This window comes from Engystomops pustulosus, chromosome 5 (assembly GCF_040894005.1).
Source record: "Engystomops pustulosus chromosome 5, aEngPut4.maternal, whole genome shotgun sequence".
Lineage (NCBI taxonomy): Eukaryota > Metazoa > Chordata > Amphibia > Anura > Leptodactylidae > Engystomops > Engystomops pustulosus.
The window spans coordinates 42,512,561-42,640,415 of NC_092415.1; the positions used below are offsets into that span (position 1 = coordinate 42,512,561).

The 127,855-nt window shown below is 40.3% G+C and overlaps 1 protein-coding gene and 1 long non-coding RNA gene across 9 annotated transcripts; one reads left to right on the forward strand and one right to left on the reverse strand.

The window, feature by feature from the left end:
• Positions 1 to 28,179: 28,179 nt before the first annotated feature.
• Positions 28,180 to 120,667, forward strand: SULF1 (sulfatase 1). 8 transcript variants are annotated; one of them, XM_072151756.1, is made up of 22 exons: positions 38,299 to 38,658; positions 49,716 to 49,820; positions 76,950 to 77,177; positions 78,136 to 78,375; positions 83,817 to 83,968; positions 89,468 to 89,637; positions 91,524 to 91,674; positions 92,385 to 92,560; positions 93,376 to 93,504; positions 94,354 to 94,410; positions 94,829 to 94,958; positions 102,917 to 103,133; positions 105,975 to 106,227; positions 107,901 to 107,997; positions 108,489 to 108,583; positions 110,137 to 110,202; positions 110,828 to 111,000; positions 111,365 to 111,507; positions 112,928 to 113,051; positions 113,676 to 113,709; positions 118,625 to 118,645; positions 118,888 to 119,053. In XM_072151756.1, the coding sequence occupies exons 3-22, from the start codon at positions 77,018 to 77,020 to the stop codon at positions 118,916 to 118,918; spliced, it is 2,619 nt and encodes an 872-aa protein (XP_072007857.1). In that variant the 5' UTR covers positions 38,299 to 38,658; positions 49,716 to 49,820; positions 76,950 to 77,017; the 3' UTR covers positions 118,919 to 119,053. The 8 variants fall into 8 exon arrangements, with proteins under 8 accessions (XP_072007853.1, XP_072007857.1, XP_072007859.1 ...); XM_072151755.1 differs by having other exon boundaries at positions 38,301 to 38,658; positions 105,972 to 106,227; XM_072151758.1 differs by lacking the exon at positions 118,625 to 118,645.
• On the reverse strand, positions 39,056 to 40,563 carry LOC140133993 (uncharacterized). Its single transcript, XR_011856017.1, has 3 exons — positions 40,473 to 40,563; positions 40,268 to 40,390; positions 39,056 to 39,407 (listed from the first exon to the last, which is right to left on the reverse strand). It is a non-coding gene; the product is annotated as an uncharacterized lncRNA (long non-coding RNA).
• Positions 120,668 to 127,855: the final 7,188 nt, after the last annotated feature.

Sequence of the window (127,855 nt, forward strand, 5' to 3'; positions counted from 1 at the left end):
AGCTTAATGGTACAGCCATTCTTTATACGGGAACAGAGTAACATAATTTAATAAATTAAAATTCTGCTGTTTGGACCAGCCATCAGCCACCATCTTATATACATATCCAGGGTGAAAGTGACTGCAGAGAAGCCTGGAGTTTGCTGTCTGTCTGGTGTTTGCCGGACAACAGATGGGAGGAAGACATAGGTAAGCGAGTGTGATATAATAGAATGTTTGAAACTTTTGGCGTTAGGTATTAGTCTTATAGACTGGGGAAGGGCATTCCAGAGAATTGTTGCAGCTAGGGAGGAGTCCTGAAGACGTGCGTGAGAGGTTTGAATTAAGGTAGAGATTTGTCTAATATCACTGGAAGATTAAAGAGCATGGGTTGGGCAACGACTGAGATGAGAGAGGAGAGAAAGGAAATAGTACAGAATACTTTATTTTTTCAAACAGGAAATTATGATATCAGAATATCAGTGGCAAATGCTTATTGGGACTTTCACCTATCCAAGGATTGAATCCTTTTATACCAATCTAATTAAAGCAGTTACATTTTTGCAGATATGAGTGGATGAGTGGCCTGGTCGCAATGCAAGCCCCCTCTCCTTAGCGCTGTGACCCCTTCTTTTAGTGCTCGATGTGGCCAGAACAGTCATCTTGAATACTATGTATATGATGTAAAAAAAAATCATCACTGTATATAACAAAATTGTTTGCAGTAGTCAACATAAGAGTTACCAAAGGTGTCTGTTAGTGAAGCTTTATTGTTAATCCTTGTTACCATGACAGCCCAAAATTATGAAAATTCTATTGTCACAGGGCAAAAATAAATAATTTGTCTGGAGTTACACTTACATAAAATAAACCTGTTCCAACTTACATAAAAATGCAACTTAAGAACAAACCCACAGAACCTATGGTGCACGTGACCAGGGGACTGCCTGTATATATAATGAAAAATGGGGGGATCATAAAAATGCCGACAAAATACACATAAATGTGGAGGATAATGTGGAAACGTTAGGCCATGCCCACTTGCGCCAAAAAAAGACGGAGGTGTCGGGATAGTTGGAAACATCTGTTCTTTCTGGTGCAAACTCATTATAAATGATCCGCCACAGTTCTGCACCAAAAAAACATTAAAATCCTGGCATTTTTTTGGCACAGATGCGATAATACATGTGCCCCATAGTCTATATTTGAGATGGGGGGGGGGGGGGCTCACAGTGTGGTGCTTTGTATTGTGAGGGGTATATATGATATACATGAGGGGCACAGTGTGGTCAATTGTGCTGTGAGGAGTATATGATAAGTAAGGGGGGCATAGTGTGGTAAATTCTGGTGTGGGCACAGTGATGTCAATTGTGATGGATATATATGATATATGTAGGGGGCATTGTGTAGTGAGTTGTGTTGTAAGGAGAATATATTACTTAGCAGCACAGTGTGGGACAAAGGTGCAGTGGACACTATAGTCTAAGTGACTGTGCTATTTCTTGCTGATGTAGTGTGTGGATGTACTACAAGGAGCTGAAGACATCTAGGAGCCAATAGTATTTTGCATCAATAAATAAAGATCAGGAGAGGTCTTCCCACAGTTACATACCCAAGGGAGCAGATCATCTCCTGTTATTTGCTAGATGCCTCTTTTACTTGTGTCTGATCAGTAATGTAGCCACTGACTCCCCTTCTAGTGTGTGACCCATTGATAGGAAACCTTGATCGCATACTGATACCTTATTACCATATTATGCTTTCCCTCAACTCTAAGACCACAGTCATGTTTCCAAATGTGTTGCTAACAATTGCAGCCAAGACCCTAAGTGCCCCTCCATAATCCCTTCTTTGACTAATTAGGGGTTTGATGAAGGTTTTCATGTCCACTTGAGACTGATTCCATGCTGTCATCTGTTGTAACAGTCAAAGTAAAGTAAAACAAATACATTATATGTGCTGAGGGTCAATGGCTGGGCATATAAGTCAGTGATGTATATGAGAACCGTGTACATTACCAGGGCATTGCCGCTGTCTTTCTCTCCCACTATGTGGTTCTTAAAAGGCCAAGGAGGGAGGCATGCTTGGGAAGAGTTGACTAAACCCTCTTAACCTCCCCACCCCATGACCTGTTCCTGACAGACATGAGTCATCTGTGCCCTACTCCAGCTAACGGCAAGTTGCTCTGCTGAAATGTCCATTGTTACATTATTTATCTGTATAGAATGTCAAAAAAATGTCCTTCTTTTATTATTGCAAACCGAATAATAATATGTAATGGCTGCCATTTACCAATTCCACTAGAATACATGTGATCAGGTGATATATCATACAATAATACCACAAAAGAACACTAAAAACACTCCAAAAGGTACCAATGCTTAGTAGAATATGGAGGATATTACAAGCATCTGAACTACCTGCTTATAGCTTGGCCAATGCTTAAAGGGAACCTGTCCCCTGGAAAATGTTAGTAAATCTGCCGTCCAGTTCTGGGCACCGGTCCATAAAAAGGAGGCCCTGGAACTTGAGAGGGTTCAACGTAGAGCCACAAAAATGATAAGGGGTATGGAGGGTCTCAGTTATGAGGAAGGATTAAAACAACTAGATTTATTTAGTCTGGAAAAGAGACGACTACGAGGGGAAATTATTAATTTATATAAATATATGAATGGTCCATACAAAAAATATGGTGGTAAGTTGTTTCAGATTAAATCAAATCAAAAGACGAGGGGACACTGTCTCTGTCTGGAGAAAACAAGGTTTAATCGCCGGAGGCGACAGGGCTTTTTTACTATGAGAACGGTCAATCTGTGGAATAACCTGCCTCAGGCGCTGGTCACAGCAGGGACAGCAGAGCTTCAAGAAGGGTCTAGATGCCTTTTTACACCTAAATAACATTGATGGTTATGTTATATAGAATTGTTTCCCCTAAATCTCTTCCTCATTCAATCCCTTCCCTTCCTTGGTTGAACTTGATGGACAAGTGTCTTTTTTCAATCGTATAAACCAGGGGCGTTGCTAGGGTGGTAAAAGATCCGGGGCACGGGCCCCAATGCATGTGTATTGCACTTTCAGTAATGCCCCCTCCTGTACATAACCCCCTCACATGTGGTTGTGCCAATAACAAGGTTACTTCTGGTATATACAGCTCCAGAGAACAAAGGAGAAATCCCCATCACCACATCTTATGTTCCTCATTGTTCCTACATCTTTGTTCCCTGGCGGTGTTATCCTGCTGCCCCTAACAATCTCCCCAAATACTGTAAGGCAGCGCTCACACCTTTGTCTTGCATTTAAACAAAACCAGGTGCATGTTACCCATCACATGTGTATTACTGGAAAGTATATGTGATCAAACCAAGGCCTATCCTAGTACCATGTGTGAACACGCTCCAAGAAATGTCCCCCACACAGCCCCCCCATAAGTAATGTGCCTCACACAGCCCCCCAGTAAGTAATGTCCTCACACAGCCCCCCAGTAAGTAATGTGCTTCACACAGCCCCCCAGTAATGTCCCCACACAGCCCCCCAGTAAGTAATGTGCCTCACAGCCCCCCAGTAAGTAATGTGCCTCATAGCCCCCCAGTAAGTAATGTGCCTCACACAGCCCCCCAGTAAGAAATGTGCCTCACAGCCCCCCAGTAAGTAATGTGCCTCACACAGCCCCCCAGTAAATAATGTGCCTCACACAGTCCCCCCAGTAAGTAATGTGCCTCACACAGCCCCCCAGTAAGTAATGTGCCTCACACAGCCCCCCAGTAAGTAATGTGCCTCACAGCCCCCCAGTAAGTAATGTGCCTCATAGCCCCCCAGTAAGTAATGTGCCTCACACAGCCCCCCAGTAAGTAATGTGCCTCACAGCCCCCCAGTAAGTAATGTGCCTCACACAGCCCCCCAGTAAATAATGTGCCTCACACAGTCCCCCCAGTAAGTAATGTGCCTCACACAGCCCCCCAGTAAGTAATGTGCCTCACACAGCCCCCCAGTAAATAATGTGCCTCACACAGCCCCCCAGTAAATAATGTGCCTCACACAGTCCCCCCAGTAAATAATGTGCCTCACACAGCCCCCCAGTAATGTGCCCACACAGTCCCCCCAGTAAATAATGTGCCTCACACAGCCCCCCAGTAAGTAATGTGCCTCACACAGTCCCCCCAGTAAGTAATGAGCCCACACACAGCCCCCCAGTAAGTAATGTGCCTCACACACAGCCCCCCAGTAAGTAATGTGCCTAACACAGTCCTCCAGTAAATAATGTGCCTCACACAGTCCCCCCAGTAAGTAATGTGCCGCACACAGCCCCCCAGTAAATAATGTGCCTCACAAAGCCCCCCAGGAAATAATGTGCCTCACACAGCCCCCCAGTAAGTAATGTGCCTCACACAGTCCCCCCAATAAGTAATGTGCCTCACACACAGCCCCCCAGTAAATAATGTGCCCCCACACAGCCCCCCAGTAAATAATGTGCCTCACACACAGCCCCCCAGTAAGTAATGTGCCTAACACAGTCCTCCAGTAAATAATGTGCCTCACACAGTCCCCCCAGTAAGTAATGTGCCGCACACAGCCCCCCAGTAAATAATGTGCCTCACAAAGCCCCCCAGGAAATAATGTGCCTCACACAGCCCCCCAGTAAGTAATGTGCCTCACACAGTCCCCCCAATAAGTAATGTGCCTCACACACAGCCCCCCAGTAAATAATGTGCCTCACACAGTCCCCCCAGTAAATAATGTGCCTCACACAGTCCCCCCAGTAAGTAATGTGCCTCACACAGCCCCCCAGTAAGTAATGTGCCTCACACAGCCCCCCAGTAAGTAATGAGCCCACACACAGCCCCCCAGTAGCTAATGTGCCCCCACACAGCCCCCCAGTAAATAATGTGCCTCACACACAGCCCCCCAGTAAGTAATGTGCCTCACACAGCCCCCCAGTAAATAATGTGCCTCACACACAGCCCCCCAATAAATAATGTGCCTCACACAGCCCCCCAGTAAGTAATGTGCCTCACACAGCCCCCCAGTAAATAATGTGCCTCACACAGCCCCCCAGTAAATAATGTGCCTCACACAGTCCCCCCAGTAAATAATGTGCCTCACACAGTCCCCCCAGTAAATAATGTGCCTCACACAGCCCACCAGTAAGTAATGTGCCTCACACAGTCCCCCCAGTAAATAATGTGCCTCACACAGTCCCCCAGTAAATAATGTGCCTCACACAGTCCCCCCAGTAAATAATGTGCCTCACACAGTCCTCCAGTAAATAATGTGCCTCACACAGCCCCCCAGGAAATAATGTGCCTCACACAGTCCCCCCAGTAAGTAATGTGCCTCACAGCCCCCCAGTAAGTAATGTGCCTCACAGCCCCCCAGTAAGTAATGTGCCTCACAGCCCCCCAGTAAGTAATGTGCCTCACACAGTCCCCCCAGTAAGTAATGTGCCTCACACAGTCCCCCCACTAAGTAATGTGCCTCACACAGTCCCCCCACTAAGTAATGTGCCTCACACAGCCCCCCAGTAAATAATGTGCCTCACACAGTCCCCCCAGTAAGTAATGTGCCTCACACAGCCCCCCAGTAAGTAATGTGCCTCACACAGCCCCCCACTAAGAAATGTGCCTCACACAGTCCCCCCAGTAAGTAATGTGCCTCACACAGTCCCCCCAGTAAGTAATGTGCCTCACACAGTCCCCCCAGTAAGTAATGTGCCTCAAACAGTCCCCCCAGTAAATAATGTGCCTCACACAGCCCCCCAGTAAATAATGTGCCTCACACACAGCCCCCCAATAAATAATGTGCCTCACACAGCCCCCCAGTAAGTAATGTGCCTAACACAGTCCTCCAGTAAATAATGTGCCTCACACAGTCCCCCCAGTAAATAATGTGCCGCACACAGCCCCCCAGGAAATAATGTGCCTCACACAGCCCCCCAGGAAATAATGTGCCTCACACAGCCCCCCAGTAAGTAATGTGCCTCACACAGTCCCCCCAATAAGTAATGTGCCTCACACACAGCCCCCCAGTAAATAATGTGCCTCACACAGCCCCCCAGTAAGTAATGTGCCTCACACAGTCCCCCCAATAAGTAATGTGCCTCACACACAGCCCCCCAGTAAATAATGTGCCTCACACAGTCCCCCCAGTAAATAATGTGCCTCACACAGTCCCCCCAGTAAATAATGTGCCTCAAACAGTCCCCCCAGTAAATAATGTGCCTCACACAGTCCCCCCAGTAAGTAATGTGCCTCACACAGTCCCCCCAGTAAGTAATGTGCCCACACACAGCCCCCCAGTAGCTAATGTGCCCCCACACAGCCCCCCAGTAAATAATGTGCCTCACACACAGCCCCCCAGTAAGTAATGTGCCTCACACACAGCTCCCCAATAAATGTGCCTCACACAGCCCCCCAGTAAATAATGTGCCTCACACACAGCCCCCCAGTAAGTAATGTGCCTCACACACAGCCCCCCAATAAATGTGCCTCACACAGCCCCCCAGTAAGTAATGTGCCTCACACAGCCCCCCAGTAAATAATGTGCCTCACACACAGCCCCCCAGGAAATAATGTGCCTCACACAGCCCCCCAGTAAATAATGTGCCTCAGACACAGCCTCCCAGTAAATAATGTGCCTCACACAGCCCCCCAGTAAATAATGTGCCTCACACACAGCCCCCCAGTAAATAATGTGCCTCACACAGCCCCCCAGTAAATAATGTGCCTCAGACACAGCCTCCCAGTAAATAATGTGCCTCACACAGCCCCCCAGTAAATAATGTGCCTCACACAGTCCTCCAGGAAATAATGTGCCCCACACAGCCCCCCAGGAAATAATGTGCCTCACACAGCCCCCCAGGAAATAATGTGCCTCACGCAGCCCCCCAGTAAGTAATGTGCCTCACACAGCCCCCCAGTAAGTAATGTGCCTCACACAGTCCCCCAGTAAATACTGTGCCTCACACAGTCCCCCAGTAAATAATGTGCCTCCCAGAGCCCCCCCAGTAAATAATGTGCCGCACACAGCCCCCCAGGAAATAATGTGCCTCACACAGCCCCCCAGTAAGTAATGTGCCTCACACAGTCCCCCCAATAAGTAATGTGCCTCACACACAGCCCCCCAGTAAATAATGTGCCTCACACAGTCCCCCCAGTAAATAATGTGCCTCACACAGTCCCCCCAGTAAGTAATGAGCCCACACACAGCCCCCCAGTAGCTAATGTGCCCCCACACAGCCCCCGAGTAAATAATGTGCCTCACACAGCCCCCCAGTAAATAATGTGCCTCACACAGCCCCCCAGTAAATAATGTGCCTCACACACAGCCCCCCAATAAATAATGTGCCTCACACAGCCCCCCAGTAAGTAATGTGCCTAACACAGTCCTCCAGTAAATAATGTGCCTCACACAGTCCCCCCCAGTAAATAATGTGCCGCACACAGCCCCCCAGGAAATAATGTGCCTCACACAGCCCCCCAGGAAATAATGTGCCTCACACAGTCCCCCCAGTAAGTAATGTGCCTCACACAGTCCCCCCAATAAGTAATGTGCCTCACACACAGCCCCCCAGTAAATAATGTGCCTCACACAGTCCCCCCAGTAAATAATGTGCCTCACACAGTCCCCCCAGTAAATAATGTGCCTCACACAGTCCCCCCAGTAAGTAATGAGCCCACACACAGCCCCCCAGTAGCTAATGTGCCCCCACACAGCCCCCCAGTAAATAATGTGCCTCACACACAGCCCCCCAGTAAGTAATGTGCCTCACACAGCCCCCCAGTAAATAATGTGCCTCACACACAGCCCCCCAGGAAATAATGTGCCTCACACAGCCCCCCAGTAAGTAATGTGCCTCACACAGCCCCCCAGTAAATAATGTGCCTCACACACAGCCCCCCAGTAATGTGCCCACACAGTCCCCCCAGTAAGTAATGAGCCCACACACAGCCCCCCAGTAGCTAATGTGCCCCCACACAGCCCCCCAGTAAATAATGTGCCTCACACACAGCCCCCCAGTAAGTAATGTGCCTCACACAGCCCCCCAGTAAATAATGTGCCTCACACAGCCCCCCAGTAAGTAATGTGCCTCACACAGCCCCCCAGTAAGTAATGTGCCTCACACAGCCCCCCAGTAAGTAATGTGCCTCACACAGCCCCCCAGTAAATAATGTGCCTCACACAGTCCCCCCAGTAAGTAATGTGCTCACACAGCCCCCCAGTAAATAATGTGCCTCACACACAGCCCCCCAGGAAATAATGTGCCTCACACAGCCCCCCAGTAAGTAATGTGCCTCACACAGCCCCCCAGTAAATAATGTGCCTCAGACACAGCCCCCCAGTAAATAATGTGCCTCACACAGTCCCCCCAGTAAGTAATGAGCCCACACACAGCCCCCCAGTAGCTAATGTGCCCCCACACAGCCCCCCAGTAAATAATGTGCCTCACACACAGCCCCCCAGTAAATAATGTGCCTCACACACAGCCCCCCAGGAAATAATGTGCCTCACACAGCCCCCCAGTAAGTAATGTGCCTCACACAGCCCCCCAGTAAATAATGTGCCTCAGACACAGCCCCCCAGTAAATAATGTGCCTCACACAGTCCCCCCAGTAAGTAATGTGCCTCACACAGCCCCCCAGTAAATAATGTGCCTCAGACACAGCCTCCCAGTAAATAATGTGCCTCACACAGCCCCCCAGTAAATAATGTGCCTCAGACACAGCCTCCCAGTAAATAATGTGCCTCACACAGCCCCCCAGTAAATAATGTGCCTCACACAGCCCCCCAGTAAATAATGTGCCTCACACAGCCCCCCAGTAAGTAATGTGCCTCACACAGCCCCCCAGTAAGTAATGTGCCTCACACAGCCCCCCAGTAAATAATGTGCCTCACACAGCCCCCCAGGAAATAATGTGCCTCACACAGCCCCCCAGTAAGTAATGTGCCTCACACAGCCCCCCAGTAAATAATGTGCCTCAGACACAGCCTCCCAGTAAATAATGTGCCTCACACAGCCCCCCAGTAAATAATGTGCCTCACACAGCCCCCCAGTAAATAATGTGCCTCACACACAGCCCCCCAGTAAATAATGTGCCTCACACAGTCCCCCAGTAAATAATGTGCCTCACACAGTCCCCCAGTAAATAATGTGCCTCACACACAGCCCCCCAGGAAATAATGTGCCCCACACAGTCCCCCCAGTAAATAATGTGCCTCACAATGTTCTCCCCCTTCCCTAGTCCCTATCATGTTTCTCACCTCACAGATGCAGCTCTCTCTCTCTCTTTCTGTGCGCTGCTTTCCCCTGCAGGTCACGTGATAATGACATCATCACAGGTCCTTGAGCCTCTGGAACTCCCGGAGGTAAGGTCCTTGCAGGGGAAAGCAGCGCCTGCACTCGTTCTCATCACGATCTGAGGACACAGATCGTGATGAGAACGAGAGGGAAGGAATCTCCCGGTCAGCGGGGCAGATGATCTGCTGACCCGAGGAGATTCGGGGCACTGGCCAAAAGATCCGGGGCACGAGCCCCGGATCTTTTGACCTAGCGACGCCCCTGGTATAAACAATGATACTATGAAACTATGATAAGATGGTGTACATGTTCTGGATATAGCCTGATAGATAGGCCCTCTCACCCATTACTTGCTGAGGCATTTTTTCTAACATTTCTGAAATAAAAGGTTTTCCTGGGACTTTTGACTCACCCAGTAGTTACTAGAAGTTGGGTTCTCCCCATCGTCACCCCCGGTGGGCCCATGACACCCATATCCAGCACTGACGGTTTGGTGATAAAAGAACATAATGGTCGCAGTAAAACATCTCCATTAATAACTGTTATTAATGGAAGGGATTGGGTGTTAAATCATTAGACCATACTTCATGTAACTGCAGGACGCTAAGTCTTCCTTCTGTCAGTGTGTAATGCTTCATACATCATTTTAAGTGCTCTGGTAATGTAACGTCGTATAATTGAAACTGAAATTATGAGATGAACCTTTGGCTTTTAACTTTCCTATAAGATTGTATATTTGTGGTTACGCTTTCTACTTTTATCATCTGAAACACTGATTTATTTTATGAAATGTGTTCTGTAGCTATTTCTTACTATATTCACCATTCACTATAACTAAGAGTGCTTTAAGGTTGCTTTAAGCAGAGGGAGGGGGAAGTGCATAGTCTCATTAGCATAATTGTAAAAGTTGATTTCCTTTAACCAGTTTGTGTTAATCAGTTTATAGTCCTGTATCCAATGACATTTGAGAGATAAAGGATGGCAATAAGATGTCTAATGACTCAACTTTTTACAGACAGGCTCTAGATATCTATATCTATCTTAACAACTCAGAAAGAGGAAACATCAAGAGAAATATTCTCTATATACAGAAAGAGTTAACCATTTGCCTGCTTATCTTTCTGAGTGGAAGGACCTCTGATGGCTTTAAGTTACACTGCTCACTGCAGGGAAAAGAAGCTGAAAAAAACGCACAGATAGTGGCTTTTTTTTAATGAAGAATATTATAAAGTTTACCAATATCACCTGCTCTATTAAGAAACATGCTTCAAAGGTTTAGTTATACTTCCAAGTCAAATGACTAATGCGTTAACTCCAGAAAGAAGTAGTCACATACAATGGACACTGCAACTAAATGTGGTCACTGGGAAAAGAATGTGATCCCAGACAATCCCCTTATTCTCTATTAAGCATCAATGTCCAGAGAAACTTAGACCAGCCTCAGATGACCGAGCTCCTTCCGAGAAATATTCCCCATTTCCCGAAGTGCTTCTATAATGATCTCACATAAAGCTTTGGTGCCTGTATCATAAATCAATATGATATATTTGCAGTGTGTTCTGATACATCACTATATAATCATGAAAAAGTCTATCAGAACTGAGCCAGAAAAGGACAAAAGCTCCTATAAGACAGATAGTAATGTTTTAAAAATGAGAAAAAATTTCCTCCAAAAGGGACAGTCAAAAAAATCAACCAATGCCCTCTGGAAGTCCAACTCCCATAATCGGTGGCAATGAATCCCATCATAAATCATCTATGTTAATAATCAAATTAATCTTGGGGTTGGGTATTTCATTATTAAGCTTCTACCTTCCATCTTTGTTCTGACCGATGGTTGGTCTGGGAAATATGGACAACTTACAGACTGCAGATTTTTTCCCATTTGGCTGCTACTATAAATTCCTATGAGCAAAACTGGTATGAGGGTTCTGTAGAGGTGCTGTCTTCAGAGGGTCTATCAAAGCCACCGGATGGATGTTCAAGGAAGACAAGAGACAAAAGAGAGAGACATGTGCGCTGACCTCGTGAGGTAGTCTAAACAAGCGTGCTAAAATGATGAAGCAGGTAAACCGCTCACCTGGAGGCATAGATATATATACATCTAAGAAGCGGAGTATCCCCACCGTTTCAGTCAATGGAGTTGCAGAAGTTCAAATGGAAGCACCCAACAGGTATGGTAAGGGATGTTCCGGTGCCACATGGAAAATGGCCTTCTGACTGCAGATTCTCACAAGACAGCTCCTAACTTGTCGAGGGCAGGGATGCCGTGGACAAGTTAGGAGCTGTCTTGTGACAATCTACAAGCAAAACTGGATGGAACCATATGGTTAAAGGCAACCTGTCTCCAGAAATTGGCCGAATAAACCACTACCAGTATATTGTTATGCACCTGAGCATTTTCTAGATCATGTTTCTTTCATGGCCTGGTGTGATGGCATCAACCAGAAAATCAACTTTGAAGTCAGATGTAAATTGGTTTTATGAAGTCAAGGAGAGTTTAACACTAAAGTCAAGCTCTCCATGCGTCAAAATTCCCCCGTCAGTGTAATTGATGGTCCTGCATTCAGGGACATCATAGTATCATAGTATATAAGGCTGGAAGGAGACGCAAGTCCATCAAGTCCAACCTTTAAGAATTAAATAAATGTTTTATCCCCATAACCCGTGATATTTTTTCTCTCCAGAAAGTCATCCAGGCCTCTCTGATCATTGATCAGATGTCGCATGATGGCAATCACAGGAAAGGAGGTGTTCAGGGACAGTGAGAGCTTGACTTCAGTGTTAAACTCTCCACCCCCTTGACTTTATACAACCAATTAACATCTAACTTTAAAGTTGACCTTCTGGATGATGCCACCAAGCTGGTCCTTAAAAGAACATCTGGAAGTTGCTCAGCTGTTTATCAAAAAACTGGTAATAGTTTATTAGGCCATTTCTAATGACAGGTTCGCTTTAAGTGTTAGAGTGTCATTTCCTTGACAAACATAAGGGACAATACCCTAACACATCACTACAAAATAGAAGTTTTTTCTGCCTTCTAATCAGAAACCTTTCATAAAAAAAATACTCTGTACCCCTCTCATGAACAAATGTAGAGAATTGAATTCACATTGTAATAATAACCGATTATTTTTGCTTCCAAAAGTTAGAAATTGTCACAGACCCAATAAGATATATAGGAAAAGAAACTCAAAACACTCTTTGAACAATTATTTAGAGAGATTTTCGTGCAGTTTTTTTTTCTTCTGTTATAATTCACTCCAGATTGTACTTCGGTGAGATTTTCTCTGTAGTCATTTTTGGCAGATCTGTAATAAACTAAAGCTGTCAGATTACTCCCCAAACACTAAAGCGGAAGTTATCACTGATAGCCCAGACTTTTCATATGTCCTTATCTGGCTGTGATAAGCGTGACGAAAAGGAAATTTTGTTCTATACCGTATCTCTCTATTTCACATTAAGCATCTGAATTTGTTATTTGAGGATTTCCAGGCACAGCACATATATATGTGTGGGAACAGAATATCACGATACAATGGAATATCTCATATAGTTCAGCAGTGCGGAATTCCGAGGTAAAAAAAAAACTAAAAAAAAAAAAAAAAACTGAATAAAAATATCTAAAATAAATAATATGTAATGAAAATGCAAGTCAACCTACAAGAAAAACAAGTATAAAAATGGTCCTCTAGAGGGTCCTTTTACAAGGATATTGGTCAAATGAGAACTCTTAAGATGGGAATTATGGGGCACATTTACCTACCCGTCACGATCCCCGCTGTGCGTTGTCTGACGAGGATTCGGGTCTCCCGCGATTCACTAAGCTCTTGTGTCCAATTTCCTGCATGTGTCGATTCCCCGCTGAGGTCCGTCAGAGTTCACCTTATTCTTCCCAGGGGCACTTACTCTTCTTGCCTTCTTCCTTCTAAAATCAACTTTTAAAATTATGTTAATGATGTTGTTTCCAGAACCCCTCCATGCTTTAGCTTCATAGGCTGCTACACTGGCTCCCTCTTTACCTCTGCTTCCTCAGCACATCCACCTCTCTCTGACTAATGTAATCGCCGTGCAGCAGAGAAAGTGTCAGCACACAGTGGGAAAGGAACATGCACAGTGTTATAGTCTGTGAAGCTACAACACACAGGCTAGAACCCTTGTGGCTCATTAGCATAATTTTAAAGTTCATTTTAGAAGGAAGGAGGCCATGGGTAACAGATATAAGAAGATTACAGTGCCTGGATCTATGAGTAAGTGCCACTGGGTTATCATTATGGATTTAGCTAGATTTCCTTTAAGATCAAGACTTTTGCTTCCAGAAAAATTGCAAATACTGAAACTGTAGTCCCACTGACCCTATTGTGGTCAATGGGGTCTTTCAACATTATTGATGAATACCAATTATCCAGGAAATTACATAGGAAACAAGGACTGCTACCAAGGAACTATGTATACCTATGTACAGGCCTCGAATACAATATTCAAAAAACTGTAAACAGCAATTTATGCAAAATTCTATAAATTTTATTCATAATACAGACAAATAACACACATTTGATCACTACAATTAAAATCAACCCATAAAACAATCCCGGGTGGACAAAAAAGTGCATAGCCAATCCTGTACACATAATATCGCATACAATAGTAGGTGGACACAGCAAAGTACAAGTAAACAATGCTACTTTATATATAACCTGGCCGTATAGAATGGATCATGGTAGGAGGTCATATAGGAGTCAAAGACCATAATGTAAAGTGCATTGTGCAAAATAATTCATAACAATTCATATATACTGACCAAGTTGCATTGTGAACAGGAAATATGGCGATGGAGCACTAAACCCCGACACGCATTTCGCCATCACTTTACCCCTGAGTAAGCGACGGCGAAACGCGCGTCGGGGTTTAGTGGTCCATCACCATATTTCCTGTTCACAATGCAACCTGGTCAGTATATATGAATATACACAGCACCAGGATCAACATCAAGAGGAGGAGGGGTGAGTATTTGTACATTTTACTAATAATAATAATAATCCTTTATTTATATAGCGCACACAGATTACGCAGCGCTGCACAAAGCATGACATATCAGTCCCTGTCCCCAAGAGGCTCACAATCTAATCAACCTACCAGGACCCGGAGGAAACCCACGCAAACACAGAGAGAACATACAAACTCTTTGCAGATGTTGACCTGGGTGGAACTTAAACCCAGGACTCCAGCGCTGCAAAGCAGAAGTGCTACCCACTCAGCCACCGTTTTTACTTTTTTAAATAGTGGATTTCCTTTAATTCCCTTAGAGTGTTTATTAAGTCATGGAGGCAATTTTTCATTGTAGATCTGGCTGGTGAGCCCAAAGAAATTTGCAGTTTTCATTATTATGCAAGTAACTTCAGCAAAAACAGATATTACACAGAGCGACTCCATCTGTCATACACACTTCCCTCCAGTTCAAGTAGAGATTCATTTATGAAGTGCAATATTTTAAAACAATATCAAACTTGTCAGCTCCAAGATAAAAGCAAATGTGTCGTACAAACAACACTGATTCCGCACGACGTATAGTTACTATCTCTCTCTCTCTGTTGGATTGCGGAACAACATGGCATATGGATCATTTTACCATTGTGACCTGTAATAATAGAAAGCATTTATTAAATAAGCAGACAGGGATTAAGCTTCCCTGCCTCTCTCCTGAGATGTGTCACTGCCGAGCCAATGATTATTTATACAATGTAATGGAGATGGTATCTACCTCCAGACAAATTGTTTTACTAAGGAGCTACAAAAACCTAAGCAGAGAAATGTCGTCCACCCTTATCCAGACCCGGGCTCCTGTGATAGATTATCTGTTACACCATAAACTATGAGTATTGTTCATCTTCTATGATAAGGCCACCTCCAGCAGAAGGGTGGTTGTCTCAAAGCATTCATTACATTATATATATACATAAGTGTACCCGTTTTGAATCATATGGTTTTACCTATAAGGACATGTTATTTGGTCCCTAGAAGATCCTAAAATTAGAGCAATGCCACAAAATGGCGTCCACCGACAAAATTATATTTTCACCAAAAACTAGAAGAATGGAAAAAGCTGTGTGTTTGACAAGTTAAGTCCCCCCCATAAATCTATAAAAAAAACACCTTTAAAGGGATTTTCTAGGTTTAAAGATTGTTGTATAGGTGTCTGGGCGGGGCATTAAAAATAATAGAGAACATGTACTTACCTCCACTGGTGCTCCCGTTCAGACGTGGCTCCATCTGTCACTGCAGGGTCTCTGCTAATATACAGGGGCAAGTGGTGCCGTCCCAACTACCAGTGTACACTTTCTACAGCTCAGTTGCAGGCTGTAGCCGGCTCAAATAGCCGTGACATCACCGCCGGATGCTGTATACAAACAGAGACTCAGCAGAGAAGGGCTATACAATGGCACCGGTGGAGGTATGTGTATGTTCTTTATTATCTTTAATAAAAAAGATGTTTATTATTATTATTTTTATTATTAAACATAGACAATTTCTTTAACCCCTTAATGACCTAGCCCTTTTTTGTTTTTTAAAGGGGTTATCCAGGTTTTAAAAATTACTGAGGGCAGGGCTGGGGAGGGCTATTTAAAAATAATAAACATGTACTTACCTCCTCCGGCACTGCCGATGTCCCGCACCACGGCCCGTCTTCTCTGTGCACCGGTTTCATTACAAGGGGGCACAGGGAGCTTCTGGCCGACGCTTACAACGCTGAGAGATAGGGACGGATGGGAGAAGCCGGCCACATCGCGGACCAGAAACTCCCTGTGCGCGGATCGAAGGGACTGCGGCGCAGGACATCGGTGGCGCCGGAGGAGGTAGGTACATGTTTATTATGTTTATCTAGCCCACCCCAGCCCGGCCCTCAGTAATTTTTAAAACCCGGATAACCCCTTTAATTTCCATTTTTCACTCATGACCTTCAAAAATCTATAACTTTTTTATTTTTACACATAAAGAACTGTGTGACGGCTTGTTTTCTTTGTAAAAAAAATGCACTTCATAGTGACATTATTTAATACTCCATGTCGTGTACTGGATGCTGGAAAAAAATTCCAAATGCAGTGAAAATGGTGAAAAGACGCATTTTTGCAGTTTTCTTGAGGGCTTGGATTTCACGGCTTTCACTGTGCGCCCCAAATGATGTCTACTTTATTCTTTGTGTTGGTGAGATCACAGGTATAACAAATTTGTACAGGTTTTATAATGTTTTCATACATTTACAAAACTTCAAACCTCCGGTACAATTTTTTTTTTTTGGTGTAATTTTTGGCGACTTTTGATACCATTTTCAATGCTACCACTTTTAGGAGTGTACATGCTTTTGATCACTTTTTATTTATGTTTTTATATTTTTCAAAATGACAAAAAAAACTGCCATTTTCGACTTTGGATGCTTTTCTCTGTTACGGGGTTAAACACAGTGAACATTTTGATAGATTAGGAATTTTCAGATGTGGCGATACCTTATGTGTTCTAGGGAAAGGAGGCTGATTTTAATTTTTAGGTTAAATTATTATTTAAACTTTTTTTTATTTTACTATTTTTCAGACCCTTTAGGATACGCAGTAAAGACTTACCAGTGATGGAGAGGGCTTAGCCCATGTACCAAGATGTCCGGCGCTCAGGGCTGCTACTTATGCTACCTTCCATTCTGGTAGGGGGAGGTGACGTCACCTCCCTCTCCAATACTCCTAGTTATTGGTACCTGTTAAGGGTTTACTAAAAGTTTGATGACAACTGCTACTTGTGTCTCTTTATCAGGCAACCTGAATTCTTGCAATTCTCATCAACCATAGCCAATAAAAGGTATGTAACCAATGAAAAACATGGAACACAGAATCTTTTTCTTATGATTTTATTTTCCCCACACTGTTCTGTATTTTGGCCTAGTTTTTTTTTATAAATAAACAATGACACAATGAGATTTGACCATGACCAAGACATGACTGTCGAAACGTGTTGGTTGAGTTTGTTCACTTTGACAAATAAAGAATGGATTTTATGACAACCGTCAGCTGCTGTACTGACTGTGACAGAATAAAGAATATATTTCTTATGGCTTTCGTTTCCCCTCACTGTTATGTATTTTGATCCAGTTTTGTTATGTTATGAGTTGTTCATCTTAATGGGAACCTGTCACCACGTTTTTCACAAATACAGGTAGTGGCAGGTTCCTATAGAGCCCTAGTAACTATATGACACCCTGCTTTTACCTAAAAATAGTTTCCCTCAGATCCCCATAAAACCAGAGTTATAATATTGCCTGGTATCTATGCATCTTTAGAGTGAGTTCAGGGGTCTGGCCTAATGTCATGTGACCAGGGAGACATCATCATAGTTCCTTAAGCTACTTAACATTAGCAGACTGTACCCCATGTACATATCTGACTACATAAAACAATCATAGCAGCTACCATGGACTCCTACTCTTCTCCGTGCAGGCTGCTGTGATTTCATGTGATAAAATACGCTGTGATTTCAGGTTTCTAATGCTAAAAAGCTAAAGGACCTGCAATGATGTCAACCTGGTCACATGACATTACAGCTGCATACAGAGATAGGATGGAGAGGAGCTGCTGAATTCAGTCAGAGGAGGCTACACCCACTACGACTCCCTGTAGCCATGCTTAGATACCAGGTTAAACTATAAAGTTGAAAATATGGGAATCTCAGGTAAATCTTTTAGCTAAAAAAAAGGCGTCAGTTAGTTATAGGGCTCTATGGGAACCTGTCACTACCTGTATTTGTGAAAAATGTGGTGACGGGTTCCCTTTAAGTTGCTTTGTTTCTTATACTGATACTTTAAGCTATAGAATTAAATAAAATGTGTTTCTTATGTTTAATGGTGCATTTAAGTATAAATATTGGATACACACACTGTATGTATGCTTATTTCCTTGCTGGTAACACTACTGTACCTGTAGCTTTGTATTTTATCATTTTTCATTACCCCACTGTTACAATGAGTAAGTTTACCAGCGCCTGACCATATCATGGTGACCTGGGCTCGTATTACTTCTACGTCTGGGAGGATAAAGAAGAACTGTCTTACAGTGGTTGCACAAAGCCAGGCAATACCTAAGGGACGGGAGCTTCAGCCCACCTTCACCATTGACTACACTGCTAGATACAATGCGACTTTCATTGTTTATCTAGATGAGGGAGCAGAGCTGAGTAAACACTAAACATCTGTAAAAGAGGTTTCAACAAGCTGAAACAGATACGTCTTAATCACTTTCCTAAGAGATACAGAAAATGTCAGCGGTCGGGGGCCATGGGTACAAGCTATAGTCGTCTCTTTAGGATTAAGTTGAGAACGCGGCTTTTTTCCTACATTTTATTCCTACATTTTTTATTTAACCAAATACTCTTTTTTTACAGAATATATGATTTTTTTTACATTACTGGCCATTCATATAGTTGAAAGAATAAACAATTATTTGGATATAAGGAGAAAATAAATGCAAAACTTTTATTTCATTTTCCACTAACACTGTATAGTGCAGCTTATACTCCTGGTAATGCCTTTTCAACACTACGGCACTTTATGACAGTGTTTTTGTAATTTTTTCATTACATAATCCATTGGGGATCCTATAATTATTGACTAAAATGTATTAACCCTTTCTCGCTAGATGTTAACTGCAAATCATAAGTAACATGTTACCCCTTGTTCAGCACTTTAGTGCTGCTCCACTGATATCAGGGGCATGGGGTTTATTTTTTTGAGAAAAGAAAGGGAAAGAATACAGCCCAACGAATCCCAAATGTCCGGTTTTTCAGGTGGATTCCTCTGAGAATGTGAACGATGCCCAGAATAACAAAGAAACGGTGCTGACTCTGGTATATATTCCAATGAGTGCCGGATCATCCACTCGATTTTGGCTCTTTGGCCTTATTTTTTTTTTATTTGATGTTCTGAAATATTTGAACTTTCAATTTCACCTCTTTTTTGGTCCTAGAAGGTGACTACAGGGTGCAATCAACTGACTGCACATATAATATATGCAATACTTATGGTTTGCAGTGTATTATGGGTGTCAGTATGAAGCTAACGTAAGATCAAGGTCGTAAGTCTTTTTCCCTGAAATGCGTCAGATAAAAAATTAATCTGGCAGTGGATGTATATACTCTTAATCATATCTAAAAACAGTTTCAAGAAAGTTTTAACCTCCGTGCTGGGATTTTCATTGTGTCTTTTAATGTACCTGTACTTCATGGTGTCGTGAGATAGGACACATACAGGATAACATACATCTACAATAATGCCTTGTACAGGCCTCTATAAATTTATGTCCCATCTATGGATTGTCTGGTTTTGATCCTTCTTTGCGTCACCATATTCTGGAACATATACCTGGTTTATACTTTTATACTTCCACCAATGGAGATGTGTAATAGCACAGAATTTGTAGGATGAGCTGTTGTCTTCTGATACTTTTTGGGGGTTTTTTGGGTTAATTTTTTTACCATTCTTTAGTGATTAAAAATGTGGGCATTTTATAATTTTTAGAGCATTGCACCAAATGGAACAAATATTTTTATATTTTAATCATTTTAGAACATTGCGTTTTGGAGGTGTAAAACTCAATTAACTCAATTTTTAGCACCTCAATCATTGGATCACTGATACCGTAGAGTGTAGGACTTAAAAGATCATTTGCTACTATTTTGGTGCTATAAACCACAGGGCACCTTTGGAGTCCCAATGGCTCAACAGGATAACACAATGGGGCTCATTTTTTGCGCCGCATTTAACAGGTAATTTTAGCGCACGCTAAAAATTGGCGTCCCTGGGTGGGCTGGCACAGGACGGTGGAGCAACCGACACACAGGACCACTGTCTGGGCATGACTGAACACCGTGGTGATCTTATAGCAACCCGGACACTTGACATCCATGAAGTAGGAGTTGGGGCTCTGGACCAGACGCTTCTTCTTGTGTCTCCTCTTCTCCTCCTCGGGGGTGGGGTGCAGGAGATCTTTAGCGAGAGGCATGGCGACGTCACGTTGTTCGCGGGATGCCGCCGCTCGGACAACTCGCAAGATTTAACATTTAGAATGATGTCGCAAGACACGCACTTACAAGCACCGGGAAGAAAAAAGTTAACTCCGGCAGACCTCGGCAGGAAGCGACGGATGCAGGAACTCGGGTGCACGATCTTCATGAATCGCGACAGAATTCATCCTCGTCGGACCGTTCAAATCGGGGATCGCGACAATACCAGGTAAGTAAATTTGCCCCATTTTGTTTTAGTAGAAGGATGAAAAAACTATACAATATAAGGTTTTAATGTTATAACTAAGTAATGTATATGCAGTCATATCAAGTGGTAAATAAACAACAAAACAATCAAAACAACAAGTAAATACAAGAAAGGGTACATTCACACGCGGTATGCATCTGCCCCTCCCCATACACACACAATGGAGCACATATGCTAAGAACCTTGCGCTAGTTTTCTCTCGGACTTTGCATGTTCTTTTATATGCAAACTGCTTGCACATGTATTTAAGAAATGTCCGCACCTTATATGTGGTGCACGCGACCCTGTTGTGTTGCGGCTGCACTATTCTTCACGCGACACAAATTTTGGTATTGAAATGGGCATTCTGGTGTACAGTCAGACCATGCGCCACATTTATCATGAAAAGTCTGACAGAAGTGTGTCGCACACCCAATGTTAAAGGCGCACCAAATAAAAGTCGGCAATGTAGGGAGTTCCAGATTCACAAAGAACGGGTGCCACGAGTAGCGAATCTGCTGGAGGGAGCAGGATGGAGGAGGATGGAAAGAGGATGGAAAGAAGATGGCTGCGTCTCTCCATCCTGTGTTTCCCATAGGATACAACGTATACAGGGGAGACAGAGGCTAAATGGATGTCTCTATTTGCCAGTATATGTCTATGGATACCCTCAGTGTACACGCCAGGGGCTTTTCTGGTGTATAAACGGATTGTGTCATAAAAACGTGATGTGAATGTAACCTTACTCTGACTGTAACGATCCCCCCACCCTTCCTTCTGCTTTCTATTCTAAAATCTCTGCTAAATTCTGAGGAAGAAATTAAGCAATCATTTCAGAGAAGATCATTTCAATAGTGCAGAGAGGAAAGCTGTTAAAAAATTAAAAATCACATAATTCCCTATATACACACTGGACTATTGATCTCTGCATAGAGATTGTAGAAAGACGAGGCTGATTTATAGAAAGATTTTCCTACTTCTCGTCTTATTCAGAGTGGAGTGGTTCATCAGAGATTTGATTTGTAGAAGCTTCTGCAAACTTTTCAAAAGATTTTTTTTCGGGTCCAAATCTATCCAGTCTGAACCGATTTTGCCCCAATTGTCCTGAATTTGGTACATACCTCCCCCCCTCCAGCCCCTGTTTTACTGCAGTCTTGCTGCTCCCATTGCTCTGGAATAACGAATCTACTGTGTTTTAAGATGCCGTGATACTTGGGTTTCATGGTTCATTACATAATGTACTGATTTATTAGTGCACAGATGTGAAGTCAGTGGTGAATGATACGCTATATAATAACTACCATATAAATATATCATCACTACATCATTATATCATCCATGTGATATTTTCTCAACATAGATTTCCCATGAATCAAAGCCTAGAACATTGAAGAATAAAGTAAAAGAGACCATTATGGGTGAGGTATACATGTGACTAACATGCAGGGAATAGCTCAGGTTACTACATTGAGAGCCGTACCTTATGTTTTTAAAATTCTTTTCATAGTGTCATTAACAAAGGTTTACACAAAGATGTGCTTTCCCACATAGAAGGTTCACAAGTGTTTTATAAGAATTATATTGATAACCTATTCTTAGGATAAGACATAATTAGCAGATTATTGGTGGTCCGACACCTGTCACCCTCACAATCAGATTTCTAAAGCAACAGTATCCCCCTAGCAGGACACTGTGACACAACATCTATCACATCAACTGTTTACATCTTAGAACAACCACTGTAAAATATATGGTTCTGTGATTTGTGATATGGAATAAATGTTGTTCACATTCCATGGAGGCCAAGCAGGGCCATTTCTAGCACCGGAACTACCCTGGGCACCGGCCATTAGGAGCAGTGGGGGGAAGGGGGCTCACCAGTATGTCAGTGTGCCTGGTTTACAATTCTTCATCCTGGTGGTAGATTTCTTTTAACTCATCATAAAGGGCAATGTTAGTATGCACTGATAAATTGTAAGGTACACAATATCAACTTATTCATCATGGGGGCATTGTATGCACTAATTCATTATAGGGGCACTAAGGGGCAGATTAATCAAGCTGTCTAAGGCCCGTTCCACACTTGCGAGTGTGATGCGATGAACTCGCATCACACTCGCAACGCATGCTGCCGGGAACGCACGGCCCGAACGCTGCACACCGGGAGTGAACTCAGCATGTCAGTTCACTCTCGGTGTGCAGCGTTCGGGCCGTGCGTTCCGGGCAGCTTGCGTTGCGAGTTCATCGCATCACACTCGCAAGTGTGGAACGGGCCTAAGAGTTAGAATGTACTTGGCTGCCAATGGCAACCAATTACAGCTCCCCTTTAAAATATTCATGAGCACTGTAAAATGGAAGCTGAGCTGTAATTGGTTACCATGGGCAACAAAGTACATTCTTACTCTTAGGCCCCTTCCACACTTGCGTTGCAGATCACGTCACGTGTTTGATCAGGGTGCAATCAGGGTTTGGTCAGTGAAAAATGCACATTTTGCATCAGAGTGCAATCAGTTTTCAGTCAGAGTTTGTTCAGTGTCTCAGTTTTTCACGCGCGTTTTTGATGCAATTGCAATGCAATTTCAATGCATTTTTCACACGCAGAAAATGCGTGTGAAATGGACTCAGGACTGAGCTCTATCTTTTCTATGGAAATTGATGCGTGAAAAACGCATTGCACTTGCATTGCACTTGCATGTGTCTCAGAGTGCAATGCGTTTTTTGATGCATCTCCATAGACTTGTATGGTGCGTTTTTCACGCGCGTGACTTGCAAAAGTAGAGCATGTCGAGATTTAAACGCGTGTTAAAAAAACGTGCGTGTGTGCGTGCGTGCGTGAAAAAAAATGCAAGTCTGAAAAGACCCATTGGTTACAATGGGTCAGAGTGCAATGCAAGTTCTGTGCGTCAAAATGTGCGTGAAAAACGCAAGTGTGAAAGGGGCCTTAGGCAGCTTGATAAATCTGCCCCTAAATGTACTACTTCATTATTGGGGCAGTGTGGAAATAATTAAATTATGTAACTACAGTAAAATATGGTGCTACATCTCTTGGAGGGGGGCACTGATGCTGTACTTAAGTGGTCCTGAGTCTGGTGTGTGTTTATGGAGGACAGAGCTTGTTCCTATTTCTTTTTTTTTTAACTGTATTTATTAAGTTTTCATTTTTATGAAACAGAACAGAGAAAGATAAAAAAAAGCCCCACCCTGGTGCTGTTTTTGGGACAGGGCTTGGTCCTGGTGTTACATTTCTGGATGGAGCCCAGTCCTGGTACTATATCCCTGATCGACCAATTCTTGGTGCTGTATTTCAGGACAGAACCCAGTCCTGGTGCTGTATTTCTGCATAGAGCACAGTCCAATTGCTATATTTCTGGGTGGAGTTTGGTCCTGGTGCAGTATTTCTGGGTGGAGTTTGGTCCTGGTGCAGTATTTCTGGGTGGAGTTTGGTTCTGGTACTGTAATTCTCTACAAAGCTTTTTTGATTTCCAGTGAAAACTATTCTAATTCATAGGGGAGGCACTTTCTTTATTTTAGTTACTTGGCTGATGCCAACTGTCTGACCCTACTGATATGCCTATTGCTATCTATGAGCATGAATCCATTTAAATATACTCTCATATGTACAATGATTCAGTTAAATGATGGTAGACACTTTGTCACATGGAACTATTTTGATTTGTTACATATGTTAAAGCAAAGAGAAAAGTAATTAAAAAATCAACCACAAGCGGTGACACAACATCCATAGTGCAGTTCTAATAACCAGACATTTCCTGCCTAATTATTGTCACATGTAAGTGTAATCTGTGTGAATGTGCAAAGTAGCAGCAGCCATGTATGTGATGAGTGTTCATGGACAACATCCCCAGCCTTTGGATAGTTTAAAGATGTCTTAAAATGTCCATATGTCTGACAGTCCCCTCATCTCTGCTGCCTGGAATGGACTGGTTTGAATTACCTGCCCCCCATATCCGGTGTAATTCTCATGGTTTCTTAAAATGTGTGCGATTTCCAGAAAATCAACATCAATTGCTCAGAAAATGGTATCTCCCACCAGAATTGCTATGTAATTATTACCCCCTGCTACAGATGTTTACGGACAGATTAAACAGGAAAGGAGAACGATGTGACACTTGTGGGGGTCAGGTCTGTATAAGATGGAAAGAGAAGGGAATGATATACCTGCAGGTTACATGTAATAGAGCAGGAGAACCTGAGCAGATTGTACATAGTGTCCTATCTGCAGGCAGCATTTTATAGCGTAGGGGGGGCTGAGCAGATTGTGCATGGTGTCCTATCTGCAGGCAGCATGTTATAGCGTAGGAGGGGCTGAGCAGATTGTACATAGTGTCATATCTGCAGGCAGCGTGTTAGGGTCCATTCACATGCGGGATGCCCGCCGTGCGGGCATACCGCCGTGTGCTGGAGAGGAGGAGGAGGTGACCCCTCCTCCCTCCATAGAGAATAGCGGCACATGCCCGCACACACGCCAAAAGATAGAGCATGTTCTATCTTTTTGCGGTGTGCGGGCCGGGCGGGCCACATGCGTGGCACCGTATCTGCGCCGCGCCGCTATTGCCAGCTATGGGGACGTACATGCGGCCGCAAATTTGCGGCCGCATGTATGTCCCCGCAGGCGGCCATGTGAATAAGCCCTTATAGAGCAGGAGGAGCTGAGCAGATTATACATAGTGTCCTATCTGCAGGCAGCATGTTATAGGAAGCTGAGCAGATTGTGCATAGTGTATCCTATCTGAAGGCAACATGTTATAGAGCAGGAGAAGCTGAGCGGATTGTGCATAGTGTCCTATCTGAAGGCAGGAGAAGCAAAAACTAATGACATATAGGGCAGAGTAAACAATCTTCCAACCAAAATTGGAGGTTAGGACAACATTTAACTTATGTCTTGCGGTTCTGACTTTACATCTCTACAATTTCCCTTACATAAATGGGAAATGACATGAGCGGCCACAATAGTTGTACCAATAAGAAGAAACTTTAATCATGGGTCCGTTCTGCTGTGCTGAAGGCTCAGATTCTTTTATTTCACAGCTTCAGTAGGATGCTCCAGAAAACCTCCAAACAAACATACCCCCATGCAGGTATTGCTTCAACAACATTTATCTTACCAACATCAAAGGCCAACGTAATGGAAAGAATGACAGCAGAATATGCTGTAAGATCCTATAAAGAGAATAATCACAAAATCCAACATTCTTCTTTCATTGGAAAGTTCTGTTCTGGTCACTGGGAAGGTCCGTAATACTGTGGGGGTAAAACCAAATCAAATGGCCTGAACGTGCACATTTATTCTGGGTCAGGAGGAAGAGCTCTTTGCTGAACGGAACAAACAGTACATAATATGTAAAAAGCTTTTCTGTGAATATCATAACGTTGGAATCACAATATGGATAATAGTATCTCAAAATTGTCTAGGAATTAGCACCAAACTTGTGCCCAATTTGCCACGTTTGCCAACCCACCCCACTTTTCACTGTCACTTTAAGAATAATAGTTTCAAAAAGTTGCAGACCATGTAACCTAAAGAGTTAAAGAGTAGCCATGTCCAGGGGCGGAGTAAGACTACCAAGGGCGCTGGGCTGTAAGAATATTATAGCACCTACAAGTTTGGAATCACTTTCTACATATGGGACTAGAATCAGCTTCTTGGGGAATGAAGGATATGACTATATTATAATCAACTGACAGTTTTGATGGTTCACTCATAGACTACAGTTTATAAAGATCAGTGAAAATCGGTTGTGAAAAGTCACTAATCTAAAGAGCTCCTATGGTCGGAGACACAAGGGACATTTAAGTGGTGTTTTTGAACATTCTTTTATGTTTGGTTTAATTTCCGTTTTCAAAACGCAATGCTTGACGTGCTTTCATTGAATACATCTGTGTCACTTGGAATTTGTTAAAACAAATTGTGTTTGGATTTCCCTGCTGTTTTTGCATGAATTTCAAAACGCACATCACAACCGCTGCCATTTTCAAAACACAGAAGCACTTTGGAAAACGCAATGAAAAACGCACCTCACAAACGAGAAAACGCAATGGACGCAACTCAACAATCTCATTTGAAATCAGAGGATTTTAAGCAAAGATTTGAATCAAAAACACAATGGAAAAGTGACACCCGACGTGGCAGCCTTACATGGTACCGTATATACGCGTGTATAAGCTTTCAGCTGGCTATATACTACTGGGAGCTGGCTGGCTATATACTACTGTGACCAATGCATTTCCCACCCTCGGCTTATACTTGAGTCAATAGTTTTTCCCAGTTTTGGCGGTAAAATTAGGGGTCTCGGGTTATACTCGGGTCGGCTTATACTCGAGTATATATGGTATATAAAACGCAATACAACAGCTAAGGAGACGAGATTTGCCTATTTTCATTTCTGCTAATATTTACATTTACATAACACAATGGGGGGGGGGAATTAATCCATTTGTCTCAGGGCGCCTTCCCATGTGGCGTTTTTCTCACGTTTTTAAATGGGTCCAAAATGAAAGTGGGAGGGGGTTGTTTGTAATCAAATGCATGTGTTTCATTGTGTTTCATTGAAAAGGCATGGGTCCCAGGCAGATTCCCCTCACACTTTTGTTTTGGATGCGTTTAAAAACGCAAGAAAAACGCCACGTGGGAAGGCTCCCTCAGGCTCCGGTAGTGCAGAGCAGGTCACCTGTGCTGCACCAGATTCATCGTTGTGATAATGAATTTGTCGCAGTATGAGACTGTCAATTTCTACTTTTAACTAAACTGTGTGCCAATTTTTGGCTCATAGACCAAATTCCTTTTGCGTGGCCACAGCCATTTGTTGGGCAAGTCGGAGGATGGCCTAAAAATGGTCTAAAAGCCTTTATAAATGTGTCGGAAGGCATTTTAGACAATGCCTTTTAGACATTTTTGGGGGGGCAGAAATCTGTCATAATAATAATGAATTCCCCCCAATTTCAATGCAATGGTGGGAATTTGTGCTAGCTTTCGGCATAGAAGTGTTGATATAATCGCAAATTTGCAATTGTAATAGCGACTATGCCACCACCACACCATGTGGGCATGCAGGAGGCTAGAGGGGCACCGTGCCTGCATACTTTTTAAAGACCTACGCCAAGTCGGATCTGGCGAAATTTCACCTGGTTGCGCTGCCTGAGAGATGCATGAAGAGTCCTGAGCCTCTTGATGTATGCGGCAGTACATGGGGGTAGAGTGGTCGCTATCATTCACCGGCACACGAGTGGTGGCTTGTGATAAATTTCCCCTAATCTGTTAATGAAAAGTTATCATCACGTTAACATTATTTTTATACAATGTTAACATATACGTTAACAATGTATTAACATTAAAAGCAAATGTTAACAGCAATATAATTAGGCAAATCTCCTCTCCTGTTTTACTGTGTTTCAAAATGCAATGTAACTGACAAATGTGAATGTAGCCAAAGGAAGAACTCCTGCTGAATCCACTCCCAACTTTGGCACATAATATCTGCCCCTGTGAGTCTCCAGCCTAGGATCAAGATCAAGGCAATTCTTGGTCCGGATAGCATAGTATTGCAGACTGCCTAGTCAGTATGTGGTGGATTCACCTGGGGCAGATGAGGTTACAGACTCTGCTCAACTTAGACTTTTCACAGGCAAGGTGAGTTTAGATGAGATTTGACTATATTGTGGGTGTGGTCAAAAGTGGCGCCAGCGCTGCTTTTACAAACGCACGGGGGCGGGGCTCGGACCGATCACATATGTGTTTCCAGTGAAACGTATGCGAATGGTTACCAGCCCACTCCCGTGCGCTGGTGTTGGGTTTGTAGACGCAGCGCTAGCACCACGTGTGACCGTATGATCACTATGATAACGCGTATAATTTTGCAACACCATCCGATTATAAATAAGCTTTATGACAGGTCTTGAGCTAAAGCAATGAATTGATGTTTGGAAACTAAACTAAATTGATGCAGCATTGCTCTATAGATGTGTCGCCGCCCTAGTTCTTTGTAAAAAGCATGAAGTGATTGTACTTGGGCACAATTATGTTAAGACCTCAGAACGCACATTTTTCATATGAGTTTATTGCCTTTTATTAAATTTTATCTTGGGATTGTTATGGACTGTTCTACACAATGGTAAACTGTTATACAAACTGTATACAGTTCCAATTACTAGTGTACAGTATGTAGGTGGCGATAACTTTCCTTTAGGCTGGTGCCACACATGGCGTTTTGAACCTGTTTTTGGGACGTTTTTTAAGCAGTCAGTTAAAAAACACACGTGTGCTAGCGTCGTGTTATGAACAGTCATCTAGCGGACCACGGCCTAATTGCATGCATTTCAGAACGCTGACCAGTTTTCAATAATACAGCCGCTTTGAAAAGTGCAATGAAGACGCACCTCAAAAACGCAGACAAAAAAGCAGGGGGGAAAACGAAACTTTAACCTTAAAACCCAATATGCAAATATGATGCATATTTCAAGGATGCAAAAATGCAATGAAGAAAAGGCAACAAAAAGCCATAAATTTATGTTAAAAAGGGATCTGTTAGGGGTGCACTAGGGATAGGGGCAGAATAGGACTGCTATGAGCCCTAGACTATAAGGCCGGTGCCACACGCACCGCTTTGTCTGCGTTTGAAAGCACAGACAAAGCCGCGCCTACCGGGGCGCGCCCGGGCCAATCGCATCAGTGTTTCTATGGTAACGCCTGCGATCGGGAACGAGCCGCCGGTGTTTTGCGTTAATTTAATGCGTTTGTGTGTGGCACCGGCCTAAGGGTTTGGTTACACAATCCACTTGCCCAGCGCTAGCGATGCGTTTCCAAGTGAAGGGTGCCGTGCCTTGGGCCGATCGTATTAGCGTTTTCAGCTAAACACATACGATTGTTTACCGATTGCATGCGTTTCACGCCTCCATCGCACTGCATGTGACTGCACCATAAGAAAACTAACAATCGTTTTGTTGAATAGTTTGACGCTTTTATGGCGCAACACTAGTCAACAAGGCGACATCACATATGCCTTTCCAGTAAAATACATGCGATTGTACGCCCGATGTCTTGCATTTAAACAATACAAGACACCTTAGGCCGCAGTCACACCTTCTGCTAGCATTGCTTTCATAACCCAATCGCATATGTTGGAAACGCATATGAGATTGAGTCAAAACCTGCCCCCTGTGCCTTAACGTTGCGTTATAAAAGCTTCGCTAGCGGAATGTGTGACCGTGGCCTTCGTAATTGCATGCATTTCCCTCGAAATGCATATGCGATTGGGTCGAGGCCCGCCTCCGTATGCTAGGGTTGCGTTATGAGTGTAATGTTAGTGATATGTGTAACTGCGACCTTACTGGCTTAAGGTCCGCAATGCACATGTATGTGGGTGCTGCTTGGCCCGATCTCATATGTTTCCATTGAAAATGTTGGGATTTTTGTCGGCTTTTGGGCTTGTCTAATTTATCTTAGTGGTTAGTAATTGAGGCATGTGAGTCTGTTGCGTTTTTGAGACTTTTGTCCGAAATGGATCACAACCTGTGAATGCAGCCTGAACGTGCTACTGCTATTCAAAAAGGGACACAGAAGCCCCCTTTTCATGATGTATTCCCACTTACACCTGGATAGGTGTTAATGACATATAAAATATACAGTTTAAGGGCAGAAGGTTAATGGGGAAATATGTAAACTGAATTTAACCTTCCCATTAAATGGAGTTGCCAGTTTTTTTACATATCGTGCTTAAAGCTCTCATGCTTAGTAATCGAAATGCTGGCAGTGATACTGAAGAAAGCATATTTTATGTAAAATGTGCATTTATTTATATCACATAATGGTTTTATGATATTCAACAGTAAGGCATGCAAGTCAAAATAGAGAAGTCTGTCTGCTGTTGCTTCTCATATAATCCATTATAATTGGGAACATACAATGGATGGCTTTGTAGACATCTCATACGGGATTGTTTATTAAAAAATAGTATTGCTGACTCTTGGATGGACTGGCGTGACCCAAAAATAGCTTAACAAAAGGACTGGCTAAGGGTCAATCCACTTCATATTTCAAGAAATACTCCATTATGATCAAGTATTGTGCCTAATATGCAAGTCTTACTGGGACAATATTAAAGTGAGCCTGGTGGAAGCAAAGTGAATTGAGTTATTTCATTACGACAACCTTCTCTATGAAAACAGTGGCCCCTACGGTCATCAGATTGTGGCAATCCAGTTCATAGATGACCAAGGGGTCTCATATCTACCGTATATCCTTCACAATGACCAACATGTAGAGTATTATGCATCACGTAAATGACCAATTATATTTGGTTACATTCACGCTGTAATTTATTGACTCATTTACTAAAGTGTTTGTGATAGTTTTCTGTCTGACTTTGCACTGAAAGGAACGTGCAGACTGCTTGTACATGTATTTATGAAGTGTCTGCTCCAGTATTGTTTCTTGGCGGCACAAAATTCTGCACCTAAAGGGACTTTTTCGTGCTAGGAAGTGGACCACATTTATAACTACAACTCAAAAGAATTGTGTTGCACGCTCTGTTAAAGATGCACCAAAAAAAAGTTAGTGAGCACTTCCCGAGCAGTTCAGGGGGCACTAGACTGATGAAGACCATGCGCCACTGTTGATCTGGCGCACTCTGCCCTTTCCACAGCTAAACTGCACCTAGCACTGTTTGCACTACTTTTGATAAATGTGGCCCAAGTCTTTTAAGAGATGAACACAAAATTGTAAAAAAAAAAAAAATATTCACGTAGAGAATGCTGGTAGGAGTTGAGTATTTCCCTCTCTTGCTTTGTCCCATACAACAAGTGAACTAGTCAACAAATGTTTAAAGCGCTAGTACACACGTGTCCCCTGTCAGACTCTAATGTCCCCTTGTTTAGAGTGTCACAGTTTCTAGTTGACTAGTACTTGATTGATTTTCTACAACAGTGGTGGCAAACCTATGGCACAAGTGCCAGAGGTGGCACTCAGAGCCCTCTCTTTGGGCACCCAGACACAAAGGTCACCATTCAGGACTCCAACTCCTGCGGTCGAGGGCAGCCCAGAAAGTGCCATGTTCAGCACTATTTAATAGTGACTTGAAGTACAAGAGAAGCAAGCAGGTGTGGACAGAGCTGGATTATCATTGAAGCACCTTCTCAGGGCCTGCGATTCATCCTGTTAAGAGGGAAGCCACAATAATAATCAGAATTTCTCTATCTTTCTTCTGTATTGGCGTCTTCAGGACGCCAGTACGTTCAAATCTGTGACACAGCAGGGAGCAATAAGTTACTTTAAGTTGGCATTTGGCACTTTGTGGAAAATATGTGGCTTTTGGTTCCATTTTTGGGCAGTCGGTCTCTAAAAGGTTCGCCATCACTGGTCTACAAAGTTCCAACGTTGAACTTCCTATTTTCTGTAAGTGAATGAGCACCACCCTTCCTGAGCTACACCATGATCCTTATCTCTGCTCCATCCACCTGCCCTGACCTCGGCTTATTGCTGACCATTCTCTGTGTAACCACCTGGTGCTTCTCATCAGCATCCCTTCTAGGTCAAAGACTACCACCTGTACCAGAACACGTATAAGAATAATTGGTGATGCTGTCACAGCAAAGTCCATATACTTGTAGGAATTGTAGGAACCAATTGGTTAACTTAGCAAAAACGCTGTGGGAGTAGTTCACAGCCATACAGCTTAGGTGACATAGGGTTCACAGCTTGTTACACAGAGAGAACTGGAATTATGTACAGTACAGGTCAGTTGTTCTCCATGGTTATAGATGACAATAATTCACTGAATCTAGTATCCTGAAAACGTGTCTTATACATAGACTGGATGGGTATAACAGGCTTAACAATGACATTTCCCAGTGTCCATTACCCTACCTAATGTCTATATATTGCTCCTCCCTTGGGATTGAATAACATATTAATAGTTTCCTAGTAAGGAATATGAATATTTTAAAGGTATTTTCTCATGCTCCAAAAACATACTTTAGTCAACTAGCAACTTATGAAATTGTGCTTTAAAATATGTGTTCAAGCAAGAAATAAGGAATGAAGGTCATTTCTCAACATAATTTCACAAGATCATCAACCAGTGACTCATTTTAGGAGATTGTCTGAAAAGAATTTTGGGGGAATATTATATAAGTAATTATATTTCTCCCAGTTACGTCTGATGCCACATTTCATGCCAGAAGTGACCAAGTGGGGCACAACCAGAACATATCATGGCATTATTTCCAAGGCAGGTATGCAATGCCGCAACCTCATGTTGATTATATTGGTAGAGGCAAGACAAGCCCATTAAGTTTTGTATCACCTTATCTGTACTATGCATTCCAGTGATGGAAGCCCAGAGGTGTCAGACCTGACTGACATAGGTCACTACAATTATATCTGCTATATATGATTTGAGCATGTTTATGATGGTTACACGTGTTGGTATTTTGTACTTTCTTAATGTTTAAAATATGAAACTCTAGAATTTTTTAATCAATTAAATGCCCCTATCATTAGTGATCCATTTATCTATCTATTCTGTATACCCTTCATTCCACCCACTTCTAATGGATGTATAAAAGTATACGTTTAGAGGGGTTGTCTGGAGGTTGAAAAACATGGCTGCTTTCCTTCAAAAACAGTGCCACACCTGACCATGGCTTGTGCTGGTAGTGCAGCTCAATTGTATAGAGAACAATGGTTTACATGCAATATCGCACATAGACAGGAGAGGAGCTGTTGGTAAAAGAAAGCGGCCATGTTTATCAGCCATATGTGACCTTCTTCAGACTCGGTTTGCAGACAGAGACAAGAGCTTGATTAGTCGCTGCATATGGTGCTATGGTACATCTCTTCTAATTATGGTCCAATATGTACATTGTACCGGGATTGTCATGGTTTAGAGGTCTCTGGTATCTATTCCTAATCTATCCAGATGTTATAATGATCTTTGCTGTAGAATTCTATTAGTAGCAGACACTACGGCTATAATCATTGTGTTAGGGTGGCAATCAAAAGTCCCCAGAGCTGTCCCTATCCTAGCACTGTTATTTCTTACCATATGTACAAAGTGTCACATTACCATGACAACTAAGTGTTTGTCACCAAAAGAGTGTTCCCCACAAACCAAAACAAAGGGACAATACACTGTCCTAAGAAGGAAACAAAAATGCAGACAAGAATGACAAATTGTTACCACCTCCAAGGGTTAATCTACATGGTTATGTATGTTCCAAGGTGACAGAAACCTCCTCCAAATAATTTACACACAAGGAAAAGCCAAGTGTTTATATTTACACCTACGTGGGCAGGAATGGGGAGCGCGGGCAGACGGCTCTGGCACAGGATTATGGGTTTCTATTGGCTTCCAGTAAAAAGGAAATGTTCTAAGGAAAAAAGACAATTACGCTCTTTTATGCCTCATTTTACTTGAATAAGAAATGGTGAACTTTGTGCGATTGCAGTAAAAAAACAAAAAGTAATGGCAAAAACACAACAAATCAGTGAAAGTGATTATTTTTAAATTTCCCAATTTTGAGGGATTAGTGATCTAGAAAGAAAATTATTACTATTATTACGGGGGCAATTTGTGTCAGACGGCAGAGAATCTCTTACAATGGGTATGTGCAATATTACTATCATGTAATTTTGATGATAAATGTTTCGATCTATGTGTCCAAGATATGTCCAGTTGATGTGTAAGCACTATGCTGTGGTAGTTATATATTTTATAGACACCGCTGTCCCTGGACTCATAGGTCATCCCCCTAAAATCAATTCTTAGGAGGGCAGCACCTATCCTTACCCATCACCCTGCAATATTTGTCTGATTATATGTAGTGTCCTTGTCCTCCCCCTTTCTTGTGATCAGCTTGTTTTTCTGTTTTTAATCAGTGTACCATGTGAATTTCTAATAAAGATTCAATTATATATTTTGTACTTTTTGGTTGGAATGGCTTTTTTTCTGGTAGGTTTTTGCATTCATTCAAGCCAACCACATTTTAATTGAGCTAACACTAGAAGTGGGGACTTCAAATATATACATATTGAAGTTATATGTCATTGCACTAGCCCCCTCTCCCATTTCATATTTATGTATGTAGCTGCGCTATCAGTACTAAAGAAAATTATTACTATATATTGGTACAAACCATTCAGTTCCCTTTAGCAATACATCAAGATTAATCAGATAGAGAATTCGCCATTGACAAGGATTCTGTAAGAGCAGTAAGACTGCGGAACTCTCTCTTATGGCGGATACATTGTACATGGTTAGGAGAGGCCTGGATGGAAAAATATGAAAGGTTAGGGAAACAAAACATTTCGTTAAAAGGTGATATTGATCTAGAGCATTGATGGCAAACCTTTTGGAGACCGAGTGCCCAAACTACAACCAAAATCCACTTATTTACCATGAAGTGCCAACATGGCATTTTAAGCAGTAACTTACTGCTACCTGTTCTTCCACATCTTTCAATCGTATTGGCCACCTGAAGCCACCAATACAGTTTAAAAGGAGGTGGGAATTTTCATTCTCTCGTTGTAGCTTCTCTCCAGGGTCTCTCCGTAGAGAAAGAATGGTGGGTCTAGCAGGTTGAGCTTCAAAGATAATGCATTTCTGTCAACACCTTCTCACTTTTCCCACAGTTCCAAAAAGCCAATGAAGTGTGGCTTAAGTTGCCTGGGAATGCAGGAAGATTTGGTCCGATTTGGTGAACTTTGTCCTGGGACAATTGTCTGAGTGCCCACAGAAATGGCTCTGAGTGCCACCTCTGGCACCTGTGCCATAGGTTTGCCACCACTGATCCAGGGAGTCATCTTGACTGCCATTCTGGAGTCCATAAAGTTTTTCTCTCTACTTTGGGCCAACTGGAATCAGTCTTGTAGGGTTTTTATCTTCCTCTGGATCAACATTGTAGGATTCATAGAATGGACTTGATGGACCGGGTTCTTTTTACAACGTTATCTACTATAATACTTTGAACTAAAAATTACAGGAGCTGTGATCTGCTCACAAATTGTATGGCCAATACAGCCATGTGCATGAGGCCTCCATGTATCAGATGGCCAACTGGACCTGCAGAAAGTGGCCGGTTTGGATGACTTTCATGAAGCCCTTTACATGTTTCTGACCCTGTCGCCATTCTTTTATGCCTCATCACTTGGACACACACAAATTCAATTAAAAAAATACATATAGTAATGATCGATAGGCAAGTTTAGAAGTTATGTTACACATATGAGGAGATGGAAGGGAAGGGTTAAAAAAACCTCACAAATCTTTCCTTTTTACCTCTCTGTCAAGTGGGCCTTTTGTGCATCATGATACATTGGGGATGTATTGGGGTTATTACTATAGCACACACTCGGCACTGCTACATCTCTTTTTCATTCCTTGTAAATCGCAAACCGTTGAAATACAGAATTGTTATCAGCGGGCGATTTTGTTTTTGTATTTGATTTCTAATTTTGTTTTTGCTTTATTGATGTAAATGCCATTTAACTAAAGCCGCCAGCAGCAAGACGTCATGATTATTCTATTACCCCCCTCCTTTTTTTCTTTTCAATTAGCTGAACTGTGAACTTCCATGCACCGGCCATGTGTTGTTACATGAAATCCTGCTGGCTGCTATTGTCCGCCTTCTCTTTGCAGCATGTTCAAGCAGTAATAAAGAAGTGAATGCTTGCGGTGATGTGTGAGGGGCAGACAGGCAACTCCTGGGATCTCAAATGAGTCCAATTGAATCACTGCTTTTCATTTTCTTTTCTGCCTCCTTCAAAGCAAATGCTGCTTCTCAGTATATTAACTGTTTATAGGAGCAGTACATGTTCTTATACAATGGGGATTTGATGGATGCATTATCTAAATGTACATAGTACAGATGTAGCGCTGAATTTTATATTAAACTATTTGCTTCATCGCTTTATATCATTATCAAGAGATGATGGTAGACGAGCTATTTCTAATTTCTTAGCGTAAATTGCAACAGAGGAATCACAGTGACTCATACAGGATGAGATCATAAGACTGTAAGCTCTTGCGCGCGTTCATATTGTTTCATATGACCATGTTATTATTCTGTGATTTCTTATTATGTTTGAATATGAACCCCATGATTTGTAAAGTGATGGTATAGTATAAAGATATATTGTGACGTTCTTTTTTTATGTGGTCCAGTGATTTTTCAAAGGATGCCTCACAAAGCCATTGATTTCCATGGGTGTTTTCACTTTGGCTTGTATTTTCAATGATCTGTTGTCCATGGAAAAAATTATGAAACGTGTACTGCTTTTTTCACTGGTGAGGATCACAGAAGACAATGAGTCCGCAAAAAAAACGGATACCTTTTTTTCACTGATGAGGCTAAAAAAAATGTGAAACCTTAATTTTTTTCGGACAAATATAAAAAAAGGAAGAAAAACTGAGACAAAACGCAACAGATGCACAACTGAGGCTGCGTACACACTATACGTTCTAAAGGCTTCAGCATTGATGACACGCTAAGGTTACATTTCAAAAGCGCAACAAAAAACGCAGCGCATCGTGTGAACCCAGCCTGAAGCTGAGCACCAACGCCAATGTGAAAGAGCCCTTAGGCTGAGGACAATGGTAGAATAATAACATAGCAGCGGCAGATTCAGTGTTATTTACAGTAAAGTAGCGGATGGAATTTGCAAAATTCCAATTCGCATATTGTGAAAAAAAAACGTCTACAGCATAAAATGATTGATGCTGCGGGTTTGGAATCTGTAACATGTGAATTATTGAAATCAGTATTGAATGCAATGCAAAGGTTGTACTCTGCCTCTGCTGTGAGGAAATTGGGTCTGAGATCCGCAGCAAAAATAAAAATATCTATTTTCGGCAGTTGGAATTGATTCGGCCCGGTGTAACCCCAGCCTTAGACACTTATGTCATATTTCATTTTTACTGCAGATAAATGTCATTGATCTTTTCTTTGCCTTCCATTGAAGTCTGTGGTCCACAAATGTGAATAATAATAATCCCTTTATTTATATAGTGCACACAGATTACGCAGCGCTGCATTTGCCAAATCAGTCCCAGTCCCCAATGGCGCTCACAATCTAAACAACCTACCAGTATGTTTTGGAGTGTGGGAAGAAACCGGAGTACTGAAAAAATCGGATATGCTGATACCTTGAAAAATAAAACGGAAATGAGAATAAAACTTAGACTAAAAAGGGTCCGCATGCTATACTTGGAAATACCAGATGGTATCCTGGAAAAAAAAATGTCATGTGAATGAGCCTTTAGTTATATTGGTTTCTGGGATAGATAGGTGAAAAATAATGTACCCACCATACATAAATAATAATAATTCTTTATTTATATAGCGCACTCAGATTATGCAGCGCTGCACAAAGACTCAGCTTTCCCAGAAATATTAGTCTGGATTTTACACAATGTCACACACGATTTAAGATGATCTAGTTCTGTGTACAGAGCACAGATAAGAATGACTGAAGCTGAGCTCTGCAATATCCCAGCCTGCATTAGCTGCAATCCAACCTTCCCTGGAATGCAGGCAGCAGTGAGGCTTCCAGGGGAGGTGCTGGGCTGCAGTGCTGAGCTCAGTGCACCCTACTTGGACAGTATTACCCCCCAGCCCTGTGCATCAGAATAGCCTGTCCATGCCAGGAAATGACCCCCCCCCCCCCAGTCACTATAAAGCGATGATTTCAGATGGTGAGGGTCCTAGTGGTCCCTGGGGATTGCAGGGGGGTTGCTGTGAGAATGAACACAAGTGGCCATCAGATGTGATCACACCCTCTGTACCTTCCCCAGCCAGCACCTCCCTCCCACTCACTCACTCACACTCTTCTTATAGAGCTCCCCTCTCCATATCTCAGGTTACTTGTGTGCAGACCTGCAGCTCCACAAGACACATCCAGCCCCAGCACTTGGATTGGGCAGCCTGTCTTGACATAGCAGAGTGTGCTGAGTGCTGCAGGACGTGTTTCAACAGATGGTTGGGGTTAGAGTGTGTCATCACATTGGAGTGGGGATTAGAGCAGGGAGGCTGCATTGCTGGAGCTGTGTGGTCTTCTGCAAGTGAAGGGGAGACACCAGGAGAGCTTCTTCAGGTACAGTCCAAGATCTTCTAGTCACTTACTGATGCTCTGTCTGTCTGTCTGTGAGTGCAGCCTCATCTCTGTTCCCAGGGTCTCTGTTTGCTTAAGAGCCCCAGGGAAGGACATACATAGAGGCTCAGCTTACCTGCTACTTCTTATTCTCCTGCTATGCAGGCTGACTCAGTCACTCAAGAGTTAAGAGAACTTCTTAAATTATTCAGAAGTTTTCTGAGTTATTACAGAAGGAATCTGTTGTTTCCTCTTGCAGGAGTTTGTGTAACTTTTTATAGACTGGATACTGTAATTGCAACAAATAGGATGTCAGCTTGTAAATATTGTGATGATAATGTAACACATATCTGGGACAAGGGATTGCGAGAACTTGGAGCTTTTATAGCTTCTTTCCACTGCATCAGGTCAATGAAGTTTGTATACCAGCAGTCCTATGCAAACCATTCATTATGATATTACACTAAGCCAGGCCAAAGGGTTATTACTGCACTGCTACATCAAGACAGATGTAGAAGAATTGGTTTGTGTATAAGTTTATCTGTAGTCCTATTCTACAAATGTACATAGACAATAGATCAAAGTTGCAATGTTTGCCCTCTGTGATCAGTGGATTAAGATAATATGGCAGGTTTATTTGCAGTCCCATGTAAATAAACAATTGCTAATATCTGGACAGTTGTTTGCCACTTGTAGATGAATAGATAGCTGGATGTACAGAGTGGAGAATACTTGTTTCAGCATTGTGATAACTAGATGGAGAAAATATAGTAGATTTATTTGCAGTCCCATGTAAAAAAGCAAATTGAGATATCTTGACAATTATTTTGCCACTTGTAGATGAATAGATAGAGCGATGGACGTACAGAATGGAGAATCCTTATTTCAGCATTGTGATAACTAGATTAAGATAATACATCATGTGTATTTGCAGTCCCATTTAAAACCACAAATTTTAATATCTGGAAAATTGTTAATTCACATCTAGATACATGGATGGAGTACATGTAGCAAGTCTAACTTGTTTGTGCATGATAGTACACAGATTTACATGTAGCCCTATGTAAGATACTGATGCTTCATTGTGACATCAAAGAGAGTTGTGCATAATTGTGAAGATCTAAAGAACTGATAAGGAGAGAGAGAATCTCTATATCACAATTTCTCTATTCAGGGATGGTTTTAGGCATTGGAAGCTTCTGTAGCCTCTATGAGAATACCATACAGGACTGTGATGGAAGGGTTAAACCGACAGAGGAAATAGTTGATGTTTAGGTGTTACACATCATTAGGACAGTATTATGTCCCACACCACAAACTATCAGACACAAGAGGCAGTCATTATGTGTTTATTTGCCTTCCTGTAAAGTGTAAATTCTGGGTAACAATGTCTCATATCTACTTCCTAATTTCATCTCATCTCCTGGCCTGCTGTGTAGGCAGCTATGCTTTGATGGCAGTGAATTGTATGCAGTGTAACATTGCTTGTATTGTGTATGCTGGATGTCTCCTAAACAAGATCTGCTTCTCTCTGGGGACAGTGGCACCAAATCCCCAAGGTTTCATTATTCAGAAATAACATTGTGTGAATAAATGGACTGTGACATCTTACCTAAGCCGCACAGGTAATTCAGCTTTATTATTTATGCCTGTCACTGGATATACCTGCATGTGCTCCTCCTGGTGTGTCAGGGCTTGTTTCTCTATGGCTTAGGGGCTACTTCTGATTGCAATGCTAGGGAAGATGACAAATGTTATCAGAGGTGAAAAATGAATAAAATGTTCTTGTTGCGTTAGGCTGGGATAATGATAGCCACCTGCAACACTGAATACTCTAGATTTCTTCTGCTTATAGTAATATCCTTTATGTGCAGATATAAGAGTGGTGAGATTCTATAATGCCTGGCTTTACTCTATATAGTAGGTCATGGATAGAACATGTCAGCATTGTATTAAATATGGCGCAACCGTATGGTCACAAATCATTCTAATTCTAAACATTCTAATTCTAAATTGATGATTGGCACACAGTGCCAAGCTATCACTTTAAGGGATCAATGGATTTATACAGAAAATTGGTCTAAATGTGGCTCGGGGAGGACAACCTCTTCTTCATGAGACATTGGAGACAAAACTGCAGAACTTTTGCAGAAATCTAGTATAAGAAACATATAAAATTGGCCCCAAGTTTGTTACGTTTTCCCAGATTGCCAATATCAGTCAGTAAGATATTAGATACTTGTGTATAAGTAGTTACTGGCTTGTGTCATAGGATGGAAATGTGTACATGTATAGAGAGAATGTATACTATGCTTCTATAAACCTTCTACATCAGGATTATTGTAGATGGTATATTTTAACATTTAGATATCAGAAAATATACATACTTCTTAAATATCCCAAATGGCGTCCTGAAATAAAGGTAAAGTAGTTAACATTTGTGAAAACATTATGGATATGTATCTTGTATTGGATAGCCAATGTGGTTCAAACAATCATTCATTAAATATACTATCTACTCATTACTCAACAGCAAGGGCATACATTGAATAGAAGTGGACCCCAATAGTATGTCCTGGTCCTGAACACTTGTTCACCCCTTCTGACTCATTGGGGCAGATTTATCAAGCTGTCTAAAAGTAAAAATTTTCTTAGTTGCCCATGGCAACCAATAACTGCTCATCTTTAATTCTACCAGTTCTCATGAATATTTTAAAGCAGAGCTGTAATCGGTTGCCATGGGCAACTAAGAACATCCTTGCTTTTAGACAGCTTGATAAATCTATGTAGAAAAGGGAATTGTTGAAAGCCCTCTTGATTTTCACTCATGGTTCCAAGCCAGTGAAGAGATAGACCCCCAGCCTATACAGGTTCCTTCCACCCATTGGAAATTGAGCACCCCATAATTGGTGCCTCCATTTTTTTTTTCCTAAAACCCCATTATGGTACTTTTAATACTTTAATCCTGGTCTTATGCCATTAAGAAGTAACTTCTTCTAACATATGAAATGGGTGTATATGGTCAACATTGGCATCGCTATACACTGGTGTATATAATAATAAAAAATAATTATATAGCGCCATCATATTCTGCAGCGCTACAGAGCATATATGACTGCATATAAGCAATGTTTGTAGTGCAAAAAGCCTATATAGACAATAGACTCCATATTGTACCAATACACTGTTCATGCCTCAAAGCATTCGCTCTCCCACTTCTATACTCCAAGCCAATATTCCGTCGCTTCCAGCTCTTACATTGTGTGCACACAAAAGCCAGGGTCGGACACTTGCCAACACGAATGAATTTGAGTGATATTTAAGAGAATGTGGTTTTGTCACTAAATTAAAACACACCAGATACATTTGCAGACAAATATTTTAAGCTTTCATTATAACAATGGTGAACACGATGTGACGGCATTGCTACTAAATCCTAAACCGCAAGGAAATGTCACATCCTCATCCAGAGATGAAGTGAGTGTGTGTTAAGGTAATTATACGCATAGTTTATAGGTCATTAGGATCTTTACTTTCTACTGTATATCCATCATGCTCCGGTGTTTATATGGCTACTTAGTTGAGTTTTTTATAGAGTTATATTTGTCTTCGTGGCTACAGAACACATCCAGCCATACCTGAGAGCTAGAGTTACAGTGTCAGCTATGCGCAGAGCATGGTCTCAAGGATTCTGGTATTTCAATTCGTGATATCGCATTATTAGCGGTTAAGTCTCTGTCAATCTTACTTAGAAAGAACATATTCGGTTTCAGATGGCATTCTGCTGTTTCACTGAGATTGACGTAGAGGCAAAGTAACACATGACAGCAAAATTTTAGAGGCATAAGAAGAATGATCAGCGAGATGATGGACTCTGCATTTTAAGACTCGCACTGAATTTCTCTGATGGAACATGTGTATATGATTTTTATAGTTAAATTGGTGCCCTTAACAATGGACGGTTCTCTTTATACAACCCTCTTTGTTACAATGCTTCAAAGTTATAGAATGCTATAGAATGTGCGATCACTTTAACCATTAAAGGGACACTCCAGTCACAGCTAGTTCATAGAATTCTACCTTGTGCAGGTCCTGAAGGGAGGAGCATGACTCCAGGGTTTAGGAATACAATGAACCATGTATTATTCATTAAATTAGCTGGGAGTGTTCCTTTAAAGGAGTTTTCAAGTTTAATAATATTGATCAATACTAGTGATACCCAGCAATCAACTAATCCAAGCCCTATTCAACCAAGCTTGAACAGTGTGTTGGGTTGGGTGTTAAACATGGTCTCTGTTATGTGGCATATTTGGACCCAAGTGGCAGACCCACTCTGATCTGGTATTGAAGACCTCTACTATGTGTGTAAGTAGCAGAAAACCAATGTAGGTTGTAATGCTACATTACTCATGTAGTGGCCAACTGTGATGTTCTCTGCTACTAAGTGTTCCTGCTGCCAGACCTCCAGCAATCGGTGCTTCTTTGGCCAAAAACTGTATCTACCACCTCTGCCATACACATCCACACTTGGTTCAGACTGCTGAATGTTTCTATACAGTATAGTCATCGGAGAAACATACCAATACATTATAAGGGGACAGCGACCTGCTAACATTTACCTTGTCCTGATTGACACCAACTTGGCGATGAGACAGATCTTGGTATGGGATGTTGTCATTCTTCTGTAATGCAATGTAAGGCATATGGTGGATTTTTATTAGATTACAAAGTGCCTGTAACCTTGGTTGTACAGGATAAATGCAGTTGAGCGCTCTGGAATACATAATCTCCCCAGGGCTTATCTGTTTTGTGGTATGTTACTGAAATTCAAAGTGAGAATTTGAAACACATGGATTATACAAGAATGAACTAATGTGTCTTCTGGCTTATGTGTAAAGTTCTGACACTGACGTTCTGCTACCTTCATTGTAAAATGCTCACAAGTGGTGCAGACCGAACTCTCGGCAGTGTAAATCGCAATCGGTATATGGAACCATGAGCGTTGTTATCTGAAATATAACTGGGATTATTAGGGTGCTCTAACATGGCCACCAGCAGCTCCTCATTATGCTTCCAATTTACTAGTCATTGCCAAGGTGCCGGCCGGACAAGCCAGCATTTAAGGTCTCATGCCCAGATGCAGCCAGGTAATAAATAGTGACTTAATGGTGAGTGTTAATGGTGGGTGCCAACGCTCATGTAAGAGCACCCTAAAGTACCAAATATTGGTCCAGTTCCTTGAATGGTGGAAAGATGTGTTTTTTGTTTTTTTTTTTTTGTCTTGACAAACGTAAGATGTACAGGACCCTGTCAATTATCAGCCATGAAAACACAGATGTTATCCATTTTTTACGCCTTATTTGCATCAATTTGGCATCCATTTTTCATGGCCTCATAAATCGTAGTCTCAGTAATGCTTGAAAATGGCTCTAACTGGGATATGCTCTAGCTCTTAATGGAAAGGACCTTTTAAATAACAGACACGTGCATTGACCCATTAAAAAGTATTGTATTTGGTGCATCCATGTGTCATCCAGTCCTAAAACAGCCTGCACACGGCTGTTTACCACTTTCCTGTGTGTCTAGCCTTTGTTCTAGATGACCTTACATTCAAGGAATAGAAAGCAAGCCAAGGATTGACCGTCATGGCTCCTGATGGATGGTGTTGACTATACTGGAGTAGAATGGAATTCTATGGTAGTGTCTGAATCTTTCCTCCAATGCACATGTGAACATTGTTTAGCATCTATTGGTTAACGGGTCTATGAAAATGGCTCCTACTAGGACATGTTCTACTTTTTAACAGATTGGACATAGAGTTGTGTGGATCTAACCTTAAAGGGAACCTGTCACCAGGAATGTCATTTTATCTGGTGACCGGTTCCATTAGCCTTTGCCATGCTGACTTTAAAGATGTATTTGTTTTCAACCTAACCTTTCTATTCTCCTCTACCCAATACCCAACCCTACCCTCTTCGTTTTGTAACCTATTGTTCTACCCTACCCCTATGTCTTAGTTACTGGACTGTCTATTCGAAGCAACATGGCCTTATTCAGAATCTGTCTGTTAATTGCCTTTATGTGCTTGATCTCTGATTTACGTGACGTGTCATTCTATTTACCATACCATTTTGGGTCATAGACCACTTGTATTGTTCACTATTCACTATGTTTATTGTATTTTGTATGTCTCAATAACTGTTTATTGACTCTTAAGATGTCTTTGTCAACATTCTGAAAACTGCCACTGATTTATAAAACTTTATTTCAATTACCTGGCACCCTGCCTGCCGCATATGTGGGGGTGAAGGGCAGCTGCAGAACCTGTCTGTCTGTCTCCTATTCTTCACACTCATCCAGCTCCCATCACCCCTTCCCTATTCCCGTCATGTGCATTGAGCAGGCAGGGGAGGGAGGAGGAAGAATATATCCTGGATACACGGGCACACATAGGCTGCAGCTGCCCCTTACAGAGACTTCTGACCTTAAGAGCCAGGTAATGTGAAATAAAGTTTTATAAAGTAGTGGCAGTTTTCAGAATGCTGGCAGAAGCATTTTAAAAATTAGCACAACATAGACTATTGGAACCTGTCACCAGCTAAATATATCTCTGGTGACAGGTTCAACTTTTATTTAGAGCCAGTAATGAGGACTTTTTGTTCCTTTTATAGTTAAGTTTGACATTCTAATAAATGTCTGCAAAATGCATTCATATTTTCAATCTCAAACAAATGGAGATTTAGAAAAGACTGTATGGTCCAGGCTTGGCAGATGTTGGAGCTTTGGCTCATACAATCCCTCCAGTCATACTGAAAAGGCAGTGGTCCCACATTCTAAGATGCTGATTGTTTTCCTTTTCTTCTTCAGTCGCTGTTCTCTTTCGATGTGACCCCCCTCTTGTAGCTGAGTTTAGGAACTAGGGTCAGGGCGGCCATTTTTAGCAACAGTAGAGATTTCCTCTGGTTTGAGTTCCCCATGCTTCATAAAAATACAGGGGTCCTGCTCTGTCCGCCCTCCTCTCCCTCTCGAGGCTTTACATCCTCCAAATACATTTTAATACCACTTACAAGAGTCTTTCTTTAATAAATTTGAAAGACAAGTCAGTGCAGACACCTTTTTAAAGAAATGCCTTGATAAAAAAAATTTCCATTAATATTTTACGGAAGAATTTTTTTTTAATCTTATAGTAATGTAAAATTTTAGGAATTTTCTTCAATTTTCCATTTAGTCTTCTGTATATATGTCAATGAAGTAAAGTACAATGTAATTCAGTTTTTTTGTGTATGTGATAAAAATTGGAAGGGGCTGGTCTATATTGCACATAACTTTATTGTATGATGTCAATGTGACGTCACCGCTGAACCTTTGTATACCAACGTGGTGACCGGGGGTACAATGTTAGACCACAGCAGGGGGGAAAGGAAACTATTACCATAGTTATTTTTTTGACACCTCCATAGACCAAGTTTTAAAAAAATTTACCTAAAATCATCCAGGACAACCTTTTAACATGGATTATATTTTAGCCTATATCAGAATTGGGTTTCAAAAAGTATTGCAGAACTAGAAAATGATCTTTATTTTAAAGTGAGATTTAATGTAAAACATATTTTTTAAGATTTTGTTTTCTCCATGTCGGAATCAGTAGTATTTCCTGCTAATTTTTTCCCAAGGCTAAAAATAGACTGACACGTGATAATTCTGTAGGAGTTTCATCTCATTTACATCAGAGATAAGAGAGCGGATTACAATAGAAGATAACGCCTCTATAGAAAATGCTGCATCCACTTCTGACAATGGATAATAACAGCTTACATAACCCCCACTTGTAACCGCCTCCCCTGAACGGAGCATGTCCAAAAATCTGTTCCATAGAGCTTAATAAGTGGGGTCCAATGAAGGTCCGATTCAGGTCCAGCCTTTTTTTTTCCCTATAGCCATGAGGTTACAGTAAAGCATATTACTAAATGCTGTTAACAAATAGGAAAAGTAGACAAAGTGGCCTTGCATTTATACTTGTGGAAAGGAATCTATAGAGAAAAGCAATGTTTTTGCTATCTGGATTTAATAAGGAAATAAAAATCGGTAAATTAGTAAGGGTGGAACCTAAAGGCCACCACCTAATAACAGGTCTACTGGATAAGCAATAATAGTCTTTGCCAGTGACTGGTTCTTCCCAGTGTTTTTCAGCTTTCTCGATTTGGCTGTGCATAGAGATGGCTGTTCATCAATGAGTGAGTCTACCCGTGTGACTAGTAAGCTCAAAAAAAAAAAAAAATCACGAATAAAGTAAAAAGAATGCTGATTTCCAAAAAACTATATTACAAAGTGCTCTGCTCCTTCTGCTCCCTAGCATTTTGCCCACAGATCAGATAGCAGATACAATGTGGCAGGTTCTCTTTTTGGCAATATAAAAGAAACGTTTAGTTAATTAGAAAATCAATAACCAAGTGAATGGTCGCCGCCTTTCGAGAATTATAATCTACTCCATGACTATTCGCGGACCTGTTTGTTATTTGATGATGAAGTCATTCTTCGTCCAGGAATAGCGCTCTCCACATGTTCCCTCTAATGCAGCCACCAAACACATAATCCAGTCTCGGGGTCTGAGAAGAAAACAAAAAGACACTTATTTGAGATTTATTAAAGGAATTACAGTAAAGCTGTTGTGTGAACTTAAAAGAAATGAAGTAATTGTCCCTCCGTGCAATAAATAATGCAGTAAATGGTGCTGCCTCTGGGGAAGTCCAGCTTATTGTCAGAGGATAATTTACTGTTCCAGGTGGTGAACACTCAGGCGAAATATTTATGGTGGATTCGGCATTCCTTACATGTGCTTCTCTGTTACCAGCAAGTGTGTAAAACAACCGTGACAAGACGTAATAAAATGCATTGAGAATAGAGACTTGTTAGAAACGTGACTTTATTTTATCTAGCTTTTTTTTAAATTTTATTAATTCTAATTTAATGCCAACACAAAAGCTCCATATGCTGCCAGTTGTGAGATTGATTGACATGCCCAGGGGCAGGGTGGTCGGAAAGGATAGAGTATAGGATTACTGTAAGTCCCCTCTTTTCTGTCTAGTTTCTGCTTAGTGGGTGGTTCTTTTTCATGAGCCTTTGGGGTAGGAAGTTATACCAAGTGTCATTGACAACTTTGAAGAATCTGAGGACATTTGGATTCTACTACTATGCATGTACTAATGGAAATATATTTTTAAAGAAAAACTCCAGTCAAAGGTAAATCATTGAATAATTCACGGCGCAGGGCCTGAAGGGAGGAGCATGAGCCATTTTCTTTTAACATTAACATTTGATTATTTTAGAGGGGTGATAAAATTTATTTCTCTTTTTCCGATGGACACATCCACATCGTTCCATAGGCTTACTTTTAAGATATTTTACTTTTTTTCTATATAGTGCTGCATATATTTTTGTTTTACAAAGTTTGGGAAACCATATTTAAAAAAATAAATAAATAAATTGGTGACAGTCTCTTTGGAAGCAATTACCAAAAAAAAATTTTTATTTGATTTGAAGAGAATTGAACCTATATTCTAAAAAAAGGTACACATATTTGATAGTTAAAGTGTTTTATTAAAGCAGTGTTAATTGTAAATATCACACATATTTATGTAACATTTACTGTCCGCTCCATGTGGGTGGTATATGTTTTCAAGGTAAATTGCTAAGTGTGACCTATAAACATCCCTTAAATGTTTAGTTTGGCGGCGCTTACTCCAGAGGGAGCGGGTCACATCATAAACAGATTTATATAATTAAAACCCAGACACCTTTATACAGCACAGAGCGCTTGTTAAAAAAAAGCGTTTATCACACGGACAGACACTGTAAATGGTACTGATAGGTCTACAAGGAAATATCCAACATCTTATGCCTGAATTTTAACAATTTTTAATTTTCTTCCTTGAAAAAAAAAATATATCTTGTCTGTTAATACTATTCTTTTATACTTTTACTGTATAAAATACCACTAAATATATAGCATTTTCAAAAGTCTGTATATTTTATATTAAATAGAATGCTACTTGGAAAACATTTAGCTGCAGTCTATTTACATAAAATCAATGTGGCTCATTTTAGCTACACGCCCTTTCAGCTAAACCACACCCCCTTTGCCTCTTAGCCTGACCTCTTTGTCCAACCAGACCAAAAAAATTTCAAAAAAAATATTATAAATGGGGTAAAATTTATGTGTTTGACATAGAATTCAATATTAGAAAGTCTGCCCCACTGTGCGTGACTTTTATTTTTGGTAGCTTTTGAGATCATGTGGTATAAAAGGGTGTCACAACTCCTGGCCACCCCCCCTACCCCATAGCATACAATGACCTAGATCTTCAGAGCCTGTGTGTCTTCTGACCTACAGCATTTTTGCTCATTTTTCACTTAGTTTTGTGCTGCTAAAAGAAATGCAGGTTTCTAGTCTTGTACAGTAAAACTTTATCTCGGTTTTTTTTTTTGGCCCATGATTTCTAATTGTTCACTAGCAAGACTAGAATTATAGGTGCCCTCAGTATTATGGGGCAAATGCACTTAATAAAATATGTTTGTGTGTGTGTGCTCTGTATTTTTGTGTTTTTGCAGTTTTAAAGTGGACCTGTCACCCACAAATTCGGCACTAGGAGCTGCTTACTAAAGTAAGCAGCTCCTAGTTCTTAAATAAACGCTGCAGTGTTAGAATGATAGCGTTACCGGAAACCTACGATATCATTCTATCTAACAGCGCTGCGGAGTACAATAGAAACATTGGACCACTCACCTCTTCCCCGGACCGCCCCGCTTGCTCCATAGGTCGACAGTGACTGCCGCGCATCATGCGGCAGTTACCGCCCCTGATAACAACCCCTCATGAATACGTCAGACCATCAAACTCCCAGTAATAAACAAATCTATTATAAACTACAAGGAACAGATAGAAAGCCTGTATGTAAAAATGTTTAATATTTTCTGCAAGGAAATAAAATGCCCTTTAAATTGTGATTATAGTCTCACAATTATATGTCTTTTATAAACTATATTTTTTTTTATCACTTTAGAAAATCCATAAACTTGGACCTATCTTTGCTGGAAGTCTACATGTTCTGACAGAATCATGGTCTTTATAAAGAAGTCAGTCCCCGCTTCTAGATCTCTTTAACCAAGTAAGTAATTATCACTAGTGTCTTTTTTCATGAGTTACCGATGAAAACACAACCTATTATTATTATTATTATTATTATTATTATTATTATTATTATTCTTTTAAAAAAATTTGGGTAATAGTTCTTCAATAGAATAGAATTCTGATCATAGAGGCTTAAAGTTTAAAATAAGTGTCAGTAGAGCAGGAACAAGTCTGACCTACAGAGAAAAAGAGGAACCTTCACCTCTTCTGAATCAGAGTCGTCAGGACACTGATATAGATAAACTGAGATCTACAGAACAGAGTACACGGAGTGAGATGTTTCTCCTCCCCCTCTCTCTCATCATAGAGCGCAGGAGTGCAAAAAGGCTCTGCATGAAGACTGAACACCTTAGTCTGGTGCCACTGTCACACTCTTAACTCTTTCCTGTCTTGCATGTAGTGGCTGCCTTGTAAAGGTATGTTATTTTTCTGCGGGCAGGTTGTACAGGTACAGATGCACAAGTTTTTATTGCCGAATTAAAATGTGTAGTTGTTAACGCACATACGAATGAGAGTTACTCCACTTAGGGTTAGGTTAGGGTTAGTGGGCACATTTAAGTTCCCTGTGTTTGCATTCACACATTGGGACACATTTACTAACCTGGTCCTGTCGTGATTCCCGATCCAGACTGTCTGACGAGGGCAAAGTCCGGTGCGATTCACCAAGATTGTGTGCCCGGTATTCTGCATGTGTCGCTTCCCAACTGAGGTCCGCCGGAGTTCACCATCTTCTTCCCAGTGTAAGTGAGTGCATGTCTTGCGACAGCCACGCCCCACAATTTGTGTCGCATGAAAGTCGGCGCGATTGCGCGAAATTACGATCGCGTGAGGCAAAAACTCCTGTTAAATGCAACGGAAATAGTCGGGAATCCCGATAGCAATGCGGTCCGGGGACCCTTAGTAAATGTGCCCCATTGTGCTTGAATTGCATTTAGGAACGCAATTCCAGCACAGTGGAGAGGAGTTTCTCCTGATCATATTTACATTTACACTGAAACGCTTGCGATTGGGATCAAGGATGATATATTTTGCATTTAAACAACATCAAACACATGGTGCTTGTTCCCAATCGCCAACTTTATGGTCTAAATGTAGATGCGATCGGGAAAAACTCCTCTCCACTGTGCATGAAGTGCAAATGCATTGGGTAAAACACATCTACAAGTTGATTGGTGGGGTCTAGTTATCATATACCAATCAGCTGTTCTGGCAGCCTCTAGACAGAGGAAACTATACAGGGGATGGAGCTGGAAAAGCCGTGTCTATTGTATAGCGGCTTTGCCATACACTGTGTCTCTGTTGCTATCCAAGTAAATAAGAGCAGAGTTAGAGTAACAATCAATTTGTGAATAACTCCTCATTCACAAATGACCCAGACATATCCACGTGACCCCGTCATATTTCCAAACCCCAACTTGTGTCCGTTAATCTCCTATTCATGAAATTACCAAATACATCCTTCAGAAATTAGAACATTTTTTGTTGACCATGAAGCATATTAGTTGGATGTTTATGCTCAGTTTGTTATCCTTGACGTCTTAATTTTTGTAAAACCGCACATTACCATTTTTACCTTATAAAACATTCTACATCAGTGGATGGCTTAATACAGTCTTGTATCATCATCGGCACTTGATGACCACACATGCTGTATTATGTGTGGCTAGCTTTTATTGGTATGACAGAATCCATCATTTAACTGTCTGAGTGTGTACACACCCTGCGCCATGACTGAAAGGACTGTACAAGGCAAAAAGATCTTTTGGGAGACAAAATGGCTTTCATAATGAACGGTGTTATGGCCGTCTGTGATGTTATGAATAACTTGTCTTGTTAAGGCTTTCCACGTATATTAGCAGAGTCAGACTGCGTTGTTCTTCAAACAGATTTGGGAATGTTCAGGTCTAAATACTACTGTTAAATGAGGATAAATTACGACCTTTTAAAAATATACTGTAAGAAACAAATATGTCCTGTTAAGTTAACATGAGTCATGGGAACTTTTCTCCTTGGCCATATACCAATAAATTCCCAATACACCTAGGTCTGCCAAGATCAAGAAATGGATGAAAAGTTGGTTGTGGGAAATATGGTTTGTGATGCCCTTATTAATACACTTGTGTTTTTTTGGATCAGTTTGGTTTTACGACTCGTTCTAGTCCATTACAATGGAGGACATTAATGGAAGAAGTAAATTTTGTCAATGTCTTTCTATGCTATTGATTCCAATCATAAAGTGTGATGTTGGCAGTGCTCATAGATATTGGAACTTGGCCGTTCTCACAATTATTTCATAGCCAGTTTTAGCCAGTCATATAATGGTTGCATTATAGTGTACAGATTCCTTTTCTGTTGAACCAAACCATAGTTTCACATTGCCTTAACCGAGTTCTATAAGTCATATTTTGTATTTTTTATAATCCAAAATCTCTGTGGAAAGTAGGGATAACAAAGTGAACGATTCTTGGTCTGACTACTAGTGACTCGTACCAATCCTGAGAAATGGACCCCTGTGATCTGGACAACCGTGCCTTACGAGCCATTCACTGAAGGACCTCTACTATCTCCGACGCTCCTAAATGGATCTGTAGTGGACATTCTCTGCCTGCCTCTCCACCCATTATTAAGAATGGGATTCTGGTTCTATGGATGATGGGGGCCCCATTTACACAACTTGGAACAACCCCTTGAATTCAGTGCCAGTTACTTTGGCTCTCATACATAGGAGGGGACATTCTCAAGATCATGGAAATGCAGAAGTTGTCGCCGTCTATCTTGAACTAATGTGATCATGATGTGCTTCACTTCTTTGGCCCCTTTTCACACTAACCATCTTCACCCTACTAGAGGGAGGACCAAAGACCAGTATAACACACACTTCAATGCAAGAGTATGGTATAGCAATATGAGTAATCAGATGAATGTACACTCATGTAGTCTCTACCAAATTCATACAGATTTTAATTTTCTATTTAAAATAATACAAAAACTCCATACAGGCAGAATCAAGGTATCTTCACACACTGTGAAATGACCTTGACATTTATTCTATATAACAGCATAAGAATTTATTGTAGAATTGCATTTTTTTTCCTTTATTGCCCCCTTTCCCCAAAGAAAATGTACTACAGTATTGTGTTGAAAATATAAGCTCACAAAAACCTAGACTGTAAGCAGGGCCCTCATTTTCTTTAGTTTTTTTTCTTATTAAGTTATTACTCTGTAATGTCTTTGTATATGTACCCCATGATCTGTACAGCCCTGTGGATTATGATGGCGCTATATGAATAAAGCTTTATTATTCTTATTCTTCATAATATTAGAAAGAATAATAATATTATTTATTTATTATTATTATTATTATTATTATTATTATTATTATTATTATTAGTCCTCATATGGCTGCATTGACTGAAAAATGAAAATGCCTCTGGGAAAGCAGCGATTAAAAACAAATAAATATTACTGTGTCCTCAAGGCCCAAAATAACTGTGACCTTTTTTAGAAGTTAAAAATGTGTCTGCCAGTTCCAAAAATATTAAAAGAAAAATAAAATACTAATCCTTGAATAACAACATGCCTTTTCTATGCAATAGTCACGTCCCACATCTACGGGATAGAATTATGTTGTTCCTTTTCACCAAGAGAACAAAAAAACCCAGAAAGCATAAAAAGCAGTTAAAATAAACTGCACTGTTTATACGGTGTCATCCTAAGCAATACATAAGGAATACATGACAATAAAGCTTTTAATATGATTGAGCTCCGACATAGTTACCTGAACAAAAGGATTTTCCGTAAAGGAAAGTTTAAAGTTTCAACATGTTTTCTCTTTGTCCTAAAACACAAGGAAGATGCGTGTTAATTGTGGCCTTCATGTTACTTCTCTGCTACTGTCTGGAGTTATTTTTTGTTTGCACATGTTTGGGATTTTGCTTGTGACTTGGGTTAATCTGCACATGGGCTTTGATGGCAGTTGTTAAATCTAAGCATTTTCTTTTCATCTGCATGACAAGTTGGTTTTGTGTTGGTGACTCAGCTGAATAGTCTCTGTGCTCTCGGTTAGAATATCTCCCATTCATTGGCTCGTTACATAGCGTACTGCCGTCCTCTAATTAGGAAGCAATTAGCGATTGTGCAACAACCTGAAGCCATTTAAGGGCATAAGTTTAGTGGCATTGAACTTTATTTGCATGAAGTGCAGTATATAGAATAAATTCTGGACCTAAATGTTAGACAGCTGTGATGGATTGCTAGTCCTTATGTTGCAACATAAAAACACATTCACATGTTCTGTCTTTAGTTTTTGACATCATAAGGGTCAGACTATTTGTCAGAACATCTTAATGCAGAGCAATCAAGTTTTTATGCAGGGTTGTGGGCTGTTTCGTAAGGATAGAAGATGTGGAGGGGGAAAATTTACAAAGTTTTTTTTTTTTTTCTAACTAAGTAGTCTTAGAGGACTACTTAGAGGGAAAACTGCATCAGGTATGTTAGTGTCAATGCACACCTAATGAAGTGTCTGCTTCAGATCTGGAGCATGTGCTAAAGTTCAAAGGACATCTACCACCAGGATGAAGGATTATAAACCAAGCACACTGACATACTTGGTTGCTCTTCTCTTGGCTTCTTATGCCCTGATTTTTACCAAAAGCTTTTAAAATTATGCAAATGAGCCTCAGGTGTTCCAGGTTCCATAGGAGTTAATGGAGCCTGGAGGCCCTTAGGCTCATTTGCATAGTTTTTAAAGCCTTTTTTCCCCTTAAAAACAAAGGTATAGGAAGCTTAAAGAAGAGTGGATCCTGTCAGGTGGGGCACACACCAGTATGTCAGTGTGCTTGGTTTAAAATCCTTCATCCTGGTAGTAGATGTTCTTTCAAACACAAAAAAAAAATGCTTGCCTTCAACATAGTTAGATTTTCTCAGTTAGTGCGAGCATGATCCACACTTTTTACTACCATTAATCTTGTGGATTGTCTACCTAGACGTTTTGTTATCTAGACTCTTTGGGAAGCTCTCTGCCATGAGCAGCTCCGAATCTTGGCTATTCCACAGATTCGCTGTAGTAAAGAAGCCTTGTTGCCTCGAGTTTTATAGTTGGGGGCAGTCCTGTGTATAAATTTTAACATGGAACAACTTTTCATCATTTTTATAATCCGGTAATTTTTTTATTAAATATATCACCTCTTTGTTGGTTCTTCTCAAACCTAAAAGTCATTTTTTTAATCTTCCACATAACTGAGATCCTCCATGCCACTTATAATTTTTGTCCTTCTCCTAAGCAGGTCTTGCACCCGCTAAAGGCTGCTGCCTTTTAGTAGATCTGGTCTAATTGGGGGGTTTTAACCTCCAGTCTTAAAATCCCCCCGTCTTAATAAATTCCCGCCATCCTGTGTGGGATACTTTAAGTGTAACCTGGGACTTGTAACATACTATTCACTAAAAGAGAAGGTCACCTAGCTTGAGATCCTGGCAATGTAAGCAATAATGGGTTCCCGAACTGTAGAGACTTTACTGTATTCATTCTGGTGGTGAACTGTAGTGTCTGCTCAGCACAGCCAAGTCCCTCGGAGTATTCCTCACAGAAGTTTGTGTTAACAGCAGACTGAAATCTATAGCTTCATTTAGTTCAGACCCCAGAGGAATGCTCCCTGCCCTTGGCTAACTAGTGCAAAAATATTTAGCTGACCACATGTACCATGACTATGGTATGGCTCCCACAAGCCTCTTAGAACTATGCTGAGTATCATGACCACCTACAGAACTCGCATAATGTCCATATTTGTGAATATGGTTGGCTGATTGCTTATTTGGAAGGAAAGTAGTGATTATGTCCTCTTGGATACCGGTTCTATGACCAGAAGCTTAATTTGTGTATGTGCAAATCTTGCAAGCTCTTGAGGCCGTACATATTGAACTAGTTGCTTTGGAGCTCTCCAAGGAAGTGGCCTCAAATTAGGCGGGCCTTTTATTCTTCATTATGGATTATATGAACTACCTAAGTCTCCTCTACAAAAACCTCCATATTAGATACTCTCCCCTTATTTGCTAAAGGTCTACAAGTCACTTTTGGTTTACATAAAATACGTGTAAGATTCTAGAAGAACCAGACGGAGGATGCTATGTTTAGATAACCCACATGGTAAGGGCTCCATTTGAAGAACAAACTAAGTTCTGCTACGGTGGTACGGTTTTCCCACCAAGCAAGTTAGGCCCTAACTTGCAGATCAGTGAGGGTCTTGGTGATGAGACCCCCACAGATCACTTGAACGAGGGGTCCGATAAGGTCCCAGATACCTCTATCAGGCTACTTGTCGTTCTGGTCCATTCATCTCGCTCGGCAATCTCCATCAGTTCCATACAGATGAATGTAGCAGAACAGTCATGAGTGGCCATCTGCTCATCTGAGGTACCTGGGACCCCATCGGACCCCTTGTACTCATGATCTGTGGGGGTCTCATCACTGTGGATAGGGCCTAACTTGCTTGGAGGAAAAATCCCTTCAAGCATTTAGGCAATTTAAGCCTATAGCAGGAATAATAATATTACTTATTGTTCCCCCTCTTAATTGCTGGCCAATTAGCCGATCTATTGAAGGTCTCCACAATTTCCATTTCCCATTCACTTTACAGGACATGGGTTTTGGTTTTCTATTGTCCTTTCTATGTCTGAAACTTTGTTGCGTTATTTATGATTTTTTTTTTTTTTTTGCAATAAATTTCACATTTCACATGTCATTTCCTAATCTCTTATGTTGCAAAGTTTCTCCATCATTTAGTTTTGCTCCCCTGTTAATATTTCTCCACTATTTATTACAAGTGACTGCAATAACAGAATTTCATTGTGATTGTAAACCTCCGCCCCCACCACAATGCTTTGAAAACAAAAGTGTCAACCCAAATTCTTTCCTGTTCTTTGTTATTGTTAAATTAAATACCAGAACCTGTGGGCTGCTAATTAATGTGCACTTTACACTTCCTAAAACTGTAGTGTAGACAGTAAACATGTTCCAAGTGAAAAGTTGTGTTTGGAGAACCCTGGGGTCTACATCGGGCGGCATAATGAACTAGTGACATGCTCAGATGGCAAGTGGTTACCGGTGTAGATAATACTGGATGTCGCTGTGTACATTCCTTGACTTTTGAATTCTTGGCTTTGATCCTTCTAGGTAGTATGGAAAGAAGGAAAACAAAACATATGTGGGCACATTCCGCTCTAAGGAACATGTTGTAGCCATTCTAGTTATGGCAAACTCAGGTGGTGTTTACAGATTCTCTTCCCCTTTTTGCTTGAAAGGAACGCAAGTTACGTGTAGACATGACCCATGCATGGTACACTATAAAAAGATTAGTTATGATTAGTTATGGTAAAGAAATTGGGCAGGTTTACACCTATAATATAGGTCTGGTGGTTGTCTACTCTCCCCTTTTTTAGGCTTTTCAACAGTTTTTATAATTGTAAATGCCCAATTTGTCCTTGAAATTGACACATACTCCAAGTAATTGGTTTCCAGAGAAATAAAACTGATGATTGATCCTTGCGGAGAGGTGAAATGCACCAGATTTATTCAAAATAAATGTAGCAACATTTTATTCTGCAGTGCATTACAGATCATGGGGTACATATACCATCAAAATGAAAGACATTACAGAGTGAAAATAGTATAAGGGGACCCTAATCGCAAGAGCTTACAATCTATGAGGAGGGATGACCAAGTAGTTAAAACTGTAAACACTAGGCCCACCTTCAGCTGACGTAAGTAGATAATGTATCTATATTTTAGCAAGATGAGTAAAATGTATTACAGATCATTTACTCATGCTATACAATCTGGTAGCTGAGTATATTGGAGTAGTATCAATTTGATGCTGCTGGAAAATAAAGATGAGTGGACCTGACTCCAGTCCAAGGTTGGAGCGTGTCCTGCACGACCCGGACATATTTCCAAATGGGCAGCCGAACAGTTAATTCATCAAATTAATGTCCCTAGCCAAATACTTATGGATGTTGTAGGCCTGGGGGACATGGTTGCTAATCCAACAATTTACAGTTTACAGGAAAAAAATAATCTGCTTGCTGATTTAGTTATCTTATTTTGTTTACTAATATATTTAGTAGTTTGTATTCTCTCCCATTTGATGACCACTTTATATACATATCCCATTGCAACTTTGATTACCCTTCTTTCCTGTGCTATTATATTAATAAAGCACAGCAGCACAGAGCCTGATTGCATCAAGTCTATTATTGGTTCTGTTTGTAAGCAAAAAGTAGTTTTCAATAACTTCAAGACGTATGTGCTATATAATATTAACCCTTCATGGTTCATTCTCCAGCTTCTGACCTCATTATGTGTTTCTTTGAGTTATAATCATTCTCTGGTGGTAAAGGTTCTTGACATTTGGCTGTCGCAGAGACAGTTAACTTTTTTTAACATATTCAAAATGATTAAAAATGTAAAAAAAAAAAAAATCTGACGGCAATGCAAATCATTTCCTCTAAAAGTTCAGCATCGTGCCAACAATATTAAATATGAAATTACAGCAAAACCTGGACTACTTCTAATCTGCAATATCACATAAGGGTTTAATAAGCCTCCGTTTGCTGGCCACATGTGCCTGAGACGGCCAGGAAACCGAATCGGTGCAGAGAAGGGGATTACAGATTCCTCTGAAATATGCATTGTCTGAAACGGCCTCTGGTGACCAACATTCATGAATGGCTGATTTTACTGCGGCGACAAATCATCTGTTTTAATTATATCGGCCTACTTTGTGTGACGAGTATATTTTTAGCATGAGATGAGATGGGGGAGTTGTTGGGGGCAGTGTTAAAAAAAAAAGAAATGGATGGAATGAAAAGATGTTACAACATTAAGCTTGCTTTTGCAATTATATTAACATTAACATATTCTGGAGCATAATTCAACCATAATAATGCATATTCTTACAAATTATAACATCCACCACCTCTTTTACTTGAACCCAATTTGTTACTTTAGAATTTCTGCCAAGAGGAGTGCACATTACTAACCCAACTAATGGGGGGTTAACTCCTACCACTGTACATGTTACTCAATGTCATTGTTGGAAACATAATACAAAACCTGTTAACATACTATAGTAAAATTGTTTAAAGTAAATTGCACCTTGGACTGAGAATTAAAGGAAATCCACCATCAAATTCCAGCGTGAAAAACCAGGGACACTTACTCTTAGACCCAGGTAACTGTAATAATTTTCTTATATCTCTTATCCATGGCCTCCTTCCTTCTAACATAAACTTCTAACATTGTGTAAGGTGCTTGAAGGGCTTTGGGGGGCATTACCAGAGCCCCTCAGTGCAGCAGATTTAGAGGCTGTAACAATGAACAGAACAGGTCTCGCCCAAACCCCATTCCTCCCTCTGCCTGTATAATCTAGCAGCTGCCAGAAGCCCAGGGGGTTGGGTGAGACATGTTCTGCACATTATTAACCCCTTAACGCTGAAGCCACTTTTCACCTTCCTGACACGGCCCATTTTTTAAAATCTGACATGTGTCTATTTAAGTGGTTATAACTTTGGAACGCTTTAACATATCCAGTTGATTTTGAGATTGTTTTTTCGTGACACATTGTACTTCATGCTGGTTGAGAAATTTAATCAATATATTTAGTATTTATTTATGAAATAAATGGAAATTTGGCAAAAATTTTGAGAAAAACAATGTTTTCCAAATTCAAAATGTTCTGCTTTTTGGAAAGTTGGTCATATCACTAAAATAACTTGATAACTAACATTTTCCATATGTCTGCTTTAACTTGGCATCATTTTTCAAACATCTTTTCCTTTATTTAGGATGTTTGGAGGCTTATAACTTTAGGTGCAATTTTTCAGATTTTCACGAAAATCATCAAAACCTACTTTTGGAGGGTCAATTTAGTTAGAAGTGACTTTATAAGGCCTACTTGACAGAAAACCCCCACAAATTACACCATTTTAGAAACTACACCCCTCAAAATATTCAAAACAACCTTTGGGAATTTTGTTAACCCTTTGATCGTTTCATGAGGGTGAAAGATAAATGAAAGTGAAATTAGAGAAATGTAATTTTATCTCACTATAGATTCATTGAACACTAAAATTTGCACCTTCACAATGGGTTAAAAAGGAAAATGCATTTTACAATGTTGAGGGCAATTCCTCTTGAGCATGCCAATACCCATTTTGTCACTGTACCCTGCTGTACGGGCACAGGGGGGCACTTGGAATGGAAAGAGCGTTGTTTCGTTTTTGCAGGGCAAATATGGCTGAAAAAGTTTTCATGTGTCAGGATGCATTTGGAGAGCCATAATGGTACCAAAACAGAGGAAAGCCCCAACATGAGACACCATTTTGGAAAGTACACCCCTTGGAGAGTTTAGCAACGTGTAATTTGTGTATTTTCCCCAACAGGTGTTTGATTCAATTAGGCCCCAAAAGTGAAAAAAGGTGAAAATTTTCTCAAAAAAGTTACTTTTACCCCAAATTTTTGTAAGCCACAAGGGATAAAAGATGAAACAACCCCCATAAATGTGTAGAACTATTTCTCCTAAGCACAGAACTGCACCACTTTTGCATATAAAGTGTTGTATGGGTACACAGTGGGGCTCAGAAGGGAAAGAGGGGCTTTGGCCTTTTAGAAGCCAGATTTGATAATCATCCTTTACATGTGTCAGGATGCATTTGGAGAGCCCTAGTGGTACCAAAACAGAGGGGAACCCCAACAAGTGTCACCATTTTGGAAAGTGCACCCTTTGGAGAATTCAGCAAGGTGTGATATGTGTATTTTCCCCTACAGGTGTTTGCTTCAATTAGGTCCCTAAAAGGAAAAAGGTGAACATTTTCCCAAAAAAGTCACTTTTACGGCTAATTTTTGTATCCCATAAGGCATTAAAGATGAAACAACCCCAAAAAATGTGTACTAGCATTTCTCCCGAGTATAAAATTGCCCCACACATGCAAATGAAATGTTGTATGGGTACGCAGTGAAGCTCAGAAGGGAAAGAGGGGCGTTGGCCTTTAAGAAGCCAAATTTGACAGACATCCTTTACATATGTCAGGATGCATTTAGAGAGCCGTAGTGGTACCAAAACAGAGCGGAACCCCAACAAGTATCACCATTTTGGAAAGCACACCCCTTAGAGAATTTAGCAAGGTATAATATGTGTATTTGTCCGTAAAGGTGTTTGATTTAATTAGGACTTAAATAGATAAAAGGTGAACATTTTCCTATAAAGGTCATTTTACTCCTAATTTTTTATAGCCACAAGGGATAAAAATATGTAATAACCCCTCAAAATGTGTAAACCTATTTCTCTCGAGTGTAGAAGTACCTCACATGTGTATATAAAATGTTGTATGGGCGCACAGTAAAAGGAAAGGGGAATGTTTGCCTTTTAGAAGCCAAATTTGACAGAGATGTTTGACATGCATTTGGAGAACCCTAGTGGTATAAAACAGAGAAGAATCCGAAAAGTGACCCTAATCTTTGAATGCACACCCCTTAGAGAATTTTGCAATGTGTAATATATGTATTTGCCCCTACAGGTGAATGATCCAATTAGGCCCTAATCATTAAAAAGGTGAAAATTTTCCTATAAATGTCACTTTACCCCTAATTTATGTAAGCCACAAGGGATAATATATTAAATAACCCCAAAAAAGGTGTAAAACTATTTCTCCCGAGTGTAGAAGTACCCAACATGTGCATATAAAATGCTTTATGGGGGTACAGTAGAGGAAAAGAGGGATGTTTGTCTTTTAGAGGCCAAATTTGCAAGAAATCCTTCACATGTGTCAGGATACATTTGGAGAGCCGTAGTGGTACCAAAACAGAGGAAAACCCGAAAAGTGACCCTAATTGTTGAATGTTCACCCCTTGGGGAATTTAGCAAGGTGTAATATGTGGTGTAGTGTAATACACGTGGTGAAATTAGCATTTTGAACATATAGGTGGTTTCCAAATATGATGTGCAATGGAGTCCAAGATGGAAATTGCAATTATTTCTGGAAAGTTCAGTGCCCGCTATGTGGCGCCCCTTATGAAATAATGGAGGGGTATAGGGAGCAACGGGACATAACAGTTGTTACAATTATTCATTTTACTGAAATTAATTCACAATAGGTTGGGCGTGAATTATGAATGTGTTGCGTATAAGGAGGTAGAATATATCAAGGGACCAACTAAACTTTTGTCACTCTGGAGTTGTCGCAGGTCTCTTAGTAGTATATAGTGTCCATCCTAACTCCTCTTTTGGAACAGACTCTTTAATGAGTCCTACCTTTAGAAGCAGCAGAATTCACCGGGAAAATGCTGTCCTGGCAAAATACAGGAACATCTAAACCAGAGGTCCTGGGGCCCCGTCCTTCTTGTCCCAATATTAGTTTCCTAATATGTTCCTCTTGAAAACGGAGAAATGATACGGCAGGACCTGCACATTGGAACAGCTTGTAAGAGTTGTACAGCATCATCTGTACAATGTGCACAGCCAGCGCTTTTCTTCGTTTTAGTAGGGAAATTATCGCCAAGTGTTGCTCTTATTCACCTTAGCGATGCCCATTGTGACGAATATTGCTGCTTTTGGCTGGACCAAATCGACCAGCCAATAGCGGCAAACATGGACAGAGGGGGGCAACAAAACCCCTCTGGACCGCAAGGCAAAATTGGTGGCTGTCAGGAACAGCCGCCACCCTGCCCCGATCACCGTGTCTACAGACATAGTGACCGGTATTACTGACGTCATAAGTAAATTCGCTGCTATTGGCTCGTCTGAATTGATGAGCCAATAGCAGCGATAATAAACTGGGGGTGTGTGGGGGGAACGTAACCCTTCTGGTCCATGGGGCAGGATGGATGGCTGTGAGGAACAGCCGCCGTCTTACCCCGATCAGTGAACAGCCGCCGTCTTACCCTGACCGGTGTTGGAAAGTCACTACTCGCCGCACCGTTCTATAACAACGCTCGTTGGGAATAGGCTATACAATCTTTATTTATTTTTTAAGCAATTTAGACAAATAAGGGCTTATTTTTTGCGAGACGAGATGCACTGTAAAAAAAACTTAATTTTAGTGGGTTTTTAGCTTATTGAAGCAATTTTATTAACTTTTTACGTGTGGAGGAAAATAAAATCTTCAATTCTTGTTTTGGATTTTTAGCATTTTTTTGGGGGGGGTGTTCACTGTAGCATAACAATAATATATTATCTTTATTCTACGGATCACTACGATTACGGTGATACCTCATTTATATAGTTTTATTTTTATTTGTCCAATTTTATTGAAGGAAAACTAGAATAGAAAAAATTGCATTTGTTTTAGTATTGCCATTTTTATAGCGGCATAATTATAGTATTTTTTGGTTTACGGAGCTGGTTGTAAGCTTATTTTTTGCGTGACAAGTTGCTCTTTTTATTGGTATCATTTTGGTGCTTGTAACTTTTTCGGATCACTTTTTAGAACATTTTTTGTAAAGCAATTTGATAAAAAGTTTTAATTTTTGGCAAGTTTTTGGGGTTTTTTTTTTTACCACGTTCACCGAGCGGGTCCAATTATGATTAGGATTTATTGTACAGATTGTTACGGACGCGGCGATACCAAATAAGTGGGGGTTTTTCGTGATTTAGTGTTTTTTATACTTTATTACTTGTGTAAAGGGAAATGTGGTGTTTGGGGGGACTTTCACTTTCTTTTATTATTTATTTTTATTGTAAAAAAGCTTTATTTATTTATTTTTACTTTTTTTACAGTAATTGACATCTAAGCTTGAACAAGTGATCTTCTAATCACTTGTTCAAGCTTTTTTTACAGGTTACACAGTGCAATACAGATGTATTGCACTGTGTAATGTAAGACACTGAGCATGCTGCGCATGCCCAGTGTCTTACAGCCGGGTCCCGCCAGAAGGCAGGACCCGGCTTCCGGATCAAGATCTCGCAGCCCCGGGCACCGGCAGTCCCGGGGCTGCGATCGGAGGAGCGGACCCCCCCGGTAAGCGCCGCGGGGGGGGTCCGATTCAGTTTTTAGTACCTTTAAATGCCTCTAACACGCCGCGGTCAGCGCGACCGCGGAGTGTTAGGGGTTAACACCCGCGATCGGAGAAATCTCCGATCGCGGGTGTTAGAGGCGGGTGTCAGCTATAATATATAGCCGACACCCGCAGCTTCTGGCGCCGGCTCCGTTCAGGAGCCGGCGCCAGAAGCTTGACGTAATAGTACTGCATTTTGCGGGAACGCACCTCCCGCGATGCAGTACTATTACGTCAAATGTCGGGAAGGGGTTAACAGCGTGTGAAACTACAGCACTGAGGGGCTCTGGAAACTCCCACCAGAACCCTTCAGGCTCTTTAGCATAATTTTAAAAGTTCATTTTAGAAGGAAGGAAACCATGGATAACAAATATAAAAAGATTACCACAGTCACCACGCCTGGATCTATGAGTGTCACTGGTTTAACCATGCTTGATTTTGATGGTAGAATTCCTTTAAGTTTTATCCACAAGGATTATTCCCAAAAATAGGATCTGTTTTTAATTTTTTTTTTTTTTACTTTTTTTGGGCTTATGAGAATATAGTTTCTAGATCAGGCCAGGTAATTGACATATGTAGCACCATATCATGGACAGTCCTTGTGAACATCATGATGAGCCTATGACAGTATGTCCGAGAAGAGTTTGGACGTAAACTATGGGGACCACTCCTACTAGTCTTCAAATCCAAATTTAAGGCTTCGGCAGATAACTTGTGCAGTTTCTCGGCCACAAACCTTAGTCCTGAAGACTGCTGTATGTGACCAGACTGTCCTAGCTGGGTTAGCACTGCTTCCGTTCCAAAGAGTAGGACCTAAGCAGCAAGTGCAGTCGGGTTAGGAGTAGAATAGAACGTTTGTCTGCATAAGGCCCTAACCGTTTACTTTCCCTACAAGTTCGGTACCACAAAAGTCATTTAGCTCATATTTGATATCATAGAATTGTCTAGTCATTCCTTCATCCTTAAATAAAATGTTAACTCAAGACTCCTCCAAGGAGAATAATTGTACACTTTATGTATAGCTGTATTCAGGACTTGATCTTAATAGTTATTGCCGGGGTCATTCCAGTCTTCACCCATCAAAACTGATAGCCTATTATAATAGTAATTCTAATTGTAATATTCTTCGCTGTTGTTTTATCCTTTACTCTGCTTTACTGTGTCCTTTAGCTCCATATCATACATAGGATTTCTGTTTATTACAGGGACAAGTAGATGAGTACTTTGTGCTGGAATCTTGGGATTGTGAATTAAACCAAAGGTTGAGGGTTTAGTATACAGTTACTGTGCGCTCTATACTTCTGCCTGTAGACTGGAAATCCTACCGGAAATTGAACTGGGATTTGTTTCCATTATTTTAGATGCTCTTAAGGCCGAGCTTAATCTCCTGTGGTCTAGTCCACAGATAATAAACCAATGTCAGCAATTTTCTGATGGACATAAAATCCTTGCACCTGGTATCTACTGATTGCATTTTTAAAATTGTACTTTTAGGCTGGTATACTGGAGAGCGTCCAGGACGTCCCTGGGTTATGTACAAGATAGGTTCTTAAGTTGAATTTGTATGCAAGTGTCAGAACAGGTATATCTGATCATTTTAGCTCCCAAACAAATTTTTTATGTTTTTTTTGGTCCCTGTGACAATTGGATTTGTCAATAAAACTTTACTACAAACAACTTGGGGCTGGGGACTAAAGTAAAGCATCTGGAGAGCTTCACCACCTTCCTGAAAGGTCACAGTGGGCAGAGAGTTATGTCTGTAACTAGGGGACGGCCTGTATCTTATTCTATTTCACTGATCCTCGGTTATATCTAGCACTGCATGATTTGTGAAAAACTTTTGAGCACCTTCTCACTGTGTCTTTGTGCTAGAGTACATACTGACTGTACCTTGGTTCATACAGGACAAAGAGGACAAGTTTTTATTATTCTTAATAACATATCCATTTAGCGAATAGGATGTAGATTCAGAGCTTTAGAAATGAAAGTCAACGTTCTCTTAATTACGGTGAATCGGAAGAATTGAACTGGGTATTGATCCAGAAGAAAAGATGAGCAACTACATTTGTTGATTCATTGATTTGATACAAATGAGTTTTAGGCCATCAAATCTGGATATTTTTGGATTCACTTTCGGACAAATCTTGTATTTACAATAATAATTAATATGTTAAAATGTCCATTGATTTCCATTATTGTCCACATGCCCCACATCTGGCTTATGCTCTCATCGCTTTGGTGAAAACTGAAAATTAAGAAGCTTTTATAAAAAAAGGCCCTGCACTTTAGAGGTCTATAAAGGGCTTATACCAATTTCCAGGACAATTAAATGAACCCTGTTTGAGAACAAATAGATTTGGACTTAAATTACAAAGAAGCTTCAGCAATATCTTGAATGATTTGCTCAGCTCAATCCATTACTGAGGATGTTGAAGTCTAACAATTTAGCACCTTCTTCTTGGATTACTGTAACTAATATTATTAGGTGCATTTAGTTTTACCACCAAAAAAAGAAACCCTGCCTTCAAAAGATAGTATTGAGTAAGGGTATAACGAAAAAAATGTAGAAATCGGAAATGTAGTCTGATTTATGTGATCCCTTTAAGTACAGTCCTGAGGAGGATTAAAGTCTACACATGGAAATGTTAACTTTCTTGCATCATAATAACCACAGGGCAGAGGTTTTTTTTTCAGCTACATTAATCTTCAACAAAGTATTCTCACTTCTTCTTAACCACAAAGGATTTGGGGGATGCCAAATAGAAAATCTATGCGCATGATTGTAGAATTTCTGTAGCTTTGTACATCATTGCAATTTGTCAATTTTTCATGGTTATGCAACTCATTAGTCACAGAGGTCACACATAGCTAGGACATCCATAGATCAAAGCTGATTCAATAGACACTTCCATGTGTTTTGGGGGGGTCATTTGTTGTATAGTTAAATTCAATAGGAAAATGAGAATTAATTTAAAAAAAATTTGTCCATTTAGGAGGAAAGATTATAAACTTAAACAAAAGTAAAGATATAAGTAAAAGCTACTTAATGAAGTCTGATGCAACATGGTGTCCTGTACCCACAATCAACTGTTTCTTCACCGGGCCATGTTCCTCTTCAACGCTCTACTTATCTACTCCTCCTGTGGTTCGTGTATCCAACCAACTCTAGAAGTGCACATTCCTACAAAATTTTCCTGCCAAATCCCATGACGAAGTTGTCTGTGCATTAAAGTCTCTAGCTTTCTATCACTTAAAATCTGCAAACCTATCCAGATTACTGACTGCTTACGACCTTACAGCTTTTGCCTTTTTCTCAGTTTACATTCTTTACACTGTTTCTGACCTCCTGTTCTCCTCTGTTGACCTTTGCTGGTCCAAATCTGTGGTTCCTGCACTGAACTCTAGCCTTGAACACAACTCCATGAGAACTTACTCCTTGTTGCTTACAACATCTCTAGACCTTCCTATGCCAACCTACCTATACCGGCTCTACCCCGAGAAGTAGCAGCCCAGTGAACCTGTAGTCGTTAAGCCGAGTTCCTTGTTCAAGGTTTAAAAGGTGAAAAATGGTCTGGGTTCACAATTCTCTGCCTGTTACAATTATTATTGAACTTACTGTTTTCTATAATTAATAAAGCACATAACTGCATAAACAAGTAATTTTCATCTTCTATATTTGTCTTCATTTTTGCAGAAGGCATTGCAGAAAGCAAAACTTTTGTGCTACTCGTAATATATGAAGAGTTTATACTAGGAAAGCTGAGAGCTACTATTTATACAAAAACTTTGCTTACTAGACAAAAACCGAGTGAAAAGGGAAGAGATAACAGCTACATCCCGGAAAGATTGAATTGACAAAAGTTTACACAACTTTTTCAAAGAAATGAATAATATTTATATAAAATGGTACAGATGGAATTCATTACATGTCTCTGCTCTTGGCTCATGCTGAACCTTGGGTCCTTTTGTTTCCTTTTTATCTACAATATATAGATTTTTTTTTCTATCTCTAATGTATGTTCCTAAGCCAGACTTTCATACAATAAATAGCACAAATCCAATTTATCATATAGAAGTTCTGATTTCTGCCAATATTCTACTTCATTGTTTTGCTTATCATGAAGCACATTATGTGGCTTTCCTTTTCTTGGAACCAAATGCGGAAGTCAGGGTGCAAGTGAGTAAAAAGGTTGCCGGGAAATAAAGCATTAACTGTATGAGATCGTTATAGTTCCTGGAATTGTAGAATGAACAAGTTGTAAATATGTCACAACATTTTAGACTATTCTAATAGAAGAAGAAATCTATTGCTTCCAAGTGTTATTCGCCTTGTTGTTGAGACATGATGCCTGGATGTTGACTTCATATTTAAAGTAGGAGCTTTGAATTAAAAACATTTATAACCAAAAGTTATATTGGTACATAGTCTGGTCATGTGAAATAATGGGTAATAATTTTATTCATTTGGCCCACCACGTTTATTTCATTGAGCTCTATTGGGCTTGTGATGCCGATGCAAACTGTATGGAAGGTCCCAATCCTGCCCATATCTACGGCATCGGCAGTCATTTTCCATTGACATCAGTGGGTTGAATGGCACTTACCCACAAATGTCAAGCTGGGGATCACAGTTCTGCCTAAAGTGGTTTTTACAAGACCATGGTTGCTTTCTACTAACACACGCCATACCTACTGTATGTATGGTTATGGGTAGTAGTATTGTTCAACACCTTTACTTTTCTTCTAATTCTACACAATGGGAGATGGATTTTGAGCAAATGAGGCCTCCATTTTTGAAGGGCATAATCTGTTTAATACCACAGTGTGAGATTAAAATGACTCTTATGATTAACCTGCTTCTCTAATTCTCTGTCCAGGTCAGTTTCGATCTAGGTATTCTCCTTACCAAACTGATAGTTAGGGAGTTATAGCATGACACCCACAGGATTGCCATGAAGCATATCCATAGCAACCAATTTGACATTCGGTAAAAGGCCCAAGAATTGGTCAAGAATGTTCCAGTATATTTTGTAAAACATCTAGACTAAGGGTGTTTTTAGGTTATTATATTTGTCAGTGGAACATGTACATTGTATATGCTTTTATATTGAAACACAGATGTAGTTGTTTTGCTGAGCTTGTCTCACTTTTGTATAGTGTGTGTGTGTGAGTTGGATATCTTTACTGCCAGTCGTTTCCTGTTGAGGGCGTTCTCTAAATGTTGAAGGCCAATCCAGCTGTATAGAAAATGTATGTGAGAATTAAGCACATTGCTCTCTTTAATTTTTCCATATTTGGGCATCAGTATCCCCTATATACTACTTACAATTAAGTCAAGCAGGAGAAAGCTTGGCTTCATGTTAACCATTTTTCATAGCTTATATATACTATGGATTTGTTGTTGATCTATGAAGTGGGCTGTAGTCAGCCTCCATATGGAAACATGTTTTACATCCCTGGTAGTTTAAATCTTTGCTTTGACTTCCATTGAAGTGAGTATTAAAACCTCCCACACACTCATTCCCAGGTCCTTGTTGCAGCAAAGCAACTATTGTCAGAATGTTATGCCTTGACCACGGAAAATGTGGAAGATGAATATTAGAAATGTAAAGTCACTTTAGCTGCAAGTGTGGGCCCCATTTAAACCAAAAACATTAAATTACAAAAACCATGAAAACCAAAAGTAAATCACTCTCAGGAACCTAGTAGAAGCTTTGGGGATAGGTCTTTTTGAAAACCAAATACTGATCCTTCTTTTCTTAAACCTCTGCCACCAGAAGAGAGTGTGAAAGTTTCTATTCACTTGAGAAGTTTGGTTGATCTTTCTTCAATCATCAGACTGGACCAACAGATTGATAAGAAACCACAAAACTACATATTTTTTACCACAAACCAATAAAGTAATGTACAGTTGGCCATCTTTTTATCAAAATATATGTGATCCCAGTAGCGGTGATGCCAATTTACCACATTAGCCATGGACACATCCATCGTTCATGGATGGGCATATAATGAACGCGGATACCACTTACCGTTGCATTGACTATAGCCTGCACCATTATAGTACAATTCTAAGCCTCATCCTAATCGAGACCATAATCTGGAGGCTCCAGGGAACATGAAGAAGTGAAAATGATGCACCAGCTCTTGATAAATTCCCCCCAATCTTTTGCAAAGTGAGATGATTTCGGAAAAGACCTGGAGCACTTGTCTAGCCAAGGCCAAGCGGATTTGCCCCCATCGTATTTGGTGGCTGATTTGCATATCCATAAATAATTATGTCTACATTTCTTTATCAGTATGTGCCAACAAATGTATGTTTCTGGTGCTATTACACTGCAACCCACCCCAAAATATGTATTCCTTATCTTACACATATAGTACTAAAATGTTAACTTTAAATTAGATAAGTCATTTGTCGCAAACTTTGGGAGGTTATTGATTTATTAAAAATTTCTATATGCAGGGAACTTGCAGACGTAAATGGAGTGTAGGTCATTGTGCATCGCTAGGATTACAAAGATATGGTGCAAGGGTGTGAATTTTATTACCATCAGGGTATAGTTGTCAGCTCTTTCATACCATAGGGGGTTATTTAAACACTTCCCTGCCAATGTTTGCTCAGTGTAGTCAGGATGACTGCACTTTCTGGGTCAACATTGTCTGAAACGTTTTTTTTCTGAACTGTGTAACAAAAAATGGTGTGGGACATTTCACATGAGCTTCTACTGAGGTGAGTTCAACTCGTAACTTTTCCTGTGGGAATAATATACACTGTTTACTTTAAAAATGTCGGCAGTGTTGTGGGAGATGTCTACGGGACTTAACGGCTTCTTTGTTAATGTCTTTACATTCAGCCAGTTTATAAATCTTTATAGAGCATCTTGGAAGCTTTGCTTTGCCTGTTATGTGACTGACACGTCCCTGTATGCTTTACAATGATGGGAGCTAAAGAAGGGCCTCACAGCAGAGCCCGCCACTCGTCATGTAATATAAGGATTTCTGGTTTACGTCATTGATTTTTATCCATTTTTTTTTTTTTATTTGAGTTTTTCATTATTTTATTTCATATTATTTTCTGTTTCATTTTCTGTTGAATGTGATGGTGACTATAGACCAGTGATGGCAAACCTTTTAGAGACCGAGTGCCAAAACTTCAACAAAGACCCACTTATTTATCGCAAAGTGCCAACACAGAAATTTAATTTGTGATTTATACTCCCTTCTCCGTCACAGTTTTCATTCATATCAGCACCTGAGGCACCAATACAGCAGAAAATAGCCCCAGGTAGAGCTGTCACTTTAAAATACCTCTTTGCACAGCAAGTCCTGGGCTGTCTGGGACTGCAGGAAGATACCTGGAGTCATCTCTGGTGATGGCCAGAGTGCCCACAGAAAGGGCTCTGAGTGCCACCTCTGGCACCAGTGCCATAGGTTAGCCATCACTGCTATAGACTATGACTAGATATGTAGAAATACATGAAAAACACAAACCAAAAATAGGCATAAATGTAAAAATCTTATAAATTCTACAATATTTTGGTTTACTGTGAAAACTGATCTAATGTAGCATTTGTCATCCAGGGAATTGTCTTGTTAACTTAATTAACAATGTTATTATTTTATATTTTTATTGTGGCTCACTAAAACAACTGAATTAACACCAAAAAAATGGTAGACTATCAGTTAATTATGACTACCTGAAATTTTTGTTGAAGTTGAGTCTGACGAAGCCATCTTGTGTTCATAAGGGAAAAATATTGTATTTTTTGGAGGGTTTTGCCTAAGACCCTATTAAGATAAAGATATATACTACTGTCTCAGGTATCTGGTATTTTTATATAAGAGGTCCACATTATTTACAGACGGTCCATCCAGAATTAAAGTAATTAGCCCTAACTATTAGTAGCAAATTTAATGAATACATTCTTTACAACAATTGCTAGTACAGTTGTATTGTACTCCAATAGACCAGCCCTTTGAGAAGACCACCTACCTAGAAGTCCACCCCGCTACATTGGTCATCTCTAAGAGGTTTCACTGTGTAATTTTAGTATGGTGATTGTAGGTTCTCTGCAGCTTTACAGATACATGCTATACATACCGATTACAATCAACATTTATATCCGGTGAACGTTATGGGGGTTCTTTTTGTGAATATCTTGGATAGTCATGGCTATTTAGGTCAAAGTTTTAGCTGTGTGATAGGTAGCGAGGACTTATCAGAATCCCTCTTGCCCTTTTAGCCTCCTCCTAGATAGGATAGGAATGTGAATGAGCAGCCTTCCTATGTATACAGACAGTACAGTGGCTTCGTATAGCAGCTTCTCCTGGATTACGTGAAGCAGTGGGAGATGTATTCATATTTGGATTGTGTGGCCAAGCAGTTTGAAAGGATTATCTTCTTTTTGGTGAGTGAAACCTGGCTTTTTTGTGTGAGTGAAACCTTCTGGGGCTGTGTCAATCTCTTTTCACGGTTAATTAAGACCTTTTAGCTACAGGTTGTAGATCCTATTCACCATGGAACCTTTTTTTTACTGCAAAAACTCAAAATTTCCTCTTCCTCTACTAGTTTATGTTTTGCAACTTTTGAGATCCATATGACCACTAGAAGCTCATCACAAGTAGCCAAGTAGCTGATTTTTGTATTTACCAGTCCCCCATTATGGTCTACTCCATGTTACCTTGTTGCTCCCATCTTTTGGATCTCCATGCTTGTTTTGATGGGTGCACCCATTCGCCTTGCTAACAGGTTTGAGGTCTCTAATCTGTGGCTCTATAGCCAATAAGAAACTGCAACTGGTCCTTCAGCATGCAGCTACTACTTACAGGTAGTGGTAGAGTACATATACTTACCGGCCACTTTATTAGGTACACCTTGCTAGTAACGGGTTGGACCCCCTTTTGCCTTCAGAACTGCCTCAATTCTTCGGGGCATAGATTCAACAAGGTGCTGGAAGCATTCCTCAGAGATTTTGGTCCATATTGACATGATGGCATCACACAGTTGCTGCAGATTTGTCGGCTGCACATCCATGATGCGAATCTCCCGTTCCACCACATCCCAAAGATGCTCTATTGGATTGAGATCTGGTGACTGTGGAGGCCATTTGAGTACAGTGAACTCATTGTCATGTTCAAGAAACCAGTCTGAGATGATTCCAGCTTTATGACATGGCGCATTATCCTGCTGAAAGTAGCCATCAATACTCAGGTAGGCTGTGGCGTTGCAACGATGCTCAATTGGTACCAAGGGGCCCAAAGAGTGCCAAGAAAATATTCCTCACACCCTGACACCACCACCACCAGCCTGAACCGTTGATACAAGGCAGGATGGATCCATGCTTTCATGTTGTTGATGCCAAATTCTGACCTTACCATCCGAATGTCGCAGCAGAAATCGAGACTCATCAGACCAGGCAACGTTTTTCCAATCTTCTACTGTCCAATTTCGATGAGCTTGTGCAAATTGTAGCCTCAGTTTCCTGTTCTTCGCTGAAAGGAGTGGCACCCGGTGTGGTCGTCTGCTGCTGTAGCCCATCTGCCTCACAGTTCGACGTACTGTGCGTTCAGAGATGCTCTTCTGCCTACCTTGGTTGTAACGGGTGGCGATTTGAGTCACTGTTGCCTTTCTATCAGCTCGAACCAGTCTGCCCATTCTCCTCTGACCACTGGCATCAACAAGGCATTTCCGCCCACAGAATTGCCGCTCACTGGATGTTTTTTCTTTTTCGGACCATTCTCTGTAAACCCTAGAGATGGTTGTGCGTGAAAATCCCAGTAGATCAGCAGTTTGTGAAATACTCAGACCAGACCATTCTGGCACCAACAACCATGCCACGTTCAAAGGCACTCAAATCACCTTTCTTCCCAATACTGAACCTCGGTTTGAACTGCAGGAGATTGTCTTGACCATGTCTACATGCCTAAATGCACTGAGTTGCCGCCATGTGATTGGCTGATTAGAAATTAAGTGTTAACGAGCAGTTGGACAGGTGTACCTAATAAAGTGGCCGGTGAGTGTATGTCTTTTGTGTATCGTGATGTGTTGCAAAAACAAGTTGGTTTAACCAGTCTATTAGTTCAACCAGTGCCTTTTAATTCAAGGCTAGCAAAATATATATTGAAAAAGCAGAGGCCCCAAAACTTTTGGGTCGGATCCATACAAATCACCATAGTGGTTTGACACTTTCTGAAGCCAGGTGGGTGCACAGTGTTTTTGAATAGGGATTTATGAGCTCCTATTCACATATTGCACTTTTCTGTGGTCTTGAGTTCATGTTTGAACACCCCATTAATGTTCAAAGTCATAGAAAACTCTATGTATAGTTGTTGTGGCTCCCCCCCCCCATTGATATCGGCGGTAAAAAAAACAAGCAGAATCGGAAACCACATGTGAAAAGAGTTGGTGCTGATTTTTACATTCAGTTCTTCATATGTGGTTTCAGCAGAAATAGTAGAAAAATATTTCACTAACCTGTTTCTTTAACTTCTAGACTTCCTGAGCTTAAAACTTTTACCGTAGCAAGTCAACATAGATTCAAGACCGGATGGCAAAAATTACACATGTCTTATTATAACTGGAAGATATTTCTTATAGGTTCTCTAAGGCCCATGGGCCGGGTTACCCCTTAAGTCATACCTCTGCTCCCGGACACTGGCCAGGACAGGGTAGCAGTCTTGAAGTGCTATGGACTTCACACTAAATTTCATGTGCACTGGCTGCTCTTCAGGCCCATCATATGGACCCATTTACACCACTAAACTGTAAGATTTGTGCTTGAACTAAGGAATCCAGTGCATTTTCTGTGTTTCTGCTTTAACTCACATGCCCTTACTGAATCTAAGTGACTGATGCAAGGAGACAAATGGTTCTCCATTAAAACTGCATTTTAGTTTGAAGTTGTAAGCAAGACTTTTTTTTCACAAATCCCCCGTGCTGACTCCGTGGCCTCCTCCACTCCCTAACGATGGATATTTCTCACTTAATTAGTTCTACTTGCTTGTCTGATTCAGGTTAATGTTGCATGTCTAAACACCGCTTCCCACATTGTCTCAGGTGCCAAACTGCTGATCGGGTAATATATTTGGGTCAGTTTCCCTTGTTCTTTAAGGCTGAGGTCGACTATTAACCTGCATCATTCACCCAAGGAAATCAATGTAACTATTTCAGGTACAAATCTATTATAGAGCGTTGTTTGCCAAGCAGAAGTGTGCTTTGCTATGAACATCTTCTTATGATTATATTTAGATGGCCTCTGATACTAGGGGTTTGCTGTCATAACCAATTGTGTATCATCTTAAAAGACAAGCACTGAAGGAGTTTTCTTAAAAAAAATAATGGCTGTGTATAGACAGCAGAGAGAAACCAAGGATCATGGGGGCTCAGGGGCTTATGAATAGTGCAGAGCTCCTGCCAATGTTGATTGATGGGATGAAGCTCGGGAACTTTGCTCTTCCTACAGTGCTAAACCTGATCATCGATACTGTCACTCATTGTAAGCTTCACAGCTTTTAGGAGAGGCAGAAAATGATGGCACAGATGCTTGTTTAGTCCCTCAGTTATTTCAATTTAATCTTCTTGCACACTGCAAAGTTGTGTTGGGATTACGGAGCTGTAGATGCTCCACTCTAGAAGAGAATTTTTAAGCTGTCTGCTCCAGAATTCTGAAATGCTTTGCACCACAAGAGTTTTGGGCCAACGTCGGGGGGATATGCTGCAATCAAGTAATAGACGATACAAAGTATAACATGATTGCCTTACACTATGCCATGTTTATCATCCAGCATCAGACACCGTGATTAAGGCAGCAAAAGACTGGTCTAGTTGTACTCTGCACTATGATAAATGTCCGCATTGGATAACTGCTTGACGGTTTTTGACTATCTTTCTTTATTGTTTTCCAATTCTTTTCTCCCCCACCCAATAACACATGCAATCGGCGATGGGGCAAATTGCATTTAAACTCTTTAAATGTCACTGGTGCCGGCATGTAGGTTCACTATCCCTAGACACAGGTTTTTTTTTTTTAGCAAATAACCATGCGGTCTGCAATTGTAATTTCAACTACAAAATTCTGCTGCTCATTTGATGAAGATTTTTAGGCTGTGTTCCCATGTTCAGGTTTACTACTGCGTTTTTTGAAGTCAAGAGCAGGTATGGATCATAATGGGTGTGGACATATAATTGAGAGTTGATGCTCCTCCACTTTTTATACTCCATTACTGGTTTGGGCTTCAAAAACTGCATCTGAAAACCAGAACATGGTAACACAGAGCGAGTCCATTCCATGGGGATTAATCACCAAAAATATGCACCAAAAATGTAAATTTTTTTTTTACACAGATTTCGGTTTGAATTTACATTGTTAAAAATGTGTATTCATTATTTGTTTTGCAAGGTTTGCTTTTTTTTGGGTCACAAATTGTGTTTATTAGACTGGGATTATAGATTGTGGCGCAAGGGCTTAATAAATTGGTGCATGACTGAAAAGAGGCTTAAATGACTCCACCTCCATGACCGTGAAATAGAACTTGGTAGACTAGATTTTGGGTGCTCTAATTATGTGCCCAAAATTGAGACAAAAAATAGCGAGATTCAAAAAAAATTAGTGATAAAAAAATAACGTGTTTCAGAATAGAAGGTACATTTTTGACTCGGGCACATCATAAATATGGCGCACAAGGCGCAGCAACAAAACCTGGTAGAAAGCAAATACTAAATGTCTGCCTCATGGACTTTTCTGTCTAGTTTCCATTTTTACATAGAAAAAATATTGCAGACTGTAGAGACCAACTCAAACTAAACCGAAGGGACCATTCGTTGGATACAGATGGAAAGTCCTACAAATCAAAACAGTGGAAATGTATTGGACATGTGAATGAAGCCTTACAATGCTTGGTGTTTCACCTCCCGTGCCTCATCCAATTCCCTTAGCTCATCATGGAAGATGATTATTTATTAGCCTGACCTGGTGGAGATGATTTGTGCCACATCCTAATGCATGGAAATTTATGCAGGTTTAAATAGCGTAAAATGACCTTTCAATATTTCTCTTTCAGCTGCAGATTGTCTCCAACTAGAAGAAGCGACAACATCCGTTCACATCGCATCAACCTGCAGGTCCACCATGAAGTATTATTGTTTTGCACTTGTCATCGTGCTACTGCCAGCAACCTATTGTACATCCGTGAAACCTCCCAAGTTTAGAGGACGGATTGCCCCGGATAGGAGAAATATTAGACCAAATATTATTCTTGTCCTCACCGATGACCAGGATGTGGAATTGGGTAAGATGCCTGTATATATGCATTGATATAGAGTAAAATAACCTGGTAGTCTAGTCCGTATACGGCCATTTTCACACAGATTTGTTGTAAAGATTTTTCCTCGCTGAAATGTTCCTGCTGCAAACACAACCCCATTAATATACATGGAGTACACTGAGCGGAAGGAACTGCAACAAATACGCTGTGTTGGCTTATATAAAAAGTTCTTTCTACTTGTATCAAGGTTATTTTAAAATCAACAAAATTCATAAAATGCATTAAATGTACATTTTTTTTTTTTAATTGTATTTTTGTGTTCTGAATTTAGATTTTGGAATGTGTGACCCTATAAGGTTTTTGTTGTATATGGATCTGATAAAAAGGTACATAGGTTGTGTTCTGCACAATTGTATGTTCCTCCAATTACATGGATGACAAATATATGGAGGAATTCTTCCTTTTTAAAAGATTTTTTTTTATGTTTAAGAAAATGCCCAAAAATCAATTTTTTTTTTTTTTTTTTTTGCATGGAATTTTTTGGAATGTAATACTATATATTATATATACACTATGTATAATATATTTTTATGGAATAGAAGAACAAAAGTTCTCAAAAATATAAATACAGGGCAGTGGCCTGTCAAGAGCCCACAATTAGAGGGTCCATTCATGGAGCATGTTGAGATTACTTAAAAAAAAAAAAAAAAAAAAATGTTTTTCATAAACAGTGGCACTTTAGTCTACAGGCTAGCTGGAAGTGCAGCTCCGTCCCATTCGTGTATGAGGCCAAGCTGCTGGTGTGTATGAGCTTGGAGATCCTATGTTGTCATCATCTGGCGGAGCTCCCTGTTAATGAAGCCCTGGAGCTATTGAAGCCACTGCTTATTAAACAACGTGACTAAGACAATAGGTACAGTTATTAAGCTGGCTGACACATGTACATGTCTTTTACATTAGCAAAGATTATTATTTATTTCAGGATCGTTGCAGGTGATGAACAAGACCAGAAAAATCATGGAAGAAGGTGGTGCACATTTTGTCAATGCCTTTGTGACCACTCCTATGTGTTGTCCGTCCCGCTCGTCTATGCTAACAGGGAAATATGTCCACAACCACAACATTTATACCAACAACGAAAACTGCTCCTCTCCTTCGTGGCAAGCAATACATGAGCCTCGCAGCTTTGCTGTATATCTTAATAACACGGGATATAGGACAGGTAAGATTGTATGCAAATTTGATAACTTTTCATAATTTTTATTTGGGAAGAGGGCAAGTCCATGGAGATTTATTAGACTAAAAAGCACTATACCTTCTAAAAAGTGTGGTCACTTAGTCTAGGAACTCCACCTACTGCACCTGCACAGATTCCTTAAACTCTGTTTTCCATGCTTTTTGTTTTAATGACCTATACTAGGAGAAGCAGCTTCCAAATTCCTCCGGCACTGGAGGCTTTCGTAAAAAGTTGACTGATGGGGATTATGGTGCTTGACCCCACTGATCTGGTGTTGATATCTAGGGAATGAATGTGAAATGGGTTGAAAAACCCAGAAATAATCAGGCGGAGTGCTGAGGGAGCATCTACAGGGGGTATGGAAAGTATTCAGCGCATTTTCTCAGTATTGAGTAGCAGCACCTTTTGCAGCAAGGTTTTTACACCTGGATTTGGGAAACCTCTGCCTCTTCTTTGCAGATCCCCTCCAGTTCCCTCAGGTTGGATGGTAAACATTAGTGGGAGCCATTTTCACCTCTCTCCAGAAATGCTCAACTGGGTTTATGTCAGGTCTCAGATTGGACGGGTAAAGAATAGTCACAGAGATGTTCCGAAGCCGTTGCTTTGTTATTTTAGCTGTGTGCTTAGGGTCATTGTCTTGTTGGAAGTAGAACCTTCGGGCCAGTCTGAGGTCCAGAGCAGTCTAGAAGAGCTTTTCATCCAGGATATCTCTGTACTTGGCCACATTCATCTTTTATTCAATTGCAACCAGTTGTCCTGTCCCTGCAGCAGAAAACACCCCCATAGAATGTTGCCACCACCATGTGTCACTGTTTGTATTGTATTTGTATTTGGCACATCAGACCAGGCTTTCCTATGTCTTGCACTGAGAAGAGGCTTCCATCGCCTTACTCCTAAAGCCCCAACTGGTGAAGGGCTGACGGTTAGTTGACTTTGTGGAGCTTTCTACCACCTCCCTACTGCATCTCTGAAGCTCAGCCACAGTATCATAGTATCATAGTATATAAGGCTGGAAAAAGACGCAAGTCCATCAAGTCCAACCTTTAAGAATTAAATAAATGTTTTATCCCCATAACCCGTGATATTTTTGCTCTCCAGAAAGGCATCCAGGCCTCTCTTGAACATGTACATAGAGTCCGCCATAACAACCTCCTGCGGCAGAGAGTTCCATAGTATCACTGCTCTTACAGTAAAGAAGCCCTCTCTATGGTGATGGTAGAATCGCCTCTCCTCTAGGCACAGAGGATGCCCCCTTGTCCTGGTCACAGGCCTAGGTATAAAAAGATCTATGGAGTGATCCTTGTACTGTCCGTTCAGGTATTTGTACATTGTAATGAGGTCTCCCCTCAGTCGTCTTTTTTCTAAACTGAATAATCCCAAATTTTGTAATCTGTCAGTGTATTCTAATCCCTCCATTCCCCTAATAATCTTGGTTGCTCTCCTCTGCACCCGTTCCAGCTCTACTATATCCTTTCTATACACTGGTGCCCAAAACTGTGCACAATATTCCATGTGTGGTCTGACCAGGGATTTGTATAAGGGCAAAACTATGTCTTCATCATGAGAATCTATTCCTCTCTTGATACATCCCATAATTTTATTTGCTTTAGCAGCAGCCGCCTGGCTCTGGTCACTAAAATTAAGTTTACCATCCACCAATACCCCCAAGTCCTTTTCAGCTCCACTTTTACTAAGTAATTGACCATTTAGAACATAATTATACTTTTTGTTTCCATGGCCCAAGTGCATAACTTTACATTTATCTACATTAAACCTCATCAACCATTTCCCTGCCCACTCCTCAAGCTTCCACAAATGCTAAACTATCGACCTCAGTATTTATTACTTTACACAGCTTAGTATCATCTGCAAATATTGAAACTTGACTGTGTAAACCCACTACAAGGTCATTAATAAAAATATTAAAAAGAAGTGGCCCCAATACTGACCCCTGTGGCACTCCACTGGTAACATCAACCCAATCTGAGAATGTGCCTGTGATCTTGGGGTAAATTTTTACCTCTCTCACCGAGGCTCTTCTCCCACGATTTCTTAGTTTGGCTAGACAGCTAGGTCAAGGAACAGTGTTCTTAGGCATTTTCAGCGCTGCAGAAATTCTTTTGTAACCTTGGCCAGATCGCTGCCTTTCAACAATTATGTTTTTGATCTCCTTGGGCAATTCCTTAGACCTAATGATTCTCATGTTCTCTTACATACACCTTGAGCTGTGAGCTTTGATATAGACAGGTGTGTGCCTTTCCTAATCGAGTACAATCCATTTAATAAAACACAGTTGGACTCAATGAAGGAGTAGAACCATCTTGATGGGGAGCAGAAGTACAGCATGTGAATTATATGAGGGTCACAGTAAAGGGACTAACCATTTTGATATTTTGGTTTTTCTTGTTTAATAATTTACTAGAAATATCTATATTTCAGTTTTTTTTTTTTTGTCTGTGAAGTTGTGGGTGCAGAGTGTATATTAATGATCAAAAAATTGAAAGGAGTCTGAATACTGAGTACCCACTGTATGCCAATGCAAGAGCGGGAGATGGAGGGGGGTAGTCTTTGAGGGAGGTAGAAGAAAGCAGATGGGAGGAACATGGAGATAACTCTTTGTTAGAAGAAGCATATCCGTCCATTCTCATTTCTGTGTTGCTTTTCAATACACAAGATGCTGGGACCTAAAGGGATTGATTGTGAAGGAGCAGCACTTTGGGGCCTTCTTTTTTCCATCCATTAGCTTAAAAGGCCTACATGGAACATGGCTACTAAGATCTTTGAACGTCAAATAGGAGCAAAGTACGTCAGTTTAAAAAATGATGATGAATTAGCAAAGTAATAGGATTTTTAGTAAAATTTTATAAGTAGTCCCTTCCATGGGTGTCCCAGAAATATACAACAAAAGCACAGTTAACCGTATGATTATCCCAGATGGTCTAAATAGGCACCAAGGTCAGGTGGGCCTCCCTTTCCCATGAGGTTAGTAGGGGGTTGTGCATAAACTCTAGAATATGCTTTATGATGGGAAATGGAAGGAGGATTTGAATCGGGGGCATCACCAGAGGAGGTCTTTATTAATACATTTTTTTTTTTTTGGGCCCATCACTTTCATGGCTAAATTCAGTCCTACAATTTTAAAACATTTTGGTATTCATTTGTTTCTAAACATTGTAAAGTTGCCATGAATTATTATAATTAATGAAAATGAATCTACGGCTAATGATTTTTCTGCTTCGTATGAGTGTAGACATCTTGTGGACCTGCACAGCTTGCCAGCAGAATACTTTTCTTATTCTCATTGTCTTGGTCTTGTCCTGAACTTTGAACCCATCACAGAGCTCTCATTCTTAAAGAGATAGCATTCATCAGAAAAATCTGCATTCTGTCACAGATGCATCAATGGTTCCCTTGGTATAATAAGGCAATGGGCATTTAATGGGCTCCGAAAGTATTTTCTGCACAGAAGAAAACAGGAAATTCCTTGTTAATTGGAAGAAACTTAATAAGAATTAATCCAGCATCTACTAAATCATGAGATATTCATATTCTGCTTATTTCTGTGAAATTTACTTGGAATATGTGGTAGAAATCCTGGATTAATTTCTTCGTAATATTAATCTTCTTGTAATGTTTATGTAAAGTAGTGTGTTAGAACATGAATTTAAAAAAACGTGCTGACTCGTATGGGAATACTTTTTTTCATTGAATAACTGGGAAAAAACTTGTTCTGTGGCTTAATCTAACAAACAATAACATCTGCTCTTAATATCTGTATGGTCTCCTTCTGGAGCAGAATTAATTACGTAGCAGCCATTGAAATCCGTGTCACTGTTACTTAGTAGCCACAGGATTGTGAAAAATACATTTATATTCCAGAATTGTAGCTGGACTTGAAGCACTAGGGAATATTCTCATACTGTTGTGTTCTTGGTAGGTATGAGCGGACCCAAACTTGAATGCCAGCCACAAGTTACCGGTTTGGTGATTTGGATAACCCCTTCTGGTCACATCCACAAAAGGGTTAAGGCCTAAAAGCAACAAGCGCATCTGATGCGACTAAATCGCCTCAAATTGCCATTGTGTGCTTACCAGAATGTCCAACCCAAATGCTCAGACAACTGAACTGACACTCTGAGATCAGTTCTGGCGCTGAGCATTCGGTTGGGACACTTCAACAAGCACACGATGTGAGTTAGTTGCATCAGACTCGCTCATGAGCATGAGGCCTAGCCCTTTAAATGCCGCCAGCATGTGAACTCAGCGAATTTCCAGGGGGCCGTCTCTCCATAATTATGTAATTTAAGCACTGACAGCAACTTGGCCAGTGGCATTTAAAGGGTTGGCACTGATCGCTGTTACCAGTGGGTGATGGGGTTCAGGTACCAAATGGGTTCGCTTATCACTAGTTCTTGAATCTCTGCATTCAAGCTGCTCCCTAGCCCCTCCTCTTCTCTATAATGTGTAACAGGAGCCATGAAGAGCAGTGTAAACATACCTTTTGTGTGTATTATTAGTAGCAGCATTACTATGAATAACAGATTTGTGTTCCAGGATTGTAGCTGGACTTTGAGCAATGGGGGAGTGTCCTCACACTTGCTGCATTGTGTTCTCCTCCTTCTGGGATCCGTTACTGTTTTTTTCACAAAACTCTGCCGCAAAAACTGTTGTTTGGATAAATCTGCCTTGGCACTAGCTTGGTTTACATGCTGTCTACATTTTGCCACAGAATTATGATGTAGTTGAGGCCAAAACAGTATTTGCAGATGAAATATTTATAAATGTGGTTCACATGGATCTCTGCTTGCTGTCATTCAACAAGAAGCTTCATTGTTACTTCCTTTGGATAATAACCAGTTCATGATCGCGTGATGTCACACAGGTGCAAGGCTCGTTATATCACAGAGCTGTCTGATAACGAGCTGTGCACCTGTGTGACATCACATGACCAGAGTTTGTTTACTTTCAGTAGATAGAAATCCAACTCTGGTCATGTGATGTCACACAGGTGCACAGCTCATTATCAAACAGCTCTGATTACACTCGGTGATAAAACGAGCCTTGCACCTGTGTGACATCACGCGATCATTGACTGGTTTTTATCCACAGGAAGTAACAATGAAGCTTCCTGTAGAATGACAGCAAGCAGAGATCCGTGAGGTATTTATACAGAAAGTATTTTGGAAAATTGTATAACTTTATTATTCTACAAGCAATATTGAACATTTGCTGAAAGTGGACAACCCCTTTAAGTCATTGACATGAAATTTCTATGTTACAGTTCTGGCATTTGTTAATCTCTTTATCTATACATTATAATGTTATTTTATACAATGTTGTATGGTATCTTGTGACCTATGTACCGCACTCCCTTTTTAATCCTATAGCTTGTCCTATTTTCTTCTTTTTTTTTTAATTTACTGCAGCTTTTTTTGGAAAATACCTTAATGAGTACAATGGAAGCTACATTCCCCCAGGCTGGAGAGAATGGCTGGGACTGGTGAAGAACTCCAGATTCTACAACTACACAGTTTGCCGGAATGGATACAAAGAAAAACACGGATTCGATTATGAAAAGGTATTTTGTTTGCTTCTTACTACTGGAATGATGGTCCTGCCAAAGAATATCTACAACCATATGACCGGCAGTAGGCCATAAATGGACAGATGTCTAATAAATTCACAGATGGTGATAAGTGGTGACCCAGAAGATGCATCATAACTACAGTATGTATTTCTGTAGGACACATGTTGCAAGAACTGATGAAAGAATTACACATCTGACTGGGAGAGAGCAGCAGGACCGCCGGGGATCCCATTCTCTGGAGGGATAGGGGTCCAGGAGTTATGATCGGTCGATCACCATTGGGTCTTTTTGATAAGCTAGTTGGGAAAGGGGGATAATGTAGATACTTAGGGAAAAAAAACCTTGGGCTTTTTTTTACCAAGGGTCGCGCACTGCACTTTCGTCAGACTTTCCTACATTTTCGAGAACAGGTATATAACAGGTGTCTGCGTTGGGATTGTGTTGCACGCGATCAGATTTTGCCACATCTGGCTCCCATGCAACACAAATTAAGGTGCATGCCATCGGACGATCCGACTGATTTGGACTAAGCGCGGGATTTCACTTTCAAATTGTATTGCAAGACCAATCACTTACATGAACCTGGAAGAAGAAGGTGAACGCTGAGTGCATTCTCATCGGACAACTTCGTCGGATAGGTAAGTAAATGTGCCCCCTTATGGTAGTTACCATTTTTATCCAGCACATAGTGTGTGATAATAAGACCCACGTGAGTCCAAAGGTAGACAAAAACATTCTGCAATAGGGCAGGAGAAAACTGGAGCCCATATCAACAAATTAGATTCCATATTCCATTTCTCGGAGATGACAATGTCACCAGTGACCTCACTAGTTACTAAGGGGCAATCCTCCACTTTTCCTTTATGCTAATTTTAGCTGGGGAAGGGGGGTTCCAATAAGTTTTGTAAAGTTTACATAATCTATACATTTAGTTGTGGTTCGACTAACTTTGAACAGACTAGAGCCAGGATGAGTCTGGAGTGTGTGTTTGTGTGTATTTATCAGTATAATAACATCCAGGGGAGAGATCTGTCTGTGTGCTACTGACGTTAATGCTGATGTATAAATGACATTGCTTTTTGCAAGATTTGACCTTACTTTGAAGTCATTGCAGTTACCCCCCCCCCCCTCCCACTACATATTTTACCAGATGTTACTAAATCTTCGTCATACAAGTCTATTTGGAATGTCATATTTTTAGTATATTGTCAGGAATTTAGTTCATTTGCCTTGTGAATGTCCTGGCCTATTCCGATGTCTGAGGGGAAAATAAGTATCATCTTGTGAAATTTCATTCGGCGGAGAAGGGAGCGGGCAACATGTGGTGTTCTTTTGGATCTGTAATGTTGGGATAGATGATGTTACCGGGTATTTCCATCTATAAACCTCATAAACAGGACCAAGGCCTTTGCTGTTTTTCATTATGCTTTTGGAAAAAAAAGTGTTTTGTGCTGTCAAGTCTCAGGGTAGTACAATTGGAATGGACGTGGAGAAAAACTAACAAGGTTCTGGGAAGATCTGAGAAGTTAGACCTCATTCGTAACAAAAGCAAGAAATGTGTGCCAAGGTGACCTGCCCACAGCCGTGAGATTTCACAGAGCCTCGAACCGCTGCAACCCATGAGCCTTTTCAATGTGATTACAGCATGCTGGGACTCCGTCAGCCGGTGACACAGATGTTCCAGTTATGGCATTTGACCCATGTAATGGGATTGCACATAAGATTACAAGCTTAGTGCTGCTCATCCCCTTAGGTCTTGGAAGATATATGGCATGAAATTAATTCAGCATAACCTCTTTTTAATGTTCCGTAATACATTCTAATCGCTCGTTTATTTTTCTTTTATATGCGCATAATATAATGGTATATTTAATAGAAAGGCAAACTGCATTCTGTTTGATAATACGCGTTGTCATAGACACTTTTACTATTCGTTTGATTGCCCTTTTTCTAGATGCAGTTTTAGTTAACTGAAAACAAAGTTATTAGGAGGTTTTACTGCCTTTATTATATAGCATATAATGATGCGGTTGTGCAGCATCTGACTATATTTAAAGAATTTGTAGGGTATAAGAGTAAAATATAGATGTATATAGTATAAAACTGATCTTAAAGGAAGTCTACCACCAGGATCAAGTACTGTAAACCAAGCACACTGACATACTGGTGTGTCCCCCTCTGACAGGATCGCATCTTCTTTTAACTTATTGTGCTCTTGATTTTACGAAAAAAGCCTTTAAAAATTATGCAAATGAGCATGAGAGAATCTGGACTTAATTACCAGCTACATGGACCCCCTCATGCTCATTTACATAATTTTTAAACTTTCTATGTCTCTACTTTCTTAGGTCACCGAACAACAAGACTGATATGTTCTGAATGATGAGATTGTTATGTTTAAAATGGTGCCAAAAGTATGTTCCTCTGTGCTACGGAATTAAAGATAGAGGCGTTTGAAGTGACCCTGCTCCTTCATACTCAAATATGACTCTTCTCTGCCCATTTTCACATGAGTTTGAAGGATATTTTCACAAAATGGGAATCCCAAAAATTCTAATAAAATACACATTCTACCCAACCTGAGTAGCGCAGTTCTAATGGGGTAAAATTTGGTGACGATTTTCCTTTCAAGAGGACCAGATTTTGGGAAAAACTTGAATTTCACATTAAATACTTCTCTAACCACTTTTTTTTCTTTTTTTTGCGTTTTGTTATTTTTAAAGAAATGTATTAATGGTTATCCAAATGGGTGTTACCACTTCAGGTTACGTCCTGCACTGTTGGCAATGATTAAATAGTATCGGACCTGTCTTGACAAACTCTTAACTTGTGAAATATATTAGATACAAATTCTGGAGTATATTTTCTAATAAAAAATGACGTTCCCTGAGTCACAGAGAGCGACACTGCAAAATTTGGTGACGGTAAACGCTACGGTGCGGATTCCTTTAGCGGACTGACATACATACATACATACATACATACATACATACATACATACATACATACATACACTCAGCTTTGTATATGCTTTATATAAAGCAATGGAATCCTAATACGTACATCTGTACCAACTGTCGACAAACATGTTTGCAAGAGCCCACACCAAGGTCAGAACTGAGTTTGGAAACACCCCCCCCCCCCAATCCCCTTCCTTTCTCAATAAGTTTGGTTCTGGTACTGTATGTTGGCAGTAAATGTCAAACCATTTTTAAAAATGGGGCACCCCTGTGTGAATGTGTGACATCACCTGCCTGCTAGTGCTGATAATAGAGGGCACATAGTGACTGACCATGTCTTTAGTGCAAGGGGTTTTTCTTCTCCAGATGATGTGCACTTGGTGGTCACTGGCCAGAAGAGTTTTTAATGGTTAAACTCTTTTCATATCTACTCAAAAATCTACTATGAAATATCCAGTTTTTGATTCCACACTTGGCAGTAGACAAGGCGAAACTCTGGATCTTTTCCAGCGTAATGACTTGACCATGAAATGTAGCGGCAAGATCTGGCCGTATATCCGCACAGTTCTATGGCAGATGTCCTATACAGCCCGGGGTGTGGGGATCTTCCCTACGTGTTTTAGGATTTTGTCCTGTATGTGCATGATTCTTTACATAAACCTAACTTACTATAGTTCCTGTCAGTATGGAAACAGGATTTTTTTTAGAATGCTTCCTTTTCCAGGAACCAACTATTCCTATACAAATCTATAAATCTTGGAAAGGATTTCGAAACATTCATGATACTGTAAAGATCATGTGCGAAACACAAATAAATTATTAACCTGTTAATTCTGGGCACGGTCGTTTTTTTTTTTGTTTTTTTAATACTGTAATAAAGCCCTACTTGCCAATTGTATATATAACTTCTCAATCCACTTCTCAATTTTAGACGCCACGCCATTATTTTCCTGTAATCCCACAATGTCATATGGTCCCATATGATTCCATTATAATAAGCTGAATAGTAGCAGTGGCAATTCCATATTGTAAACTGAGGATGGAAAGTAGTGGGGGGGGGGGGTCAACACCTGGTTCACTTGTGTTATACAGCGAGGAGCACAGATTCTGTCTCCTTGGCCCTGCTTATGCAGCTGTTCAGCCTTAAGTACATGTCACGTGACCACTTGTGTCTTACTCGTTTCCCAATGAAGTTTGCATGAGACTGCAGGCAAGTAGTTGGTGGCAGGTGGTTTAATTTAAAAATTCATCTTCATCCCCAACCCCCCCCCCCCTCCTCTTTTGTTCCATTTCCTCAATTTCCCTGAGCCACACAATTTCCGTGAGCTTTCTTGGCTATAGGTTAAGTATACTTATTTGCAAATCGGTCTCTCCTTTAATGACAGCAGCTGCATGAGCCTAGTGATCTCGCCGGTATTAATGATGTGGACTCGTTCACCAGAGATGCTTTACAAGTCTCTCTGCCCGTGTTTCGGTTAGAATCCAATTATTTGCTACTACTAAAAGCCTTAAATCTGAATCTAATAAAAAGCGAATGGCCTTTTGGATAAATAGATGGATAGATAGTGTTTTGTTTTTTTGTTTTTCTTGTAGCACGAGCCAATGTTTTCGTATGGTTTTCCAGTGTGTAAGATTTTGGATTGGTTAGTGTATAATTAGATCAGAAAATAGTCTGAGTGGCTTGTGCCTAGAATCCTTTCCACAGATAATGTTGCGTTTATAATATGTGCCTGTGCAATTTTATGCAATATAATCTTTTTGCCGATGTCTGGAATAATGTGACTCTGGGATGCGGGAAACTATAAAATTATTATCTATCAATTAGCATCAAGTGAATGGAATGTACCGGTATGTTCATCTTTCTATATGGCTAGTCACTCAAACATTCAATGGATAAATAAAATACATCAATAATATAAAAAAAAATCTAATTATAATATATGTAATGAATTCTGGTGATATTTTAACTTTTTATCACTAGACAAAAACGGTAAAACGTCATCAGCCGATACAATTTGTATGATGAAACGATTTCCAATAAATCTTTCAATCATGGTGTCTACACTATTTGGCAACCTTTTCAACCTCCTTTGTAATCTCAGGATGTCAGACGTTTGCCTTGGCATGTGCATGTAGGTGTTGTCCTGAAATGCATAAGCTACTCATCAGGGTGGCACGCTTCCTTTGTTCTCAGTGATGTTAGACATCCACCCAAGATCGAAAATCAAGTGGAAATTTAACTTTTCTTTTCCTGGAAAACTAAATAATGCCCAATGGAGCTACCACTGCAACATTTCTAAGACTCTATACAAAAATTAAATACTCTCCAATTTAACAGAAGAAGACTGATAAATTTATAATTACTGATTTTTTTTTATTGGATCTTCATTGTTTGAATGGAAAAGTGTTGTTTTTATTTCTTCTTCTAAATATATTTTTTCAATAAATTGCCTAGGGTTGACATGAACCTTGAGGGTCATTAATATTGTATTTCTACCTAACTAATTTGCTCTCTCTTTTTATATTTCAGGACTATTTCACAGATCTCATCACCAATGATAGCATAAATTACTTTAAACAGACCAAGAGGATGTACCCACATCGGCCCGTTATGATGGTCATTAGTCATGCTGCACCACATGGGCCTGAAGATTCTGCACCACAATTTTCGGAGATGTTCCCAAATGCCTCCCAGCATATGTAAGTAGTTATCTGTTGTTATAAAATCCACATAGAGTTTGGGCATTCATTTTCTGAAAAATTTTATAATAATAATAATTCCTTTATTTGTATAGCGCAGCGCTGCACAGACCTTAAAAACCAGTCTTTTTTTTTTTTTGTCCAATTTTTGTCTTGATTTATGCTAGCCATAAAGAGAAATGTTTCCTACACACCAACAAGCCTAAATTTTGAGGTTTGATTTTTAAAAAGTAGGTGCCCTTAAATCACCAAAAAATTTGGTTGCACGGTTTCATTCTAATTTTGGAAACACCTCTTGGTTTATATCTAGTTGTGTGGTTAATAATAATTGCAGGGGTTCCCTTTAACTGAAAAGACCCTCTTTTAACTCCATTTCTAGATTTTGGGTCCTTTTAGTCAGTTTTTTTTTATATGTGCCAATGTCTCTGGCTCTCTAAAACTCAGTTTAAAGAAGCCTAACCTGCGACGATCTACAGGTGCAATATAATGGAATGAAATCTGCATTACTGCCCTTCCACAGCACAATTCATATTAAAGGGACTTGTGCATGCTTGGCTATCACAGGCCCAGCTATTATTCACCACATTTGGTTATTATTCACTGCACATGAGAGTTGGGTAGTGAGGGTTTTGTTGTGTCTTCAGAACCACCTTTTTTATAACCGTTATTGAAAACAAAGCCAATTATTTTAGAATCCTCCTCTTTTTCACTTTGTGAGTCTTACGACGTTTGCAGCTCATTCTACCTTATGTGGGAGAGTAAAAACGCCTCCCTGTGTATTCTCGTCTGATAAAATAAAAACAATCCAAATGTCATTGGCTTCTAAAAGCAGGAAAGAAATAAAAATATTTTCCAAGAACATTTGTCCAAGTGATAATATACTTGGAATAATCCAGCAGGGGTGTAACGGTTGCAAGGATCCAAAAGATGTTCCCTCCAGATTGTGAAAACAAAGATGCCTGATAGAGGTTCCAAGTTGCGAGTAAAGAGTAGAAAACGTTTTGTCTTATTTAGTCTTTAGCTCATTGTTAGTTTTGTATTTCTTAGTAGCATATATTATATGAGGCTAAAGTTGTATGATGATCAATGTTGAGTGTATTTTTAGGTAGTAGATAATATCCAGTATATTTTACTACAGATATGCTAGAAGTGATTAATATTGATCAATTCATAACAAAATGTTCTTTTTGTATGACCGAATAAAGTATTAAATACAGGATTTTCGATGGTCTAATCTACTTTGTCAAGTTAATAAATGCATATTGATATAGTAAGTTATGGAACGTTCAAGCCTCCTCTTGCTTTACTGAATGTTCTGCATATATTCTCACAATATGAGAACATTCTTCCCCAGAAATTTCATATTTTCCAAAATTTATAGACATTTTATTGAAAGAACCGTGGTTATATTTTACATGGAATTGATCTGTGTTTCCCTGGAGTGGACTACATGCCAAACTACGGTTCAATAAGTAGTTTTATAACAGAACTAAATATGATAAAACATCTTTTAGTGCAGGCTTTCAGAGATTCTGGTTTCTACAGTATGTAGGTAAACAAAAGTGACTTATCTAAAGGATTGTAGCAAAATAATAATATATTTGTCACAGGTTACCCGTGTGCCTTTGTGTGCCCCACCAGGCCGGCCGCAGGCTCTCTCACCTCTAGTCGCTCCCTGATAAATGGCCTACCTCTTGCTGTGCCCTCTGCCGGATCTTTGTGCCTCATAGCCTCAAGAGAAATCTGTATACTGTGATTTTCCGTTGTGACCTCTGTTCCTGACCCCAAGTCATCGCTCGAAGTGGCTCAGTGGGTCCCCCACCACCCACCCTGAAAATATTAAAGTGGATTACTTTTAGAAACTTATGTTGTGTTTTATTCCTTAGAACTCCAAGCTACAACTATGCTCCAAATATGGACAAACATTGGATCATGCAGTATACTGGAGCCATGCTACCAATCCACATGGAGTTTACGAATGTTCTTCACAGGAAGAGATTGCAAACTCTGATGTCTGTTGATGATTCCATGGAGAAGGTATTTCATCCCTTTTTTTATTCTGCAGGATGTTCATTGTGCTAGTTGTATGTCCTAAAATGGACTTCATTATTTGGGTGGTACTCGGCACCTCCAGAATACGGGTTGCAGACTAGAGTTGAAAATGAAGATGTGTCTAGACAACTTTATCCATCACAATACAGCATATATGGAATTTTTTATTTCCAGTTTTTAAATCCTATAGATTCTGTCTTCCTGGCATAACAGTGTAGATTTGTACTGTGTTAGCCATGAAGAGCAGAAGAAGAGTGAAGAAATAAGGCAATACCTTTTTGAGGCTAACTGAGTATATTTGATGGTGAGCTTTCGAGAATACTAGTTCTCTTCGTCAGACATGATGTTATGCAGAAAAAAAAAAAATTCACAGCATTTTATACACACTAAAGAGTGATCATCGAAGGATATAAAAAAAACCTCTAAAACAACAGTTTGATAAATGCAGGGACATCTTATTTACAATAGGGCGGCAATAAAAACATTAAAAACCTGTGAGGCGAGACAAGAGAGCCCTGGCTCTTATCTGCTTGTGGCCTCCAGGTCAGAGATAGGAGGTCATGAATGTTAAGACCACTTTGTAAGGTGTTGAATCTCCTCATTAATTTACACCCATTCTTTCCTTTCCCTCTGTGTCTTAAAATGTCCTGGCATAACAAGCAGTCGTCATCTTTTTTTTTTTTTTTTTTTTCTAGTTATACAACATGCTGGTTGAAACCGGAGAACTGGACAACACTTACATCATCTACACGGCTGACCATGGCTACCACATAGGACAGTTTGGCCTTGTGAAAGGAAAGTCCATGCCCTATGACTTTGATATTCGAGTCCCCTTCTTTGTTCGTGGTCCAAATGTGGAACCAGGGTCAATGTAGGTTCTTTACATTTTCCAGTTATTGTATGTCTTATATGTGTACAGCTAAAATGGCTGCTTCCTTTAAACTCCCTGTCCTGGGTTTCATCAGCATCAAACTACTTTACTAACTTGTTTAGAAAAAGAAAATCGTTTTTCTTTTTGATTTTCTGAACATGAATACAAGTGGTGAATAATATAAACATTGAGTCCTGGGAGCCGATGGTGGACTCAGTACAGACGTTGCTTAGATCTGTATTGTTCAATGTGGAGGGCTGGGAATATTATATCAAAGGGTTTGAGCTACAATATTAGGAATGTTCTCCAGAGACATTAGCAATTGATTTTAACCAAACTCTCAGTGCCCAACACATGGTCCTAATGAGGTTTAATGACTGTGCACTGTTTGTTTGTTGGTTTTTTTTTCCTGTCTCCGTCTATACAACTAATTGTATAGAATTTGTTGTCTTAAGAACAAATCGCATTCAGCATGCGAACACCTACAAATATGTGTATTCCAAGAGTTTGTCTTCATTTCCTGACATTTTTTTGGCAAATAAAAAAAAATGTATAAGGACCTCACAACGTTAAATTGGCTATTCGACTACACTGAATAGTGTGGACATTTATTTCCTCCCCCCCAACTTGATGTATCTTGAGATGTGTCCAGAGTTTTCTCACTTTAAAATAAAAAAACGGAAACTTGTATTGATAACGTTGAGTAATTTGATCAACGTTCTGGAATTTACAATAAAATAATTTTTTTTTTTTACAGAAAGTGTAATTATTGTCCGGTTGGATTATTGATGACCTGATGTCATTCTATTTTGCAGTGTGCCTCACATTGTGCTGAACTTGGATATCGCACCCACTATTTTGGACATTGCTGGATTAGATACTCCCCCTGATATGGATGGGAAGTCTGTCCTTACATTGATGGATATAGAGAGACCAGGAAATAGGTATTTCTTTTAAATGTAATATGTGTGTCCGTAATGAATTGCTCAAAAGTTAGAGGCAAAAACAAATGTTCAGCCAAAGGCATAACTTCTGAGCGTGCCCCATATACCATACCCAATTTATTACAATGCTGTTTAGTTATAACAGCCAATAAAGTTTAATTAGCAGCAGTCAGAGCCAAAATTTCCACATACAGGCAGTCCCCGGGTTACGTACAAGCTAGGTTCTTTAGGTTTGTATGCAAGTCGAAACTGTATATTTTACAATTGTAGCTCCAGACAAAAATGTTTTTTGTCCCAGTGACAATTTGATTTTCAAAATTTTTTGCGGTCATGGGAACAAGGATTATCCATAAAACTTCATTGCAACCTGGGAGTAAAGTAAAGCATCCAGAGAGCTTCACCAGAGGTCACAGTGGGTAGAGGGGTCCGTCTGTAACTAGGAATAGTTTATAAGTCGGGTATCCTTAAGTAGGGGACTTTAGAATCATAAGCAGCCACAAATTTATATGGGTGTATTTTTCGAAGAATTTCACCTGTGTGTAACCAAAAAATGGGCAACTTTTAAGTAACACTCTGTAGACCAATGAAGCCAAGGGTCTTGCAGGCATTCAACATGGTTCAACTCTTCTGCCACACTCCTAGCAATTTCCTACTGAATTATTATGCGTCTTTCTATTCAAGGTTAGACGCCATCAGAAGAGTTGATGGTGACAGAGATTGACAGAAATCATGAATTTATTTTATAATCTATTTATTTCTTAATTCAGTTTTACTTCTCAGCTAAGTTAAGGTTTTTTTTACATTTTGGACAACTGGTTCTTATTGCTGCAATCTTGCCTTTATTTTCAGACTTCGGACCACTAAAAAACCAAAGATCTGGAGAGATACATTCCTGGTGGAAAGAGGGTAAGAATGTATTTATTTTTATGCACTGACTGAAATTCATCTAACATGTCTGAGCAATATAAACATGTGTCATGAAGTAATAGGACATTTGGCACAAGGTCAGCCCAGAGCGTTCAGCCACATATTTCTGTCTGCGCTGTGCATCACTGGGCAGTAACCTCGTAATCTCCTTCTAGCTATGTGTAAACTACGTAATATTAGGCTGGCAGTTGTACAGAAAGTCTCTTAGGAATGACTGGATTGTGAAAAAAAATAGGTAATTCAAGTTTCTGTCTGGTTCACACTTATTTATGTGGGTGTGCCGAGCAAAGAAAAGGTGGAACCGGTACGGCTAGGAACCATATCATCGTCGTCTTTCCACATTACCTGCTCTTTCTTTTGTGCATTTTTTAAATCTAGTTTTCTTTTTCCTTCTCAGAAAGTTTATCAGGAAAAAAGAGGAACCAAATAAATCTACTCCCCAGTCTAATCATTTGCCAAAATATGAGCGTGTGAAGGAGCTGTGTCAACAGGCCCGGTACCAGACGGCTTGTGAACAGCCAGGGCAGGTAAATAAAACATTCTTCATTTCTACTCCCTTTAGTTTTTGGCAGTGTGATTAGTGTGTGAAAACAAATTTGATTTCATATAGCTTTTTTTAACTGTGGGTTTACATCGAATAAGAGTATAAGTTATACTGAATACCCACATCCATTTATTGGCGCATTAGAGCTGCTTTGGCCAACAGGATTTTTAAGCATCTTATCAGAAGACTCGAGATGAGCCAAAAAGCATCCTCTCGTTACACCAGAAACTTCCCGAAACTGTTGTGTAACTGTAGCTGGTAGGGTCCATTGATTCATACAGCCTGACTCAAATTCCAACCCTTCCCTCCAAATCATACAACAGAAACCTTTACCCTTTGAGTCAAAAATACTGCTGATCCAATTTTTTTCCCCCTTTCTGTCACATGGAGTCTTGCCCTTCTGTTTTCCCGAGACATGAAGGGCATTCAATAGCCCATGCCTGCTATGTAACAATGACTTGTGTATCCAGACAAGTTAGTTGAAGCCTCAGTGTTGTATTTGGCTGCGAATTCTTTGACTGCTTACTGCCTGTTGTTGAACATGATTCTTGAAGTCCTCTTCTGACCTCTTTTGTCCAATGAGTCATTTTCACATGATTTTCCTTGAATGCACAATTCTTGCAATGCGCTTGACAACGTTACATGAGAAAAATAAAGGGATTTGGCCATTTCCAAGGTATTGCCCTAGCTTAAGACCACACCTTGCTCAGGGATGCTCAATGCACTATATTTTACCATGCCGATTTTGTTTTCCAATAAAATTGATTCCCAGAAAACTTTTATGATTCACTCTAGGGTCCTATGACTAATGGCCAGTAGCAACTTGGTCTTACAGGGTATATAAGTGTATAGTGCAGTGAAACAGAATATTGTGTAAACAGGATGGATAATGGCTACTTAAAGGGGTAGTCCCATTTCAGCAAATTAATGCTTGTATAATGAAAAGTTATACAATTTTACACTCTACTTTCTGTATCCATTTTTCACAGTTTTCAATATCTCTGCTTGCTGTCATTCTATACAAAGCTTCTATCTTTACTTCCAGTGGACAGAAATCTGACCATGGTCACAGTTTCATAGATGGTAATCAGAACTGTGTGATATAACAAGCCGTGCACCTGTGTGACCACGGTCAGATTTCTGTCCACTGGAAATAAACAATGAAGCTTTCTATAGAAGGACAGCAAGCAGAGATCTAGAAAACCGGGAGGAATTGATACAGAAAGTATATTGGGAAGTGGTATTGTGTAACAATATTTATTTTCTGAAATGGGAACACGCCTTTTAAACAAACTTTAGTAAAGTTCCCTCATTCCTTGAGTTGTTTTATTGTTCTTATGTTTGCAGTGCATGTAAGTATGAAGGAAGTCATGATAAATGTCATAACTGTAAAATTTAATTAAACCCTTGTACTGCTAAATACAGAAGGCCGTACTGTGCATCCTGCAAAAACCTGTTTGGTGCACAGTAGTTATTCTTTAATAAAGGAAAATAAATATAAGGGAGATGGATCAAGCATAGAAACAGTGCATGACTTTGTCACCCAACAAATGCCTTTTCAGAAAATAATTGATTTTGTTTGTGTAATGAAAAGTTATACAATTTCCAACATGCTTTCTGTATTAATTCCTCTAGATCTATCCTTGGTGTAATTGTACAGGAAGCTGCATTGTTTACTTCCTGTAGATAAAGAACAATCCCTGGTCAGGTGCACGGCTCGTTATAACACACAATTCTGATTACTCTGTGATATAACGAGCCGTCCACCTGTTTGACATCACATGACTGTCCACCTGTGTGGTATCACATGACCAGGGACCTGTTTCGTGTATCCACAGGAAATAAACAATGAAGCTTTCTATAGAAGTACAGCAAGCAGAGATCTAGAAAATAGTCAGGTATCGATACAGAAAGTTTCTTGGAAAATTGTATAACCTTTTATTGCACAAACAATATAAATTATTTATTGAAAGTGGACAACCCTTTAGTGATTTACAGAGGGGGTGATGTATTATTATATACAGGAGGTCCCCTACTTAAGGACACCAGACTTACAGACGACCTATAGTTACAGACGGACCCCTCTGACCTCTGGTGAAGCCTTCTGAATGCTTTACTATAGCCCCAGACTGCAATAATCAGCTGTAAGGAGTCTGTAGCTTTGATAATCCTTTGGTCCCATTACAGCAAAAAATGTTTAAACTCCAATTGTCATAGGAGCAAAAATAAATTTTGTCTGGATCTACAATTCTAAAATATACAGTTTCGACTTACATACAAATTCAACTTAAGAACAAACTTCCGGGAACCTATCTTGTACGTAACCCGGGGACTGCCTGTATTTTTTTTTTTTTTGTTAGTTTTTTTTTTTGTCTATGGCGTTGCTTTGGCGCTGTTGTAGTGTAAATTGTGTTTTGTTACTTTCCATTGTGCCAAATGAACATAGGACAATGCAAAGTCACTTTGACATGAACCCTTCTTGCGCCAAATGCATTAAACTTGCATAGCCAAGTTCTCACAATAGGACTGATTCATGTATTCTGACTTTCTGATTGGTGCAAAACTGACCCCAGTCTCTTCTTTGGTCTATGTGCTGTGACTTTTGATAGTATACTGCGACTTTTTATGCAACTGTTAGAAACAAACGCCATTACATAATAACACTGCCAACAGATTTATCAGGGGCAAAAAGCCACTTTAATAACGGCAGCAGAGCTCCAAAGACAGACCTAATAATAAATTCTCTACAGTGTATCCAAGCTGCTATGGAGTCTCTAGGAATGATTTTACTTTTTCGAATTCAACTTCTACAAAGTTTCTCCTTTTCACAATGGAAAGAAAAAACAAAAATGTTGAGTTGACGAGTTCTGGAAGGGATTAGGTGATGTGAAATATGTAAACATGTTTAGGGATTTATGCTTTTCTTTTGTAATTAATAAAAAGAAACTATAGATTGTCCATATACAGAGGCATCCAGAACCAGTACTTATCCGGTAGTGGGGTCTATAGGAATGGCATGCAGAAACAATGCTGCTCATTTGCAGTCAATGTGCAAATAAACAAACCAGCTGCAATACAGAAGCTGCTCTTGTCTGCTAATGACCGTACAAATGAGGGTTTACCCGCTTGGGTAAACCCTTGTCCTGGACCGGCACAGTTAGATAAAAAAAATTACAATGTAATTACATTTTTTCTGTTTAAAAACTGGCCAGATAATTAATTTGCTGTATGAGACGCCCAATACTTGCTCTTTTGATCTTGGGGACTATCGGTGTTTGGTAATGTAACTTCTGGTGGACAACTCTTTCTTATTGAAGAGTTGCTTACAGGGGCTTCTAGTTTCAGAATGCCGTATTTTCTGACATATACCATTATTAATATGTCTAACGTATCCTTGTTCTTATAAATTCCTGTGCAGATTAACATAGGATTGCATTCCAATGGCCAATCGTAAGCTTCTTGCAAAGCCCAATCTCCCAGCAAAGAATTTCCTACTTGCCACACAAATGATTAGTTGTTAATCTCTGGAAAAGTGCACAGTGAGCAATTTCTTCATAAACCTTTACTCTGCTGAGTATGGGTTTCCTTTTAGGATTTATGTGTCCTTCACCTAATTGTAAGCACTAGGGCGTTATTCAAGATGGGAGTATACCTGTTTCAGAAAGCTAAAATAGGATATTCTGATTACTTGCTAACATGCAGGGTGTACTTCTCCAACATTGCTATACATGCTTATATAACTCCTTCATCTGAGCTGTGTAATGCTTCTCTGTGGTGGCACTGCAGGCGCATGTTGATCACTGGAGGTTACAGCAGATACCCTGTGACCACCTTGGGTAAGGGAGTCCATCTGGAAGTTTTTAGACCTGATGTCTACAGGGAGTCCCCTACTTAAGGACCCCTCGTTACAGACGTACCTCTCTGCCCACTGTGACATCTGGTGAAACTCTCTGGATGCTTTACTTCAGTCCCAAGAACAGCTGTAAAGTGTCTGTAATGAAACTTTATTAATAATCCTTAGTACCGTCACTAATTGTCTGGCACTACAATTCAATTTCAGAACAAACCCAAAGACCCTATCTTGTACATAACCCGGGGACTGCCTGTATAGGGTTTGAACAGATTGAATCTCCCTCAAAGATTATATTTCCAAAGTGTTAGGCAAATGTACCATAGATTTAGCAAGGTGACCATAGATTTGGGTGAGACTAAAGTAGTGCTGCCTGAAAACCTTTTGGGAAAAGCTTTGACTGTGGTGCCCATCGAGTAAATATATTCTGACCTACTCATGAAAACAGGAGTCCTATGCCCCCTGTATGAATGGTCAGTCATGGACACTTAAATTAAGTGAAGAAGAGACTACAAGAAATGGTGGAGCTTATATTGGTTTGTCCTATAAAGTTTAATGGGGCAGTAGTTTGAGAACATAGGAACCCCAACTCCCCTTTTTTTCCTTTTAGGGTCCCTGAGGATATGTAATAAGTTATGGTCGTGGTGTATTAATTAATGATGAAGCCACTTTAAAATAAGTTAGAAGAAAGTTGGTTTAACAATTGTAACTTGCAAAGGATATGCCCGTGATTTGGGAAAAGTGGAAAGACTAAAACACAATCTTCCAATCAAATTTTTAATTGCACCAACATAAATTACTGACATCACACTTTCTAGCGTTGCCCATGTATACACTATAGGTCAGTAGCCTTAGATGAGTTTCCAACCAGCATAGAAATGTGTTCTTTCTAATAATTCTGACAATCTAATGCTAATGCAGTCTGGCTTGGCTCAGCCATGTGATTTTCTCATAAAATAAACATCTTTCCGACCCAACATTTGTAAACTTCTAGTCTACGGCCAGCTGTGGATTCTGTAGAAAACCACACGCGTCTGGGATTGAGAGGTGGAGGTGTCAGATGGTGAAACAGATACTACAGTCAAATACCAGACAAATATTTTGGTCTTATCACAACCATGATTCATCCCTCAAGGGAAAGGATGTCTCTGATCAACTCGCCAATACCTGCTACTGAACACAGATTATAAAATCTACCCTAAATGAACACCTGCCCCTGTTGTGCCACATGTGTACCCCATATCCTGAAATTAAATGAAAAGGGATTTTTATTGGATCATGGTTATTAGTAAACTGAATATATGGTAATAGAGGTGGATGATTTGCATGAATTTAAAGAACTATGCTTTATATTAAGACGCTACGCTATAAACTATAATTACATCCCCGGGAGGAGAAGAAGCCAAGACAAGGCAGCAACAATTTAGAACAAAATAGAATGAAGAACAGTGAATTACAGCTTTATCTGATTAAAGGGGTTTTCCCATGAAGGAAAGTTAGGGCCTAACTATCTGATCAATGGGGGTCTCAGTGCTGAGACCTCCGCAGATCGCAAAAGCGAGTCAACTTCTCAGACTAACGGAGCAGACGGTCGTGCATAACAGTTCTGTTCCATTAATCTCTATGAAGCTGGCGGAGATCGGTGAGCGCAGCGATCTCTGTCAGCTCCATAGAAATTAATGGAGCAGAACTGTCATGGGCGGCAGTCTGCTCCATTAGTCTTAGGAGTCTGATGGACCCCTCATTCTCACGATCTGCGTGGGTCTCAGCACTGAGACTTCCACTGATCAGCAAGTTGAGCCCTATCCACGGCATGGGGCCTTACTTTTTATTTGGGGGAAAACCCCTTTAACTAGACCTGGCTTGTATATAGATATCTTAAATTACTAAAATCAGACAAATAACTACAATCTAATATAACTATTAATGATTAAACTAGTGGGTAAAGGCTTAAGGTTTCATGATAAATATAATGTGGGAGACATTTACTATAAATAAATATATTTTTAAAATACGGTATTTTAAGTACTTCAATATAGCGGCAAAATTTTTTATCCCAGTATTCACTTCTATCCAAGAATTTTGATATTTGAGGTTTCCTTAAATAGATTGTACAATCTTCCAGGATGTGAGAAATTCCTGGTAAATGAGTAGGCTATGTCCTTATGGCCACTGCTCTGCATAGAGATCAGTTCATGTCAATGTTGTGACCTGCCCTGTTGAGTAATTGTTAGCACCAAGATGGATGTGACAAGGACACAATTGGGTGAAACTCCTCAGTAGCCTATGGTATCATTTTCTTCCTAGGAGAAAATTAAATTACACATATGGTATTGACAGCTGTTACTTAGACAGTGCGTTCTAAAATCAAATCCTACTAAAAAGATGTAAGCCTCCAACTTCATTTCTTTGGTGGATTCTACACTTTCTTGTAACATACACAAACACACGAGAAATGCGTCATTCCCAGAGGTGGGCTAAGTTTAGGTTAGATGGACCACTTCCTGTTTGCACCTCAGAAGACTGGGTTTACGTGGTAGCAGATACAGATGAGACACGAAGATTCTAAGCTGAGTCATTTTTCACCACCCAGGAATAGACTACTATTTACTCGATAGTGGACATTTCTAAGAACCGCATAGATGTGATTACTCAGCTTCCAGAAAGTGTCTGTTTTCTTTTTTCGTAAAATGCCATTAATTTCTTGCAAAATTTTGTATAAGACATGCCATTAGCAAGTGATTCACAACCAATAGATAGAATTCTGGGCATGGTAACGTGTCCATCCAGTAAATGTATCAGCTGTTAAGTCGACTGTTCCTGTCCTAAACACTGTACATAAATATATCATGGCTGGCAGACACTTGATCTGAAGGTGGTAACACGATACAGAAGTTGAAAAGACACTTCATCTGGTTTAGTGTATAGTATAGTAAGCCGAGATTCCCACTCTCACATCTATTTAGGAAAATAGAAGGTATTGCATACCATACTGACATGTGATCCCAGTGCTGACATTCATTTTCACTAGTTTTTGTATGTTCAAGATTTTTTTTGTAGCTCACCTACCTGAAAGTTTGTTTTTAAAAAATAAAAAATTTGTAAACTCTTTTGATAAAAATAGATTTGGTATCCTCAACAGCTACTGTGCAGATTAATGTGTTTCCTTGGTAACAGACAACAAACAAACCCTATGTAGTCAATTTAGTCATATTTCACTTTACCTTCTAAATCCATGTCCTAGAAACAAGAAGTCTCACCTTTCAGATGTTAAGATCCCTAGTCCTATTTCAAGATTGTGTAATGTTTGAGATATTGATGTAGAAGGTAGCGACCTACTGATGGCTGTAACAGGAGGGTTTTTTTTTTTTTTTTGGAGAAGCCATAGACCCAGCTGCAGACACAAAATGATTATAAAGGAGATTGCTTCGCTGTAACTGTTATTAGTTAAAGGGAATCTGTCAGTTAAACTAACCCACACTAAGTAAACATATCTTTGGAAAACTGCTATTATAATACAGTACAACTAAAGTAACTGTAAAGTTCCACAGTCTGTTTGTAAAGTTGACTCACCATTTATACATATTCATGTTCTTCCAGCTCAGTATCCAGCTTCATCAGGATGCTGGAAGCGCAACTGAGCAGAAAAGGCATGAATATGCTGGACTCGGGTCAAAGGAAAGCCCATAATCATTCATTTGTGTAGATGGTTAGTCAACGTGCAAATGGACTTTGGAACTTTACAAGCATGGGAGAGAACAATATAGGTATAGTTGTACTGCTGTGAATTAGCAGTTTTCAAAGATCTTTTTAGTTTAACTGATTCTTGTCCTTGAAAAGGAGTTCTCCATAACTTTAGAATAGGTGATCGATATCTAATTGGCAGATATTTCGATTATTTTATTGTTATGGATGGATCGGAGTCATCCAAATCTTTTAAGCAATGATATTGGGCATAGCCTGTGTTCATTCTTTGTGCCTACATTGTTTGTACTCTGTATTTCTGATTCTTGGCATGGCTCTATGAGAGCTGACTGGTAACTCTATCGTTAGACAATACCTGTTTCCAACATCCTGTGATTTCTCCTCAGAAGTGGCAGTGTATAGAAGATCTGTCTGGAAAACTTCGGATTCATAAGTGTAAAGGACCCACAGATGTTTTATCACTAAGGAAGAGAACGCGGAGCATAAACTCAAAGGGCTATGGAAGCAAACACAAAGAATGCATCTGCCCCGAGCCCGATTATAGGACGAGCAAAAACCAGAGGAAGAAACAAAGGATTTTCTTAAGAGCTTCCAACTCTAAAAGTAAGTAACCAGAAGATTACTCATGTAGGTGAGCCGCAGTTCTTAAAATATAGTTGAAGCCAAAACTCCATTAGGGTCTAGTCCATTTTGGAGATTATGTATTTTATTGACTCTTCACAGCGGGAACAGTCTATTATATGATAAAATAGCCTAATGCTTGACATGCAGTGAGGTTTGGTGCAGGTTTGCCCTGCTATAGACATTCGCCCCCATCCACCGAGGTCAGGGTAGATATGGATTGTGCTTTTTAGGAGTTTTCAATTGAACATATTTTTGCTGGATATGAAATTGGTGGCTCCATACAGTTGTTCACCAGCCAATAGGGAACGGCGCTTCCATGTAATGCCCATTCATCACATGGCCTTTGTGCTTTTGCAGCTCAGTGCCTTTACTTGAATGGGATTGAAATGCAACCCGATCATGTGACCTGCCGCTCTGGTATCAGACCCAAATAATCTAATATTGATGACCTATCCTGAAGATATATAAATTTCCCTTTTACGTATATAATGCTGACATTTTCTATAAACCTATCATGTACACGATTTGTAATCATTCAGTTCCCATGTTTTCATTAATGGCACCGGACTATGAAGTTACTAATATCGGGCACTTAATTTACAATATTTTTCCATTACCTCAAGATTCCACACAAATTGTTGTTTAGGGTTTTATAATGAATTTTCCTTAGATGTATTAGTGTGAAAATAAGCCTCATTTGTATTTCCTTTCATCCTCATTTCATTACCAAATCTTAAAAAAAAGGAATTTTTAAAAATCCTGTAAAAACTTGGTTGTACATTTTTCTTACATAATACCCTAATTCATCTTAAATTCTCTAAAATTCCATAATCTCTGCTTTGCTAGAGACTGACTTAAATTAATTAAATCTGGAATTAATGAAGGGATAAGCCAAAGGAATGAATATGATTAGGCACTTACTAAACTGTAGTGTCCCCTAGTGGACTCTGGAGAAATGACTTTGTAAGAACTTAATTGCTATAATTTATATCCAGGGAATGAACAGTAGCAGAACATATTACGAATAGTACGTTTGTTTGTTTTTTAGACTAAGGTTTTACATGAACATTTTGCTTTTACTATTGCGTTTCCAAGGTTGTCCTTACTTAACATCTTATTCCATAAATCACCATAAGTGTGTTTTATGGTGGTTATTTTTTAATTAGTATTACTGCCCCATGTGATGTTTAGGGCACTGATGAGGACAAAGGTTAACCTGCTTAATGGAAGGGCAACAGATGTTCTAGGTTACAATGTGTAGGTATAGAGTTGCATTGTATATGAAGCAGTAAAGCCTTACAATAGACTACACTACTTTACTAAACCTGTATACAATTTAGAAGTTTCTATATGTGTATAATATTTGTTTGGATATAATATATTTCATTAATAGTTAGTAAACACTTATAGGAATTGAGTTTAGTTGCTTATTCAATCTAAATCTATTCAGTTTAATCTTACATTCAACAATCTGTCCCACAAATAATTTTGAGAGTTGAGGTTTATGATGCTGTTCATATATAATCTTCTCCCCTCCTCAGATAATACTGTTTTTTTTTTTTGTTTTTTTTTGGTCATCTGTACTAGTTCCATTGTTTCAAAACTAACAATTACCGTATTTTTCAGACTATAAGGCGCACAAAAAATCCTTTGATTTTCTCAGAAATCAAAGGTGCGCCTTATAGTCCAGTATGAACCGTACTTGCAGACAACAGCTGCCTTACACTGTGCACAGGTCTGCCACCTGCTGGTCATATATATATATTCCTGTCCTAACGAATTTCTGAATAGTGGAATAGCATAGCAGGAGTTTGCACAGACGGGCAAAACCCAATGGTTTATATTTATACCTAAAAAATTAATAGAAGATAGCTGGCAAAGGTTTCATAGTTATAAAAACTCGATATTAAAATATGGTATAATAAAATTCCAATGACATTCATAGTTACACTCTGATTAACTGGAAAATCGATTCTTAACTATTAATCTACTGTTCAATCTCTCTCTCTCTCTCTCTCTCTATCTATCTATCTATCTATCTATATATATATATATATAATATATATATACAATTTCTATGTATTAAAAGGGTTGTACCAAGTATTATTGTGCCTAGGATGGGGGATAACAATCTGATCGATGTGGGTTCAACTGCTGGGATCCACCAATCACAAGAATGGACCCCCACCTTTCACAACAATGAGGATCCCATTCTCGTATATTAAATTATGCTGCAGGTTGAGCATCCATTCAATACTAGGAGAGCATTCAACACATGGTTGGGAATGCTGGAAATACCTTAGCGTTGTGGTCAGCAATTTCCAGTGCTCTCATAGTATAGATTGGGGAAGCAGAGCACATGCTTGACCTGAACTGTAGTCAATTAATGACTAGGAGATCCTCCTTCTCATGAGCGTTGTCCTAATGATCAGTATCCTGCCGACTTAGTCATGCACAACTCTCCAAGGGTTTTTAGAAAACCCAATGAGACATCAGGGCAGGTCATCCGGTCATTAAAGCAAAGCTTCTTCCATGCTCTTCTAGCCAAGCAACTTGCTTGAGCAGCAGTTTTTGTCTCAGAGCTGATCTTCTGATTGTAGCACAGAACAGAACGCTGTACATGTGGACCGTGTGACAAGATAAAGCCTAACCCTCGGGTAGGAATACTCCATTATCCTTCCCAAATTTTACATGCAGAGGTGGAGCAGCGTAGGAAAAAACTGCTAGTGAGGAGCTTAAAGAGCTAATTGCTACTCTTTTATAATTGCAAATCTATGAAAAATTAAGCTTTACTTTCTATAATGTTGTCGCCCTCAGCAGAGTTCAACCCCCGCTTTGTTCACACACGGCAAGCGCGCTCCTTAAACGTGGATTTCGAAGGAAAGATCTATGAAATAAGTTTGGATGATGACGACAACATGCAGGCTTCAAGGACCAAAAGACACTATGCCTCTGAAGAGGAGGAAGAGGAGGAGTATGAAGACGCAATCGCAGCCCCGAGTGAAGATGGTATCATGTTGGCCGATGGGGTGATTGAAACCAGTCATTCCGCATCCCTTCGTGTCACACACAAGTAATTATTTTTCCTTTCAAATGTTTAGTTTTGGTCATTTTTAGTGTAGTCTGCAGTTGTTTGATGATAAAATCCTATAAATTGATTCAGTATTTTTGTGTAAAAAGTTTTCAAATGGTCATATTTACGGGAAAAGATGGCATACATAGGTGCCACCATACTGTGCCGTGGAAGGGCACCATAAGTGTCTATTGGGATTTATATCCGGCCGTGAACTGTGCGGCCAGATATACGTTTCCATAACGTTTGTGTGCGAAGGGCCCTAAAGACAATAAACTACTTTAAAAACTTTTCACACAAAAATACTGAATCCAGTATAAAAGTCTATTCAGCATCTCCCTTTTTACTTTAGGCCTAGTTCACACCTGCACCCTGTTTTAAGAAACTGAAGGTGAATGGAAAGTCTTTGTTCACCTTTGTTGCCCATACTCTTTAATGGACCCTCGGTTATATGAACTATCTATAGCATAATAAAGTTGAGGGCTGCTGCTCTAGTTTTTCCACTAATAAATAATGTAGTGTGGTAAAGAACCTGGCGAACACAAGTGTGAACCAAGCTGTAGACCGACTGCATGAGAACGTTCATGGGCTCCCTGTGAAACAGACCCGACACAACCAGTACAGGGCTGGAGTCCTTGCATCTTACAGAAATATGATACAAGGACTCCCTGTCTGCCAACCAAACTACAGCAACAAAACTGTATTGATTCTTACAGAAACGGCTCTGCAGTCTGCTGGCAGACAGGGATACCTCGCATCATATTTTGGTACATGCAAAGATTCCAGTCCTGTGCAATGTCTGCAGTCCATGGCATTGGACCAGCATATGGGTCAGTTTCCACAGCCTGCACACGGTCGCCTACAGTCGGCCTTTCCCTTGTATATACTATGTACAAATACAGAATAATATAGGAGACCTGATAGTGGTTCTTATTAGCATTTCAGCCAGTAAGTAATATAGGGTTAAGTAAAAAGTGACATCCTTCACTTCATTTTTGGTCAAACTGTGCATTTTGTGAATTTTGGCATAAAGCATGACTTACAACTGCGAAAGAAGGATTTGTTCTTAGTCATTGATGTGTCAGGAATGGATCCATGCTGTTAACTTCTGATTCATGATTTACTTTGACAAAAGAGCTCTGGATTTTTGGTCACTAGCCGAAGTTAGTGCAAGAAATTTCATGGCAATGGCTTCCCCGGCCGAGCTTTGATTATTTGCAGATGTTTGTCAGATCTTGGTCAACAGATTCATGTGCCAAGGCTTTAATGGGGAATAGGAAACTGCTATAACAAAGTCCACTAACTCGTACTGGTGCCGAAATGTGCTTTTTTATTGGACTTAAACCATAACCAAAACTAGCCCATTATTGGTCTACAGAAAACATGGAATATCCCAGATTACCCATATTACTTATCCAAAACTTATAATCATCAAAGCCTCTAAAGTCAATTTATTTATAGAATTTTGGGAACGCACTGTTCCCTTCTTCAGGTCCAAAGATTAAACAGACAATCGAGATAAGGGGTAAAACTGTGAGAGCAATCCTCCTTAATTCAGTGTGGATTGGCTCACTTGGTTACCAGCAGGTCGGGTGCTCTTAGGTAGATATATTTTGAGTTTGTTGTGGTGCTTGGCATTCATGGTCTGTATGTGTGTCGCTTGTCTCCCATAGATGTTACATCCTTACTAATGACACCGTACACTGTGAGAGGGAACTGTACCATTCGAGCAGAGCCTGGAAGGACCACAAAGCTTACATTGACAAGGAGGTAACTCATTATGAAAGACCTTAACTTTTCCTGCTCTTATTATTTCTGATGTATGAGTTGGAGCCCTGCTACTGTTTTGGGTCTCATGTGCATAAACGTTACCTTCTATGGGCTGTTATAACCACTGTTATGGTCTCCGTGGCCCATGGATGAGATGACTGGTTGAGTCACAAACATGGGCAGGAATAACCAGACAGAACAACAAATTTCTACTTTCATTGACGTGGGAGTGGATTTAACACTTCAGTGATACACGGACTGCAAACAATGGACCATGGGTTGTTGTGGCCAGTGAACACACACATTTTTGTGCAACTACCCTTTCTTTAGAATAAATGACCAAATATCTAGACAAAAACTGTTAACAAAGTTTCCGGCAGTTGAAAGAACCTTTAAGAACCTCCATGGTTACATCATCACGGGTCTTGGAAGGATGAGAACTTAATTCTCTCTACACTCTGTGAAATTTTATGTGCTTATTTTTTTATCAGATTGAAGCATTACAGGATAAAATAAAGAATTTAAGAGAAGTTCGAGGTCATCTGAAGAGGAGAAAGCCAGATGAATGCGACTGTAGCAAGTCTGGGTGAGATTTCTCCTCCTTGTCATTCTGTCACTCCTGTTAGTTCATGTTTAACGGGGGAACTGTTGTCATGAAAATTAAGTATAATCTTCAGGCATCATGTTCTAGAGCCGGAGGAGATGAGCAGATTGTATAAATATCCTATCTGCAGGCAGTTTAATATAGAACTAAGTAGAGAAGTGGATTGTAGTCTCCTATAAGAAGGCAGCATGTTATGTATCAGCAGAGCTGAGCAGATTGTCCAGTGTCCTAACTGCAAGTGGCAAGTTATAGAGCAGGAGGAGCTGAGCAAATTGTACATGGTTTCCTATTTGCAGGCAGCATGGCATAGAGCAGTGATGGCGAACCTTTTAGAGACGGAGTGCCCAAACTAAAACCAAGACCCACTTATTTATCGTAAAGTGCCAACACAGAAATTTTATTTGTGATTTATACTCCCTGCTTTGTCACTTTCATTCATAATCGCAACCTGAGAACACCAATAAAGCAGAAAATAGAAGAAATGTGGATGATCATTGTAGCTTCCCTCCAGGGTCCCATAAACAGGAAGAATTGTCAGGGCCGGATCAGGAGCTACAATGCTAATGCAGATCTGTCCTCAGCTTCCCACTCCTCCAATAGTCCCAGGTAGCACTGTCACTCTAACATAGCTCTGTGCACAGCAAGTCCTGGGCTGTTTGGGTCTGCAGGAAAATACCTGGATTCCTCTCTAGTGATGGCCTGGGTGCCCACAGAAAAGGCTCCGAGTGCCACCTCTGGCACCCGTGCCATAGGTTCGCCACCACTGGCATAGAGAATGGGGAGCTGAGCAGATTGTATATAGTGTCCTATCTGCAGGCAGCATGTTATAGAGCGGGGTAAGCTGAGCAGATTGTATATAGTGTCCTATTTGCAGGCAGCATGTTATAGAGAAGGATGAGCTGAGCAGATTGTATACAGTGTCCTATCTGCAGGCTACATGTTATAGAGAATGGGGAGCTGAGCAGATTGTATATAGTATCCTATCTGCAGGCTACATGTTAAGAAGGGGGAGGTGAGGGGATTGTACATGGTGTCCAAACTGCAAATAGCATGTTATAGAGCATTGGGAACTCATATCAAATATACTGGAAACTATTCAATGTAGTATAACTTGCTAATTGGAATTATTAGTTGTGTACATATACGAAGGATCCCAGTCCTCAATACCACCTGCTAAACTCCTTAGCCAAGTCAATAAGTTGTACTCAATCATTCTCACAACATAAACAATACTTTTAAAAACAAATTAGTGACCGGTTCCCTTTTAAATCCCTTTAGTATGTGCAACTATGGGGAATTCATGTTTTTCTGTAATAACCTGTAATAATATATCATCCAGATAATAAGAGAGCAGCTAAATGTAATGTAATGTGAGGGCAGTAGTTGAGGTGTGTGTAGAATTACTGATTATTAGCCAGCTAGATGAAACTATCCCGCATGTCGCATTGCACTGAAGATTTATAACCTCATTAATTCTCCACATTAACTGGCATAAAAGTAAGTTTTAATTAAAGTGATGTTTGTCTGTATTGCAGGTTTTATAAAAAGGAGAAAGGAGTTAGGACTCAGGTTAAGATTAAAAGCCACATCCATCCATTCAAGTAAGCATCATAAATCCATCATTAATCGCATCACATATGGAGTCTCCTCTCTATAAGTTGTTCTTCATTCAGTCACATCCACTCCTGCATGGGGATGATCACTGGCAGTCCAACTAGTCACAAAATCTGAGGTCTGCAGGTTCCCCATGGGATTGGAGCAGAGGTTTGGAAGGTTGAACCCTGCTTTGTTCACTTTTAAGAAACAGCAGCTCCATAGAGGTAAAAGGACCTTTGATCTCTTAGGGTCTTGATGCTGGGATAACAAGCAATCTAGACAACCGGGTCCTGGAAGTGTGAATGGAGCAACCTCCTGTTCTTGGGATCGAATTCAACGCATTTATTACAGTATATTGGTATTTGTTCCAATTGGTCACCTTCTAAAATAGAGTCTGGAGAATACATACAACTCACGAATGAACAGTTATTTAAGTCAGAACATCAGTATCTATAAAATATGAACATGCCTATCGATATTCTTAATGGGGATGTCCTATATAACCTATATCCAACCATTGCTTCTGTCTGGGTAGCCACTTATTATACTCCGGTCTTCTCCTAGAATAAGTTACTCAGAGATACAAAGACCAGCAACCTTGCACAATAGTAAAGGTGTTTTCTTCTGCAGGGAAGGTGCTCAGGAGGTTGACAATAAGTTACAGATCTTTAAGGAGAACCGTAGACGGAAAAAGGAGAGGAAGGAAAAGAAACGTCAGAAAAAAGGAGAAGAATGCAGCCTTCCCGGACTCACCTGCTTCACCCATGACAACAACCACTGGCAGACTGCTCCTTTCTGGAATTGTAAGACTTACTGATCTTTATTCCCTCATTTTAGCGAGATTGTGAACTAGTCTATTCCAATATATTCTATAGGAGGTGGTGGGACCCTTAGATATCACATTTATCATGCATCTGTTGGACAGAAGATCAATTTAAAGCTTTGTGTTACCTTCACATTTTCCAATCTTTCGTATGTTTCTCTACTGAGTTCGGTACAGTCAATTTTTTTTTCCACCCACCCACCATTCCAAGACAATCAGTTCCAAAAGTTTTGGCTGTGTAACATAGGTAGTACCAGGATTTAATATTTATTAACTTACTGTTCACTTCTACATACATCATCTGTGTACATTCATCTCACATCCCTCCTCCTCTGTGTTCACAGTGGGATCGTTCTGTGCCTGTACCAGCTCCAACAATAACACATACTGGTGCCTGAGAACTGTCAATGAGACTCACAATTTTCTGTTTTGCGAATTTGCAACCGGATTCTTGGAATATTTTGATATGAACCTCGACCCATATCAGGTAAAGACATAAAGGATTATTTACATGTTGAGTTATTCTACTATGATTCTCTCGTCTGCTGAAGCCTGAACGACATCATTAAGGAGGTTATTTGCTCTTCTATCTCCTCACAGTTGACCCTAATTAATAATATCTTAATTATTGTTATTATTTACCTTGTATTAACTTTTAGGAGCTCTTGTTTTTTTCAGTGAGCAGTGGTCTCCACCCTGGAGCTCTTTTATTATAGTTACAGCTGCTATCATCCCCTGAGCCACAGGTTTGAGATCACTGGCCTGAAACCTAAAGACCCTGCTCAGATCATGTTATTGGCTTCCACTTAAAAGTGTATGCTGGAAAAAGCTCCTGCAACTTGTAACTAAGCTTGAAAGCTTATAGGAGTGGCCTCTGCTAGGTCATCACACTGCAATTTTTTTTTTCAGAACTTTAGCCAACGTATTCCCCTATATGCCGATACAGTGGGTATGGAAAGTATTCAGACTTCTTTACATTTTTCACTCTTTATTTCATTGCAGCCAGTTGGTAACCTCAAAAAAGTTATTTTCTTGCTCCTTAATGTACACTCTGCCCCCATCTTCACAAATATTTTTGCTAGTTTATTAAGCCAGAAAAGCTGAAATATCACATAGTCATAAGTATTCAGACCCTTTGCTGTGACACTAATACTTAATTCACAATGCTTTCCATTGTCTTCTGATCCTGTACATTAATGAGCCAAAAAAGAACTTTGTTGATCTGAATTATTGACTGCAATAAAATAAAGAGTGAAACTTTTAAAGGGGTCTGCATACTTTCCGTACCCACTGTACATTGGAAGTGGTTGCAGGCCTCCACGAAAGGTATATACTTAGGGAGCTTTTTCATGGTGTATATGTCAAAAAAGAAGCCATTATTATGATCTCAACAGGACCCTAGCAACCTATGATGTGTTTTCTTGCAGATGTTGTATTTCTCTGTCTGGAAATTTTGGACAGCCTTAACATTTCATCACCCGTTGACAAGGCTGCACTGTATGGAAGTGCCATAGAGAAGACCAGGAGTACATTTCCATCAGCTGATTTAGAACTAGGGCATCAGATTTGTAACGTACTTTAGAGAGTGGACCCCCTATCGGTGTAAAGCATTGTAATGCAGCGGTATCCCTGTGACATCTTACCATTGGCCATAAGCAATTCATGTATGGAATACAGGGTAGTGCTGTATTATAGGATTAGTCTAGCCTGGAAGCAACATTGTGTATTATGGCATCCAGTGGAGTATTGCGCTCTTTCCCTTTTTCGAATAAAGAACAATGGAGCCCCATAAAAGTCTACTAAGACCCCATGATGGCTTTTTACGACTAAGAGTTACAAAGCCGCTAAAGGACCTTATTGATGATGGAGCGTTCCCCCAAACCTAGACTATCTTATTTTCTTCACAGTTAACAAATGCTGTACACACTGTAGAGAGAGGAATATTGAACCAACTTCACATACAACTGATGGAGCTAAGAAGTTGCCAAGGTCATCGACAGTGCAACCCAAGGTCAAAAGGATTAGATACAGGTAACTTGATGTTCAATGTATGGTCATTGTGTAGGGCCTTGTTAAAATTGTAAGGATGTAATATTTGGTTTATTACAGGGGCTAAGGGACCACTGAGGGATATAGCTGCACCTCTTCTGTATATATGTGCAGCGGAGTACTAAATAATAACACCCAGCTTCTTAGTTCCTCTCTATAGGGTTCTTCCTAGAAAGGTCTAACCTAGACAGCAAAGCTTCTGGCCATCATTGGCTTCTTGGCTAACAGCTACTAGGCTCAACCTAGACAGGGGCTGCCAACTAACCCGCTGACACCTTGTATAGTGCAATATATCCTTTTCCTGACATAAATATTACAAAATGATTTTTAAAAACCTTTGATTTTTTTTGCACCCTTTTAAAATCAAGAGTTGATACGCTACTGCAGATCAAACTGAACCACGATAATAATGAATTCTGCCATTCAAATAATCAGCATTCAGTTTTATGTATTTGAGATGGTGCATGCTGATGGCCAGAAAAAAAATGGCTTCCTGAGGCAACAGGTTCAACTTAATTCTTCCTATTAGAAGACGCAATCTACTTTTTGTGATTGATTTCTCTTCCAAACGTTAACAAACGTTACTCTTGTATTTTCCTATATCAGGAAGTAAAGATGGAGGAACCTATGATCCACACAGGTATATGTCCTTTTTCTTATTTATCCTTCTCAGCAGCTTCTTCCAAATAATTGCATGATCAGCCCATTCTGACTAATGTTTGTATCTTGGCACATGGCGTAGCTTTTGGTGCATGCAAATTCTAATCTAACCATGGTTTCCTTTTATGGTCAGTGGTTTGAGGCCTACCATTATTCACTTAATCTCATCTTCTCAGAAGGAATTCATGCATCTCATTTCATGCTTGTGATTTCTGATTTTTCAACATACAAATACATACTTTGGTTTTCATTATACGTGGCGATAAAAGCAGAGTATTAAGTTTCCTTTTTCATAGGTTTATTTGGCACTTTATTTTATATCATGTTATTTTATCATGTTATACAGAGATTTGTTGTTGTTATATGTAAGTACATGTTCCTGCTAAGATGTACAAGTATTTCTGCCTGCATGAAGACCTTGAGTATGCATGTACAACCATAGCGTTAGGTGACAGAAGTAGTTAAAAATTCAGAAAGAACTTTGTTTTGGTTCATAATAGAAGGTTAATGAATTGCCGAGCGCATATAATCCCTGGTTTATTTGCTAGAAATGTCAGGGTTAATTATGTGCAATACCATGATTAACCACATGGTGAGCTGTTCAGGAGAAAGATCTCTAGCTGCAGCAAGCGTTATATATTCTCAGTTTAGTTACCAAGGTGTGATGTAATAGTATGTCACACGCCAATTCCCGCTGTATGGAGAGGGCATATTGCAGCAAGCACCCACCGGTAACACTCGCAGTCGGTGCTGGCACTTATCGTGGGTGTTAACCATGTTAATGCCTCCTGCAAAGCTCCGGGAAGCATTTAAATCCAGGTGGCGCGTGGACACCACCATATTGGATTCGATTGCCGCCCCCTGTAAGTTCATCAAGGGGCGGCGATTGGTTACTATGACAGCCTTGGGTCATACAAAGACCCAAGGCTGTCTGGTTTTAGCCCATTTATTACAACGTGGGATTTGCACAGTGTAATAGATGATGTGTAAATTCCTGATATTCTGCCATACTGTAGTATCAGTACATCAGACAACCTAGGGTTAAAGTACCCTAGGGGGTCTGAAAAATAGTAAAAAAAAAATGTAAAAAACTCAAATAGTAAAAATCTTAAAATTAAAATCGCTCTCCTTTTCCGAGAACTTGTATAAATCTAAACTGTAAAAATCATAAATATGATGGGTATAGCCGTGTCCCAAAATGTCCGATCTATCAAAATATAATAACGGTTATTCCCAGCGTTAACCCCGTAACGGAAAATAGCGCTCAAAGTTCAAAATGCCACTTTTTTGCCATTTTTGCAGAAATACTATTGGTGAGTATGAATTAATAAAACTTAACTTTTTTAACGGCCAGAGAACTGGCAAACTGCACAAACAAACTACTACTGCACGAATTTATCACCTGTGGATCCACCTTGTTTCTAGATATCTGTTCACTATTGCAGGCAAGTGTCCATAAGGCCAATAGGGAGGAGTATGTAGAAATTTCCACTGGCAGAAATGGAGAAAGACGATAAAAAAGACAGGACAGGGTAGTGGGATGCAATGTATGGACTAAAATGACAATCGTAATGATGGGCAGAACCCTAATCAGACCCTATGGGGGAGATTTATCATCAATTTTATGAGGTAAAGCTGTTCCAGCTGCCCATGAAAACCAATCAGAGCTTGGCTTTAATTTTACAAATGGCTGTGGGAAAATGAAAGCTGAGCGCTCATTGGTTGCCATGGGTAACTAGAACAGTTCTGCTTTAAGAGACTTATGATAAATCTCCCCCTATATGTATGATAGGGGCCTAGGTTGCCCTAATATCCTCACCTCGGAGCCGCAGCCCGACCGGAACCGGTTCCTAGGCTAAACAAGCACAGGGCAGTATGCCCATATAAAGAAATTAGCAGCGTGTAAGATATTGGTCGGAAACCACCTGTCGGCACAGGGTCATCAGGGGTATAGTTAATGACCACTATGCAAAATGATAATCAAAAAGTAAGAGACCACACGATCCAAATATTCATTGTTCGTTGTCTATGTCAGCACATGATAGGTCTGACATACCAGAACGATGGATCATGAGGGGATCGGTATAGGTGGCACAAACGCTGAGTGTGCGTGGTCTCCGGTTCAGTGGACCGCTGTGGCTCCGAGGTTAGGATATTAGGGCAACCTAGGCCCCTATCATATATATAGGGCCTAATTAGGGTTCTGTCCATCATTACTATTGTCCCCTCCTGACATTGGAGTCCATTCGTTGCATCCCACTTCTCTGTTCTGTCTTTTTTATTGTCTTTTTCTATTTCTGCAACTTATTTATCTTTCATAGATTTTTAAGACTTTTAATAATAAAGTTACATTTTATTAATTCATACTCACCGATTGTATTTCTGCTTTGAACATTGTGGTTTAGTAGTGCTGGGAGTTTTGACTACAACCAGCCAACCAATCCCTTTTTGTATCAGTATTTTTTTGCCTTTTTGAAAAACATAAAAAATTCTATAAAAAGCGATCAAGGCGCCGTACAGTCCTTAAAATGGTAGCATTGAAAACGTTGTCAACAGTCACAAAAATGATACCACACAGACCACCGTACACCGAAGTATGAAAAAGTTATTAGTGCCAGAAGATGGCAAAATGAAGATTTTTTTTTTCCTTTGTACAGGAAGTTTTTATTTTTGAAAATGTATGAAAACATTATAAAACCTATATAAATTTGGTATCCCTGTGAACGCACTGACCCAAACAATAAAGTAGACATGTCACTTGGAGCACATAGTGAAAGACGTAAAATCCAAGCCCACAAGAGTATGGCGTAGATGCATTTTTTTCACCAATTTCACTCCATTTGGAATTCTTTTACTGCCACTATGAAGTGCAATTTGTTACGCAGAAAACAAGCCCTTACACAGCTCTTTACATGGAAAAATTAAAAAAGGAAAGATTTTAAAAGTGAAAAGTGGAAACGCAAAAACTAAAAAGGAATACCATGTATGAATATATTTAGCAGCGGTTAATTGATGAGGCACTTGGGGTATCTGTACAGGTGAAGTAAATGTTTACGATGTGGGTCATTATGATCTAAGCCACCATACACATTAGACCAAATTATTTAACTTATTCACAGCAATTGCTTCCTGAAAGTACATGTTAAGGTTAACGAAGGGCTCTTTCACATTGGCGTTGTTTTTCTTGTCTGTTGTTTCGTTTTTTCCACCGATGCCTTTACAAAGTCATTGATTTTTACGGGTGTTTTCACATTGGCTAGTATTGTCCGTAGAAAAAATTATGAAACCTGGCCTATTTTTTTTCACAAATGCTGATCATGGAAGGCAATAAAAGTCTATGGGTCTGCAAAAAAAACCCCGATGCAACATCCCTTTATTTTTTCACTGATGAGGCTGAAAAAACAGGCGTGATTGCAAAGCAGTGTTTTTTTGCGGATCTGGAGACAAAACAGAAGAAAAACGGAGACACGATGGAGACAAAACCAACAACTGTACAACTGAAGCTGAACACCAACGCCAATGTGAAAGAGCTCTTAGTGTGTTTAGTTTAAAGGAAATATACCACCATGATGAAAGATTGTGAACCCGGAGCCCCTCCAGCTAATTTGCTAAATTTAAAGGACTTTTTTTTTTTGTAAAAACAAGGGCATAAGAAGCTAAAAGAAGAGCAGATCCTGCCAGAGGGAGCACACACCTGTATGTCCGTGTGCTTGGTGTACAATCCTTCATCCTGGTGGTAGATGCCCTTTAATGTCAATAGGGGGACATGTCTCTGGTAGCAATTCTCTCTATTACAACAAAGGTTTCAATATTTCTGATCCTATTTCCCTGAACTCAATACATTGGGTTGTCTGCCAATCCTGCTAAAATTATTGGGTTCTGTAAGCTATAAGCATGTTACGCTCGAGGTTTGTAACATTCGATACTTGTAAATAGTTTAATTAAATTATTTTTTTTACTTCTATTCATGGTATAATCCTAAAGGGCACATGCCAGATTGCATCCATCACACCAACCTATAGGCAGCATGTTATAGAGCAGGAGGAGCCGAGTTTATTGTACATTGTGTCCTTTCTGTAGGCAGCAAGTTACAGAACAGGAGGAATAACAATCTAGCAGCAAGCGTTTCGTATTCAATAAAATCTTGCAGCATTTAGTTGAAAACACATCAGTTATTTCAGCTGATATGTGTATTGTACCTGCAACCTTGATTTTATGACTTGACAGAATGTCCTAATAAAGTAGACTGCAAGACTTTGTTGAATAAAAAGCACTTGGAGCTGCATAGTTATTTTTCCAGGCCATTGCATCTTTTCCTCCAGTCTGAGGAGAGATCCACTGCACATCCAGTGCCTGTTACCGTGTTATCGGTAAGCTGGATACTAAGTTTCTTTGTTTTGTAGCATGTTATAGAGCAGGACGAGCTAAACGGTTTTCGGTTTTCTGCAGACAGCAGTACAGCATAGCATCTCCTTCTGCTCTGTGAACTTCTTCCCAAAGATTATAGACTGGTTCCCTTTAATTTATCGTAAAAGTCTGTGGCATGGACCGACAACACTGCTGGGGGGCAAAACTCCTTACATGATAGCAATCTATTATATAAAGAGAGTTCCTGATTTTTTTTTTTTACTACATGGCAGGAACTCTTTATGTCATAGATTGTTATCATGTAAGAAGTTCCGTCACCAGCAGTGTTGTCAGTTCGTGCCCGGCTTGTGGTCCTCTGACCGACAATGAGAATGTGAAACAGGCCTTAGGTGGGTAAACCACTTTTTTGTCTCTCTTCACAATATTTTATCATATTTCTTAGCCCTTTTTAGACATATTTATAAAAATTAAGTTGAAACACATGCAATTTCCCCATATCAATCCGTTTTCAATTTTCATTTTTCCAGCGATATTTTGAAACTAAAAAAGTAAGTGATCTAATTTGTTGTTGTGACCATCTTCCTCATCATTGGTCATCAGCACTATTTATGCATGTGCACATTACTAAATTTTAAGTTGTGATCCATCCATCAATACAGAAGCATTACCATATTTTCATAATTTCAAAAAATATTGTCTTCCCTTGTTGACATCTTCATTTCCATATATATAGAGTTTAATATGCTAATATATTACTTGAATCTCACAACTCCAATTTTTGGTTTTGCAGAGGACAACTTTGGGACGGATGGGAAGGTTAACCTGCCAAATTTCACAGAGGATGTTGACTGGAAAGGACTGGAAGATTTGTACAGCGTAAATGAAAGCTTGTATGGCTACAGAAACAACTACAGGCTTAGTCCGGATGACTGGGCCAATTACTTGAAGGATGTAGATAGAATTTTTGCACTGCTGAACACTATCCCTAAAAAAAATACAGCAAATACAACTGTGGTTGAACGAACTTCTGGGCCTTCCGATACTTCAACTCTGGTGGAAATGTCCTCTGCTGACTCTGAAGACGAATTTAGTGGTGTAGTTGCAGAAGAAAGGGAACCGAAAATGGAAGCCAACTTTGGTATCTTGAATTTGAGCACAGTGATATTTCATCACGAGAAAAAACTTGAAACAAATAACGATATTCCTGAGAGGAAAAAAACTAACCCGGCACACTGGATTGAGAATAAATCCGAAAAATGGAAAGACCATGTAGGTTTAGATACTTATGAAATGGATTTCAGTGGAAATGGGTTTACGGAACTAGAATCCAAGCATTCTTTAAATATTAAGACTATTAGTTATATCCCAACAGAAAATCAAAAACATCTCGGTCATGCAAGTGAAGATATATTTGGAGATCAGATATACCTTCCCATTGACTCCATGAATCAACAGAAAAGCAACGTCTCGGCTACAGATCAGGTGTACGATTATGACGATCAAGAAAGCACAAAAGTCAGACCCACAAAGAATTCTCCAGACGATACAACCACAGACTTTGACGTAGAAGGCAGCGCCTGACCACTGGCCTCTTCTATCTAAGCGGTCATCAATTTGTGGCACTTGACATTCCAGATTTGGTGCTCTTTACAGTTTCTTTTATCGGATTGTAACTTGTGCAATTGGTTTCACCCATCCGTTAGTTACATCACAAAGTTTTTTACTATTACCGTATTGTTAACACGTTCTGTTTTATTTTCTGTTCACAGTTTTGGGCTCGTGTTTGTGTCTTTTTAAATACCACCAATTATCTTCCATCCCCACTAAATATTTTTGTTTTTACATTTTATTTTCTAACCACTGGAATTTCTTAATTAAACTAATTTTGCACTTTTTAAAGCTTTTCAAGCTTGATCAAAGTTTTTTTTGTTTCCCTTTTACTTTCATCTCTGTATCTTATTAGTGTGAAGAATTGTGCATAGGAAACAAAAAAAAAAAATTATGTGCCAAAAATGTGCCTTAAAAGATTGCATCTAAGTCTTGCATGTACCTAACTATATATATGTGCAAATATATAACAGGAGTGTTATGGATGGTAATCGGTAAAAACGAACACATGGCACATTGTATGACAAAAAAAACATCAGTAATTTTGGGTAAAGAGCTTACTGATCTAAAAAAGCATACTCACGGTTTACCTCAAGTCTTGCTTTACCAGATTTATTAGAGAATTTTTTTTAGATTCAACATGAGACATGAAAACCTGGATCACAGTTCTATGGACTAATCAATATTTTTGCCCCTTCCCCCATGGTCTGTGTACATATGCTAAGTTACTTGTTGCCATGCATGTCATCAACATGATGGCGGTACATACATATTTATGGTGATGAAAGTACTTCTTTCTCCTTTTGTAAATAGATTTCAGATTATAGGTTTTGTGTTTTTTTTTTTTTTTTTTTTTTTTTTTAAATCATGTATAGTATCTGTTATACTTTTATAGAACAACTCTGGCTTCAGGAAAGCCACGAAGCAACGTTTCTTCAAATAAAAAATGTGCTTTAATTTTACCAGCTGAAACTTTATTTAAGTTGTGTTTGTGTAATTACTATTACGTTAGTTCCTTTGTATGTGCAAATGGGTTTTATTCTTTTGTTTTAGGGCAAATTTGCATTGACCATAAGTTGCAATATTTTTTCGCTAAATCCTATAATTTAAGGAAAAAACTAAAACGAAGACCTCATGCTACAAGCAGTCAACACTAAGCAAGTTGATCGGTAGATCAAAGACAATTTAAAGGGGTATTCTCATCTGCACATTTAATTAACCTGCCCTATATACCGGTATAAATCTTTTAAAGCGTAACTGTAAAGTTTCTTGACAAAAAATACTAATGGCACAGCTGGAGGGAGCCTTTGACATAAATTCCAACAATCATGATTCTAACTTCCTATCCTGAAATATAGGGCTAATCATAGCTGGATTAAAGGTGGTGGAGGCCCCTGGGTGCAAACAGGTGGGGATCCTCCCCACCATTTTTTTTTAATTTTTTTTTTAAATTCAAGTAAATGTTGCTGGTAATAAATATATACAGCCCTCAGGTAATACACATATCTATTAATCTCCCCCAGTAATAAATATATAAATATATATTCAGTCCTCCCCCGTAATAAATATATCCATCCCCTTGTACTAACTATATCCAGCCCCCCTATAATAAATATATCCAGCCCCCCTATAATAAATATATCCAGCCCCCTATAATAAATACATACAGCCCCCCTATAATAAATACATACTGTATGTGATGTATACATTTATTTACAGCCATCAGTAAAATAATAAAATTGTATTTGCCTTGCCCAGATGTGTGTTTCAACCTCCTGCTCCCTCGCGCTGTCCGCATACTGGTGCTAGCAGCGCAGTGTGTGATATCACTGCACCGCCAGCTACAGGACTCCAACGTCCTCGATGCAATCCAATGGTCTATGGCAAAGCAAGGAACTTACTGTTCTCTTTCTCTGCCATAGACTTAAGTCTATTGGATACCTCCAGATTCTCTGAACTGGCTGTTGAAGCCAGAAAAAGCCAGAGAGTCGGACCCGCACAATATTGTAGTTAATTCAGGCGGCCATCCGACTGCCTGAATCGCCCACATTTGGTGGGAGCCCTTTTAATGGCAAAGTGGTGGGGGCCTGAGGCATGCGCCCTCGAAGCCCACCTTATAATTCAACTCTAGGGCTAATAGATATGAGGCGATCTGTAAAATCATCTCGGCTTTTGCTGAAGTGGGTGGGACTTCCTGGTTGTGACATTACCTAAGGGCAGTGAGCATTGAGGGCACAATTAGCCCAGCAAATCAGGACACCGAATCCGTGTTGCTGCTTGTACAAGACCGTGTAGAGCAAGGCAGGGAAGACACAGAACTCCAAGCACAGAGGACTGGTAGAAAATGATCATACAGTAATCTACCCCCACAAAGAAAGAAATATATTTAAACCTGTCCACCTACCTATAAATAAAGATGCTCACTTGACGATGTCACAGTTTGTGTACATATATATGCACAGTTAAACCTCTCCAGAAGACCAACACTCTGAAAGGACCCCCTCCCTAAAAGAAGTTATTTATTCAATTTCAGATTTTTTTATTTTTTTTGCCATTGTACTCTATGGAAGCTATCTGCAGACCACCCCTATCCTGTGCAAAGAGGTTTCACTGTATATACACTGTGCTGTGTGTGCAGTATTTGATGCTAATCATTAGAACGCATGGGAAGCCTGAGGTAAAAGGTAAAACCCCTGCTAGCAGTTATACAGCTGCAGATAGCTAATGAGAGTAAATTAGAGATTTGCTTATTTTTGCTTAGTGCAGAGTTGGGCAAAAAATTTTTTATACCTTACAGTTCTTTAAATTCCATGTTATAAAAAAACTCACCTGTCTAAAGGTTATTTTCCATAAATGTAGCGCCTGCATTTTGGCAGCAGTTGCTAGACTTGCACTATTGAGGTGCCCGACCACCTTACTTCAGCATCCATTACCACAGGATGGCTGTGGGACATGCAGTAACTCCTGGACATTTCATATCAAAAGTAATCCAAAACTATTTTTTATTTGTGTATTTATTATCACTCCAGCAGTGGTGGTTGTCTCCAAGGACTTCTGTTCTCCATTTCTAAGCGACCATATGACAACCTTTTAAGCAAAATTATCCTTGCACAGGTACATTTTTTTAAATAACATGTTCACACGTTTTAAATAACAGCTCCACGTAGCTAACTATTTTACGGTCTCACTATAACCAATTACTGTAAGCGGCATACAAATGTTAACAAACTGTTGATCAAAAAGGGCTTAGAGAATAGTTATCTATAGGTGAATGTCAATCAATGTGGACCTCATGTCTACCCCATCAGTGCTTCTTCAGTGCCAGGCCTTAATTGCCTAAAATGTTGACATTGTCCTAGAGCAGTGGGTTGCAGGGCTGGAACGAGGGGTAGGCGATCGTCTAGGGCGCTACCCTCACCTCCTATCCTGGGACGATGTGCCGGCACTCAGTAGCTATCAGCGGTATGTGTATCTTTAAGACACAAATATGACTAGTTGCTCTGGGCAGCCGGCGCCCTCTATGACCTTGGCGCGTGGCTGCCGACATCATTGCTCAGGCGCCGCATGTGTAATAAAAAGAGAAGACTTGGGACGGACCATGCTGTTCCAGGGAGCACAAATAGGCGCGTTTTTTTTTTTTTTTTTGCAGAGGCTGGCTATATACTACAGGAAGGGGGCAGGCCAGCATATACTACCCGAGGGCTGGCTTTATACTACAGGGAGGGGGGGCAGGCTGGCTATATACTACAGGGAGGGGGGCAGGCTGGCCGGCTATATACTACAGGGAGAGGGGCTGGCTGGCTATATACTACAGGGAGGGGGAAGGCTGGATATATATTACAGGGGGCTGGCTATTTACTACAGGGGGGCAGGCTGCCTATATACTACAGGGGGAAAAGCTAGCTATATACTACAGCGAATGCAGGCTGGCTATATACTGCAGGGGGCAGGCTGGCTATATTCTACAGGGGGCTGGCTATATACTACAGGGGGGTAGGCTGATTGGCTATATACTACAGGGGGCTGGCTATTTACTACAGGGTGGGAATGCTGGCTATATACTACAGGGGGGAAAGCTGGCTATATATTACAGAGGGCAGGCTGGCTATATACTACAGGGAATGCCGGCTGGCTATATACACTACAGTGGGGGCGGGCTTCCTATATACTAAGTGGAGGGGGCAGGCTGGCTATATTCTACAGGTGGCTGGCTATATACTACAGGGAGGGGGGCAGGCTGGCTGACTATATACTACAGGGAGGGGGCTGGCTATATTCTACAGGGGGCTGGCTATTAACTACAGGGAGGACAAGCTGGCTATATATTACAGGGGGCAGGCTATATATTGGGGGCCGGGGGCTGGCTGGACATATATTGACTGGCTATATACTGAAGGCATGGCCTACCTATGTACTGGGGAAGTGTGCTGTGGCAACGAGATTAATGAAGGGGGAATTATATGGTATTATATATTATGGTATATTGATGGGTCACAGTGTATTATCTGTATATGCAGGGGTCACTTAGCTGCTATCTAGAGGACATTATATTGACTTTGATTTTTTAGGGACAGAGTGTGCAGATTCTGCAGTGGTAAGTCATGACTGGGAGAATTTGCCATGACGGTCTCTACCTGATAGAGAAGGATTGGCAACAATGAGGAGACTACAGGAAGAAGAGCAAGATGGACCAGACCAACACAAATATAGTCAGCAGCAGCCTAACAGTAAGTGATGTCTGTGCTTGAGTGCAGATGTGCAGTACATATAATGCTGATTATTCATTGCTGGTAAATATTAATATGTGTGGCCTAGTCATTGGTATCTATGTGTTTGGTATATTCATTGCTGGAATATATTTATGTGTTTGCTACATTTTTGACAGTTTTATATTTTTGGTATAAGCATTTCAGGTATTTTCACTGGAGGGACATATTTTACAATATGTTTATGGCTGGGAGGCCTTGTAGTAGATTTTTCCATAGCAGTTGGCTACTTGGATTTCTTTCTTACTATTTTTAATGGGGGGCATTTCATTTCTTCCATTATTCGTACGTGTTTGGGGGGGCGCACTTTTGCTTGTCTGCCTAGGGCACCAAAATACCTCGTCCCCGCCCCGGTTAAGCTGGAAAAGGTTAAGTGCCGACGCTCTATCATAGGATTTCTATTTTAGTACTATCCAAATAATCTTTTCTGCTGGCTTCCAATGTGGTGGAGTAAATGTATCAAAAACAAAATCTTTAAAGTGAACCGGTCATCAGAAATTTGCCAAATAAACTGCTACCAGTACGTTATCAAGCATCTGAGCACCTTTATAGATGATGTTTCTCACTTGGTCTGGTGGCATAATCCAGAAAATCTATTTTGCAGTGAGATGTAAATTGGTTTTATAAAGTCAAGGAGGCGGAGATAATAACACTGAAGTCAAGCTTTTCCTATCTCCTGTCCAATGCAATGCAGGTCAATCACAGTGGAGGAGGTGTTCAGAGGCAGGGAGAGCTTGACTTCAATGTTTAACTCTCCGCATCCCTGATTTTATACAAGTAAACACCTGACTTTAAAGTTGATTTTCTTGATAAAGCCACCAAGTTGGGCCATGAAAGAAACATGATCGAGAAGCTGTTCAGCTGTTTGACAACAATTTGGTAATATATTGTCAACCATGTTTAGTAGGCCAATTTCTGATGACTGGTTCCCTTTAATGGAGATTTAATGCAGGTTTGGTTCATTGGAAATAGTGAAGTTAAATGGCAGCACCATAGTTGCCAAACTACAAAGATTGTAATGTTGGAAACCTGTAGCCAATAGTCCTACATTAGAACTACTTTTAATGTGATCTTTAATAAAAAATTAGTGTATGAATACACCACGGATGGATTACCCATGGGTTTTGGGTTTATACATACCCTCTGAGTATGTGGATACACATTCTGTTATGTGTAAAGACAATGGCCTTAATATATAATTGAGTCTGTGCCAGTTTATGCCCTAAAAAGAACATCTTTGCAGTTTGCACATGTATTTATAAAGTGCTTGCATCATAATTGTGTCATAGCTGCACTTCGTCTGACACTCAAGAAATTAGCGCACCTAAAAGGGCATGGTAGGGCTTAGTTGGAGTTTGACACTTTTATTACTGCGACTCGACACAATTGTGTGGCACCATGTATAATGGAAGAGCACTAGAGATGAGCGAACATGCTCGTCCGAGCTTGATGCTCGTTCGAGCATTAAGGTACTCGAGACGGCTCGTTGCTCGGACGAGTATTTCCCCTGCTCGAGATCGAGCATTTAATTAAAAAAACACAGTGAAGAACAATGAAGAATAGAATAAAAACAGTGAACACAGGATCATTTAAGTGAAAAACACAGTAAAGAACACAGTGAAGAATAGATTACAGATGTTCGGCACATCTGCTTACTTGTCGGAAGATACGCGCGGAACGGTGCGAACAAAATAGTATGTGAAGAACAATATATATGTGTGAAGAACACATTGCAGAACACGGTGAGCAGGACAGAGACAACGAGGAGCAGCACAGAGACATCGGGGAGCAGCACAGAGACACCGGGGAGCAGCACGAAGACATGGGGCAGCAGCACGGAGACATCAGGCAGCGGCACGGAGTGGCACGGAGACATCAGGCAGGGGCACGGAGACATCGGGGCACGGAGACATCGGGGCACGGAGACATCGGGGCACGGAGACATCGGGGCACGGAGACATCGGGGCACGGAGACATCGGGGCACGGAGACATCGGGGCACGGAGAGAGCGGGGCACGGAGAGAGCGGGGCACGGAGAGAGCGGGGCACGGAGAGAGCGGGGCACGGAGACAGCGGGGCACGGAGACAGCGGGGCACGGAGACAGCGGGGCACGGAGACAGCGGGGCACGGAGACAGCGGGGCACGGAGACAGCGGGGCACGGAGACAGCGGGGCACGGAGACAGCGGGGCACAGAGACAGCGGGGCACAGAGACAGCGGGGCACAGAGACAGCGGGGCACAGAGACAGCGGGGCACAGAGACAGCGGGGCACGGAGACAGCGGGGCACGGAGACAGCGTATCTCCCGACAAGTAAGCAGATGTGCCGAACATCTGCAATCTATTCTTCACTGTGTTTTTCACTTAAATGATCCTATTCTTCACTGTTCTTCACATCTGCTAACTTGTCGGGAGATAATATACGCGCGGAACAGTGAAGAATAGATTGCAGATGTTTGCATACATCTGCTAACTTATCAGAAGACATTCTTTTTCAATTAAATAACACATTTTATTCCCGAACCATGGTCCCTTTGAAAAATGCTCGAGTCTCCCATTGACTTCAATGGGGCTCGTTATTCGAGACGAGCACTCGAGCATCTGGAAAAGTTCGTCTCGAATAACGAGCACTCGAGCATTTTAGTGCTCGCTCATCTCTAAAGAGCACCAAAAAGAAAAAGGTGCATCTGTGTGATAAAAACCTTGTGCCACTATTGACTTATCTGGCACAACCTGCACGTGAGTGAAGCAAACTGCACAAGGGCAGGTAGCACCAATTTTCATATGTTTGGGCCAATGGGGCAGATTTACTTACCCGGGCCATTCGCGATCCAGCGGCGCGTTCTCTGCGCTGGATTCGGGTCTGGCCGAGATTTATTAAGGCAGTTCCTCCGATGTCCACCAGATGGCGCTGCTGCGCTGAAAAGCAGCGGAACATGCTCAAGTTCACCGGCCTATTCCTAGTGAAGGTAAGTGCAAGCTCCACTACACATTTTTGTTTTAAATGCGGCGGTTTTTCCGAAACCGTCGGGTTTTTCGCTCGGCCACGCCCCCCCATTTCCATCGCGTGTATGCCCGTGCCAATGCGCCACAATCCGATCGCGCGCACCAAAATCCTGGGGCAATTCAGGGGAAATCGCCGCAAATCGGAAATATTCGGGTAACACGTCGGGAAAACGTGAATCGGCCCCTTAGTAAATGACCCCCAATGTGTTTAGTTGGTACTTTTCTAAAAGTATCAACCGACAAAATAAAGTTAACATGTCATTTCTACCACTGTATGCCCCCTAATATGTTCTTTAAACACTATGGGGCACATTTACTTACCAGGTCACTGGAGTTCACTGAAAGTGCATTGTCCATCTATAATGCAGTGTGCGGTGAT

Bases quoted from the DNA above. Each gene is read 5' to 3' on its own strand.
- SULF1 (XM_072151752.1), top strand. From the start codon at position 77,018: ATGAAGTATTATTGTTTTGCACTTGTCATCGTGCTACTGCCAGCAACC. The intron at 78,376-83,816 runs GTAAGATTGTAT...AATTTACTGCAG, and splicing joins TAACACGGGATATAGGACAG to CTTTTTTTGGAAAATACCTT. The intron at 94,411-94,828 runs GTAAGAATGTAT...TTTCCTTCTCAG, and splicing joins ACATTCCTGGTGGAAAGAGG to AAAGTTTATCAGGAAAAAAG.